We start from the raw sequence: 143,868 nt of genomic DNA, 5'->3' as shown, positions 1-143,868 counted from the left end.
TTAGTCAGTCAGGTAAAGCCTCCTGGGATTACCCAAGGATTACTCACAGAGTAATTGTTGCAGACTCAAACTCTTCTGTGCCCGCTCTCTGGCAATCAAGTTGGTGTAGGAAGAGCACTCTTCAAAGAAGATAAATAGCCAGGCATGAGTGCTGGAGTGGGTGCTAAGAGGTTCTGAAAACACATGCCAGTACCAGGCACCCAAAATGAGTAGAAGGTTTTGGGAAGAATCACCTGCTCCTCTCTGGGATTTGTGCCTCTGGGAGCAGCACATTTTCCTGCTTCACTTCATGGGGCTGTGATGAGGCCACTGAACACACCAAACACTGCAGAGCTCTCAGGTGCCCCACTAGTAGGGCTGCATAAGGCCCACTGGACTAGGCAACCTTTCACATCAGGAAGTGCAGAGGAGAAGAGAGAAGGTGTTAACTATCAGCACACTCATTCCCTCACATTAAGTCACCAAGAGTGTTCTGAGGAATAAACATCACGAACTGAGTCATTACAGGAGATTTTTGTTCATTTGTTTATTTTCTAGATACATCAGACCTGCCTGAAACAGTCATAATGCAGTCATTGTAGTTAAAATTATTCTCCCAAAGAAATAATTACCAAGCAGGTAATCTTCTCTTAATAAATAACACGTACATGATCACAGACTTCCCAAATTCTTTTCAACCCAGAAAAAAATTCTGTAAAACAAAAGTGGCTTTCCTGTTCCCTCCTCCCCCTTATTTTCTGAATCAGGACATCCATGCATTATTGAGGCCTGCTCAAAATGGAGCTGCCTTTAAAGCATAGTCTCTGTATTGAGGATTATGTGTGGATTATGGCTGAGAGATCATTCAGCACCGGAGCTAAGCATTTACCCAGAAATCATTTGTAATACCAGTTGCCCCTTATTTTTGGCTAATAGCGGCTGTAAGGACAATTGGATCAGCGCTGTGTACCTGTCAGCTGCACCGAAATTCCCCGCGCAGCCCCGAATTGTGTGCGGCACGATTACCGAGGGAAGCTCAGCGCTGTGCCTTATCTCCTTCGTAAATCCTCTTAATGCGGTGGCTGCCGGATCCCCCGCACACGGCGGAGTCAGCACCTCCCCGCCCCGGAGGGCTCTGCCTCCCCAGGAACCCATCCCCGAGCTGGGGACACCGCGCAGGCAGCCTCCTCGGGAAGGGGGACCCACACCTGCGCGAAGCAGGAAAAACAACGTGGGAGGAGGGAGGAGACGGAGGGCAAGGGAAAGGCTGCCTGGTGTCCATCAGTTCCTAGCCATGCTGATTCCCAGAGGGGCTTTCGGTGCCCCCGGGCACATCTCCTCCCCACCAGCAGCAGAAGCTCACCCACCCCCCGCTTTCTGCATCATCTCCTCGACAAGAGTGAAGGGGACCAGTTTCCCAAATGGGGCAGAAGGCCCAGCTTGCCCACCCACACTGGGGATCCCGTCACCAGGCCACACGCCGAGCCTGCTCTTTGGAAAAAGCCAACCTTTCCCATGCCACAAAAGAAGGATCGCTACAGACCTCAACCCACTGCATCTCCCTGCCTCAGCAGCCGGTGTTTTTAAACAAATTCCTGCCTGACTGAGAGAAGGGAGGAGGGGGGAATAAAAAAAAGGTTCCTCGGGTTTTATCCATTTTGCATGCACATAAAAGATGAACTTCCCTTTGGAAACAAAACGCACAGAGTTGCGGTTTGAAAGGGGCCTCAATTTGGCTTCGACCGGGTGCAACTAATTGCAGTTGCAAGCGCCGGCAGGTGCGAGCAGGCAGCTGAGAAACCTCCTCCCCCCAGCCCTGCCTGCCCCCGGCACAGGCCATGTCCAGGCCCTGCGGGACCCAGAGATGTGAGGGACGGGACCGCAGGGGCAACGGGGCGTTTGTCGCATCCGCTCTGCTCCTGCATTTCTGCCATGACTCTGTTCAATGTCAGCACGGCTGGAGAAGGTCCTAGAAGGCCCTGGAAGGTTCTGAAAGGTCCCAGAAGGTTCTAGAAGGCCTTGCAAGGTTATAAAAGACTGTTGGGGCCAACCTGGGACAGGATCACACTTGCAAGTTAAGAGCCTCTCCCAGTGCCTCTGCCCCCCAGCTGTGGTAGCACCCTGCTACCATGTCGGGAGGGAAAATTGTGGCTGCAGCAAAACTGCAAACACCTCCAATCTTTCATTGATTTTACCCATTTCATGGCTGGGGAGAGGCTGTCTATACCCTGTGTTTCTTGCTGGCCTCCCCTCCACCTGCCCTGAGCTGGAGCACACGCGGGTTTCACCATGGACTGTGCGGGTCCAGGCGAGGCATTAATCTCCATCCATCACAGGCTCCCAAGCCAGCCACTGTGCTTCACTTTTGGCTGCTGCACCGGAGCAGTGCTGATGCTGGGCTGTTGTTTTCTTCGATGGAATGTCCGCATAGACCTTGCAGCAGATGGAGGCAGTTTCATGGTCTGTCACTGGCGGGCCAGGAGCCATGCCTTGGCTCACTGCTGCTCCCCAGGATGACTTCACTCCAGCAAGGGGTTGTTTCTTCCCGTTGTGATTTTGGGATGCTCCTTGCCCTGGCCAAATTCAGCACAGCACAGCAAAAGGAACACAAAGCACACTTTATCAGTATCTTTCCTGAATGCTCATTTTTCCTGCAATGCTTTTAGGAGGGCAGAAAATTGCATTTGCCATCTTAATTCTTTTATTTTTTTAATGTCTTTTAAAGAAGTAACAGAATCACTGAGATAATGCACAGGCTTGCATGGAGGGGATCTGTGATCCTGTCACCCATGCCCTTTCTCCTCCCACTCTTACCAATTTGTCCCCTTACTACTTAACAACCCAGGATATGAAATGAAGTGTCATGAGTAAATTTCGGCAAGTGCTGCAAGTTTTCTGCACGGTGTCTATGTATTTCAAGGGCCTGTGAATCACAGGGGTATCCCAAAGGCAGAGAAAGCTGGCTTGATAATCTAACCCAAGCTCCTGAGTAATACATGCACTGAAGGACTTCTCTGAATTCATTCCTGAATGAACTAGAGCACATCTCTGGCAGGCGGAGGGGGAGGAAATCTAATCCTGATTTAAAGTTGCTGGTGATAGTCCCCACAGTCCTTGGTAATTAGTTCCACTGGTTAATTACCCTCACTGTTAAACATCTGCACCTTATTTGTAGTCAAAATTTGTCTGGCTTCCAACTTCCAGTTGGATCATATTATAGTTGCGTCAGCTAGATTGAAAAGCCTTCTATTATCACATTCTGTTCCCCATGTCAGTACTTAGAGGCTGTGATCAAGTCATCCTCTCAACTTTGTCTTTGTTAGGCTAAACAGATGGAGTGTCTTCTCTAGTCTGTCACTTCAAGCCACATTTTCCAATACTTAGTCATTTTGTTCCATGGCCTTTCTTGGATTCGTCCTCACCTCATCCACAACCTTCTTGAACTGTTAGACACATTTATCTTTCTCATCAATCCTCTCTAGATGTGGTGCTCCCTACAGTAATAGGACTGTTGTTTGTATTCTGCTTCTGGATGCAAGTCCTAGTGTTTGCCTACATTAAAATACACAGTTTTGGGGTTGTGCCCATCTCATTAAGTGATCCTGACCATACTGCCATGGTGATCCATCCATTTCTCTCTTCAGCTGATGTTCCCACTGGTAAGGAGTTTTCCTCATTCATGGCAGGCCTGGACATGCTGCCTCCCCTTCCCTTTGCTGAACTTTCCCATTGCAGCACTCTGAGAGGACTGGGGTGGGAGATAAGAAATGGTGTGAGGATGGGAAATTCCAGCATTCAGCTTTTGCCTCTGCAGAAAACAGATGTGTCATCTTTTCCGTTTCCATAGTGCCAGGTGGTTTAATTTATCAATGAAAGAAGTTATCCCTATGGGTGCAGTGGGCTCTGATTTCCCTTCACCACCGTGTATCCAGAGATACCCTGCCTAGCTTTAAACAAACTGCGTATCAAAAGCACCACTGCATCTCAAAGCCCAGCCAGAGCACACAAACACAGCTCTCAGCAGCTCAGCCCACACAGAGGTGGATCTTATTTCTTTTTCAACAGCACTCAGCTGAGGAATCAACATCTTCCATGGATTCCCAGGGAGCAGTAAGCATGCTATTTATGGTGTGCAAACTGCTATAAGGAAGGCCACCAAAAAAAATCCAGACCTTTTTTATCCTCTAAGGGGAACATGGAACAGCTTTCCTTGTGCCCGCTCACAGGATAGAGCTGCAGCTGTGGCTCTGCAGCCAGGTCATTTCTGTTTGCATAGCCACACACAGGACACAGAGGCACACACAGCTCAAAAGCATGGAAAAAATGTGGCAATGTAAGCACTCCATGGGCATCTGTACCTGTTCCCTGGCTCAGGGAATGTGACTTCAATGTTATTTCCCTGTGATTCCCAGAGGCTGTGCACTGAATCCCCTGGCTCATGTCATGGGTGAAATGCCACACAGCAGGGTCAAGGTTTCCAGGTCTTCAGTCCTCAAGCATCTGGTAGGCAGCCAGTGGGAAGCTGAAAGTTAATGCAGGACCAGCTCTTCTTCTTTCCTTTTCACTACTAAATTGCCTCAAAACCAGCTAAAGCTTTACTTGCTGACCCCAGCGACTTCTGTAGGTGTTACACAGATGTTGCAAGATGACAGAAGACAAGTAGTGGGCAGAAGTGCTTCTGTGGCAATTGCCCTCACTGGATTTGCCCATCATGTGTGGTTGCCTGAGGATACCAGTTACAGGAGCACATCCTGGCACTGTGCACAGTGCCGCTTTCTGACCGTCTTGTTCCTGGCTTGGGGAAACAGCCATGTTGTAACTGAGGATGACCTGTGCTTTGGGAATCACACACGGAGCCTAAATTGTGCTGAGCAAAGCCTTGGGACCATCTGAATGAATGGGAGTTTTGCCAGTGACTTCAATGGATCTGTGATTTCACCACGACATCTGTCATGCATTAGCTACATCAGTATTGATGTAACAGGCTGAAAACCAAGACCTGGCCTATGCCACTTGAGTCAGGGGAGGTGTGCTGATACCAATATTTGGGGTGCAGCCAGACACAGATATGATACTTTCATTTTTGGTTTAACTGCAACAAGGTTTGGGGGTTGTGGGGCTTTTATCACCATGGTGAAAATTATCTCCCTCCCCTCAATCAAAATAGTGATACTGGTGCAAAGACATTTGGAAAGCAGACACATTTTTCATGTCACTGTAACTGGGATGTGATGCCTAATTCACAAGTGTACCCTAACATTCATTTCACTAATGCTTACAAAGCACTCTGAACAAAATAAAATAAAAATAAAATAAAAATACTATATTGTATCATGACCACATGGACTGAAACATTATTTTTATAGCATGAAATACTATTTTCATGCTGTAAAAATAAGATTTAAAAAAGCAATGTAAATAATTGATTGCAGAGATCTCAGTAAAATTAACCACACACAGAAATCTCAGCTAGTCCCTGCACATTTCTAATATATACCCCAAATATCTGGACTTAATGACAGAAGCCTGGTAAACATTTCAGTTGCAAAACAGAAAAAAAACATGGTTTGAAAATAGCATCTCCTTTCTGCCATTTTATTCTCTCATAGTCTAAATAACAGTGAAAAAGAACCCAATCCAATTCCCATAGGTCTCATTAATGAACCTGCAAAGGGAATGTGCTGGAATAGCTGAGGGCTCTCACTCCATTTAAAACATGTAACAAACCCAAAAATCACTTATCTTCGCTGTTTTCAGGATATACAAAGTTTGTGTTCGGTACTCTGCAGCTGGAGATTTCTGGCACAGACAAAATGCTACATCTTCTGGGTTTCTCACTGCACCCCTTGCCAAAACCTTGGTGCAAAGCCAGGGCCAGCTTCTCCCTGCCCACAGAAGGTGGGGGACTTCCTCTGTTTAGCCACAATCCTCCCAGTGAGACCACTCATAGCCAGTCATGTCCAGAGGCTGGTGACAGCTGCCCCAGGGGCTGAACTGCCCGGGTTTTCTGTGCTTCCTTACTGTGCATCCTCCATCCTGCACGTGCTTTTCTGAAGCATATTGAAAAGGTTTCCATTTCTCCGCTTAGTTTAGACCTGGGATCAAGAACTGAGGGGTGTGATGCACCGGCTTCTCTGCCCCAGAGATGGGCAGGACGTGCTGGGCCTGGGACACATCTTGGTTTTCCCCTTGCTGTGGAGGGAGGGGGGAGCAGTTGCTGGACATGGCAATGTTGCTTTGGGAACTGCAGCCATTCGTCCCAGGGTGTAGAAATTCAAGTTAATCCACCTGCACATGAGCCTCACTTTTCCTTGCAGTGATGTGAAAGGTGCAGCCTAAGCTACAGCCTAACTCTCCAAGCTGTTGCATTCTTCTGTCTGTATCAATTTGGCCCTTAGATCCTACAAAAAGCCAACATGGTTGATCCAAAATGAGTTATCTGGGTTGGGGATCCTGGCTCAGCACAGCACAAATAGAGGACCAGATGCAAACCTTTACTTTGGGTGCCTGCCATCTCAAATATACATAAGTGGAGCTAATTCTGTTCCAAAAAAAAATTAAAATTGTCTGGGTTTTTTTTTCCTCCAATGTCCTTTGCATGGTCTGTTTTTGTTTATTAAGACCAGGGTTACTCAGGCTTTTATCTAGGTCTTATTTAAGATGACTGAGTTGCTAGGTCCCTCCTGCTTCATCAAATCCAGTCCCTTGCTCTTTTAGGCAGTCACATTGTCTAATGCCACTCAAACTGAACAAGTGCTGTCTAAAGACTAGTTGCATATTTATTTTTTTGTTGTTGTTTTTCCCTCTGCTCGTACTGAAAAGATGCTCCAGAACCCCCTGTTTCAATCATGCCTTTTTCTCAGCACGATGGCAACTCCAAATAAGGGAAGGCAGTCCAAAAGGAATAAATAATATTGTGTGGGGAAGAAAAGCAACTAACCTACACATTATCATTGAGCAACAGGACGTGACAGGCAGTATAATGTTTCTGGTTTTGTTGTGAGTCAGGAAGATGAAGGTCATGTGATATCAGCTCTCTCTGTAGCACAATAAACCTTATTAACATTATAAGATAAAAATAAATATTCAACAATTAAGGGGAAAAAGGGTCACACGTTTGCATCTGCTGGGGATTATTGACAGCAATCTGACATTACCATCAGCTAAACCCACTGCTCTATTTTGTCCAGAGTTTCTAAAGCCATTATATAATGATCAGTCTAATAAAGTCTAGATTAGAGGTATTTCTCTTGTGTACAAAGAGATTGGCTTTTGGGTTGCCTTGTGGAAAAGCAGCATTATTCTTAGGGAGAGAAAGGGTTAGTTGTCTCTAGCACCAATCCTGATGAAAAATGTAAACTGTCTGAGGCCATTTCAGACCTCCGGCAATATTTTATGCTAACAGGTTTATGTCTGAATTAACAAAGTTCTCTAACCACTCAGTCTGTTAAAATGCAGTTATTTTTAGTCCCCTTGCTAGGAAAGCATGTGCCAACCTGAATTTGGATTCTATTTATTACCATTTGCAATCACCTGGTGTCAGAGGCCACGTGAATCCTGTGAGTTTATCTGATTTGAGTCTGGAGCATCCAAATGTACCTTTCAACTTGTTTCTTCATGCTGTGCATGTCTAGAGTGTTTTGCAGTAATACCATAAGCCCCTACAAGTGCACATAGTGATAGGAAGGAGCAGAGTAAGATACTGTCCCTTGGGTACCACATAGCTCAGAGGAAGGTGCTGAATTTGAATTATTCCATATCCACTGACCCAGCATCAGAATGCAGGCTTCCTTCCTTTTCTCTTTTTTTTTTTTTTCCCCTCAAAAAGGATGGGGGAAGAGCAGTAGGGAGGGGGACTGGGGGAAGATAACATCGAAGATGTTATCAAGCCAGGTGTCACTGAGGTACAGCTCCTCTGGTTTTACAGTGCACATGAAGATTAGCAACACAGGATTGGCATCCAGCAGCTGCTGCTCCAAGTCCTGGAGCAGAGTGAGGGTGAAGGACCTTGTGGCAGCTTCAGCTGTGCTGGCTCAGGACTGTGGTGGGAGGTTGTCCCAGTACCTGGGCTGCAAGGGCTGTTCTGGTGTCCTCAAAGACAGGAATGGCTGCAGACACAAGGCACTGCACTGACACAGCTGCATCACCTCCTCAAACTGAGCCAGTCCAGAATGATGCTTTGCATTTCTCAGTGCTCATTTTAATTAAAATCTTCCAAAAACTTTAGTCAGCTGTGACATCCATTCTATTTCTGCTGTTTTTTTTAAAAAACACAGGGAGGATTTCAACCATGGAAGACAGTCTACACTGACCTGCAAAATCACACTAATACTTTTCAAAAACATTGCTATAAACACTTTTCTTGCCTGAGAGATAATAGCAGTTTCTCTTGGCTACCAAAGGTGGGACTCAACTATTCTTTAAAACTGTGAAACTTTTTGCATAAAGCAGTTTCTCAAACTATGTTAAAAATAAGCTAACCCTGTTTGCATTATCACCTTTGTCACAGAGATTGTGATTTGCTCCAGAGCATTAGAGAGATGGTAAGGCATTTTTCCTCTTGCCAGCTCAGGCCAAACCTGAGATTTGTACCACAGACGTTGGTTGAAAAGCCAATACTGGAAAACTTCAGTCCTGTAAACAACTTTCTCAGCCACACCAGGGGCTTGTCTGCAAGAAGAGGCTGCCATTGCAATGGGCAGGGAAAGCCATTTTGGCTGGCAAAGGCTTCCAGATGAAAACATACCCTGCACTGTTTCAGGCAGCTGTTACCTTTTCTCCAAAGGCTCTGCCTGCACCAGGAATATTTTGCAGTCAATGCTCCTGACTAGGTCTGGCACAACCACAGCACCAGGAACACTGTGAGCCCTGCTGCAACACCAAGATCCTCAGCCACTCTCTGGGTGGGAACTGGCTGCACCCAGGACCACTTATCAACCCCAGACAGGAGGGAGTGACTCCTGTCAGCCACGCCTGTGGGCACCTGGTGTTGCTTTAAGCTCTTCGCCAACCAGATGAGGGCACAGGCAGGGCAGGGGGTTCCAGAATTTTGAAGAGCCCCTGTACCTGCTGCTTCTCCACTTTAGGATTCTTGCATTTGCCAATATGCAAGGGAAGGCAGGGAATAGAATAAAAGCAAAATTTCTGAAGTTCTGCAGAGTAACCACAGTCCAAGTAAGATTTGACCTGCCTACATTAGCAATGAAGTGACTTACTGGTCACTGTTATGTGAGCCATTTTTGCATCTCTACTCACAGATTCCTCACTATCACTGCTTTTAAAAGCTGTGGCACTGGTTCCTAGAAGTAGCTCTCCAGAACTGGGGCACAACAAGAAAGTTGTCCAGGTAGGGACATAGACCATGCCCAAATTTAAATTCATAATGTTATATCTATAGGCTTCTGTATTATATGGAACTTGAGAGACAGACACATGGAAGCATATGGACTGTGGTCATTAGCCAGTGCTGGATATGCCTTTTAAACCCTAGCACAATGTGATGTGGTATGAAATACCCAATTACACACCCTGTTTAATTTTACTCCCTGTCTCCTGCACAAATGCACACATGTAATGTAAGGCTCAGAGTTGCTGCCGTGCAAAATTCATGAGGAGTCTCTGCTGATAATCTCACACTCTGTGGCTGAGGGCCTGGAGTCACCAGGCTGAGCACGGCATGGAGCACAGAGAGCTAAAAGGCTGAGCCAGGATCCAACTGTGCTGCTGTCATGTGCTATAAGGGTGACTTTTTGGTTGCTTTTGATCCCATCCCTTATGGAAGGAGATAACATTTGTTTTATTTTCCTTGGAGGAAAGGTACGTATTTGCCTTGGAATTTCAAAATAATTAAGTCCTCCATGTCCCAATTAGCTCTGAGTGCATTTGGACTGTACCTGTGTAGCACTTTTCTACAGTGCTTTTAAATCCAGGAACAGATATAGGTTGTGCCTGGAGAATGCACGTGCCCAGGAATTCTTCCACACAAGCTTGGCAGGTTTCTTTCTCCTTTGCCTGACACAGTGCAGCTCCACTGCAAGGTACTAGCCAACAGCAATTAGCATTGGAGGGTCAAGGGACTTCAGAGCAGGGAGGGAAGGGGTGTACTTTCAGGGCAAAAGCTGGCTTTTGTTTTTTCTTTATGTAAAATTCATTCAGGACTTAAGCATTCAAGCATGCATTTTCTTCCTTTGCAGTATGTAAGAAAGGTCCCCTAGTCAGTGCTAGTCAGTGGAAAAAACATCATTCTCCCTCAGCCTTCTGATACTTGCTCTCAGCCTGAGCTTCCCTGCTTCAGAAAGACACGTTTGTTTAATTTTAGATCAGTGATGTTTTCCTCTTAGCCAGTTACCATTAAAACACTCTTATGTCAGGCAAAAGTGAAATGTAAGTGTTTATTTTCAACCCCCAAAACAGACCACACAGTTTAAGAAGATGCACTCAGAAATGCTGAAGTCTTTTCTGCAGCCATTCTGGTAGGCCCAGAGAGATTCAAAGCTTCCCATCAGAATATATTCACTTCTTTTCCTCCAAAAGCTTAACTACTTCTAAATGTTTCAAAAGGCAGTCTTGCTGTTCTTCCAGTGAAAACAAGCACTCTCACTCAGAGATGCAAATGTCAATGCACTAGACCAATGTGTCTCATCCTGTTCTTGGCTTGACTAAACCAGCAACTCCTTCACTCAGTGAGGGCTAAATCCTGCCTACCCCCACCAAAAAAAAAAAAAAAAAAAAAGTTGTGCTGTGACTCTTCTTCACTGCAAGTGTGTCTGTCTGTTAGATGCTCTATTTTATTTTACTCCAAACCTTAGCCAACACACTTACCAGAAGAATCTTCTGGGGGCAAACATGGGTAGTTTATCAGCCACTCTTGGCTGAGACCAGCCACTGCAGTCATTGACTAGTGCATGGTGATGGAGGGATGTAGGACTGTGCCTGTCCTCTGCCAGCAAAAACTGAGTGAGTGAGTGAGTGAGTGAGTGAGTGAGTGAGTGAGTGAGTGAGTGAGTGGTGCATGGGAGAGCTTCACTGAGACATTGTTGACCCTTGGCAGAGTAGGTGCTTGGCTACCAGGAAGGTAGTCAAGGCTCACAGGAAGGGAAAAAGAGGGTAGCAGTAGGTGCTGAAGCGAGTGGGGCTCATTCTCAGGTTGCCTTCAAGGAGCCTCTTCTAGGTAAGACTGCATGTCTTCCATCTGTGAACTCTGAAGACCTTGCAACTCAGTTTCTCCTCTGTTTTGGAAAATAACTTGTGGAAGGTTTTTTTCCTCCTTGGGACAAGCAAATACTCCTAATCCCTCTCTTTGAGGGCTGATTTACTTATTTTCATGCAAAGAAGGGAAAACCACTGATATTGAACAGAGTACTCTCAAATGTGATGTTTAGGAAGGAGCCAGGAATAAGAAGGCTGACTAAGTAATCTTGACATGCTTGCAACTGGCTGACCTTTGTTCTTTAGAGTCTCACTCTATTCCCCAGCCCTAGACTTGTGCTGGACATGAAAATAATTCAGCTACTAATTCACTACCAGCATGCTGAAGGCCTTCCACACACCACAGACTTTCTCACAGTAAATACACATATCCTAACCTGGCCATCCACCAATCTCTCTCCTTTCCTTCCATCTGCAACTGCCAGTTACAAGCATAACAGGCTTACCTTGCCAGAACCTTTCACAGTTTATTCTGTTGTTCAAGAAAAAGCCTCTCTCAAGTCTGATGGAAAAGTCTGCAGCTATCTCCGTCCCTGGCACAGGGAAGAGTGCTTGCCAGGGCAAGGCTGTCTAGCCAACATGCATAAAATTGCAAGAGACTCTCCAAAACCTCTCATCAGAGATGAATTAATTTCCTGTATTCTTCTCCAAGGTCATTTTTTAAATTGGCTGCTGGAGGGAGACCTTGCTAGCAAGTTACTCATCTTCTGCCAGAACTGCAGGTCCACGTTTTCCATAGCAGTCAGTCCCTCACTGATTGCACTCTCTAAAATTACCTTTTTCTGTGTGGTTATTTCTCGATGAGGCTATGCTCAGCTTTCTCAAGTCCAAGTCAACCAAGTTTATGGGGCCTGAGTACATCCACTGCGGAATCAGGAGAGTGACATGCAGATGCAGGAGTTCCCCTGTGTGCAGCACAGCCCACGCTCAGCATTTCCACCTCTGCCCTGGTCAGATGGCTGAAACCAGGACCATGAACCTCCTGTTAAAACTCTGAATGAGGGGAAGGTTTGAGTTGCTTTCTTGTCTTGGATAAAATTCAGATCTCCATGCTTTTGTCTGCATAAAAGCTATTTTGAAGGACAACTTCTTGATTTGGAATGGTAAGGTGGCATCAAGCAGCACATCCATGTACTGCAGAATGATTTCTCAGTGGAAGATACTGCTTCATCAGGCCCACCAGCCCCATGGCACAGTGCAATTAACTCAATCTGCTGTCCCGAATATCTTCACTCTTATACTGGTTTCCAGAAATGTTCCCTCAGTGACTAAAGTTCACTCTCTCCTTCCACAAGACACACACAGGCTTACCATTTCAAAAAGGAAGGAATAGTATTTCTAGCAAAATGTAGCACAACACCATCTTGATTCCACAGGGACAGCTTTAAGAGAGCCCTCCTTCTGTGTTTGTGGTGCTTCTCACACCACAGTTTTGTCCTTCACCTAGGGCTGCAAAGAAATTATGTTGAAACGCCATTTCCAAACTCCAAAAACACTCCATTTCCATCTCTGCCCCTCTGGCCTCTGTGGCCTCTGTCCAGAGGAAGAACAGCATGTTGATCACTCAGTAAGAGGAGGAGAGCTACTTTAACAAGCCACAACCAATTTTTCCAAATTCTGGTGTAGTTCAGTGTGTCAGAGCTTGATCCAGTCGATTCCATGATGATGACTTCTTTGCTTTTCCTTTCTGCTTCTGTCACAGTTAGCAAGGCACCACCAGGCCAGAAATGAGCATTTCCCCTGTGCATGTGCTTCAGGAACTGCCTAATCTCTACTCTAGACAGTAAAAGCTTTTTGGAAAAATCATCTGACAGCAGAGAAAAAGCACCAAATCTTAGCATTAGAAGAAAGCAAAGACAAAATCCCCCATAACAGGCCATATACTGCTCATACCCACTGCTCCTAGACAGGAAGCCTCTTAAAAGACCTCTGCCAGTTCTAGTTCTTTGAGGCTCTGTAGATGACATGCACATGTGAGAAGCAGAGAGAAGAGGAATGTCTAAGTGTGGCTTTCTCTCTACGGATGGTTGCAGACAGAGCCAACACTTAGGGCATGAGATAGCATCGGGTTTGATTTGCATCAAAGCTGCTGCTACCACTCCTTCACAAAGGAAAAAAAAAAAATCCATTTCAGTTATTTAGCTCTCAGCTGCACGTACAGCAAAAAGCAGCATTCAAATCGAGGGTATTTGTGTCCTGACAACACTCTGTTGGTACTTAGTGTTCAAAATGACCCTCTTGTGGCCTCGTGTTACCCACAAGGTCCTCAGTTCTATTACCGGTAGTGGTGCATTTACAGACTTCCACACCTTCCTTCTGCATTTTGGTCACATTACTGCACAACTTCTAAACCTCTCTGAGATTCTTAAGCACTAGCAAAGACCTAGTGCCACTCAGGAGGAGAAGATATCCCACACCTGCTTTTGTTACAGCAGTGATGCTACTTCACCTGTACGAAACCTCAGGTAGAGGAAAGATGCAGGACCACTGCACTGTGTTTCCCCACACATGAGACATCTCCTGAGTCCATGCTAAGGTAACCTCTATTTCCCCATGCCTTCCATGTTGTTGTAACATTGATGCTAATTTTTCTAGGCTATAAAGGGAGAGTACAACTTTCTCAAAAAAAAAAAAAAAAAAAAAAAAACCCAAAAAAAAAAAAAAAAAAAAAAACAACCCACAGGTTTTCTTGGTTCATTTCCATAAAGCCCAATGCATTATGCATTATCTCATTCAAAGGTAAATAGTGGCTACACACATGGATGAAAGATTAAATCCTGGAAATTCTAAACAATTGGCAGGAGGCATAACCATGGCAAATTGATTCTGTTCCCTCTCTGCAAAAAAAAAAAGAACGAAAGAATATTTGTGCATTTTTAAAATTACATGTAAAATTTAAAAGCATTTGGCGTTGGTTTCTTAAAAATTTTTTTTACTTTTTTTTTTTTTTTCTTTTTTTTTTCTTTTAGCAAAAGTACATAGCAATTATTGGAAAGTTCCTTGAGTTCCAAGGATTATTTTAAAACAAAATGTCTGGTAACCTTGCTGTTGCTTATCTGCAGTATTACGGGCCTAAGTACCTGAATGACAATGCTGCATCTATCACAGCAATGATGTGCAGGGGCAAACAGTGCCAAGCAGAGTGGCATGCAGAAAAGAACAAAATCCTTAAAGAAAATAGTATTGCCCTGAAGAATACAGGTCCATTTAAATATGTAGGTGCTCTTGCTAGATTGGTTGGGTTTATATCAGCCCTGACCCTACAGTAACTCCAGCCTTGCTGATCAAAGGTGTTATGTTAAAGCTGCAGGACTGGGTTTGTAGTCTGTAAGACTTTGCCATTGCTCTGTGTATTGCCTCTGACAGAGCTGTAGTTTGGTATCCAGGGGCACCAGTGAGCAGCCTTGCTGTCCTTATTGACCTTCACTTGGACTCAGAGTGCTCCAAGGTGTTGATGTACAGCTGATCTCAGAAGTCTCTGTTTTCTGTCCTGTGTCCCAGCCTGGCATTGAGGAAAACAGGGACAGCACCATCTCCAGAGCAGAGCTGTGAGCACACAGGAGTTGTTGCTGCTATACCTGCATAGATTTGATTCCAAGCAGGGTTTCAGCAAATTCCTTCTCTACCCAGAACATTCAGTGCACCCAGTGCAGAGCTCTAAGAGCAGGCACAATAAAGAAAGCTTTGCTGCCACTGTCCATCTTTGCCAGCACAGTAGCAATTCTATTTTATGGCCACTGGGGCCAGACAAGCCTCTCTTTTCTGTCCCTGCTGATTGCCCATCACACCTGGCTGTACCACAGCATGTGTGTGTGCACAGGTGTAGAAATGAGCTCATGCTGGCTGCGGGGGTGAGGAAGGTGCCCATCAGAACAAACTGCAGCCTCCAGGCCAGCTCCATATCCACTGCCCTTTGCTAAGGACCACCTGGCTTTCCCAGAGGCAGATGTGTGCTATTGCACAGTGGCCTGGCCATCTGCAATCCAATTTACTCTGCATTTCACCTGATGAAGCCTCTCCCTTGCCTAAAATAAAGGAGTGTGGCATTTAAAACAGTTCTAGGTAAAGGAGCAGAGAATGTTTGCATGGTCATACTAGACAGGCTTGTGATGTAGGCTAAGACCAACAGAAACTGTTCCATCCTTCCCTCTACTTCCAGCTATGCATTTTGTTTTGCTCCTTCATGCTGCTGGTAACATGTGGGTGGCCTAGCAGGAAGCTAGAATAGGGAACTCATCTGGCTGAAAAAAAACCCAAACACTTTTTACTAAGACATATCCCATTTCTAGACAACCATTACTCTCCCTCAAGGTCTGCCATGTTGTTGGGCATGGTTGCTTGTAGACACAGTTCTAGATTCAGTAAAGAAGGTCAGAGAAGTAAAGAGCCCTTTTTCCTCTGCTTCCTTTCTCAATCTTAGAGGTGCTGACAAGACCTCATACAGGCATCTGTTTGAACTCTTAACACAGAGTCTGAACCTTCTCAGGTTCAGAACCTCCAGCACCTGATTGGAACAGGGGACTTGGGTCACACCTTAGCAAATAGAGTGGTGTGATCATCACAGTTTTCTGTACACCACTGCAGTTGTGTCAGGACTCAGAGCAGTCCCACCAGGTTTCATCTGCCATTCCTAGAGCGTTTCATTACTCCCTCAAAATGTTTTTTGCCTGCCAAGATTTCATACTGCCAGATAAGTTCCCTCATTGCCTGAAAGCCATGGAGATTTCATGTCCTACAGCTCTTGCGTATAAAGCAGTGGGGCGGTGGGGTCTGTCCAGTTGTTTTATTGTCACTATGTTCATGAGGATTTTTTTTAGTCAGTATTCTTCTCCTTGAAAAATGCTTTCTCCATTGTCCTGAAATGATTGTCAGATTCAGTGTGGACTTACCAAATTGCTTTCCTGGAGAAAAAAAAAAAAAAAAAAAAAAAAGTCAGGATTATATTCACAGAGCTGAGAGGAAGACAGCCACTTTTTATTCATTCATAAAGGATGTGGGAGTCCTGGGTTTAATTTCCTCATCTGCCTGGGGGAACTTGAACCAGCATCACTTATCTCTCAGGAGAATACCATAAGGCTGTGCTGTGCTGCATACTAAGGTGTGTTTGTTCTCACTCTCTGCAACTGGTGTGTCTTGGTCTGCAAGAAGATCTTTCTAGACCCTCAGCTGAGGCCCTCATATGGAAATGGTTCTCCTGGCTTCCCCAGGTTGTGCTAATGAGTACTGAACTATTAAGGAACATAGGAGTCAACAGATTACCCCCACCTGGAGCACCCCTGTGCTCAAGGCTGTGACACTGTCCTCAGAAATTAGAAGGGCAGAAACAGCAGCAGCAGAAGGCATTGCACATCCTGCACAAGCACTCTGTCAGCCAAAGTCATATAATAAAGCTCATAAGGTAAAAACCCACAGCTCTGAATGCCAAAACCAATTGAACAAAACAGGTGTGTCAGGATCCAAACCTAACTGATGGCTATTGGCATGTTCATCATCTTCTGGAAACATCTATTTTGATACTGATGATAGAATAGGTGGACAGAAAATAGACATCTGACAGTTGTTATTGCCAGCTTTGAGACCTAACTTAACACTGTGACACTGTTGGTGCCCAGTTTCCTGATCTGATCAGACCTTCTGGCCACATTTTGGCCAGTAGACACACAGATGTCATTGCTAGCTCCACCAGCTTCAACTCACTGGAAACCCACTTGGAAGATGAGGTCCTGACATGACCCGTTTCTTAGTTGTTTTGTCATTTCCTCACATGCTTCTTTCCTTGTTCTCTCTCCTTCACCTTCTGTTTAAACAAACTTGCCTAGACAGGAAGGGTAGGGGTTGTGCAACCCAGCTGTGGACAACAGTCAGGGAGACTCCTAAAAACAGTGCCCAAAAGAGGCAGACACTGGTACAATTCTCTTAGGTCTCAGAGGGGCTAAGGCCAGGTTTTGTGCTTGTCTTTTTCTAGCAGTGAGGCTGCAAGTAAAAGTCAACACCAGAAAAGGAAGTAACTTTGTTTCTTTTTCTCTGCTACCCTTTTCTCTCTCCCTGTCCATATGTGTGTCTTCAAGTGAGCAGAGTCCAAAATGAGTAGCAACAACAGATCCAGTCTATCTCGATGAGTGTCTCTTTCCCCAAGAACAGTTTCTGCTGCTATGAACTTAAATAAAGGGAAGGAAGATTGCTGTAAGAACTGCCAACAGCGAAGGGAAGAGGAATAATGGACACTTTTAAAAAGGAAAGTCTTACTTAATACTTTATTTTTCAAGTGCTTAAACTGTTTTTCCTCCTTTTTGTGTATCTTTAATTAAAGGTTAAAAGACTTCTACTGGTGATTGTTTGCCATGGTAACCAAGTAGGCTGAGGTCTCTGAATTCAAAACCCAAAACCTTTTTAAGTGTTTAATGTTGCACGGTGTCAGGGTCGTGTTAGCATCTTTGACTCACTGAGGCTGCTTCTCCCCCTGAAGTGAACACGACCGTTCCCTGACAGCCAGGCCTCCAGACAGGAGAGGGACAGCCATCTCACCTCCACTCTCCCCTCTGAATTTAACCCCTTCCTCCCACTTCTGTGGGTGCCTGAATGTTTCACTTTGAACTAAAGGCAATTTTCATTTTGAAACAAAGCTATTTTTTTAGCAGTTTTTCAGCGAGAGAAACCAAACCTAACTAAACTCCTCTGTTCCTACTGCAAGGTGTTGTTTTCTTCTTTCCTGTTGAACTGACCTGCATTTATTTATACCTTGCTGCTATTTTTATGTGTGGGGACCAGCTTTATGTTACTCAGAGACTTCAGTTGCAGAATACATATCAGAGTATTTTTAGTTAGTTAAGAGAAATGACTGGCAAAGTCATTTTTGCACTGTGTACTGTCTGTGTCAATGCCCGTGTGTGTCTGTACTACGTCAGCCACCTCAGCTGCTAGAATGACTTGTGATTAAGATTGCAGTAGTACCTGAAATGTCACATTGCTTGTCTCTGTTCTGAAAGGGCCACTGCCTACCAGGTAAGGCAAAGAAAGACATATGAGGACATGACCAGACTTATCCCTGTGACCATGCTATAAATGGCTAAAACTGCTACCACACCTAGTAGAGAAATGCCTCGTAGCTGATACAGTCACTGGCCATGTGCAAGTTCTGAGTTTGTTGTACTGCAAAGTAAGATGAGTTTCTGACATGGAAAAAACGAACCTGTTTCACTTTTCCTTTGCAACAGATCAGGAGTGCACAGAGTTCTCACATCTTTCCAGGGAGGCAGCCCTCTCCAGCCACAGCAGCACACATTTCTAAAGTTACTGTGCTGTGACACACAGCACCATCAGAATGTAGGCTGAGTTTGAATGAGGTGCAAGACAATTAGCACGGGAGTACCCACATAGCTGATGTGTTGCATCAGTTTTGCCTGTGGACAGAGGCAGGTGTGAGTTTACACTTACCTCACAACCAAACCCAGAGCTGGGACCTGCCCCTTCAGCAGGATGTGGGTGGGTAGACACTCCTTGGATGCCCTGGGAATGCCACACTGCCTTTGGAGCAGGTCTTTATGAATCACAGACCGAGGCACCAATGCCCCTCACTTTGCTTCTCCTGTGCATTTTCCATTGCTTTCTCATCAGTAGTACAGCCCTGGTCTTTGTTTCCAGGGGCCATTTCCTTCATTCTGCATAGATGAGCAATTCAATCTGTTCCTGTAAGCAGATAAATCAATGAAAATAGGAAAGTACAACAGCACCTACAACTAAATGTTGGGATGGATATCCAGTCTATGCAGCCACCCAGCTCTCTCCTCACATTCTTCTAAACTAAATAACATAGGTGGTCAAGCTGTGGCACAGAAACCCAACCACATGTGTTTGTTCACAAGACTCACTCACTTCAATCAGCAGCTTAAAACAAAATTAAAAACAAGTTTCTCCAGAAGAAGAAAAGGCAATGAGTTTGTGTTTGCTTTTATCTTTTCCTCTTCAAAGTTTTTCTCTTTCATAAATTACTCTCACCACAAATGTTCTCATATTAAGTGTAGAGAAAAGAACAAGATTATCTGCTTTGAATATCAGCAGACATACTAATTTGGACACATTCTCATCTGCCAGATGCTGGAAGAGCTTCTTTCTGTGAAACTATGTTGAAATACCCAAGCCAAAGGTTTAGACTTTTTTTTTTTTTTAAGAAGTACTTGAGGTGACTTATATGCTAGTCCAGGTTGCGTGTTGGTTTCGGATGAGACACAGGCCTTTTTTAAACATTTTTTCTGAAAAAAGAAAAATTGTCTTGTCAGTTCCCTGTAGTCCTGCTCTGCAGGGCCCGATGGACAGCTTTGGGTTTTTTTTAAACAGTTCTCTAATTGCTATCTTTCCTAAGCCTTTTAATTTGTCATAGTATAAAGTTTTCCGTGGTTGCAGAAGTCCTTATTAAATGTCAGTGGTACTCCCCCAAAACACCTGACTAAGTAGGAACCATCTAACCCTTGGGAGTTATTGACTGCTGCCTCCAAGGACGTAATTAACAAGTGGCAGAACTTGCCACGTGGGTCATGTTTTACAAGATCCCACAGTATCGGTATTGATTATGATTTGATTAGATTAGGTTGATGGTAAATGCTTATTTAGGTTATGAGGTTTTCAGGCAAATAGCAAATATCCTGTCATGGGCAACACCAATCACATTTTGAACACAAAAAAAACCTTTTAAAATTATAGTTATAATCATTATATATGCAATACCTTGAGGCATGTATATTTGCAAGAGGCTCAGCCTGCCAGAGAAAAGCTGTATTCCTGCCTTTAACACCTTACAAGCTAAAGGCAAAAATGAGTTTAACACACTAAGAGGTAATTTTACATTAAAAAGAACAGCTTATGGAAACCTCTGTTCTGTGCATGCCTGCCAGCTAATGGCATATTTATAGAAGATGGCAGCAAATGCAGCTGGGCTGGCATACCACAAGTTATTGCCTTGACACTGATTCTAAGGAGACTTTAATAAACTTGTACAAGGGAGGATGTTATTTTTCAGTCCCTCAAAATATGTAGGTGTTTCTTTGAATCCTAAAACTTCCATGCATGTGTCAGAAAATTCCTGTTCTATTCAGCAAGGATAGAAGAAGCCAAGGTGATTTTGCTGCCCAGGCCGGGGTGTGTGCTGCCCTTGGGATGTGGTGGAGCATTGGAGACATCTGCACACAGCTGCAGACATGACAGAGGACCTAGCAGAGACCACGCCTTTACAAAGCTGTGGCTGAAGGGAGTCCTGAAGTATCTCATACATCTCTTGTTGCCTAAGGTTAGGTAGATGAATCTCACACATTTTTTATTTTCATGTGCCACTTGAATTTTCCAATCTCCTCTGACCCTTTTTTCCTCCTTCTGTCTCTTACTTCCTTAGCAACAAAGCTAAATAAATTACTAATTTGCTTATATAATACTTAATTCCTTATTAACAGCCTTCCAGTACCTGAAGAAGGCTTACAAGAAGGCTGAAGAGGGACTTTCTGAAAGGACATGCAGTGGTAGGACAACAGGGAATGGCTTAAACTAAAGGAGGGTAGGTTTAGATTATATATCGTGAAGAAATTCTTAACTGTGAGGGTAGTGAAGCACTGTAACAGATTGCCCAAAAATGCTGTGGACTCCCCACAAGTGTTCAAGACCAGTCTGGGTAACCTGATCTCATGAGAGGTGTCCCTGCCCATGGCAAGGAGGTTGGAACTAGAGGATCTTTAAGGGCCCTTCCAACACAAGCCATTATTCTATGATGCTATGATTCTAGAAAGTGGGAAAAGTCTAACAGGAAGAGACATAAAGAAGAACAAAAGAAAGGAAAAAAAGGTTGGAACATATTTTAAATTTTAAAGCCCAAACAAGAAGAATCAGAACTATATAAATATATTTACAACAAAACATTTCCTTGGTTTAAAGTGACTTGCAGGTTTTGTCTGATCCATTCTATCTGCTAATGCCTGGAAAACTCTCCAGCTCATCTGTGAATGCTCTTTCCCCAAGTATAAGCAACTGGCAGGTTGATTCAAAAGCTTTGCTGTGCCACAAGCAATCAGATGATGGAAACAGTTCAGTGAAGCTTCTCACGTCAACCCAGGTTAGAGCCTCCTACATGGTCTGGAAGGCAAATTAGAGAGCCATGAATGGTGATGCTGTTGCTGACCTTCAGAATGGCCTCAGTTGTCCCACTGCATCTTCACTGGGATAGAAGGAAAGAGAAATGAACCCCAGTGCAGTGTCATGAAGATTCATGTCAAGTGTTATAACTGCAAGTCCTCTTAGCTGCCTGCAAGAATTATTTCAAAACTTTATCTGAGAGAAGAGCTGGTTTTACTGGCAAATGAGCATAGAAAATGAGTGTAGAAATTGCCCTTCTAGCAGGAAAGACAGCAGATCTTCAGACTGTGAAGTCTGTGGGTGTTTGTGTGTGTATGTGTGCAGCAGGGGAAGAAGCAATAATTTACTGCTTTCCAAAAAGCAGCAGATGGATCTAGCTCCCTTGATATTGGAAGCTTTTGGTCCTGGAGTTGTTGATTTGACTCAGCTGTCTCCTTTCAGGACTCAGTGAGATGCTATGGCCACAGCCAGAACTCCCCCAGGGTGTAGCTCTGGAGAAGGAGTGGGGCTCTCCCCTAGCCAAGGCTTCTGTGCCTCTTCCCTAGGAAGGCTCAAAAAGAACCTACCAAACCACCTTAAGTCAGCCCATAAAAAAAAAAAAAAAAAGGATCTGGATTCCCACAAGCCTTTTAAAACCAGACACATCCTGAACCATGACAGGCTCCAGAAAGCAGATATATGCACTTCACTCAGGTACGGAAATTTGCATTATGAAACTCCTGTTGCTGCCTTCGTGTTACAACACCTTTAATTTCTCTTTTCCTCTGCGGTTTTATCTTCTCCTGGGCACAAGGTGCTGCCAAGTCTCAGGTGCTCTGCCATCAGGGTTGCATCATTTTGATGGCAACACCCTTGCTCTGATAAACCAGACACTGAGGGCCCTCCTGTGCCCTTCAGACAAACATATAGTAGACCTCTGTTTGCTGCATAGCTGGAAACTGAAATGGGAGAGTCTGAAAAGAAAGGATCTGTGGCCCTAGCTAAGATAACAGACTGTCCAGGGCAGTTTGGTGACCTCATTAGCTTTGAAGATCTGAGCAGGTGAGAAATAGCACAGAGTTTTGAGTTCATCTCTGTGACCATCTCCTTCCTCACTCTACCCTCATGTTGCCTTGCCTGGCTCTCACAGGCACATGGATCCAGGCAGAGCAGAGTAGGCAGCTGTATTTCTTGGGCAGCACTGAAATTTTCAGCCAGAGTGGCCTGTTGGGTCAGCAGTAATTCCAACTTTGCCAGTGCCCTCTCCTGCTGTGTGCAGCCTGGGATGGAAGGGGGGAAACCCAGACCCAGCTCTGCCATGATCTGTGCAGCTGCAGCCAGCCACAGACTGCTGCTGCTGCTCAGGAGCAAGGAAAAATGGCACAGCCACTCTTCATCAGCATCTTTGTGGTGTAGCCTGTAATCCTCCACACATGTTCCACCAGGCAAATTATCACAGCAGAACCATGAGTGTCAGCAAAGACTCCAGCATCCCGGGTGATAATGTTCTGTTGTTTTCACAGTCTCTACTCCAGCCAAGTTAACAAAAGCAGGCAGAAAGCAGTCCAAAAGTGAGCACAAGAGAAACACATAAATCAGAGGGTACATATGGATTCTCTCTTGCCCAACTCTGCTGCAGCCAACAGACTGTAGTGAACACAGTGCCCCTTCACTACTGCAATTCCCCAAGAAGTCTCTTCATTTACAATCCTCCCAACACCATTTTCCCCCCCTGGCAACAGCAGGATCCTCCTTCTCCTCTGTCACAGTCTCTTGATGCCAACTATGACCAGTGACAAAAAGGCTGGGACATAACCCCACCACTGAGACCTGCTTCAGCCAGGGTGAGGTATCCACATGCCACCCCTGCAAGTTCATGCTGGGGCAGTTTGAGGGGTTGCATTAAAGCAGGCAGCTGCACATTGTCCATGGGACCTCTCCTCTGATGGTCACTGACTGCCACGCTGATGGCAGGAGTGGCTGATGTGCCTGGTCTTTGCTGCAGCATCTCACAGCCAAGGTGTTAATGTGTGCTGGAAAGAAAGAACCAGCTACAACTGCCTCACAGGTGCTCACCTGCAGAGGAGATACCCTCCAGCAACACATCCACGTGTGAACTCTTAGAAATGATCCCAGTGTGACCTGGCAGGGCTTTAGGAGCTAGAGCCCTTGGAGTGAGCCTGAACAGCCCTACGTGGGCTGGCTAGTTGTGAGATGGCCACCAGCAGAGTTGCCACAGCTTTCCTGCCATGGAAGTGTTCTGGAAAGAGAGGTTGTCACCATGGGATTGTAAACTCCTCATGGCACGGCACATCTTTCATCCCTCTGACAAACCTGAGGGGGAAAACACAGGGACAGTGCCTAGCTGACCCCTTCTGGCACTCCCCAGACATAAATATTTATTGATATCACAATAAAGAGAGCCAAAAAGGAGCAGACCCTGAGAAACAGTGCAAGCTACCTGCCAACCAAACCCTAGCAGCAGCAACAATAACCATGGTACAAGTAGAAATTATCAAAGACAACTTGGGAGGAAACCACAAGAAATGGCAGTTGAGCCTTATTAGTGCTATAAATCATAGAACTGGTTTCAGTTCCTGCAGCTCCTCACACGCCGTGTGACGCTGTCTCTTGCACAGCAAGCAATAGGGGTCTGCACAGCCTGGAGGCACAAAACAAAGCAGGCGGGAAAAGCACTGCTTTTTACCAAAGTAATTCTTAATTTAATTGTAAATCAAAGGCAGAGGGGTTCTGTCGCTGTCTGTGAGGGGATCAAGCGCAGGGAGAGATGTGTGAGGAGGGAGAAACGTGGACTTTCTAGGATTTGGAAACTTCCCTAAGTGTATGTTTCAGGCAGACATTCTCAGAAGGCTATCTGCTTGCTTGTTTATTTATTTATCTGAAGATTTGCCAACTCTGTGCTCTTTGTGTGTCTGGCTGTCTTTAAGCCCATTGTACATCCTGAGCTTTTTTTCTCCAGGGGTGATTTTGACAATGAGAGCTATGATGTTTGATTCCTCCTCTGACTCTCCTCTGAAGTGAAGGGAGCAGAGGGAAGGTTTAGCCCACCTCACCTCTAATTTTAACAATGTTTGAACCTTCTTAGGGCACATGATTATTTTTTTACTTGGGACCCTCCATCCCCACCCACCGATTTGTATCATTGATTATCCTTCTTTTCCTGCCTAGAAAATTCATTCTATACTGAATTCTCTGAGCAGAATTTTAGACTCACCAATAACCATTGTTATCTACCTTGCTCAGGGAAGCAATGAACCTAGGAATTAATAATAATGCTTACTTATTTTTAGTATAATTTACGAGCCAGCAATGGCTCAGCATGGTAAGAGACCAAACATGGAGACAGATATGGTCTCTAGATAAATGCTTTTGCCCTAGAAATACTCACCACTAGGGAAAATTCAGGCTCCCAGGAGTAGCTCCAGAGCCTTCAAAGGAAGTCCCCAACCCAAAGTGAAATCCCAAGCATTAGATTTTGGTTTTGAAGCACACCTAAAGCACAGCACCCTGATCATTATGTGATTTCTTGTGCACTACTGCATCAGAAGCAAGACCTAGTAAAGACATAAGCCTGGCAGGTAGCACAGTGTGGAGCAGCAAAACAAATGACACTCAGATGCTCTAAGAAGTTAAAAGGAGGAACAAATGAAGTTCTGTGTCTTACTGGGTGTGCTTTAAGTTTGAAGTATTGATTATCTTCTCCTGGGCAGTAAATAGGTAAGAGTCACACAAGTCCAATTGCTTTCGTTCTTCAAAACCAGTCCTTAACCATCTCACATGAAACACAGTAAAAGTTTTCACACCCTCAGAGCTCAGACTACATGAAGGAATTGCATCCACATCCACTCATTAGGACAGGAAGCCCAACAGGAAGGTGAAGTCTGATTACAAGACACCCATGCAGGTATTGCAATACACTCAAGCTTGCTTGTGTCCTCTACAAGTTTGAAATGCCTAATAAATAAGGAACTACTGCTAGAAAAATGGTAACTATGAGACAGTACTTTTTTCTTGTCTTGTGTTACTTCCCTGCATCAGCATTGAGTTTTTGGACAGATTCTCTCAACGAAGTGAGCTGTGCTTTGCAATAGCACAACCTCAGAGGAAAATGCTGTCAAGCCACCACACAAGCCCTATTTGGCCCTTGATGTAACCACTACAGCTAGAGACGGCTCTAAAAGGCTAAAGCAACCCACTCTTCCAGTCAGACAGGGAAAATGTAGATTCTGTACTGCCAGCAGGTACCCAGAGGGAAAGGCACGGCCCAGATGGAGCCTTTCCAGACCCCAGGTACCACGCGGCCGGGCCAGAAGCAGAGGTAGGTTGTTCACATTCCTGAGTGTGAAGCGACCAGCAGCAAATGGTTCATCTAGAAACACTTCTCTGCATTCACTCAGCTGCAGGAGGTGGTTGGGGCTGTAGTCTTGTGCTGTACTCTTGTGTGAGGCCAGGGAGGGACAGATTTGCAACCTGGCCTTGGTAGGGAACAACAACTGACACTAAGGCTTGGTGATCACAGATTACGCCACCCCCTCCCAGAGGAAGCTGTCCTGGCCTCCCCTGCCTCCTGCCACTAGTTCTCACCCTGAGATCATCTTCCTCTTTGGCTTCAGGAGAACTGATCCCTTGCAAACACTTTTTCTTGGTGAATTTTAACGCAGGCTAATTCCTTCACTCAGGTCACTGTGTCACTCACGTGCTTTCGCATCCAGCAAGAGAGCACTGGGAAGCAAGACCAGCAGGAGTGTTTTCTTTTGCTTCCTATAGCAACTGCTTATTGCCACTGAGACTCTGGGGGGTTGTTTGGGTTTTTAAAGGGGACCTCTCAATTATAGGACATAACATTCAAGCTCTTGTCTCTCTGCTTATGGCCCCAACACAGTGATCTTGTCTTCCTAAGTAAGAAAATCTCAAGTGAACCTTTGTCACAGACATGGACCAACCACATGTTTCTGTGTTGTGGACAACCTAATAAAATATGCTTTTAGAGCATATTGTATGAGTTCCACAGTCTTGTTGGGAGCACACCTCATGTTGGCTCTGGTGGCTTGACAAATTTCTAGGTGCAAAGCTAATCTCTCCCATTGTCAGAGATCCCAGACAGCCTAAACTTCTTGCACCTGCACTTTAGGACAGTCTACTGAAGGCACTGAAGCATTTTGTGTGCAGCTGCTCTGCTGGTGACTGGCAAAGCAAAGAGCAATAGGACACTTGGCTTTGTTCTGACTCAGCCTGGTTGATATTTTTGTGTGTTCAACTACTGCTTTCAGAAGTAGTAGCTATATATGCTTTAAATGAGTGTGAAGCTCAGGCTTGATGAATCACTATCTTGCTCAGGGAACAGGTGTTTGTGCAATTTCTGAAATAAACGCATCACACCAAGGAGTTACCCAAAAGCACATCACTTTCTCCTCATTAACAAGATCATGAGGCCCCAAAAATTATCTGTTTCTTTCAACATCATCTTCTGATCCCTCCATTACTGAGACAGAAGCCTGGAGGCAGCACTGTGCCAAGCCAGCTGCCAAGTAGCAAGGACATTCCAGCAGACTGAGCATCCAGGAGTTGTACATGGCTTTGCAGGGATCAGGGAATCAGAGCAGAGAGCCACTGCAAGAAGCCACTGTTTCTGACCTGTCATGCTGCCCAGCACGGGAAGTCTCCCTTCAGGATGGAGGAAGTTGCTCCTTTCCCTCCCACACAACACTGCCACTTGCCATGCCTCTGACAGGGCTGGGGGGTTGGTATGTCACTCATCACACAACCATTTCAGTCTGCCAAAGCTTGCATCACATCTATGAGGATGAGTCAGACCACAGGAAGTGAGGAGAGACATATGCATGTGCAAGAGGAGGGGTTTGACCCTCTTAGATAGGGTGGCTGCTGTAAAGGAAGGGTTCAGGTGTAATATCCAGTAGCTCTAGACCAAGCAGATATTTGATTTATAATCCCAGCATATCTTCCATTCTCCAGGCAGTACAAGGAAAATATTCACTGCACTAAGAATTATTTTAAACAATTCAATTGTAGGAGTCTTCAGGAATTTCAAACTTTCAGGCCTTCCTCCTCAGTCTCATCAGTACAAAGAGAAAGGACAGAATGTTTTATTTAGCAGAGCACAAACTAAGCTAAGGGTCTGGGATCCTGGGTTTGTAGCAGTGATGCTGGCTAGGGGGTCAGCATATCACTGACACATTTCAGGAGTCCATTTCCCATCTCATAACGTGCAGTGTTTGACTAGGGATGTGAAATGCCTCAGATGGAGCCTATTTATGTGTGACGTCAGTCATCTTGCCAGATCTCAGCAAAACTGATATCAACATCAGGCTGAGATACTGAAAATGGAAATGGCCTTAACATATGATGGTGAGCATGGTCTGCCTTGTCTTGATAATGCTTCTGTCTCTGCTAGCTGCCTTCACTGTCCTCAGCCTTTGCCTTCTGCAGGAACTTTCATCCGCTCAGGCTGTCCCTGACTCCTCTGTGCCATTCTGACCCAACTTCCTGCTTCAACCCAACTGCCAGACCCCATTCCTGCTGTTCTGGCCCCTTCCATCACTGCATTCCCTTCTGAAGTGTAACCAGGCTCCACATTTTGATACAGCTCTGTTACAAGGAACCAGCATCGGACTAGACCCTCCAAACAGCGTTAGCTTCCCACCCCTCTCATTCCTTGGAGCTGTTCTGAATACAATAGATGATCAGATGTGCCCAGGGAAACAGCTGGGGTAAGCACAGGGATAGAAAAGCTAACTTAGGAGAAAAGGCACCAAGAAAGAAAAACAGTGAACCGCACTTTCAAATTTTGCCAGCATAGCAAAGAGTGTGGGAACAAATTACAACATCAGTGAGATACCTCTGGCAATGAAAGCCCCAGTTTCTTTAGGAAACTGGTGTAAGTTATACCGGCAAAGGCTGTATCTCCAGTAGGAGTTTGTCAGAAAATCCTTCCCAGGGTAGGCAGAGCCAGCAATATTAAAAGGCAATAATATAGCCCAGCTGTAGGAAGCCTGTTTTCATGGGGAGAAATATTTTCCTGTGACAAGTCTCAAGCAGTTAAGCTCCAGAGAGCTTCACAGTACAGGCAGAAGCTTTGTACATTTCTATATGAATATGTATTTAATTATGACTCCAGTGCAGAACACATTTACATAAATAAAGAGGAGAAATAGAAAGCAGGAGAGGAGGGAGGGGAAAGGTCTGTTTTTCACCTGGTAGCAGCCCCGACTCCTCACCATTCTAGGGAGGACACAGAGCTGGGCTTGGACATTACAGCCTGCCCATCTGCTCCCAGCAGGTAGGATCGGCCTCCTCAGCTCCATGGGTCTTGCTTAGGGATTATTAGGCATGGAACCATGGTCAGATAACCACAAACCAGTATGACAAAGAGATATAATATGTTGAAGAGCAGCAGAAGAAGAAACTGGTTGCTGGGGATTTTGTGAAGCCATCTGCAGCACCACAGGCCTTGAGAAGGAGAAAAGTGAGCCACAAGAAACCCTCTGTCCCCACATTTTCCAAGCATTTACACTGGAGGAAGCAGCCTTCAGGCCATCAGAGCTTTCTGACTGTAAGTATCTGCCACAGGCTCTCTGAGGGGAAAGCAGGGCTCTCTCCCTGATCCCAGCCCTCCAACACTGACACCAGTGTAGCCCCAACTCAACACCCTCCTACACCTGCTGCCCTTCAGGGACCTGCCCTTCCACAGTAGTTTACCTCTGGTAAATTAACCATCCACCTTTTTTGCTATCCATGGGCAAGGGAGACAGCACACATCTCTGTCTCAGTTCTCCTTCACCCATTCCTCCTTCCCCCTCACTGGGATACACAATGAGAGTCCTTTCTACAACAAGAGTGCTTCATGTTGCCAGATGATGATGGGTAAAAGAACAGATGAACAAGAATGGTGATGCAGGAGAAGGAAAGCTTTGCCTGCAGGCAAACAGAAATCTCCCCCTTCCTCTGCCCCTCAGCCCTGCAGGACTGACCCTTCACATGGGCAGGAATATCCTGCTCCCCTGCCCTGTACACTCTGATGGCCTGTAGTCCATCAGCTTTCTGAAATAAATAAATCATGTCCTTTGCAGAGGACAGCACAGGGTTCCTTCTGCTGAAGCTGTCCTGACTGCTTTGCACCAAAAATAAAGACCTCCCTTTCTTTATTATTATTCCTTGAAGCAAGGGCTTTAACCAGAGGTCAATTATTCTCCTGTTTCTGTACCAACACTCTCACATGCCCATCCTCAGCTGAGTTCAGAGTGACATCCTCAAGGATGTGATGAACTTGCAAAAAGTGCGATCCTGTTTGATCTTTCACTACTGTGCTTAAGAAATGCACTCTGGGGGAAATATAAATCTGACTCGCTGACAGAAATCCCTCCCCTTTGTTTGCACTGAAGGTGTTTTGCAGTGCAGCACGAGCAGCAGCTGAATTCCACCTCAACACCAAAAGGCTGAGCAGAAACCAGCTGTGCCTGGTTTGTTTCTAGGAAGAACCTCCACATGAAACTCAGCTCAGAGCAGGCACAACCCAGACATCTCTTCAATGCATGTCTCCTCAGTACCCCATCTGCTGTGAAGTTGTGCTCTTGCCAGTGAAGTTGTCAGGGTTAATATTGCAAGAACTTTTTTTTTTTTTTTGGAAAAAAAATCTATACTGTAGACAGGGTAGAAAGTTTTAGGCTCTTGTAGTCAAGGCTGGCTGATTGTGGTAGCTACATTCAGGGCTGCCTCAACAAGTGCAGAACTGTTTAATTATTGACAAAGTAAAAAGTCCTCTAACTGAGCTACGCTTCATTTTAGGAAGAAAAAACAACTCTATCCAGACTGGCTGTGCTTGGAAGTTTTTCTTCTTTTGATTTTTAACATCAGCGCACATGAAGAAAATATAAGGCCCAGCCCGAATGGTAGCAGTGAGTGCTTAATATTCTTTTTGCATAACCCTAACAAATCAGTGCATAATTTAAAAATGTCACTGCACATCTGTGTTTGGTGTGTGGTGCTGCAAAGTGGGGCAGGAGAAGGGGGAACGTGAAGAGTAGAGATCCTGTAAGCTGTTTACCTCTCTGCTGAATAATTTCCCTGGCACTTGCTGCAAAGCAGGGACAAACCCTGAACTCCCGCACGGGCAGGACAGTGGCACTGCTCTGGAGGAAGGCTCCAGGCCCTGCTGCAGCACTTGGCCTCTGAGGAAGCACTGCCACCAGGAGCTGGTGAAGCTGCCCATAACCTTTCTGCTTCTGCTGCAGATAAAATCTGAGGGATCTTGTCTTTCTGCGGGTTTACAACAGTAAGAGCTAAGCTGTGCAGTGAAGTGTTCTCAGAATTAATCTTCTAATCCTTCTTTTAGTGGCAAAAGAGAAGCTCCAGGGTTTTTTCCAGCAAATCTACTGCATTTGTTGCTTTAATGAGGAAGCATGGGGTCTGCTCCCTCCATACATGCCCAGATGACAATTCATAGCCCCTCAAGCAGCACTTCCAAAGACCATAATTGACTTTGGATGAGACATGGCTTGCCTGAAAAGGCAGGAGCAGACGCAGCTTCACACCCACCGAATCAGCCACAGCCTCTGAGAGGGCAGTTGTTTTTGTGGTGAGGCCCTCGGGGCTTCCCCAGCTGCTCCCATGAGCAACCTGGCTGCTGCTGTTCCAGGCACTGAAAAAAACACTCAGTGAGTGGAACAGAAAGTACCATCCTCTCACGGTGACAGGCCACCACGTTCCTTTCAAACTGTGAGCGGGGAGACATTCTGGAGGAACATGTACTGCTTGTGCTGTCCAGCTCTAGAGATAAATAGAGGACAAGTCTCCATGGCTCCAGTCTGGCACCTTTTGTGGGTAATAAAATATGCTCAACGCTTTTCAAGCTTTTTCTACAAATAATCAGAACTGTTTGTCACTATGTTGAAGGAATTAGGGGTTTTAGACACTGCTGGAATGATCAAATAGAGGCCTTTCTTTCAGAAGGGCATGAAATTTAGCTGAAAAGCAGGGTTTGTGAGTGTTCTGCTGGGCAGACAAAGTAGCCAGGACAAACTAGCGGGGACAAAGGCAGGCTCTCCAAGGGGGTGGATTTCCCCAGGGCATGTAGGACCACAAAACCCGGTGACCTTGAGCATGGTGGCTGCTCCTAATGCTGTCCATGTCTCTGAGTGGGATGAAGGGGACAGAGAAGACACATTCTTGTGAGCCAGACACCGTCTGGGACATGGAGGGTTGTTACCACTCCCACAGCGACATGCAAGAAAGGAGAGGACTGAGGGCCAGCCTGGAAAGAGACAATTCTTGGGGGAAGGGGGGAAAGAGACATAAAGGAGAAGGTGCTGCAGGAGCTGCTGTAGAATGGACTGAGTAATGCTGAGGAAATAGATCTGTGAGTTGTCAGCACAAAAACAATCGCTGAAGTGGGCGGCAGGATAGAGCTATCCTGGGGACAAAGTGAGGAGTGAGGAGAGGGATTAAGGCAATGTGCTAAGGAAGTCTGATAGTAGGGAGGAGAAAAGCAAGTAAAGAAGACAATGCAAGGACACCTAGAGAGGTAGGATGAAAACCAGGAGCACGAAAGGCTCCCGAGCACCTCAGGAAGGGAGCTTTTCAATAAAGGAGAAATGATTCACATCAAAGGCAGGCAACAGACTGGGAAGGAGGCTTCAGAGTGTGCCAGGAATAACAACTGTGCCTCAGCTCATGTTGTGTTCCCTCTCCGCCTGCAGCACCGTACTCATCACATTTCATCTGCAAACTCTTCAGGGCAGGGACCTGGTCTTCCTCCCCGTCTAGGAGTTCAAGAAATCATTTCCATTTGTACCAAGAATATTAACTGGACAATGTGCACATGTGCTTTAACATGCAAGAGGTAATATACCCCTGATATAGCTGCTGTTGATTTGCTCACTGTACTGCCACCTCACGAGCTCAAATCCCTGCATCGGATCCCTGTGCTCCTTCACCTCTACTGAAATTAGGAGGCTGTATCAGGGAAGACAAGAATACATAATGGGAGGAAAGAGGCCATTGTTTTGGCTTCTGTTTTTTTCATTTCCCTGGATCACCCCCATATAAACATTCAACCTTAAACACTTGTAATTCTGCAGACCCTGGCTACCTCTCTTGGCTCACCTTTGCTCTCCTGCTGCCCCAGAAAGCCCCATTTACATGATGACTGCTTGCCTCCAGCACCTGCCATGCACCTCAACTTGCAATGGCAACTTGCAACTCCCAATTCTTCCAGCCCCATTTATGTAGGAAGAGCTGTGTTCAACCCAGAGAGTCTTTATTCTTAAATGTTTATGCTGTAGTTAGCAGTGATCCAGGAAGGAATTTAATGTCTCTCTGTGTCTCTCTAGCTCCAGTGGCACTCAAAGCATGTACGTAAGGGTTTTGCTAAATGGGAGTGGGCCTTAATGCACACTTAATCACCTTGCAGTCTGGCCCCAAATGTTTGCCTATATTGCAGTGATCAAACTCTGTCTCTTGATTTCCTGTCTGCAGTACAGGGATAAAGAGAACAGCCGATGATGTGTGATGGAGACTCCACTGGTCTGACCTTGGGTTTGCTGAATAACTCATGACTGGCAAAACTGTGGATTGATTTCAGTTGGATTTTATGAGGCATGGAGCTGGAAAGACTTGATTTTTTTTCTCCCTCCTCATTATATGGCGATGACTAGCCTAGCCATGGCTCCTCATCTTGCATTTAATATTTCCCATGTCTGATGGATGCCAAGTACTTTCTTTTGTTCCTAGTGTCCTGGTTTTTAACTTCTTTTAATTGTTGAACCTGTGTATCTTCTAAAGTAGAAGTAACCCCCTCTGGAAATTCAGTAGCCATGGGACTACCTTACAGGTCCATGGACTGTCAAGCACTGCCTCTGGCTTCTGCAAAGGCTTTGTCTACTCCCAGTTTCAAGTGACACTAATGACAACCAGTATGTGAAAACCAATGTTTGGATTTAGACTGGGGCAAAGTTCCTGTAAACCAAAGCTCCTTATCATTTTTTCTTCTCTTTTCAAGTGGACCTATTCCCTGCTCTCAATAAATTCAAATTTTAATGGTACAGATTTTCTGCAATGGAGCATTGCCTTGATAACCATTTAGTATGTAGACTAGGAAGCCATTAATAGCGAGCAACAAAGAGGAAAGAAGATTACTACCTTTTAATCTTTCATTTATTCTGTGGGTAGCTAATAATTACTTAGACATTATGGCCAGTTACTATTAATTGCTAAGTTTCACAAAGCCCTCTTTCTATAGTCTTTAAAAACAGTGAAGGAAATGACGTATCTAATAGGAAAAAAAGTAGTTTCTGAGGGTAAAGTCACAGAAATCCTAGACCAGATGGTAAAGGTTTCTAGGTACCTGCTGCTTACTAAAACCAGTGAAAAGTAGACACTATTCATGCTCTTCCTAATCTAGATCCTCAGGACTACGCCACTTGCTGCTGAATGTTATAATGGTAGGAACTTGAGATGAAATTAAAGCCTCCATCAAGGGGGCATAAAATATTTCTCTCTAGTTGTTTTTATTTTTAAACCAGAATTTCAGGACAGGCCTTCTCTTCCCATTGCTGCAGTGTTAATCAAAGCTGTTTTTGCAGCTCTGATAACAGTAGGAAGAAAAAAAAAAAGAAGAAAAAAAAAGAAGGAAAAAAGAAAAAAGTGTGGCAAACCAGCTGTGACTTACTTGCTAGGTATCAAAAGCCATGGAATAAACCACAGAACATCTGTATCTTCAGCTGTCATTTCAGGGAGCAACCCTCTCCTTCTGCCAGCCAGCCAGAGGGGCCACGACAAACTGGTGTGTACAGTCAGAGCTGGACTGGAGCAAGAGATGGTGCCCAAGCAGCCCAGGCTGTTTCTGGCTCTGCTACAGGCTGGGCGAGCACGAGTGAGCTGCTCACAGCAGCAGCAGGGCCCAAAGTCTCTGCAGGCACAAATCACCCGTGTTACATTCTGTGAGGGGTTTGCTATGGGCTTTCACTGCAGGTGGTGCCCGGTCTCCTGTGCGCTCTGTAGGTTCAGCTTGAACAGGCTGGGCATGCAGGTCAGTCCAGAAGAGCTCAGACCTGCTGGTCTTCCAGGTAAGCTGCAAAATCTGCCCCTTATCCTTGGCTTTCAGCAAGGGAGGGGAAATGCAATAGTAGTGATTGGCAGGAGGAAAACTGCTGCTGGGTGAGAGCTTTATGTCATTGTCTCTTTTAATTTCACCATCACTAGCTATGTCAGAAAGTTTAAATATGAGCAATGGTGTTGCTCAGTATTGTCAAGGGCATGCAGAGCCCCAGCCCAGTATCTAAATGAAATCCTCTGAAAAATGACTAAACAGGATTAGCACAGCCTGAGTGCAGATACAACACACCTGCATGCTCATGAATCATCCACAGCCACGTGCAGAGGTGCAGAGGCCCCCACCAAAAACAGCAGAAAGAACTGCTGTTGGCAGAGCAGGATCCAGCCCTTTCCACGCAGATGTAGCTCCTTGTGAGGGCAAACACAGCCCTGGAAAGGTGTTCCCACCTCTTCCAGACATGAGCAAGCTGGGGAGAGTGGCAGGGATGGTGTGGGGCAGGGGGCTGACCCTGCATCTGCTCCCTGCTGCTGCAACCCTTGGCTGGGGTTGGCTGCAGAGGCTCTGGGGGCTCCTGAGCCTCAAAGCAATCCCGTGGTGTGGATGAAATCCCTCTCTGTGACAACACCTGGAAGCCAAAGAGGAAGGAGGGGAACTCTCCCAGGCTCATGGTCCTGCTGCAGGCAGAGATCTGGTGTCACAGGCAGAGCTGCTCATGCAGGAGAGAGGCCTCCTCAGGGGAGGGCCCCGAATTCTGCCATTTGTTTCCCTTTTCAATCTGACAGGGCAGAGACAGATTTTATTGAGCTGCTGAGCAACTCGTGAGGCCTGTCTACTCACCGAGGCTTTTCTGAGCACGTGGGTTGAGAGGTTTATTGGATCGGGGGATAATTTAGTATCCATTTTTCACAGCATGTCCATTCGCATTAACCTGCCCTTGCAGTCTGTTTCCCTCCCTGCCACCCCTGGGCTGTGGAGGGACAGAGGGGAGGGAGTGCCCTGTCTCTGGCTGGTCACCTGCGGTGGGACCCCAGGGTTCCCCGGATCACAGCGCTCCTGGAGCATGGGCAGGAGTGTGGGGCTGGGTCACCTTATGGCACCACAGCTGCCTTTTTTCAGGGTGGGAGGAAAGAGACCCCAAAATCTGTCAGCCCACACCCCGAATGCCCCTCTGCTGCCTTGCACCAGATCCTCCCAGCAGAGACAATGGGGTGTTTCTAGAAGACACATTAACTGTGAGAGAACCCACACCTCGCAGACAGAACCTGTCCACCGCAGCCCCCAGGAGGCACAGGAACATGCCTCTCCTTCCTGGCTTCTGAGGACAACCCACAAGCAGGAGACAGGAAGGTCCCTGGCAGAGCTGCTCCGAGCTTTGAGTGCAGCAGGTTTTCCTGCAGGAAAGCTTTAATGGCTGCACACCTCCTGCTTTAGACAATGGTACAAATTCTCCCCAGGGGTCACTTGAAGCAGTACCCTGCTCTGCCCACCTCAGGCTGGGACTAGAAGCCCAGCCCTTGGAATGTGATGAGGATTCCCCACAGCTACCTGTGATCCAAAGCTCATCTAGAGCTGTCACTTGGAGGGAACATCAAGGATGACAAGAAGAGCTTCTGCCACGACAGTAGCATAAAAGGCTAAGCAGAGAACTGTAGGCCCATTGCTGAAGAGAGAAAGTGATTTAGTGGCATGGGCACAGAGAAGGCTGAGGTAATCAATGCTTTCTCTAGCTCAGTCTTCATCAACGAGGTCTTTCAGGGCTCTGGGCACAGAGGAAAACTACCAGTAAAAAGAGTGGTATTGACTCAGGGATTGCCTGAGACATCTCTTCAAGTCCATGAGACTCAACACTTGCATCCAAGAGTTCCACAAGAGTTGGCCCATGGCACCATCATTCTCTAACATTTTCCAAAGACTGTGGAGGTCCAGGGATTTCCCTGAGAACTAAAGGCAAACGTGACGGCCCTTCCATACCTACAGAAGGGGAACTGGGAACTTCACTGGTCTGTGTGGCAGGAAAACTTGATACACCATGAAGCAAGAGAGATCAGATTAGATGCAAAGGTGGGAAAAAAATGCCATGAGGACACTCCAACAGTGGAGCAGGCAGCCCGGGAGGCTCTGCAGGCTCCATCCTGGGAAGTTTCAAGCCCCAACCAGACACAGCCCTGAGCAGCCTGGTCTGGTCTGGGGGTGACCCTGCTCTGAGCCTCTCAGGGTCATGCCCAGCCTGAATTATGTTATGTTCCCATACTGAGTTGAATTGGATAGCAATGGTAGGAAATTAAAAATACAGAAATATAATCCTACTGTTGACACAAATAACCCAAATTCTCGACTGCTATCATCCTCTGTCTGTTCTGACTTATGCAGGAATCCAGACTAGCTCTGATCTATCCTAAATGCTCTTGTGCCAGTCTGAAGGCTTGGGGCTGCTGCTACTGAGAAAAGAGTCAGATGTGTACAAAGCAAGTGCAAAGGCTGGCTGTTTCTGTGGGGAGCCAGTCACATTCACCTCCACTCCTTTTCCAGCTCTCTTCCTCTCCTCTCCCTCTCTCATTGCTCCTACAGTAAATACCCAAACATGAAAAGAAGCCCCCAGCACTCATCTTAGAGGCTCTGTGTCCCACATCTCCCTGTCCCCTCCACTCCCTAAACCTAGAGGGACTTCTGCCAGAGTCTCTTGAGGGGTAACATCAGTGCTTTCCAGCAACTGCAAGTTGAGCAGCCTAATGATATTAAAGCTCCTTTCACCCTCCTTCCTAGCTGAGGCTGAACACAGCTCAGTGAGCCATCAGGAACAGCAACCTCATCATGAGCAGAGAGATGGCCAGAGAGATGATTTTGAGGGAAGGCTACAGTAACCTCAAGCTTAGAAAAGATGCTTGAACTCCCCCTTTTAAGTGGTCATGGGAGCTATTTTCATCTTCAGCTGCTGCAGATTTGTTCCTGGGATGGTGGCTGCACCGAGTGGCTGACATAGACCTGAGAATCAATCAAAAGTAATTGAAACAGAAGAGGCTCAGCAATCAACCTATTAGGTTGCTGGAGCCAGAAAAATGCTGCTATGAGGAGACACAGAAAGGGGAACCGACTTCCCTTCTGAAAACTTAATGTGAGGAAGAAGCTTCAGCTGCGCCGTCTTTTCTTACAAGAAGAATAAAAATCTGTGGAATTCTCTTCCTGTGTAGTTTTATACCATTTAATAGGAAGGGGGGAAAGGAAAGAAACCATTAAATCCTTATCTGTAAAAAAAAATGCCATCTTGTTCTCTTTTCTTTCCTCATTTCCCCCCCCCCCCCACCCCCCATATGCAATAAAATGATTCTTTGCTCTCAATTGTTGTCTGCTGTGGCAGCGGTTGGAATGAGCCTTGTTTTTCTTCACTTCACTGCTCCTCACCGGAGGACTTCGCTGGCTGCAGCAACCTATTAAACTGGTTGCTGGATGTCATGGTCTCTTCTGTCAGAGTGGGAGCTGCTGCCAGAGTCCAGTTATTTCCAAATGCCTGCATGAATCGGCTCCTGAAAAGCCAGACCTCAGAGCCGCCGACAAGAGCATGAGCTGAAGTGTTAGGGGGTTGCCAACCTCCAGTAATTAACAGCATACACCCCTCCACCATCCCTCACCCAGATTTCACAACCTTCTGGCAGGTGCCCCAGGGGGATTTGCAGCAGTGAGCTTAAATATTTCATCTAAATCATTAGAGCAAAAAAGAAAAATTAAACATGATCTTTAAAAAGGAGGAAGAAATCTTAACCATTTGCATTCTTGATAAGACATAAGCAAAGAGAAAATGTAGCCGCAAGAGTTCAAATTTGGAAAGGACTGCTGTGTATGCTGGTGAGCAACACCTCACCTGGCTTCTCAGAGATGAAATCTGAGGGGCCACCCAGTCCTCTCTCCCCAACAGGTATCGTTCTGAGGTGCATTACGTTGCTTACAGAGGATGTACTGACTTGACCCTGATACCAGAGACTCTTGTTGACTCTGAATTCAGCACAACACATCCCTGGTCAGATGCAGTTATGAAACACAATAACCCCTGTTACTGTCTGGATGAGCCCTCCCCCCACACCAATCTCTAATTACTCAAGGACAAAACAAAGTTTCTCCTTTCTGCCTCACCTAGAAAATACAGCAGGGCAGGGAACAGGAGATAGGTTTAATATTATGATTGAGGCTGGAATGGGAGCCAACCATTGACCAAGGGGATTTGGCTTCGGTTCTGGGGTAATTGGAGCACTTGTTCTCACCAAGGAAAGGCTGAGTGCACCGTGCCTACATGATCCTGGCAGTCCCCTACTCCAGGGACTTTTCCTGTGGAGGGGACACTCACAACAGTGAGGTTTGATCGGGGCAGTTCTACCTGACATGGGTTTTAAAGACTCAGAGGGAAATATGTCCTGGGCTCTACAGAGCAGCGCTCCAAGTTTTATCTGTACTTACTGTTTTCTGAGGGTACCACTAAAAATGTCTGGGCAAAGTGCAGGTTTGGAGACCTTAGCAATTCACACCTGCACCCAGACAGTGCCTCTGCTACAGTATAAACACTGTCCAGATTCACCATCCAGCACAATTTATGTGAGGGATGTGCTCTCCCTGCGGGCTTAAGCAATAACACTCCAAACACACCTTCAGAAAGACTATTGCTTTCATGAAAGGTTTTCATGAAATACAGGGGTGAGGGAAGGGGGTATGAGAAATTAGAGGCTGGAATTGTGTCCCAACACTGCTAAGAGGGAAAAAATCAATTTTTTTCCCACTAACCCCCTATAGCAGTACTTGATCCAGTATTACCCTCCTCCCAGGGATCAAAGATGATGATGCCATGCAGGAGTAATGCTGGAGTAATACAGGAGCTTATAACTGCAGAAGAGCTGTGACCTAAAGCAAGCCTCCCCTGCAGATGCTGAGTCATCAGAAATGTGATGCCCTCCTGCCATTATCTAAGAACAGTATTTGGGGGGGGGTGATTAGACCAGGGTTTGGAGCTGCGACAATCCGAATTCTGATGCTGGTTCTGATATGTCCCTCACATGAACCTGGGGAGTAGTTAATAGGACTCAGATGTTCAGATGTTCTTAACATCTGTCACTCAAAACCCCTCAAATGCACCATGGGTACTTGAATCCTCAAAAAAAACATTATGTTTAACCTTCTGAACACAGGCAGAAGAGGAATTAAGGTTAGTATTTATAATGTGCTTTTCAGAAGAAAACAGACTGAGTACTACTTCTAATTCTTCATTACTTTATGCAGTAGAAAGCAAGAAGATATAAAAAATGAACAGCAGGATTGGACTGGTTATTAGTATTGGGAGTGTTGTTGGGTCACTTCTGGGGTTTTATGGGTGCTTCTATCAAATAAATGGATGGATTATATGCACCATGAAGGAATAATTCTGGACATGTGATGTTGGTTCCATAAAAGGGACACTCTCAAAGGACATGCAAAGCCCTTTAAACTTCCCAGGATTAGCACTGAGTGACCTAATATCTCCTCCCACCACTGGTGCCTAACACTTTAGAGAAATTTATGCACAGAATGTGACAACTTGTCATGAAATGCTCAACTTCATCTATCCCATTTTCCTGTAGAGTTCTCTGCATAATATATAAACAGAGGGGGGTGGGGGAAATCTCTCTGAAAGCTCCTGCCAACTCACATCTATTTCATTCTTTTCTTTTGAAAAGAAACCTATTCCAGATGGTTTATCATTAGAACTTTTTTTAATCTCTGACGTTATGAAAAAACAGGAAAGAAAAGAAATCTGTGTGGTCAGTTCTAGCACAGCCTGGAAGCCCTCCTGAAATTCTTCCACACTGAGCCTGGGGCTGTGGATACGTGTCCACTGCAGGGATCAGAGGACTGCCCCAGGTCAATAGAAGCAGCCACTGGATATTGCTGACAGGGCAGCATTTGGGCCAGCCTGTGACTGGGCAATCTGTTTTCCTGCCCTCAAAGATCTCACTTTTCCCAGGGCTTGGGCACCCACTGTACCACAGAAGCAAACAGGCTCAGACCGATGCCAGAAAGGTCATCCCTGCTGTGACCTGGGCAAGCTGTTCCCCGTTTATATGGAGGCTCCCGTGGCACCCTACAATCAATGCAGGGCACAGGAGCTGCAGGATCTCCCCCTGAGCTGCACGCCCTCCTGGGTGTCAGGACTGCAGCTGGGCAGACAGCCAGCACGCTGAGGGATGTTTGAAGCAAGGCCTCCGAGACAAACCCCTGCTTTCAATAAAGTGCCACAGGATTTTTAATGCCCATGCAGAGCAGGCAGCTGTTACCCAAAGGACATTCTCCACCCTAAAATTACATGGAAATTATTTGCCTCTGAAGCTATGTTTAGCCTACAGAGATTCAAACATATAATTCTAGGATATCTAGTTATTTGATTAAAATGCTAATATAGCCACCTCACAGCTAATGCTGCCAACCAACCGGCCTCCCTAGGGCAGCGCTGTGTGTTTGCTTTTCGTGTCTCTCTCTAAGCCAGAGTCTCACCCTAAATCGGGCTGCTCTAAGCCCAGGGGTTCAGCCTCCCCAGCACAGTGACTCAGAAAAACAGCCAGCTCAAAGCTGCAGAGGATGCACAGAGATTAGCCCACTGCCTCATTCCAAGCAGTTTCCCTCTCCTGCTAGGAGCTGCCAGGCAGCAGCAGTGGTAGAAAGTTCTTGAGGAAGGTGTGCATGCTGAGGAGGTGCACCCCTTCTACTGAGAAACTGATTTTTTTTTTTTTTTTTTTTTTTTTTTTTTAAGAGGAGCAGCTAAATAAGTGAATGGGAGCCACGAGCTTTTCCCCAGAACTTTTCTTAATTGCCTTTTGCTCACTGTCACTACAAGGACTGGGAACTGTACCGTCAACATTTTCCCTGTGAAGAAAAGCTCCCATTTTATCCAAAATTACCTCTGTCCAAATTGATTTAAAATTTCTAGTTTGTCAAGGTTAATTATTTCCACTGAAAATCCAGGTGTCAAGATGCTCAAAACCAATATCATGTACGAAGGAACTCACTGCACATCATTTTAAGCCCCTGCTATGAACAAACATCCCTTCATCCTACATCCTTTTCCCACCTCAGGTTCTCAGTAAAGCACTATGCCTCAGCAGTACCACCTGATTTTTTGATAAATAGACCTGGGTCCTTCTCCTAACGATTTCTGGGTTTGTAAAAGCTGCTATTCATTTTGCTGAGAGGGCACAGAAAGGATGACCATCCTGATAGTGCCAGTCCTAATGATCCAGCCTGAGTGCTGGGACTGAGCACAAGGCCAGGGGTGCTCTGCACTTCACTGTCCATGTCAGTATAAGCTGCCTCATTGCTGGCTCCACAGGAATCAGGAGAGAGTCTGAGGGGGCACTTTTTTCAGAGGAGCAAGGAGGGGAAGGATGAGTGTACATGCCTGATTAGTTACAGGCAATTAAACATGTCTAGATTCCCCTTGCCTCTCATCCCTAACCTCCAGCCACTGGAACAGAAATCCAGAACAGCCATCTCCTGATGCATGATCCCTGTATCCCTTTGCCTTTATAACATGGTGCCTGCACTCTTTCAGCCCCTGGGCATCTAAACATTTGCACACAGGCAAGCGAAATGGCTCGGGCTGTCAGGAAGGAGACCACCCCTTCCCTGCAGGGGATCATAGGGCAGCACCCTCTAACAGAGCTCCTGGGGCTGCCATTGCTCACCTTGAACCAGAGCAGAGGCAGCTTTCAGGGAAACTGGATTGCAAGAAGCTTCTGTCACCCTCTGGTTTGCAGGCCCTTGGGTTTCCCTGGCTTCACACAGGTTTGACCCCGGGTGTTCCCTTACAGAAACATTCTGTCTCCATTTAATTTTAAAACTGTTTTTGCTCCAGCACCTGTCCTCCCTGCCAATCTTCTTGACCAAGAGCAGCACAGTCGCAGGGTTTTCCCAGAAAATCACTGCTGTCCTAGGTAGGGAAGGATCAGACTATTTGTCCCCTTCCTCCTGTCCTCCCCCAGGGACTGCCATGAGCCCCCTAGGACCCTATCATCCCTTCTCTCACAGGGTTTCTACTACTGTGGCTGAGTTCTCCAGCAGAAGTCTCACCAGGGCTGGGTATCATCCTCACCCACGCTCCCCATCCTGCTTCTTCTGCCACTTCTGCCTCCAGGGAACAGGCTCTAGACTGCTCCTGCCAGCAAGGAACACAGCCTCTTGCTGTTTAAGGAAAGAGGTGGGTGGGGAGAGAATCCCTCGAGCTAAGTGGGGAGGCACAATCTGCAGTCAGAACTCCAAAAGCTCTTCCTCCCCAGTATACTCATCCCTGTCAGGCCACAGCCAAGGCCTTCTTTTTAGAGAGAACTGGGGAGGCCAGTGCTTATTTCATGACAACCTCTACCTCTTCCAAGTAGGGTACAGGTACATGGATGGAAAAAAGAAGTGCATAGGATGAGTCGCACTACAGCATGTAACTGTGTTTAAACATGATCACCACCAAAACATCATTATGACTGAACAAACCTTGGCTTTAGGTGCAGGCAAGAGCAAATCAGGATGAATTTTCACCCCTGTGTTGCTGGGTCTCATCATTTTACTGAGGACCTTATGATACCAAATACTCTTTTAAGCCTGTGTTCCAAGAATTGGGTATACAAGAATGACACCTTGAGCTCTTTTCCAGATACATTTCTTTGTGTCTTCTTGTCTCTCTCATAGATTCCTGATTTCGTGAGCCTTAATGTTGCAAAAAATAGAGGGACACCCTCTTCCTCGCCAAGATTTTTTATCTCATAACCCAGGGAGCAGCTGGACTTCTGATTTTATATTGGTTGGACTCAGGAATACTATAAGCACAGTAATTCAAATACAGACCTCAGGTAAACTACCAAAATGTCTTTTGCTTTCTGACTGACCCAAAATCCATGTCTGATGTTCTGTTAAAAAACACAGCAAACACAGTTTTGTTCACATGTGAGAAAATAACAAACTGAAGGCAGACCTTAGCACACAGAAGAGTTAAGAAGCTGAAAGCATCCTTACCTTTCTCTAAGGTCTGTCTTCATTCCCAGCACCTCACAGCATGGCTCAGGTGTACTTCATGCAGCCCAAACCTTCTGTCCTGCTCTCCCTGCATGAATTTTTAGTAATAAAAGTAAGTTACTTTTACTCAGAATAAAACTGAGTTTTACACCCAGTTATACCCTGCCAATCCAAAGAATCAGCTCACTCTCTTTAACTATGGGCACGGGGAACATTAGGAATTATTTCCATAAAAGGGTACTAGGCTGGTATTTGATACAGGGGTCAGAGTAGAGGACGTGGTCTAGATTTGACCAAGACAGAATTTAAAAGTGGTCTGGATAAATGGACTTTCACCATAGAGTAGACAGGGTTAGAGGTCAGCCTTTGCAGAGAAAGAACAAAAGAGTACTGATCCAACTAGGTAATTTCTGCAAAAAGCAGACTTATTTATCAAAAACTGAATTGATCTAGCTTGCACAACATTAAAGCCAAAGAATAAATAATAAACAGAACCTCCATTTGTCACATAGTAAAAAGAACAAAAGTGCACAACTGGGAAAATGTAATTTGGAGAAAAGTCCAATACGGAAAAAAATAAGGCAGAGTTGCAGTAGCGAAATAAAACCAACCTGTGATTTATTAGCAACCATTGTGTGCTCTGTGCCATATTTCTTTATTCAAATAAAGCCCTGTTCAGATTCCTCTGAGGTGACTTTTCAGCAACATTTAGCACATTGCAGGGCAGGGCCTGAGGGTCACGAGTTCAGGAAAGGACTTGTGTTCCTCTATCCTCCAGCCACCTGATCTGAGCTATAGACATGACTTTCCTCAGCTGTGGCGATGCTGCTGGTGGGAAGGAATCATCTGCCCTGTGCATTAATGTCTCCTGTAAATTATCTTAGGAACAAGACTGATATAGCTGCAGACTGAAGCAGCATTTCAGTTGTCCTGGGCTGGGGAGAAGCTACAGCTTATGACAAGAAATGGAAAGGAGGAAGGAAGAGAGAAAAATGTAATTTTGGAGGGCTCAGTATGAAAATGTTGACTGCATTATTTGCACAGGCCAGACAGCAATAAAGCACAAACTTGTTAGAATAGCTTACTCTCCTCTGGCTTCAAGCAATGCAGGAAGGATCTGCTGTTAGGTCTCCCAGTGCAACTTCCCCCTCCCCTGTTTTATTATTAACCTCCTGCATTTTCTCTGCCTTTAACAGTAAACTGCTTTCCAATCAGCGTGGCGTGACAAGGCTAAGCAGAGGCAGCCAGAGCCCGTGCAGTGCCGGGCCCAGTCAGGCAGTGACCACTCCTATTCACAGCACTGACACCTCCGTGGTATTTTTCCTACCTCCCCTGACCCCTCGAGATCAGGGGGCCCTGACCATAATGCTCAAGCAGTGAAAAAACACAAATCCTGCTGGACTTGCAGCTGGGGGAGAAACAACCTCAGGAGCTGGGAAAGGAGCTGTCAGCCTTCATTATTAATATCCAGCTGTTAATATTTAATGTCATAAAACCGCGTCTCCCTCCGCAGCCTAGTCATCAGACATGCAGGGGTCACAGCAGCCAAAATCCTTTAGACAGACAATTCAATGTCCCTGTGCTTTAGCTGCATGCCAGGACTGCTAAAGGTGTTCTAGATGTATTTGAGATGAAATGCTAGAAGCTTTAATAAAGCCTGAGATTAAAAAAAAAAAAAGAAGAAAAAAAATAGGAAATGGAAAAAACAGTGGTCACGTTCCTCCTGCCTTCCCAGCCAGCCCTGCTCACAACATTGACCCCATCCACGAAGCCAAAGGGCACCTGCAGCTGGAAAAAAATAAACAGGGCTGGCCAAAGCGTTAGCAGAGCGCGGACATCGCCCACCGCTGCAGCTGCAGGGCCAACCCGCTGCTCTGGGCTTGGTGTCCAGACGCAGAGGGAAGGTCTGAACATGAGGTAGGGAGAGGGCCAAGATTTAAATCCTTCAGACTACTAAAGCCAGACGATACTGCATTAGGAAAAAGGCTGTGTAGTCCATCCCAGCCCGTGTTCCCAGGCACTGTGGTACACACCGAGGAGCGCCAGGCAAAGCACACCAGGAAATGCTGTTGAGTGTTTGATCTCACAGCAGATGAGACAGAGAGAGGGCTTCTATCGTGGTGGGCAGGCAAGGGACATTTCAGTGGTTATTTTCAGAGCCTTCACCCTCACAGCTTCACAGAAGGGTCAAACACCAGCATTGCTTGCAGGCAGTTTTCCCCTCAGCGCGTGCAAGAGCGTGTCACCTCTGCTGGCACAGAGCCACGGGTCCTGCTCCCTGCTGCAGATCCCGGGCTCTCCCTGCTAGCGATTCTGCTTGCGCTGCCAACGTTGCCACTAAAGCTGCCTCGCAGTATTAATTTTTAAAGACTCCTTCCTCCTCCCGGGCATAGATTCCGAGACAGCTCCAGAAGCCCACACATATATACCAGCGCAGCGTAGCAGCCAAATGCGTCAAACAAGATTTTAAGGGGGAATGGGGGAATAAAAAGCACAGCCAGAATGTTTTGGCATGCAGGCAAAGAAAAGCGTGGCACCACATGCAACATCTGCTACCCTTTGGCCTTCCCTGCCTCTCCTGTTTCCACCTGTAAGCTCAAGATTGATTTCTTTCTTTTCTTAACAGAGCAGTGTAGTCAGAGGGGCTGGAGCACCCCAGGCAATGAAGAAATATAAGTAATGAGAATCCTCCGAATATGTTAGTCTGCATGACATGAAGACAGCTCAGACGGTCCTCAAAGAATTGGTCAGATCCAGCAGAGCTCATTAGCTCTGGCTTGGGGCTACTTCTGCCAGACCTGGATTAGCACGAGCTCCCAGGTGTCTGCGAGCTGCACTTTGGGCTCCAGGCCACCACATCAGCCCAGCACTGGCCTTTGCTGGCGCTGTGGCTCGATATAGCACAGCCCCTCAGCGAGGTGAAGTGCTGCAGAGCTCTGCGGAGCACGATGCAGAGGTATCCAGGTGACTCTTCAGAAAACAACCTGGGTGCAGCTGTGCCCGTACTGAGATGAAGCTATTTAGCCTATCTGAGTTTGAGCTGGTTTTATGCAGTGCCTCTGTCCTCCAGCCCCAATTTGTGGGTTTGAAGACACAATGCAGAGACACCCCAATAGCCCTGCCTACAAAACCATCTTGGGTTGGCAGGGATCAGTAGTACAGACTGAGCACTCTGGGGACACAAGGAGCCTATGTCCCTTTTGGTCTGGAAGCAGACATGTGTGTCCTCACAGCACAGGGACAGAGTCCAGCTCAGGCTGTTATGCACAGGGCAGTTCCTACTTCTTATGGATAATCCACAAACCAATTAGACTGCCTACAGTGAGGTACTGACGGCAAGTGGATACTAAAAGGGGGTGTTTATGGCTATGGTCAAGTGTGACAAGCAGGACAAGTCAAATCTCCCCTTCTGCCACACTCTGACATGGTAAGGTAAAAGTGACTATTTACAGACAGCATCTCCCTGCCTATGGGCAACAGCAACTTCAGACAACTCTTGCAAACTAGGAACTAGTGAATTCCAGCAGTTAATTATAGTAAATATTTACATAACAGCTGGGCCCTTCAAATTTAGAAGGAATAGTCAATGCAAGGACATGCCCTTTAACCATCCCATTTTATTACACAAATCACCAGGGACCCCAGCACAGTAAGATTTGCAAATGAAGTGTTTGATATTGGCTGAGACATTAAACTACTTACCTCATGCTATAAAATGCATAGGTACAGTACATCATTCTTTTTGCAGAAATTTCAACCCCATTTACTTTAGTTAACTCTTCCTCAGCACTTAATATTTCGTGTGCTACAAAGAAACACAGTACATGACCCTGAATAGACCTGGTGCCACCGCTCTAGCGGAGTCTGACTTAAAATAAAAATGTTTTCCCCTTTGCTGTTACTAAATTTGGCATCACTTATGTAGATTCTATTGATGTGTCTAATCTACTTAACATCCTCAGTGTTCTCCTATTAGCTGGTTGCTTGGGAATTTGCCTTACATGAAAGATTCTGCTTCTGTCCCATGCCGTGCTTTCTCCACAAACACACTGGGTAATTAAACCAGGTTCTGTAAGAGGAGTAATGTGTTGTCATCCAAAATGACTTGATACTCAGGAGCATTGTAGCAAATCCTGTAATAGTCAAAAGCTATGGGTGCTGGGAGCTGTGGGTGCATGGTTTCCAGACTGAACACAGTTTTAAAAGGATCATGGTCTGAGTTTGGAAATCTGAGTCAGCCCCAAGCACCCTCGACTGGCAGGACTCAGATGTGCCTTGGGTGGGGTGTAATCTATACCAGGAGCAAGATGAGACACTGACAGCTCTCAGGAGCCCCCCAGCTGTGGCCAGTGGCTGGAGTAACTCCAGAAATACCTGGTGACAAAGCATGATGACCTGATCATCTTCAGGAGCTCAGTGTGGAGGAAAGGGGAAAGCAATGAAACACAAAAATCACAGAAGATATTTCCTTCTCACCACTACAAAAAATTGCATTCCCAGATGCACAAATCAAATATGGGAAGAGGTTGACCATGGTCGCATTAGACATAGTTTTAGGTGGCCCATAAAAGGGTTTTTCTTACCGAAATGTTATCCCAGATAGTATTTACTGCTCTATGACTTCCTTTCTAGAGGATTTTTGTGTTACCTTAGGGAGGAAAATGCTGAAAGGTATCATAAGTCAAGGTGCAAAAGTGTGCAGTGTAAAATTAGCTGAGAAGAGAGGATGAAGCAGCCCAAGAAATGGTCAGGTTTAGCCAAGGGACAGCTGCTGCAAAATCAGGAACCCAAAGGACTTAATGGATGGGGGTTTTGCATGCATCAGAAACCTTCTGCCAGGCTGGCTGATTTATGTGGCTGAGAAGGCTCAGATGAACCCTCCCTCCTGAGCTTGCTATAACCCTATAACATTATAGGGTAGGCTAAGAGGGTTACTCAATGTTATTACTGCTGTTGCTGTTGTTTATTTATTAATGCATCTGTATCAGAGACCGTGGCTGATCCTGGGAGTCTCACTGTGCTACGTGCACAGGATGCAGAGCAAGAAGGAGCAGCCCCTTCCCAAGAGAACTCCAAGTGCTCCCTTTCCCCAGAGCCAGAGCAAGCTCCCAGAGCTATCCCAGGGACACAAATCCCCCTCTTCGCTGCTATGTTAGCCACTTATTATTTCCCAGCATAAATATGCTTTATAGAGAAATAAAGTCTGCAGTTCTGAAAAGGGAGTGCTTTCACACACCCGCTTCTCATCTATAAAGCCCCATGATTTGGCATCTCAGGTTAAAGTATGAAATTATGACACCAGAATTGACTTTAGAGTTTCTGATGCTTCCTTGGATGATTGCTTCTATAACTTATAGAGACAGGGGAGCGTTTGTATACCACTGAACATATAAATTAATATCCATACATGAAAACGATGTGTAGACAGCAGGACAGGGGCAGGGATGAGTTTGCTACAGTGAAGAACACCAAAGCAAGGGCTTGTCAGCAGAAGTTTCTGTTGTATTTGGAGTGTTGTGGTGAGAGTCTGCAAGAGTAATGAAGTAAAATAAAAGGGGTTTGTACTTCTTAAAGCAGCTGAGAAATTCATGGTATTTTCCATCATCATACCATTTGTGGGGGAGTCCTACTGAAAATAAATATACATTTTTATTTTTGCTGGTGGATATAAACCAGAATTTCCTATTTTCATGTGTTCTGTATGTTTTATGCCATGAGCAGGGCAGGTTCTTTTGTGGCCTAAAGAACATATGTAAAGGTATTGGAATCTGGTCTTATAATTCATAAGAGATAAGGTTCTCTTGCTCATGCTTGCTAAAAGCTTTATTTTAGTCTGTTGTGGCAGAGACAACAATTATTTGATTTTGCTTCTTCCCTATGTTTCTAATGGTAGCAATATTATATGTGTTGAAAAGACATTGGAGCAAAATAAGAAACAGAATACCCCAACCCCTGCACATCCCATGGATTTCAAAGCCTGTTAAATTCACAGCAAAGTTTTAAAAGCAAAGGGGATGAAAATCATAGCCCCGCTGAAGTGAATGGAAAGCTCTCAGTGAGGGACAGGAAGAGAGAGCTGGATTTCACCACGTCCCCTGACACTGTCTTACATCAGAAACAGCAACAAGGATGTTTCTGTTTCTCTCACCTCTGACCCAAACCTTTTTAAAAATTAAAATAAAATGTTAGAGATGCAGCATCAAAGGGCTGGAGGCACAAAGGAAGCGTGGGCCTGCTCCTAGCCCTACCCACTGGCAAAGCAGTGATGCTGATGAGCCGAGGCAGCAGGTAAGACATTCCCGTGGGCACGGCACACTGCCTGCCGGGTGCCGGTGCCATCAGGAGCAGCAGAGGGGCTGTGTGACACACACCAGTGGCTGGACCAGATGGAGGCTTTGGACTGCACTGCAACGTTCAAGTTGTCCCCAGATCCGATGGCAAAGTCATGTGCCAGTTTGTTAGTCTGGAGAGCTCGAAGCGATCCTGGGAGAAACCCTTATCCCACATAAATCGTCAGGAGTTGATGGATGGCAGGAGCCTCAACTATAAAAATCTCAGCCAGAAACATGATAAATAGTTGCATCCTGTTAAAAATAGGCAGCAGAGCAGCAGGCACATGCATTGGCTGAGGAGGATTGCCAGTCAATGACTGAACTGCCAAGGCATTTTGGCGTTCAGCTTCAGAACAGGCTTTCAGGCTATTCTTGCAAGTGAACAACCTCTGTAGTAACCTGGTTTTCAGTACACATTGAATTTCCTCTGGGTACCTCAAGAGCTGGCAAAAGAAAGCCCAGAAGAATATTTTGGTTGACTCTGGTTTTTGTATATAGCAGGTACTGAAGCCAGCTTCCTTTGGCCAAAATCAGGTTTTTCCCTGTGGGCATCATTTAAATGTGTTTGCTTTACCACCAAATCCTTGTTTTGTATAAAGTACTCAAGGGAAAAAGTTGCCTCCTCCAGCAGAGTTCCTGCATTTACTGTAGCAGTAGCGTATTTGCATGGCGCCTGCTGCATTGGAGGCTCAGACTCCCATAGTGCAGGTAATAAACAAATATTACTGTGAGCTTTCTGGAGCAACTCCCTCTCCCTCATAAGAACTTCTATAAAACAGTTGCTAGATTACTGAAGGGAAAGCAAACCTTTCAAAAAAATTCTCTCAACACTTAAAACTACGAGCTAAGTACGTCAGTCACATGTGGTTTGCTCTTATGCAGAACCAATAAAACCTTGCAAATTTCAGTTGTAGACCTCAAAATGTCCTGTCTATGACACTTGAAACTTTCTCTCACCAAGAAATTTCCACAGTAACGTCCCAAATCCTTCCCTAGCCCGTAGTCTCCAGGCTGTTCTAGCTTCAGATCTCTTCCATTTAAAGAAGAGACCTTAAAAACCCAAACCCAGTCTTCTTTTCATCTCTGCAGTGCCCTCCCTCTGCACTGTGTGGCTTCTACCATGCTTCCATGTGCCCTCACATCACTTTTCCAGCCTTTCAACTTGGCATGAGACAGTCACATGCTGTGACTCAACCAAAAGTATGTAGATTTGAATGGGGGAGTTGTCAGATGCCAGTCAACATGGGCAGCATCTTCTCTCCAGCTTTCCTTTGGTGGAAGCACAAACTGGTGTCTTTCTTCCCCAAGTACTGCCATTGCCCCGGCCCTCTGACAGATTTGATCCCATGCTGACCAGTGGAGCTCAAAAGCTTGTAGTTGGGGACTAGCAGATAAACAGTGTGTTTGTGTAATTTTTGTGTCCCTAGGAAACAAGGCTGAAAACAGAAATATGAACTATGTCCATGTTTACAGATGTCTTTCTTGCTAATATTTCTGTTGAACTTGCCCCTGGGACTCTGAGCAACTCTATGATAAACACTGAGTAAACAGATAGGGATGGTCTCTACTCCAGTTAAAGAAGACAAAGTATGAAAATCTATACCATTCAGCTACTAAAAAAAATGTAAAAATTGCTTTTGTAAATAAGCAGTGAGAAATAAATTGCACACAAACACGACACACAAACACAGGGATAGTTTCAGGCTGGGATCATCCGTATCTGATCAGCTGAAAACAAAGATAGATACAAACTTGTCCTGTCTGAACCCAACTTTAAAAACACAGTATTGTGCATTCACAGTAGCTCAAATGTTAAATATAAAGCCTCATTTATCTCAAGAGGGAATGCTAATGAAATGGGTAAGACTTAAACTACATATCTTGTAGGGCATCAGCTTCCCAACTTCAGACATGCAGCAGAAGCTTATCCTCTCTAGAGATTCACTACTTCACTGGCTTGCCATTAACCATCTGTCATATTTTCCTCGATATCCATGGGTTCAGGACACTCATTGGTAGGGGGGGTGCTTGTCTTAAAAATCCACTTAGCCCAGGCTTGAGTCTCTGTGGGTGCAGCATCTCCTGATGCTGCTGTTTCACTTCATTTTTCCCTGGAGCAGTGACTGACACCTTGCTCAGCCATAGCTCAGGGAGATGCCACAGAATTAGCAATCATCTTAGCTCTAGTGTCAGTCTATACAGTCCTGAGCTTGATGGTCAGGTCACTTTGCTAGGAGAAACACAGAGATATGCCCAAATTAGGCAGGGTGAGGCTTTGAAAACAGGTTTTCCATCTGTTGAAAGATTGCTCTAACCAATGGATGGTGGGTGGAACTTGCCCACAAGCTCAGGAAGTAGCTAAGTGGGGAACATGGGCCTCTCAGCTTACCTAACTAGAAGCCTGAATTGCCTCAGCTGATTTGGTCCTTACCATAAAAATTTGGTACATACATGAGCTGAATTAGAGAAGACTTGTTCTCCATCAAGGCTCTGCAGAACACTCAATCACCTTTCTTTTTCTTCACTGCATCAGGAAGGAGTTAAGCAATTTAAAACAAAGTGTGCAAAACAGACTGAGCCTTTCCCACCAAGACTCCTTTTGCCATCCCAGGGAGCTCTAACATGCATGATTGGCTCAGTGTCAAGCTCCTAAAAGAGCCCCTTGTTGGTTACCAGTATTGGCAGGGCATGAGAACTAGGAATCCTGGTTTGCAAAATACTGCCATGCAAGTAGCTAGAAATTAACTACACACATTGCAATGAAAATGGACACGTAGAGGTCCCCCCCCCCCCTTGTTTAGTATGGTTTGGGTTTGGTATTTGAGGATTTTTTTTTTTTTTTAATAGGAAAGAGGTTTTGGGTGGGTGTAGAAGACTTGGCAGTGAAGCATCAGGACAGCCAGCCAAACAGACAAGCAGGATTTCCATTTTTACCTCTCTTGTCTTTAATCCCAGGTTTCCTGCAGCTAAATCTATGGGTAGGGATATAGGGAGGGAAATCTACGCTTATTTATTTCTGTAAATTAGGATGAAGTCATTATGGCCTGCACAGTATGTTTGCTATTATGAAGTTGCAAACTGAGCTACAGAAAGGGCATTTAGTGGGAAATATTGTCAGCTGGCAGTCTCGGGCACTTGAGTACCCTCCATAACATGCGTAACGGAATCAATTTAAACCTTGTGAAAGGGACATTGTCTGATAAAGTAATTCCTCTTTGAACACAAGATGGCAGCCTTAAATAAATGCAACCCCGCACAGCTTTTAATCTTACACATCATTAAATTCCTAATTTACACATTATGTTTTCATGGGCCAACCCATAACTCATTAGTGTTGAACTCTTGAGTTGTAAAGACCAACACACTAGACAAATGTGGGCTTCTTTATCCGCTTTTCTTTGGGTGGCAGTTCTCTTTTAATTTACCACAGAGGCAGACTTCAAATTCAACATTAAGAAAGCTTTCTGATCTTGTGTGCTTTGTGCATGCTCTACCCCAAAGAAAAACCTCTCTGATTACTGTTCTGTACCCACAGGTTTTACTGATAAAGTGTGGAATATGGAATGGGGAATTCCATCATTCTTCAGCTTGTTCAAGATACCTTGAAAGATATGTCTTTCTGCAGGAGGATTTCAAACAGGTCTTGAAGTCAAAACTAAAACCAACTGCAAACAACATAGGGTTTGGAGCTGGTCTTCCCAATTTTCCACAAAACTTAACACACCAAATCATGTTTTGACCTCTTGTCTTTCCATTCTCTAGTCTGGCTGTTGTCTGAAAGAAGTCACAAACGCCATCTGAGCAGGAGGGTCTCCATAGGGCTCCAGTACCTTGACACTAGAAATAATTCTACCAGAATGGATGGAAATGGCAAGACAAAGGCTATAATCACTTCCCCTGCCTTGGGAACTACAAGTCAAAAATGTCAGGCGTAGAAGGAGCCTTTACAAACCTGGTACCACTGCTTTAGCATTGCATGTAAGAACATAAATGGCTCTCAGAGCAGGTCAGACCAAGGGCCCTTCCAAGCCAGCCCCTGCTCTCAGATTCCCCATGCAGGCAGGGCCAGTGGGAAATGTGACTCATTATGTGGGGTCGAGGAGAGCAGAGCAGCAAGGCAAGGCTTTGAGCTAAGTTTGTTCTTCCTGGCTGGGCTGCAGTTTATCGTGGCCGCAGGGCCACTGCTCTGCAAGAGCTGATGCTTTGAGAAAGCCAAACTCCACCAGCACAAGGCCCTGCGTGCCCTGATGGAAACTGGAATGAGGTTCACAGATGGCTGGAAAGGCAGCTTATGCAAAGGAGAAGATCAGGATCATCTTTTTCCACCAGAGTTGAACAAGCTTCTAGGGAAAGTCAGTGCTCCTTAGGGGAATGTTTTGCTATGCTGCTGTTCAAAAAAAGCCACAATCCTGAGAGAGGAGGAATATTCATACCTCAAGTGTAAATTGCAAGATCTCCTCCCTATCCTCCACTAAGCCAAATGGAGGCCATCCACAACACCAGCAGAAGAAATCTTTATGAAAGTCCCCATCTATTCTGTTGCTACTCCTGTCTCTAGCAGCTCACAATGATTGCCCCACTGGGCACCTTACAGACTCTTCAACTATTTTAGAGAATGGCAGTGCTGATCCAAGTCATCTGCCTGGCACCCCCTGGAGCTAACTTCTTATTTTTATAGGATGGGTGTCTTTACCCCTACCCAGTCCCTTTTTCTATTTGTTTTATTATATAGGCATTCATTTTTCTCTAGTTTTTTTCATCCGTCCTTTCTCTTCCTTTTGGTAGACAAGAACATGCAATTTTGTTCATGGTGAGTTGGTATCCACCTAAAGAGGAAAGGTCAGCAGAGAAAGAGGTAACAACCAGTCAAAGTGTCTTTCTACTGACACTTTCCAAGTGGAACCTTCCAGAGAGTTTGTGGATGGTGAAGGACAGTGTAGCAGCAGGGGATGTTCTTATGTGGCAAATAAAGGGACTCCTGAGATTAAACCATCTGGGAAAGGAGATGGGCTTGTGATATCAACCGAACATCAGCCTCAGTAGGTTTTGCTTCAATTTCTGGCACAGATTTACAGATCTGATTTAAAGCCAAGCTGGGCTTCCCTATGCCTTTGTTTACTCCTAGGGGAAATGAGTCTAGCATTTGGAGCATTTACAGGATTCCACTTCATGCTCCTGCAAACACACTGAGACTTGAAGACCCAAGTTGCATTCTGTCCTTTCTCTGCATCTTCCCCATCAGAGATTGCTCTGGAGGTCTAATGCATCCCCCAGCAACATCTGTACAACCTCGTAAGGACGTAATTTTAAAACAATACATTGCACAAACATACCAGGAAAGGATGGATTCCTTTTGTGGTTAAAACACAGCAGGAGGCCCTCGAAGATTTAGGTTCCATTCTCAGTTCTGCCCAATAGTTTGACCAGATCATTCAATCTTTTCGAGCTCCCAGTTCCCCTTTATGAGAGGGGAACAGCTCTTGATGGGAATGCCTAGGAGGATTAATGCACACAACACGAAAGAGGTGAGGGCTGTATTGCTAAGCTGCATGACAGCAGTACTCTCCTTGGCTTGCCAAGTCTCCCACACTCCTGCCAGAGATGGGGCACAGCCTCCAGAGGTGGCAATTAGAGCATTGCCAAGTATTACAGTGATGCGTGGCACACGGCACGGCCACCCCTCCTTGGCAGGGCGCCTCTCCAAACAGGGCTGAGCCACACAACAGCTCCCGGGCAGGGCAGTGTCCCTGCAGGCAGCCCGACCCAGCCCACGCAGCTCCGGGTGGCTGCAGGGCCAGGGCGGGCGGCAGGCTCGGTGCCCGATGTCCTACTGCCACCTCTGCTGCCTGAGCACCGCGGTGGGACCTGCCTGCACCCTGCCTCTGCTGCCCACACCCTGCCTGGCCTGCCTGTGCCACGCTGCCCACCCTGCCCACCCTGCCCAGGCTGCTCACACTGTCCCACTGCCCACCCTGCCCAGGCTGCTTACACTGTCCCACTGCCCACCCTGCCCACCCTGCTCAGGCTGCCCCACTGCCCACACTGTCCCACTGCCCACCCTGCCCACATTGTCCCACTGCCCACCCTGCCCACCCTGCTCAGGCTGCCCCACTGCCCACACTGCCCATCCTGCCCACCCTGCCCACACTGCCCATCCTGCCCACCCTGCCCATGCTGTCCCACTGCCCACCCTGCCCACGTTGCCCTTCCTGCCCACACTGCCCACCCCGCCCAGGCTGCCCACACCCAGCCCACACTACCTTGCCCACACTGCCCTGCCTGTGGCACGTCTCAGCCCAGCAGTGCTGCTCCCCTGAGGCTCACAGAGTCCCCCACACCCTTCTGTTCCCCACAGCCCCTAGTTCTGCACAGCCCACTCCAGCCAGCCCCCACCATCACCTCCAGAGTCAGCACTTCCCCAGTGCCTGCCCTGCTGCCGACACCCACACACAGAGCCAGGCACAACCCACCTGGCCATATGGACCAGCAGCCAAACACAATTTTCCCCTCATCCACAGCCCCTCTGCAGTCTCCCATCTGCCCTCTTTGCTTTCACACAGCGCTCAGACAACCCTTTACATGAGGGCCAGCCTCTGCAAGCCTCACCAGAATACAGACGAGACATACCCTTCAGCTACACACTGCCAGAAACAGCCCCTCACACCACACACAGGGTTCCCTCTGCTCCCTCTCTTTTGGCCTCCTGTGCATTCCAGACTCACTCCACACCCTACACAGACAGACCCCTTCACTCCCAAATGCAGCCACAGACACCTGGAGCGTGCTCACACCTGTAGATCCAGAGCTACAGAGGCCCAGATCACTGATCTTGTACAGGCAGGAGACTGAGTGGAAAGGCAGCAAGGAGGTGTGATCAGGCCATTAGTGGAGGGAGACCTTAAGGGCTGGTCACAAGCCAGTGTGCTGCCTTTTAGGAAATGCTGTTGCCACATTTGCAGCTGCATCCACCTCAGTCAGCTCTGTTACCCACAACGTCACAAGGTCTTCATCTGTACTCCCCACTTGCCTGTGCCCCACTGACATTTGTCTTCCAGGCACTTCTCCAACACTGCTATAATGGACAAACCCTATGGCAGGAGCAAATGTTCTGAATCACAAATATCTCTCCACCAGTCTGGCTCTGCACGTGTGCACAACAAGTCCTGGCTCCAGGGCTGTGCTGCATCTCCCTCAAGCACTCCCCACCTCGTTCAATACCTGTGCACTTTACAGACAAAGTGTTCTTCTACAAGCATCCCAAATAAAACCCCTACACTCCAGGATCAGCTTCCCAAACTTTCCATGCAACTCAAGCAACACAAATACATCTACATATTCCATATGGATTTTCATGTTATCCAAGGCAACAGTGGTCTGCTGGCAGGGCAAGTTACATTGTGGTTGCCAAACCAAGAAACAGATCCCTCAGTTCATCATTAGAGGTTGATGAAGTCTGCTGGGAATGGAGACTGGGACTGCTTAGGGCTTTATTCAGCTTATTTATCTGCCCACTTGTATTTAACAAATTATTTTTTAAAAACGTAATATTTATTTCTATTTTTGCAGCATTGCATCTGATGTTGTATGAAAATAGATCACAGGCTGACCCTTGTACCAGACAGAATATATCCTGAGTAAGGAGACACAACAACCTGTAAATAATAGAGATGATGGCAATATGCAGAGTTGTTCTGTTGTCTCCTCTTGCTATATATACCCCACGATTTCACTTTCACGATTTTCACTTTAATGCTGCAGTGGGCTGCTTTATGCCTTCCTGCATTTCAGACACTAGGAAAAAAAACCCAAACAACAGTTTTATTCTCTCTGTCATACTGGTGGCATAATCAGCTCTGCCTTGGTTTTCCCTGGCTTCTATCACCAGTTTCTGGCCATAGGCAGTGCCTTTGGTGAGATTTCACCCCATTTTCTGCCCCTTCCATTGTCACATAGTCGGGTCACTTCCTTAAATGTAACCTGCTGTGGTCAAGGTTGTTTTCCTTGACCTGGTTTATTGCCTTTTAAATGTTTTAGTGTTTTGACTGTTTCTCAGGTTGAGCACAGGATGTTTGTTGCACTGGTAAGAGCTTAGTACTACGAAGCCTAGGGAGTGATATATGGATGGTTCATGCTTTCTTTTGGATTTAATTTTTCATCCTCTAGTGCTCTGTGGTGAAAGGAATGTTTGCTGCTTGCCTAGGGAGACACCTGACATTTAGACTTTATCTTCTGTAAAGGCTTGGGCCAAAATTCTCTTCTCTGACTTTGGGAATGGCAGTAAAGGGCACAGAGTTGAAGTGAAGGGGGGGACAAAGAGGGATATGTGTCTTGTGATACCAGGCCACAGTAAGGAACTGTGCAGCCCTCCGATAAAAGTCAGTTCCTCCAATATAAATGGGGTTTTCATCCCCAGACACCATGCAGAAATTCCTCAGTCCTAGAGTACTTGTGGGCCTGGGGGTGGAGGAGAAGAAAAGAAGAGCAACTTGGGCTACAGCATCCTGCTATAAGGTTCTAAGCAGGGGAGTGCTCAAATTCTGGTTTGGAGCTTTCACAGCCCCTGCACACCCAGGTAGAATACAAAGGCTGAAGAAAAGGTAAAGATTCTTCCCCTGGAATCCTGGAATACCTTTTGCTCAAGCAATTATGTCTTCTTTCTTCTTCTTCTTCTTCTTCTTTTTTTTTTTTTTTTTTTTTTAATTAGTCCTAATTTTGCATTGTCCTAACCTGATTTGGCTGCCCTGCCTCTGGCTTTATCTCATGTCCTGAGTCAGTAATGTTGATTTAACAGAGACAGATCTGACAGGAGCAGAAAGAATAAGGAAAGGACACATTTCTGGAGATAACCCTCCAGTGTAGGACAGGTGTGTGAATCTTCCCATCTCCAGGGCATCAGGAGCCATGATCTCTTCCTCCAGAGCATTCACTTTCCCAAAGCTAAACACACTGGCTTTCAGAAACTCTCCTCTTAGGTGCTTACATCTGGTTTGCTGCCTGGGTAGGAAACACCAAGAGATGCTGTGCTTGTCTTCATTCCTGGCTTTCCCTACCCCAACCAGTCACAGCACCAGAGGACAGTTTTGAAGAGGAGAGCAGTTCTGTGAGAATATGAATGGTTGGTCATAGGTCAAAGATGCCAGAAGAGGTTTCTTCTGTGAGTGAAAGGTTGAAAATTTGTGTTCCCCACCTGCATGTGCCCACACCTGCCCCTCCCAGCCATTCAGGTATCTGAGCTGCGGTGACTGATGGTCCATTCATAGCTAAAAAGCCCCCTTGGCACAATTGATAGAAGAGATATGAACTTTTTGTAAATGGCATTGGTTTATAATTGCTGGAATAAATGCTACTTAGATGGTTTCCCAATTTTAAATAATAATTTTTTGTCTTCCTTCATGTGCTCAATGTGAGGAAGGATTGGTATGGTTGCAAGTTGCATTTTTGCTGGCCTTCCTGTGAATAAGCAATATCTGCTTTGCAGAACTGCAGGTGAAGGTCTTCTGCATGATTCTTTTATTTCATCAAGTGTAAGGTAGACCTGCAGCAAGAATGACTCAGTTATGCTCTGCCCAGTTCTTTTTTTATCAGAAATTTCACTTGCGGGTTGTGTCTGTCAGGTGGATTCTCCATAGTACAGCAAGGCTGGGGAGCTTTCCCTGCCACGCTTTGAAAGGAGGCCTGAACGTCCTCGGTCTGGCAGAATTTAGAGTGTGTTTAATTTCCACGTCACTGAAATAAAATAGTATTTGTTTTAGAGATTTTGTGAAATACTGTTGTTGTTTTCCCGGCTGACCTTTCGGCTCCATATCGCCGTGGCAGCAGGTTGCTATGGGGATCGCCTCACATGGGTGGGAGCAGGAACCAGGACACACAGACACACTGGGTGCTCCATGCTGCACCTGCACCACGGGGAATTGCTCACAGCAACCTGGTAGGCTGATTCACTAACACAGGAGATGGAGATCCAACTTATGTCCCTTTTTTTTTTCCCTGTGTTTTCCTGAATTGTTTGGCAAAAGTAACTTTTTTCTAAGTTAGTTACTTATTTTCAGTGGTGACACAGGTTTTGTTTTCTATTAGCAAATATAACTTGCAGCAAACTGAGGATCAGTCCTGAAGAGCTCAGGTTAAGCCAAGGGTTTAAGCTATACATATTTATGGTATAATTACTCTCTTATCTTTCCCCCCTTGTTTTCTGTGGTTTTGTATCACCTGTAAGGTAAAAGTATGTCAGTGGTTAATTCCTCCTGGAGAAATCCAATACAAATTCAGCAATACTTTGCTGTTGGACAGATGGCTGAAAGGAAATGATTAATCTACTAACCTTGGATTTAGGAGATATGGATTTGAGTATCTGCTTGCTGCAGATTTTCCATGTGACACTGATGTGTGAATACCCTCGAATATGGCCACTAGCCTCTGTGCTTGAGTTCACAGGCTGCAAAATAGCATCACCCTGTCTCTCAGGGCAAGGTGAGAAGAAAGAAGGCACATGGCCTCAGCCAGGTAATCCCAGCTTCTTTCGAGGGCATCTGCTGGCCCACAGCAGTAGGGTAAGCAGAAGGTGACTGAGAATGAGTGTGGAAGAGAAAGTGATGGCAAAATATTTTGTTACAGTTTTGGGGTGGTGCAGACACACACTACAAACAGGCTGCTGCAGGGATGGGTTCCACACAAGTGCCTGGCAAAGGCAAGGCTATTTTCAGGAAACTAGACCATAATTTGCAACTGCTCATGCTGACACAGATTTTTCTATAGTTTCATGTCTCAAGCACACTTCTGTTTTGTATGGGCATAATTAGTGCCAGTGACTGTCTCTCGAGGGAGTGTCTGAACTGGAACTCAGCCATCCTGAAGATACAATATCAGGAGAAGGTTATCTAAGAAAACAGGTACATCCTCCTAATCCCCATCCTCCTTCCTCATATCCCATTTGCAACCTCTTTTACACAGTCCCAAGTATTTATTATTTCCTCAGCTATTCCGAAGGACAGATCCAATACTTGCCACCCTACATGCAGCATGAGACACACCATAGGTTGACTATAAGCTCCACATCCAATATTCCAACACTTGTTTACATGCACTGTCTCCCCTCCCCTTCCACAACAGATCTTCTCTGCCTTTTTGGTGAAAAATCCATCATCAGGAGTATGTATTTGTTTTAAGTGAATCCAGACACCAAGTCTTGGAACTGCTGTCTTTTGCAATTTCCTGAGCCAACCCCACTTCTCCGCACAATTCATCACTGCTTTCTTTGTGCTCTGCCTGCTCTACCCCCAAGAAACATTCAAAGACATTGAGTACAGGCCTTGAAAGCACACATGCCTGTGCATGGCTGTCTCTACACGTCCTGAGGCTGTATGGGCTGAATTCTCCAGGATTTGGAGCTTGGGGGAGGAATGCATCCAGCAGACACGTCACAGGCAGGGGCCATGAGAAGTATTGCCAGGGTTAAGTGTAAAAGTTGATATGTTGGAGAGACAAATCACAAACATTCCCCAGCAACTGTCAGCATGGTCCATCTCCAAGAAGGGCTTCACATCTGGGAAGAAACTGCCTGCGGGTAATTGGGTTTGCTAGAGTTGCCTCTCTAATTAATAAGTGATTTGACTTGGAGATTGGAAATAATAGTTGAAATGATGGCATAAGCACAGGGGCATTGGGGCTGCTCTTGCTGTACTGTTCAGAAAGGACTTTCCTGCACAATCTAATGACACTGTATGGCAGTTTGAGGAATGTGAAGTTGTTTGCCCAGGAGACCAACAATGTGATAATATTGGCATATAACCTTCTAGTATTTGAGTAATTAGTTGCTTAGCTACTTTGGATAGGTCATTATTTTGCAAACTGGAAACATTTGCAAGTGGTGATATTTTCCTCGGTATGGTGAAAGAGCTAAACCTATTCTGGCAGTGTACAACTCCTAGAAATATATATGCATAAATTGTTTCTAATGAGACCATCTGCCTTTTATAGCCCCTTTGGAACTAAATAGTACCCAAAGACCACTCTGTCTTTTAGATATCCGTGGTCAGGAAGGCTGCTCCTAGCAATAACAGCATGTAGTTTTTTGCAGCTAGAGAAGCTTTTTGATTCCTACATTTCAAGGCGTGTTTGCGTGTGCGTGCGTGCATGATACTGCTTATATTTGTTAAAGTTATTAGAAATCACTGTCCTAAATCTCTTAAGAGATAGCATCTGGTAACTCATCTGTTAAATTAGTATTTTCAAAGATAACACAAATTTCAATCTTTCACTTACAGGGCTGGGGGCAGCTTGGCAAGTATTCTTCACCATGTCAGGATCTTTCTGTATTTACAAAGAAACAGCACTGTTTTAAAGGAATACCCTCAATTTAAAAATCACATCTGAGTTGCTCAGACTCAACATCTCACTTTGAGATGCTCACATTTTGACACTGGTGTAAAAACCGTGCAATTTCCTGGGTGTTGTGTGCACAGCTCCCACTGAGCTCAGTATGTTGAGGACACAGTGGCTCAGCACCCCTCAGTCTCCAAGCAGCTGCTGTCTTGGTGCCCAAATCAGGCCTAGGCAACAAGTTTCTTCTTTTACTCATGTTTATAACCTCACACCAAATACTACAAAAATAACAGGATAACCTGTAATTCAGCACTTGCCTGCTCCTTTCCTCCATTGGGCTGGAGCCGACTGACTGAGAATAGTGGAGTCAGGTGCTTTTGTCCACGTCAAGTTTTCAGTCATATCCCCTCTCAAGTCCTTCTATAGCAACACAGACCTTTAAAAAGCCTCCACTGTTTGTTTGTTTGTTTGTTGCTTTACTCTGCAACCACGTGGATGCATTAGCTTTAGTCTGAGGATTTGTAAAGTCATGCTCCATGTGGTTTCTCTTTAAATACTCCCTGCAGTGTCTGTCGGAGGAGACCTCAGGCATGTGCTGGGGGACAGTCCCTGTCTGGGAGGGAGATCGGCATGGGCAGGGCAGTGCTCGGGGTCACGTCCCCTGGCAGCTGCTGAGGCCAGCTGGAGGCCTGACCTGGCTCCTGGCTGGCTGTGGCTGGGCACACTGGGTGTGCTGGGTGGGCACACTGGGTGTACTGGGCATGCTGGGTGTACTGGGCATGCTGGGTGTGCTGGGTGGGCACACTGGGTGTACTGGGCATGCTGGGTGTGCTGGGTGGGCACACTGGGTGTGCTGGGTGGGCACACTGGGTGTACTGGGCATGCTGGGTGTGCTGGGTGGGCACACTGGGTGTACTGGGTGGGCACACTGGGTGTACTGGGTGGGCACACTGGGGAGTGACCAGGTGAAGGAGGAGGAGAGCTGTGCTTGCACGGAGGGAGAGGAGGCCAGGCACACAGGTCATGGAGCAGGGACACTGCTGAGGTGTTCCCACTGCTGAGGTGCCTGGCTGCTGAATGGAAAGGTCACCCAGGGGTGGATTGTCTTGAGGCAGTTTCACAAGCCTCTCCTTTCTGAGGAACCTCTTCCTCTCAGCATGTGGCTTCAGCCCCCCTAGAGCCCTCAGAAACCTGGTGTCAGCACAGCCTTTCACCTTTCTCTGGATTAGCTCAGCTGAAAGCCGTGGGTGCCCGTGGGACAGTGCACAGGAGGGCTTTCCAGGGCGTACCTGGTAGGTGACCAGCCCTGAGGCAGTCAGATGTTTCCATGATACTCTGTCTTGAATTAAATATTCTATGCCAGGTCACGTTAATTAACATTCCATCTGTCATAACACAGCAGGGTAGTGAGCTGAGGTGGGGGGAGGATAAACACTTTCCTATTCACTACCTGCTGTTAATTAGAAGAGAAATTAAATAATTTTAATTTTTTTTTTTTTAAGGCTGCACTCTTTTTAAGGGTGGTGAATCAGTGCTTTGTGATAACTTTGCTGCTTCGGGTGAATCTAAGGTCTCAACTACAGCCAAGATTATTCCAGAACTTTAGTCAATGAGCTTAGTGCATATTCTCATCTTAATTACAGCCTGACAGTAGCCATGCTACATACAGCTCAGGACAAATGCACATTCTGGAGGCTCAGGGTTGGAGGTTTTTTCAGTCATCATCTCAGATGTCTCGCTTTGAAATCTCACTTGCCCTATTTCCTCTCAGAGAAAAGTTTTGCTGGGAAGTTTGATAAAACTCCTTTGGTGTTTTTAGAGCTGTAGCACTTTGAAATGTATCTGAACTTTCCTTTAGAGAACTTTTTCTTTTCTTTTTTTCCCTTTTTTTTCTCAGCTCAAACACACTCCACAATTGCTTGGCCTTGTTGTGTACCTGTTTGAGGTAGGTTAACTAGCATAATAAAAATATTGATGAGTTAGCATCTTGTCCTATTTTTCTTTAATGCAGCAAAATCCCATTTTCTCCTTCTCACATCATGTGTGTAGGAGTCACCACAGAGTTTGTTATTTTATCTTACTTTATAAATAAGCATTTGTACACACCATGGCAAGGAACAATGTAACACGTGAGAGCTCTGGTAATGGAGGTGGCTTGCACCAGGTGTGTGTGCCACCACAGCCATGCCAGTCGTGAGTGTCACTGTGATCCTGCCTCCTGCAGGCGCACTCACATCGAGCTAACCAGGCATGGTTGGGGGCTGCTGGAGCTACCTGCTGTTCTCTTTGGCAGGGCTGTTTCTGTAGTTTTATCCAGCCAGCTTTGCTGCTACATGTGTACTCCACGTAGAAGCCTTTGCCAGTACAGAACAGTGGTATTCCCCCACCTACAAAACACCCTGCTCAGACACCATGTGACTTAGCTCTAAGAGGACAGCTCTGACACAGAACTTGGGCCCTGATAGTCTTTGTTGCTGAGATAATGGGATTTCCAAGATAAGGGGCTTGGGGGAAGAGTTTGTTTCTCTTTTGAATATAATGGTTAGAGTTGGGTTTGGTATTGTTTCCAGTGAAACACACTTTAGAGCAGAACTTTGTTTTTATCTTGACAGGTTTGTTTGTTTGCAAATAAGGAGCCTCTATCATCAGGCCAGGTCTTCTGCAAATAAGTGTCTTAGTGTGGTTAAAAAAAGGCCATATATACATAAAAGTTACCATCTGGTTTGTAAACCACAGCCCAGGGATCAGAGGGGGACTTCCCTTGCACTTTTGTCAGAGCTCCAAGATGCTTTCCTCTGGACTGGGCCACAGCTCTGAACTGTAGTACTCTTTGTGTGTTTCAACAGAAATGAGCAAGAGATCCCATCTCAGTCAGCAAACGTAAGGAGCTCTAAAAAGTAAATCAACATGAGCAAATGGCTTCTGTTGCACAGAGAACACTGGTGTGGCCAACGTCACTGCTACGTGCACAAATTAAATGTTATGTGCATGAGAGGATGTTCAACCACAGGCAGGAAAAATAAAAGTTCAAAAGGAAATCCATGAGGTAGGCAGACCAACGCCCACAGAAGTGGATGGCCAGAATTGGACAGGAGGTGAAGAGCAGGGAAGTCCAAGAGCATGCTGGGTTTAGTCCCTTTCCCTGCAATTGCAATTTGCTCATGTGACAGAACCCCTGGAGAAGAAGGGAAGTGACAAGGCAAATGGCTGCATTCATTTTCATAGGTTTGGGCACTGAGGGATGGAATCCAAATTGGCAGTGCAGTTGCTGTCAAGTAGTATTTCAGTGGGTAGGAGTGCCAGGAGGAATTTTTACTCCCTACCAGCTCCAACATGAGGTGGACTCACCAGAAAATACTCACCAGGGTGAGACTAAAATCAGAAGTGGACAAACAGGGTTTTCCTTTAGCTGTTCTGCCTCAAGTACCACCCTTTGGACATAAAGAACACAATTGGAAGCTGAAGTCACTACGGAAAGTGTCTTCACCGGTGCAGACAGCACTGGCAGATAGCTAGAAATAGCAAGGCCTACAATAAGCCCTGGTGTTAAAATCTTAAATTTTGTGTTACAATGTTACAAAATGTACCAGTGGTATTAAAATTTGACCACAAGGATTGACAGGAACCTCTCTTGTGTTCCCCTCCTGCCTTTTCTTCCTGGTCTTCAGTTTCAGCTCTATCTCTATGGTGCTGCTCCAATCCTTTCTGATTTTATTTTATCCTCTTTGCACAAAGACTCTTTTCTTTCAGGACTTGTCCTTGTTCCCCGAACTATTTTTACCAGTTCCACCTCAGTCTCTTCCCCTCTGACTCACTGCTGGGAATCCTCCCCTGGATCATTCCTCCTTTTCTCATCCCCACAGCGTCACTCCTCCTCTGCTAGAGGTCGGAGCAGGAATCATTTCTCGATTCCTAGCTATATAAAAAAGTGATATCTTGGAAATCCAGTGCCTGAGGGCAGATTGGTGACTGCTCCTTCCAAAAGCAGAGCAAACAGGCTTCTGTGGCTCTTGCAGAGTTTAGCCAAGGTTCCATCACTCATGAGGTGTGTACACTGAAAGGGAAAGTGTCCTTACAGTTTCTGTTTGGTCCCCCTGCATTGTCCTTTGGATGTTCAACATCTGCCAGAAAGGACTGGGCACTGGTTGCTTTTGACTCCTTTCTGACCCCCTGGTCAGAGACCAGCCACCAGCTCCCCCCTGGAGATGGCAATCTTCAAAGGCAGAACTCCATTTCTTGCTGCTGCCTCCCAACATTGCTCCTGCAGAAAGTTGTTCTCCTTGTCCTGTTAATAAATTTTTGAAGGCAATAAATCTTCACTTCTTTTAATAATTAATTTTAATCTGACCAGGTTCCAGGTGGGTGTTTAGGCTCTCACTTTCTCCTGGGCCTTTGTGGATGGCAAGGAGCCTCTGAGCCCCATAGTTTGGGAACACGGGCACTCACAGCCCTGCCCTGAGCCTCCCCGGCTGCCTGGGCTGCTCCTGGGGCTGCCTCGCTCTGCTGCCCTCAGCAGGGGCGTGCAGGGAAGCTGTATCTTTAAGAGCAGCATCCCCTCCCAATGCCATGCCTTTGGGGTTGTGCTCTCCCTCCCCCAGACCTTAGGTTTGCTCTCCACAGGATGTCGACTGTCCTCCTTGTCTCCTCCCTTCAGTGGGATGGCTTCCTCTGCTCTTGCTGTGATAAGAGTTTGTTTTCTTCTCCAACATACCCTGGGCTAATACCACTCTCTGCATTTTTCTGCTTTGATACCTGCATTTATGTTCTGATTTCTTTCTCTCTCCTGGGGCCATGCTGCTTTTCTTTTCTCACCCAAAGCAGCTCTGCAGTAAAGACAGGTATAACGAATAGCACTGGGCTTCATCAATGAAGCAGAGTTCAATTTACCCTTTGCACAGATCGTACAGGCAAGAAACATCAGGCTAAGATTTATGTGGAACTGTTTGTCTAAATGGGCTTCCTACTTCCTTATTTCCATGGAGCGAGGAAGCCGCCAACATCTGCTCTGTGCCTGATACCACTTCCGATTCCACAAGCAGAAACTTTTCCCAAGAGACAAGGAGCAAGTAGTTTCCCAAGCTGGTGGGGATTTTGGATCAGGGGCTGTGTCTGCAGCAGGGAGATGGAGAGGTGCAGGCTGTGGGTGTGCTCTGCATCTCCTGGCTGCACACAGCCTGCATGAGCGGTGGAAATCCTTTGCTTCAGGCAGCTCCAACTCCACTTGCTCTCCGAAGGGAAGGGGAGACACCCAGCTTGAAGTCAGTCTTCTCAGAGGGCATGAGGGCAGAGGAGCTCTTGTTTTGCTCAGGCATCGTGCATTTCCCATCCTCTCTAGAGGGAAACCCCTCTGTTGCCTCCACTGTTGCTGTTGTGCAGGGCTGATGTGAGAGGTGATGCTTCTCTTGCCCAAACTGTGGCAGTCTTGTCTCCTGAGGGACAAAGTGCAGCTACTGGAGAACAAGCAGCATGTCCAGAACAAGCTCTCTGCTGCTGGGCACTCCAGGGGTTTGGTGCTGAAGGAAGGCTCCAGTGAGCTTCAGACCCACAGAGACTCTTTTACACCCAGGCTTCAACTAGAGAGAAATCCAGTTTTCTGCCTGAAAGTGATGTGGTTGGTGGCTTTTGGAATGTCTTCTAAAGCTCTTATGTGTCACATGTGGCCCCCTGCATGGCTGTTCAAGATTCTCAGTATTTTACTGTGCAGATACTCCTGCCTTCAGATGGAAGGAAATGTTGAAACTAATGAAAAATAGTCTGATTTTACACTAGACCTGTAACAGTATAATTTGAGGGGAATGTGTTAACTTTTGTTTTATTTAGCTTTGCCAACTTTCAAGTCAGCTCTCAAGCAACCCAGAAGGTTTTAGAAAATGTTTAATCTAACTCAGACAATTTCCTGAACTCCCTAACTGGACCACCCCATTTTCTGAAACACTGCCAAAAGGCCTCAGTTACTCACAGGCTCCAGCGTGCTGCTCTTTCACAACTCCTTGCTGTCCTCTCACCCCACTCTCGAGCCGTTGTGTGTGCCTTAATATAGCCCAGAAAGAGGAACCTCCCAGACCTCACTGTCAGTGCCTGATGGAGCAAACATTGCCAGCAGGGCTGGGGTGCCTGAAGAACCCCTGCCTCAGTCACTTCCAGGCTGTGCATGGTGTGAGCATGGACACCCAGCCTGCTTGTGTCAATCTGCTGCTCCAGATGTGCCCTGCCCCCCTCCCAGCCCCCCTGCCTGTGGCACGAGCCTCTGTCCCTAGAGAGCCAAGGGACACTCCCTGTTGGCCCTACAGGACAGTGGTGCAGCCTTTCCTCACCGTGGCTCACACTCTGGCTTTGCTGTCCTGATGCCTCTGATTGTCCCTGCCTGTGCTTGCCAAAAAGCAGCAGGGGCAGCTCCTCCTGGTCACAGGACAGAGGTGATGCTGAGCATCACCTCTCCTCTCACCTCCCTCACTGCTGCACACTGAGTCTATGCAGCTGTAGTCACAGGGGCACGTACAGCACACAAGGATGCCAGAGCCCTCAAAGATCCGTCCTTCAGAGCTTAAGAATTATTTATTTTTCCAGCAGAGACGGAGCGCAGCACAGCTTTAACAAAGCTGCAGCAAACTGGGGGTTTAGTCACTCCCTCACCAAGAGATGCTTGCTGTTTGGGGACTTATCATCATGTGATAAAAGTGTCCTCCTCAAACTTTGTTTCCTGCTCTTCTCCTGTGATTCCTTCTGTTGTCCACCCACACTGCTGGCTCCAAATAAGGGCAGTGAGCTCCCTAGAGCTCTCCACCACCTACTCTTCACCCTGCTTTGCTTCCTCCCCTGCCTACTTGCCCTGTCCCCTCCTGGTCACAGAGGAAATGGGATAACAAGAAAAACTGGCTCAACATTTCCAGGGATTTCTGGAGGAATTTGCTGTCTGGACCTGGACCTGGACCTGGACCTGGACCTGGACCTGGACCTGGACCTGGACCTGACTGACTCATCTTTAGGATTTTTACTGCAAAAGGAGTTAGGCATCCACAAATTCAGATGAAATAAAAACCTGAGGGGAAGAGGATAAAGAAAAGTGATTAATGCAGCTTCTAGGGTCTGCAGCTTCTTGCTGGTTAAAACTATCAGAGACTTCACCAGAAGCCATCCAAAGTGCTGGGGCCAGAGCTTGCCTCACAGCACAGTCCTGCCATGGGATGATCAATCCCAGCATGTGCAGGAAGCTGGTGGTGGTCCCAGCTCCCCAGGCAGGGCTGGAAGAAGTGATGAAACCTCCAGAGCGCAGGGCTTTCCTCCCTCTCTCACAGGAACCAACTTTGCTGCAGGGGGGACACTGCCAGGAGGGAAGAGTGATTTTGTGGAGGTAAAATATTGCCAAGGGCAGGGGCTTTCCTGAAGGCAGAGCCATCTGGGAATGGCAGAGCTGGGTTCCACAGAATCAGGATGGATGGCTTTCCTTGGGTCTTGTAGGTGAGATGCATCTCTTAGGAAGTTAAACGTCCTGCTTGCACTCACTGGAAGTCTCTGCTCTGATCAGGATGGCACCCAGCGTTCCACAGCTTCAGAGTCAAAGAGTTATTGCTCAGATATCATTTCCCTATCCTTCACAGAATTATTGCAGCAGGGAGAGGATTAACAGGTATGCAAATCACAGTGGAGGTGGGGGGAGAGCTATGCTAAAAAATTAATAAATGCCACGGCGGTATTGCTGTTCAAGCTCTCCGGTGCCTTTTTAGGAAAACTAATGTGTTTGTGGGGTGACTGCGAGCCCGATGGGAAGAGGGAGCCAAGAGCCAACCTTCCCCCTCCTGGATTCTGCTCTGGCTCAGGTAATAGGATATCCTGCACAGCTGGGGCTGGGAACAAGCAGCCAGCACCCCCTGCACACACACACACACACACACACACAGAGACACACACACAGACTGTGCACAACTGCAGCGTGCCCCTCCTCAGATGCTCAGGATGCTGCGTGCTGCAGAGGGGAGGTGGCAAATGATGGCAGGAGCACAGCCAAAGCTGTCTGCTAAGCCAAGTGAGCGAGGGAAGGCACTCGCCAGTGTCTGTCTCTGCTGGGCCTGACTGTGGTCCCTGACACGCTGGGCTGCGCTGGGAGCTCTTGTCATCCTGCAGCCACACGGCACAGCCTGCTCCTGCCGTCTGGCTGTCATCTGTCGGTGGCCAGCAGGGCCAGGCAGCAGCCGGGCTGAGCAGGCATCTGAGTCCCTCCTCCGCCCTGGGTACCTCCCCAGCCGCCCTGTCCCAGCTCCCTGCCCCGGTGGGATTTAAACGGGAGGCAACACATCTGCACCCCCACCTCACCTACCCCAAGAGAGCACAGAGAGTTGCAGGGGGTGGCTAATGGCAAGCCAGAGTGATTTGAATAAGTCCCTTAGTGCCCAATCTCAATTTCTAAATAAGTCTGCTTTAAATTACATTGATTTATGATTCACATATTTTTATTTGATCAGTCGGTGGTGCTGCAAACCTTCAGGCACTTTAGGTGTTTCTAATCTCTCCATCCTGTTGGATGGAGGCACCACTTGCAAAAGGCTTGTTTTTAACCCCTGAATCCACCAGCCACTCAGCCAGGACAGGCCAGAAGCCTGTCTCCTGTCCTCTTACTGGGGCCCTTTTCCTGGTGTGATCATAGCATAGATTATCCAGCATCTCTGGGGTCTCCTGCTGTCACACCAGGACACTCAACAAGCAACCAGAGTGAGGGTGTTTTGGACGCTGGTTGTGACAGTCCACATCTCTGTGAGTTTACATTTTAACATTTGTACCAGGAAATCAGGTCTCAGTGTCACGGGGTTAGACAAATACCTGATAAAGAAATAAACCTGTCAAATAAATTTACTTTATAAAGGACCAAGCCCCACAGAAGTCTCTGTTGCCTGTTTTAAAAACTGCCTCACGCCTTCACAAACAGACTGCCTGGGACACTGCATTCCTGTGCACTTGGGAGCCGCTGGCAGCAGAAGAGGGGCTGTTCTTGGGGCTGTCTCGCTGTGATTCAGCACCAGCTGCTGAGCAGACCTGCTCTGCTAATCCTCCACATCCTCATCCTCCAGCACTGGCTGGGTGAGGGATGGAGCTGACTCACCTTGTTCTGCCTCTAAAACAAAGCTGAGTGCCCATGAAGCAACCAAGAGTTACCGCAGGTGAAGTGAAAGCAAACACTGAGCAGGAGAGGCTTTAACGTTGTTGGAAACTTGGTGGGGTGTTTGAAGCCCTGGCAAGTCAAACGTGGGCTGAGCGTGAGGCTGTGTTTTTGAGGTGATCTGCAGCTGTAGAAATAAGCCCAGGCAAGGGCTTTCTGGATTCCCCCAGCCTGCACTGCCTGTGCCACACCTGCTGTGCTCACAAGACAGCCCGGGAGTGCCTGGGCAGCCGTGGGTTCCTTCCCTCCCGGCAGCTCTTGTTTACTATTAAATAACCTTGAAGACAGAGACGCTGCTTTGTGTCCACAGAGCCGTGTGCTGGCCTGAGCCGCTGCTTTCTCGGGAATAACACACCCTCCCTCCCTCCCTCCCTCCCTTCTCCAGTGCTTCCCAGCACACTGAGCTGCTGCTTCCCACCACCCAGGGCCCGACTCCCAGACTTACAAAGCACCTTTTTGCTGCAGCGTATTTGCATCTCTTTGTTGATTTTGCTAGTCAAGCTCACTCCTGAGCCTTTGAAAACAGCAGTACTCAAAGGCACACTCCATCTCTTTGGGCATGGCAGCCATTTCAGGAGAGGTAACCCCTTGGGGACCAGGCAGCTTTGGTCACTAGGCTGTTAAGGGCTGTGTTGGGGGCACCAGCTGGTGGATGGGGACAGCATCCAGGTTCCAGAGGCACGGGCTTACCCAACTTCCTGAGCCAAGGTAATGCCACACTGCCACCAAAAGGGCAACACTTCCCTGGCTCTGCCTGACCCCTTGCCCTGCTCCCAGACCCAGGCAGCCCTGCCTCCTTCCCTTGCAGGGGGATGGGTTGTGTCCCACCCTGTACCCACCCACCCTGAGTGACTTCTGGGTCTATCTCCTGGTTTCGTGAGTGCATCCAGCCCCTGTGGGGACATTCCCAAGCACTGCCACGTGCTGAGCTGGCCCTGCAGGGCGGTGACTCAAATCCCCAGATGCTCACAGCAGCCAGTGGGTAGCACAGATAGGGTCCCTGGTCTGGGCAAGCTGAGTTGTGCAGGGCAGCCAGGCAGATACAAAGCCACCCTTATGACATGGAGCCAGGGGACAGAAGGATGAGCTCTGGAAACCCAACTCCATCCCTTGCTTAACTGCCCATGGGCTGGCCCAATTCAGAAAAAAGAACTACATTTGTGTAGCCTGGCAGGTCACAAAGATACTTAAAAGTGATATTTACCCAAAGATGTCATGAAGTGGGGACACAAGGTACCCAGCTTCAAACTACTTGTTTCCCTCAGTGCTCTATGCCATCAGGTCCAGCAGCTCAGCAAGGGAGCCCAAGCCCGGCCCCACTGAGTGGCCAGACACCAAATGCCCACTAAATTCCTGTGGTGGTGGAGGAACTTCTCCTCGACAAGCACCCGCAGACCACGGACAGGACACGTGGCAGTGGCAGCCCAGGTCTCCCCACTCCCAGCGCTGGGCTCTGTGGTTACCAGCAGCAGTTTGAGAGCAGCCAGGCCATGCTGTCACAGGAGAGTCCCTTTGGCACATGTTGGCTCCAGCTCTGAATTTGCATACTGTATTTGCCAAGGGTTATTAGTGTTGATCAGCTGTTAAATAATCTGCCCTTTTCATTTCAGGAGGCCTGTCAGGACTTGCCTTCACGTAGGCTTTACTTACACAGGAGTTTCATGGCATATTTGAAAAGGGTTTTCATTAGGTAGCCTTTTCCTTGAAATTTCGACAGCTACAAATACTAAACACTGTCTCTGACATCATGAGCATCTGCCACATGTGTTGCCTAACCGTCTACATCCTCACTGTGTGGAAAAGCCTGCAGCCACAGAGCAGTGGAAATCCGGCTGCAGTCTCACTGGCACTCCTCATTGTGCCAAGGAAAGACCCGAGCCAGGAGATGAAGATAAAAGCAGATCCCACATCAGAAAATGAAATTATCCCCTGTTGGAGAAGGGTATTCTGAGCTTGCTGTACACAGGTTTTAAAAACAGCCTCACCCTGCTCTGCACCTGCAGGGATAGAGTCTTTGGGGTGACTTATGGCTGCATTTCAGCATCCTTGGTTTTATCTGTGTCTCTTCAGGGCCCTTTGCAATTAGCCAGAAACAGGAGCTCCAGAGCCTGGGGAGGCTGGGAGCACAGGCCAGTGGTTCAAAGGGGGTGGCTTGTGACTCACAAGGAAACAGCAGGATGGGGTAAGAACCACATTTTGTGGTTCAGCAACACCGTCAAAGGACTCTGGAAAGTCAGGTCAGGAAAAAACCTCATTTCAGGACTGAGGGGAACTGCAATAACCAGCTGGTTTCCTCACATGTAGTTATGCCCACTACCCTACAAATTTTTAAAAGAGCCAGAAAGGAATGAAAAATATGGATGTGGTAGTAGGGATCTGAAGAGGGGGTTGCTGTGCATACTGGATAGTCTTGAATAGCTCAGTAGAAAAAAGTTGTGCTACCTTGAGGGCAAAGCACCTTTGCTGTTACCAGCAAGTGAATTCAAACACCTGCCTGCAGGACAGCCCCACATTCCACATCTCCCACTCCTCTCACCTGCAGGTTTTGAGTGCCTGTTGAATTCCAAGGGCTTTTCACCACGGTTCCTTCAGCACAGGGGAAGAAACCCACGGTGCCAGGGGAGTTTGCTGCCCACTGCCCACCTGCCATGCTGGGGGCAGAGCTCTGCCCTCCTCCTCACCAGGGCTGAGCCAAGGCTGCTGTCTAGGTGGTACGTCCAGGTGGTGGCTGCCTGCTGGCAGAGAAAAGGGGGAGCAGGGAGGTCCCTGCAGAGCTGACATGGCCACGTTTTCCTCAGCCGTGCCCATGACAGGAGGGTGGCAGTGGGCACCACAGCAAGCTCAGTCTTCACTTTCTCTCCCACCACTCCTCCGGGGAGAAGAAACAAAAGCGACTGTGAGAACCAACCAATTTGACTATAACGAACCATAAAACATGGGATCAGCTCTCCACCTCTGGGTCACCTCGCCAGCAGAGTGCTTGGTTGTGCCTCGCTGGTACTGCCTGTGTTACGGTCATCAGGCAACAAAGCCAGCATTTAGAATTGATTAATTGATTTGTACATTAAAGAGGTATTTGTGCTCAATTATTGGCAGGTTTGTTAGGAGATTACTATTTAAACAATTGTGATATTTTACATTACACATTATTTTATAGATGCATATTTACTTCAAAAAAGAGCGCCCCTTGCATCTATTAACATATTAAAAAGAAAATAAAACATTCAGTCTGTTATAATGCACAATGTGGCATTACTCTGGTACTTTCCCTAAGCTAGGGAAATCTTATTTGTTTAATAATAAGTTAACCATGAATATGCAAATCTGCATCCATGCAGTACCTCACTGCTGTCACTATTAATGAGTTGCAAATTAATGTGACAACAAAAGGAAAATCTATTTAGTGACAGATTTGTGGTTCCTACCTGGCTCAAGAGAGCAACCATCTACAGTCACGTCAGGCTGCTGGAGGAAAATGTGCACATGGCCTGGATGGGGTTTTCTTCAGGACTGGCAAACCAGAAACAAGCAAGGGCTCCCTTCACCCCAGGGGCAGGAGGCAGTGCTGCTCCTGAGGATCCATCACACTGCACGTGCAGGAAAACAGTCTCTGCACTATGCCGTGGGGGAGCCCGTGCAAACCACACTAATGGGTGAAATGCAGAACTAGCAAGACTGATGCAGGTAGACATCATGGTGGGATACTTAAAATTTTGTCTTCAGATCTCTTTGGAGATTTTTGCCCCTGACTTGGCCCTCCAAGTGAAACCTGGGTTCCCGTCACCTTCTTCTGCTCCTCCTTCTAGCAGAAATGCAATAGTGAATGAGCACACTGAGAAAAGATCTGTGTCTTTACAACTATGGCATTCAACTCTCCTGCCTTGTGTGGTGGTGCCAAGCCCTGTCCTACCACCACTGGCCTCATACTGAAATGTAAATATGTTCTGCAAAAAAAATTTTAACAGATAAAATGCTATTTTTCCAGTTACCTTGGATCTGTGCAAGTTTAAAGCAATAATGTGTGCCTTCTCCCTGTGCAAAACTGATGATGCTGAATGTTTACCAGCAGCCCACAGAGCCTGGGAATGGCAGCTGCCTGCACTTACCACTCCCTGATACATTAATGCTCAAATGATGGGTCTCATCTATAGTTTCATTATTTAGCACAGAAATGAAGGGAGGAGTCAGCTTCAAACTCTTTTGATTCATGGAGTGAGCTTGGCTCCTGGGAGTAGTTTTTAAAATAATTTCCATTCTGCTCCTGCTAACTAAAACCATATAATCATTAAGGTTGGGAAAGACCTCCAAGATCATCAAGACCAAATGTTACCCCAGCACTGATAAGTCCACCACTGAGCCGTGCCTAAGCACCACATCTACCCTTCCTCTGACCCTTGCTTGCCACACTCACTGCATCAGTGTCTCTGGCACAAGACTCCAGCTCAGCCACCACAGTAAAGCAGAAGAAATGAGAAGAGTGGCTGGAGGGAGAAATGACCCAAGCAGGAAACTCCCAGGGCTGACCCCTCTCTGCAGGACTCTTGGGCAAGGCAGGAAGGCAAAGTAGGGGTTCAATATTTTGGTCCTCAGCAGCATTGCTTATCTCAGGGGAACCCTCCCAGCACTGCCTGTGCTGTGGCTCCCCCTTAGCCTCCCTGCCAGGCAGCCAGCCTGGAACTGGGTATTCCCTGGGATTTCCCAGCCAGCAACAAGTAAAAGTTTGACAAAGGAACCTCTTTGAAGTGAGGCTCATCTGCCTGCTCTAGCTGGAAATAGGTGTTTTCCCTATTGCACCAGTGGTTGTCCAACACCTCCACAGGGCACAGACTCCCAGCCGGGCAAATCCAAGTGGTAAGCAGGGGAAATTCAAGGAAACACCTTGGCTTTGTCCCCAACAGCATCAACACTGCGCTTTCACCTTGCAGAAGGCAAGTAACAGGATCAGCAGGGTTTTACCATCCCCAAAGGCTGCGTTTCCATTTCCTTATGTTTTTATTAACCTGGAGCAAAGCCAGCAGTGTGAAGCAAGCATGTTTGGCCCAAGCAGGATGCACAGGAAAGTGCTTTAAAGGAGAACAGTGTGAGATCAGAAACTGAGCTGCTGAACACAGCCCCCACGCTGGCTGGAGCTCGCCCAGCCCCAGCTCTGTGCCCTGCAGGATCCAGACAGTCCCAGTGCTGGCCAGTGCTTCACTCCCTTGCCCACACTGTCACACATTCACGCCCTGCTGGCACACTGCCATCTCTCTTCTCCCAAGGTAACTCTCCCCTGGGCTTGCCTCCCACAAAATTACACCTGCATCCGGCCTCTCCTGTGACAATCTCTCCCAAACCACCCAGCGCGGGGCAGCCAAGCCAGGCTCGTGCCCCACCAGCTTCGCCGAACCCTCTGTGCTCCCTCAAGCACCCTCACACAGCGACGTCCCTTTAAGAAAGTACATCCCAGAGTATAAAAGGGTTGTGTTATGTCAAGGGACAGCGCTGGGATCAGGTGTCCCCTGCCATGACCCTATTTTTAGAGCACAGGCGCCTGGGGCAGGCACACACACTCGCATTACAGTGGCATGAGGCTGTTACTGTATTTGAGCAGCAGGCAGGAGCCAGCATGGACAAGACCCAACTGTACCCAGTGGAGGTAGGGAAAGCTGACTAAGCAGGGATGCTCGGGAGCACGTGCTCGGGATTCTTTGAAGAGGAGCCGGCCAAAAGAGGAAGCTGTGACAATCTTTTTGTTTGCCCGAGGGGCTCGGGGAGCAATGAGGTGTCTGCCACACACCCCGGGAAGTGGCATGAAACTGATTTATACCCAGCTCAAGCCATCCAAGCATTACAGAACTGATCAGATAAAGGTGTCTGTAACAACTGCTTTTAGTGTTCCTTGCCTTTCATTTTCTGGCCCTCTTCTTTCTGGGAAAATCAGGGGGTGCAAGCAGATGGCACTGGAGAGTAAGGGTGTGTTTCAGTTCCTTGCAAAGCTGGAGATTGTTTGAAAAGGAAATCCAGCATGCACATAAAAGCTGTGCAGGAGAGAGCATCATCCTCCTTACCCCAAGTCTGGAAAAAGGAGGTCGGCAGACGTGTTAAGACTAAAAATTCCCTGTCCTGTGCAGAAATAAGACTTCGGCATCCAGCAGTAGACAGCTTTTGGACCCTTCTCTCACCTCTTGGCTCAGCTACAAAACCACCTAACCCACAGGAACAGCCCCACTGTAAAGCCACACAGTAGAAATGTTTGGCAAAAGACTCACGGGCAGCACACCACGAGAGGCAGCAGCTCTGAGTCTTCCCCTCCAGGGCACCTTCAGAAATGAAGCACAGTTCTCCCTTACCTTCAGCCTTCAGGACAATGCAGAAACTTCTTCCCAGATGCTTTTCCCAGGCTGACCAGGTGCTCTGCTCAAGACCCTTCGGGTGGGGTTCTGGCCCCCATCACAGGAGTGGCACAGTTTAAACACCTCAGTGGCAATTGGCTACCATAGGACATACTACTCTTAATAACAGCCCCTAATTAAAACTCAGGAGTTTGAGTTCACAGCTAGAATTTCCTTCCACAAGAGGAAGGCAGAGAAAGTCTGCCCAAGCCCTAGGAGCTCAGCCTCTCAGATAGAAGTTCCAGAGCTGCACAGAAGTGACATTCTGGTCCTTGTCCCTTTAAATGCTCCCAAAATGTGCTTATAGGTTTAATGCTCCACATTAAAACCAAAGCACTTCCCCTGGTACTATTAACTTCCACTCTGCAGACTCCATTGAAAAGATAATTCAGCCAATTGAAATTAAAAGTATGTCAAAGGAGGGAAAATGATGGAACCTATTAACAATTAGGTATTGTGAACACGACTTTTAAACCCATGTCCCACCAAAAGCACAAACCTGATGTTTTCTTGCAACATGGAATTTAGAAACCCAACACGGAGTGTACCCCAGATTTCATCAGCTGCTTGCCTGCAAGTCTACCAGCCCTGCCCCATTTTGGAAACTCCACCCTCCTTTAATGAAGATTATGAAGATGAAGGTCATGCCACAACCAGGCAAGGAGTTAATGGGAGTCACTTTAGCCTCTTCATTTCTCAACAGTTTTATTGCCTTTAAGAAAATTTTTGTAAAATATAAATACAAAGGCAGAAGATTTACTTACAAAGTTAAAACACAGATCTCAAACATAAACACACAATTCAGAAAATTTAGTTTATGTACAGTTTCAAGCAACTTCAACATATGTTAGTTTTTCAATATTTTACAAGGTACAGAAAAAATAGTTCAAAGTCTTCTTTAAATAAAGAGCATAAAATGTTTAAACATATATAAACAATCCGGTTTGATGTGTGAAAACTAAATTTCACAGCTTTTAAATTAGGATATAAAAGTTCTTACAATTAGTTGATGCGTATGGATATGGTTTAATTTATATTACAAACTATTGAATTATATTCAATAGTGCTTACCTGGCCAAAGCAGGTAATTCTGTAAACAAAAAAACCGAAAATAATATCACCAAGTGCCTTACCGAATTCTATCTCCCAAACAAGCCACACGACTTTGATCACATCACCTAGAAAAAGTATGTTCTGTGTAATCAGTGCTTTGCATGAAACAAAGTCAATGTGTGTGGGTGTGTTCTTTAAAAAAAAATGTGTTCCGAGTAATAACAAACTTATCCCAAAGCCTGTGTGCATTTAAAGAAACATTATATAACAATTTTTGTAAAAACTGATTGAAGTTAAAAAAAAATTCTTCCAAAATCCATCCAACTGGAATTCAGATCTCTTATATAAAGGAAAGATATTTTCATATTTAATAGTGTCCTTTCTTTACAGAAACAATTTCATTTGAACACATATACATAAAGAAGTAACTGTATAGAGCACTGTACATTGAACGGCCTGATGGTTCACCAGAGGATGTCGAAGGGAGGGTCCTCGTGCGGATGCAGCCAGTGAAGCTCGGAGCCGAGCAGAGTCTTGAGCTCGCTTGTGAACTCTACCAAGTCCAAGAGCTCTTTGCTCTCTGGGTTAAAAGCTTCGAGGTCCGTAGCACAAGAGAACAACTGGCTGAGGGAAGTCTGTTTGTAAAACTCTGCCTCCGTGATGGTGACGACTTCCAGGTTGGGGAAGTTGCAGCGGAAGATGCGAGATGACATTTTTAGCCTCTTCACCACGTCCGAGAGCAGAAGCCAATTCCGTGGTCTGTGGAAGCAAGGGAGAAAGAGGCTCCAATAACTGACATTAAGTCAGAGGATTCCTGACTCTTCCCCACATCACTGTGTGACAAACCCTCCCCGATCCCACGCCCACGAACAATCCCTCCGAAATCAAGGCCCAAGGGGTGAAATGAACATATAACCAGGTGTGCATGTATTTATTCAGAGTACTGCTACCTGCAGCTTTGGGAAGGGAAGATTCAGGATGCAGGGGCACTGGGACCTATAAAACCTGGGCTGCACAGTGCCCATGTGGGCCAGCAGCCACCCCAACTCCAATACCTAGAGGTTAGACCACCTGAACCCAACTTTCATTTCACAAATGAGGAGATGGCTTATAGTTACATTTCACAAATAAGGAGATCGCTTATAGCACCCCTGACTACCAAGGAAGCCAATATTAAACAGAAGTCAACAGTAAGTTGTTTTTTTGTCAGATAAACAACACAGTTTTAAAATTCAATCTTTATACTTGTCCACTTCAGGGAATTAAGTTAGATCCATCACCCATGTAACAAAAACATATCAAACCCACACTCCTGCATGATCAATACTTAAAACTAGCTGCCATCAAAATTGGTGCAAATGGTAAACAACAGTTGCTAACAAATCTAATTTATATCCTGAATATAATAGATAATACAACTTTCCAGGTCTTTGCTTATTATTAAGTATCACAGGATCTTCCCTAAGATTGTTTGTTCCAATTCAGAGCTTTAAACCACTTTTGCTACAAAGTCTAGAAAAGAAGTAATAGTGTCATTTTGTCATCCACAAAAGCATGTCCACTCAGCAGCAGAACAAAAAAGCTCATGAAATAGAACTAACACCGTATAAACATCATACCCAAATTTAAGTGCTAGAAGCACTTCTATTTTGGGAAGTTATAAACAAGATGCCTGTCTGGGATGAGGAAAGGATTTTGTGTTCAAACGTCACAACTCCAGAATATGGCAGTAAAAACTCAGCCCTGACAAACCAACCTCTTCCCCTCTCACCTCCTATTAGTTTATTTCCAAAAAAAACCAGCAGGAGTTACAGTTATGTTATATTATTTATAAACATAAATAACAGTTATGTTATTTATGTAACAAAAATGATCTCTCATTTATGTTACAAAAATACAAACACTTTTCCCTGCCGACACAAACTGCCACCAGCCCAAGCAGGTGATCTCAGCTGTTTTTACCCCAAAATCTGTATTTTTTCTTACCCCTGAGAGAGACACACTTGAATGTTGTAACACGGTAAGGGAGGCTCATCCAAAAATTCAAATTCAAACACATCACTGAAGCCATCTTCATCTTCATCACCTGGGCCAGGAGGATTTGCCAAGACATCAAATCCAGATTCATCTTTTGGATCTAAATAAAATTGAATAAAGGTGCTAAGTCAGCAATGAAAAGATTGTTGCAGGTCTTGCTTTTTTTCCCCCAGTAACGTGATCTGTAAACAAAATCAGTTTGCTTCCTTCCTAGCTTCCTCCACCACAAGAACAAAACAGCCCCCACCCCCACGTGCCCCACGTTTTTAAAGGCTCTGCATACAAAGAAATAAAGGGCAACATTTGCTCACCGCACACAGAGCTGCCATAGAAATCCCAGTACAAACCAGGGTCATCAACACTTCGACCTTGCAGGTCAGTTAAATACTCTGGAGAGGAAAAAAACAACAACAAAAACATACTGATGAGAACAAAAAGCTGGCAAGTCAGGAGATCGCGCGTCACAGAGCCTCAACACCTTCCATCAAAAAATCCCACACCATATTCCTGGCACACGTGCTACAAACAACAGCATATATACACCATCCCTCCACATCAAATAATGACCCACCACATCAAATAATCACTTAAAGTCTAACAGGGACAGGCCCAACATTAAGCTTCAGATACTGAGGGCAGTATCTTATTTTTGTGAAGACAGGGTGTACCACATTTTTTGGCCTTCACAATTATTTTGGACACCAACTTGAGGGTGAAGCTGTGGCCCCAAACAAACAGATGAAAAAGGTTTTTCCACACAGGTATGTTCAGAAGATGTAGTTCTTTTGTACAGATATAATTTGGGAGATTTACAAGCTGAATTGGTGAAAAGATACTGCGATCCAGGATGCTAGGAAGTCAAAGATACTGGACTTTACTGGAGTCCTGAAATATCTGTGTGCCTTCTATATTGCACCATTTAAACAGGTAAACAGATGAGTACTTAAACTCATGGACTACGAGCACTGCAAACATGCTCAGAGTTAAGTCATTAGGGAATGCAAGTGTCTTCATCCAAAACTAAGAGGAAAAAGAGCCCTAAAACCATGTTACAACATGGATATGTTTAAAGACAAGAGCCTTTAATGTATTTTTATAGTATTTCAGATATAAAACAAGGCAGAACTGGCAAAACCAAAAATAGTCTAAGATAAAACGCAAGACCACGGGAAAACGTGAGTATGCTTAAAAAACTGCTACTTGAATTGGCAAGTTTCTTATTTTCATTTCAAGGAGGAAACTGAAGGCACCGAAACAGCCCGCTGACCTACCCACCTATCAAATCTGACAGTGGAATAATCCTTGTGACTTATTAAGAGTTTCAATTAGAAGGAGCCCCCAAGCATGGCTGTGCTTCCCACCTGCAACCTCTGGGTTTTTGCAGGCAAAGAGGGAGCTACTGCAGCCCAGCCCAGCCCACAGCTCCTTGGCATGAAGTCACCCCTGCCAGGCAGGAGGGACTCTGGGGCACAGGGAACAAGCCCCCATCTGCCAGGACCAGAAAGCCCCATGCAGTGTGGGCACAGACCTGTGAGGAAGGTCTCCATGAGCTCACTGTGGGTCATTTTCACGATGGTCCTCCCAGAGTAGGTTGCAAGTGTTGGATCAGCACCATAGGACAGTAACAGGCGGACAATTTCCAAGTGGTCGTTTTCGACCGCATCATGGATTGGTCTGGTGTGAAGTAAAAGAAAAACCACGGCGTTACATTTCGACTCAACAGTATTATGCAAGTATTTTTGACAAGAAACTTCTGACTGTATATCAAAGCTATTTATAGAAAATAACACTATTAATACAGCTGCCAATCACCTTATTGTCAGTTATACTTGCACATCATCCCCCTCCCCTCTTGTCTTCAGTCAAGACTGCTCAGGGCACATATTTCTGTTACGTCTACTCCTTGCTGTACACATTTTCAAGGGACAGTAAAATAATTACACTGCTGTAACAGAAAGCAGGAGTTTGTGTGAAGCCTCACAAACATCATTTTGCTGCAAGTCACTCTACCATTCCAAATCTCTGCCATATAACAGCGTGTTGTGGAGCAAGGCTCATTCAGCCTGCCTCTGGGCAAGCACGGAAATCAGTTACCCGAAGCTCCTAAATTATGTACACAGAAGTAAGTTATGAAAATTTGCTTGGAATTAAACTTCCATGCAGAACATCCTCTTTAAACAGTACTTGTAAATATATTTGCAGCACAATTCAACCCTTCTCATCAGAGAATAGAAAAACATGTTATTTTAAGTGTAGTCCACCCAGAAATTAAAGCATTTCATGCGGCGTGAGCAATCTATACAAGCTCCACATAGATTTTGTGAGCCTTCAGAAGGATTATTCATTAATACACAGGCCTGCAATTCCAGGTTTAGAATTCCTTATCACTAATTATAAATCGCATTAACTTCTGCCTTTAAAATTGATTATACGTAACGGGGAGTTGTCTGGAAGTAGAACATATTACCCTTCAGACTAATGAAGATGTGCTAAAATCCCATCTTTTCCTTGGACAGCAAGAGCAGGGAACTAAAAGCAGAGTCCAATGCGTGGACAGTGATCATGGCAGTCCAACTCAGCACAACGCTCCTCCTTTGGGCTGTCAACACTGCTGCCCCCCAACAAGGCTGTCAAGCCCTTACCCTTAGGGAGCTTGTATGAAAAGGGAAGGAAGGACTTCAACCAGGATCACACACTGCCTTCCTGGAAAGCTTTCACCTGGAAAGATGTTACCAGGGGAAGTCATTTGGAAGCACAGCCAAGTGAACCTCTCCGCTCCCCGTCTCCCCATCTGCCAAGCAGCACTCGGCTGACAACCAGGGCTTCAACTCCCTCCTGCCAAGAGGTCACGTCCCACCACTCCTGCCTCTCAGGGCAATGTCCCCTCAAAAGTCACCACTGCTTTGGCATGACCTGGTACACATGAAAACTCAGGACAAAGGAGGGGAGGATCCAATCAGTCAGAAGAGGATGGCACACCACTGTTTTCCCATCTATCACACAGCACTGCTGGTAGGAGAGAGAGGAGGGTGACTGTAAGTCTCAAAAAGATGTTCAGATGTATCTACTCCAAGTACTTTCCAGCAGGCCATGATTTAGGGTGACTAGCAGCTGCTACATGTGAAGGGCTCTTGCTTGCATCCATCTTGCTGGAAAGCTGCATGTCGTATCGGTTTTGACATGTGCACAATATACTGACTTGAGGAGGTGCACTTGGGGACTTGGTAGTTTGTTCCCAATGGAAAGAGGGTTTATCCCATGCTGCCTGCCTCCCATGCCACCAACAGAGTGAAGAAGCAGGTGGTCCTCGAGCTGCTGAGCACAGTCCTCAGTCCAGCTTGTGCCAATCCTCAGACCCTCGGCAGCAGAGAGCACAACATGTGGACACCTTCAAAGCCCAACATACCACTCTTTGGAAAGCCACCTTCACATTTTAAGACCAGAGAGGTCCATGAGGATCACAGGCAAAGAGTCAGGATATCCTTTCTCAGTTTCTGAGGGAATGCCTCTAAAATAACACTGAAATGGACACCTTTGAGACAGAGTGTTGGAGGAGCCAACATTCCCCCAGATTCCCCTGCAAGTCTCACCCTCCCAGCTCCACCTACTGACTCAGTGCTTCCCCACAGGGAAGCATCACATCCAGGATCTGGTCAGTGCTACATCACAGCGTCACATCCCAGGTGACACCAAGCAGGAGGCAACAAATAACAGAGGTGCCGACACAGAGGCTGCAGAAGTATCTGGTGTTTCTTGCTGTCAGCAAGCATCTGAGGCCTGAGCTGCTGGGTCATGGCACTCTGAGCATCTACAGCAGGAAAGGTCAGCCTTGCTGCAAACCCTCCTGTCCCCCACTGGGCATGAAGCATCCCTGGCTGAAAGTCTGGCAACAGGCAGCAGGAGCAGATCAGAGCTACAGCTGTTGCTGAGTGCTGGCAATGCTCTTTCTCCCCCACTCCCTCGCTTTACTGGAGTCTTTAATTTTGAACTCTTTTAAAATTTTATTTCAGAATTACGATTTTCTGGTTTTGGGAGGGGGTTGAGGAGTGTTGTGGGATTATTGGTTTGTGGGTTTTCTTGTTTGTGCTTGGGTTTTTTTTTTTAACTGACTTACCTAAGTGGCTTTTGAAGCAGTAATGAATTCAAGATGATCCCTTAACTTATTAAAAACAGCATCTAAATCACCGCCCAGTGTTCCAATTGATTTAACGACACTCAGACGAGTTTATTAAAGGGTGCCTGGGCATTCCCCAGGAAGGAAAAATTGCAGCACATGGGCTGTAACCCTGTGATGGAACCTCCTTCTGCCTTTTTACAGGTCACCAAGCCCAACGTGGTGCTGCAGACAGAGGCAGCAGGGCAGGTAGCGGGGCAGGCAGAACCAGATTCGTCATCTAAGAGTACACAGGGAGGCTGCCTGGGCATGAGAGGGGAATTTATAGAGGCATGGGGAAGGAAAGGCGTAGTAAGGCAGCACGGAAGAAGGAAGAACAATAAATAGAAGGAAGCAAAGAAAACACTGGTGGGGATGGGGGAGGTGGGCGGGGAAGGAGATTCCCCATAGATAAGTTAAGGGAGAAAAGGCCGAAACAGAGCACTGACAGACTCTTTTACTGGCTAGAACAGCTTCTTGGCAAGCTCACGAGCGAGACCATGCAAAGGCACAGCTATTTGTTTGCTTCTCCCAGCAGGGCCAGCAGAGGAGGGAGTATTCTTCAGTCTTGGCAGAATTTAACCATCCTCTTTGTAGGATGCAAAAGCAACTACTGGAATAGGCAACTTTTTCAGATGTGAAAATAAAAGAAGATCCCTGGGAGTCCCCTCCTGGGCTGCTTTGCCATACAATCTCTTCCACCCTGAGCATCGTGGAAATAAACACTCTCTATCCCTAATGGTACAGTTAACCTAGCACAGCTCGTTTCTAAAACAAACCCTTCAAAAGGCCCCAGAAGGAGCTGAGGACATTCGAGAGCTGCAATATCCTACAAAAGACACACATCTCAACCCTCTCTTGTGTACTGCTGAATTCTTCCTACTATTTTTACTGCCACTAGAGTTAGGAAAACATTTCACTGGGGGTTTATCATTCCACCACCAAAATTATAAACTATTTAGACCAGTCAGCGTTTGCTCTTAGCCTTCCAGGCACCACCAGAACTCTCCTCGCTGCAGTAAGAGGTCTTGTAACTCGCCGAGCAATGCCGTATTTTGGCGTTTTGTTTTTATTTCCGCCCGCTCTGTTACGCAAGGCTGCCCCACGGAAGAGGCAAGGCAGGAGTTGCAGGAGGGCAGCTACGCAGGCTGCCTCTTCTTTAACGCAATCAGCTGCTGGAAGGTATGGCTCTGCCAAGACCAGCTGAAAGGACACAGGAAGAGAGCCATCTTGGCATGGTCCTCGCAGGGGAAAAAAATAAAAAAAGGCTGAGCTCATCAGCTGCCAGCGGGAAGGATACAGCAAAACTGGCTGCAGAGAGAGAATCCAGCGAGCGAACTCTGAAGCAACGTGGAGCCCTCGCTAACAGGCAGGGGATGTCTGTATTTTTGGCATGTGGCTTTGTTTCGAGATAATGGCAAGGGTTCAGCTAGGGCATGCTGCAGAGGTAAGAGGAGAAGAAGAGCGAGATAAGGCCAAATACACGCGGCAAACAGTCTTGCTAATGTCAGTTCCAACACCCCTAGTCGAGCTACTGCACATACTGGGGTCCTGTCGGGGAAGGGAAGCTCTCACCTCTTAAGCACGGTCTATTATTATTTATAGGTAAGACGATTAAGAGCCCTTAGTGACTGCAGCACCTCGGAGACAGGTCTTAAAGATCTCCGGGTTCTACAATAATCTTTGATTAGGCACTAATTGAGCAGCAGAGTGCTTGTGTATTCAGGGTCTGCAGGCACTGCATGTGGTCTATCAGCCTAGAGTTTAAGGGGAAAAACATCCAAGACCTACCACATTTAGCCTGGCCAGATGTGCTGTGAATAGGGCAGAGGGGCACATCCTGCGCCGAGCTGGGGTGAAGGGAAGGACTGCACCATTCCTACACCCCAAACATTCATTGTCTCCTCACTGCCCCTGCACCAGTCTGGCGCTTTGTTTGTTTCTGGCTTCACCGAGATTTCTGATACCATCAGGAACCAGAGGCTGAACGCCTGCCTCATCCCAAAACACACACACGCAGAGCCAGCACGATGATCAGAGCACCCGCAGCATTTCAGACAGATGCACAGACCTCACAGAACTTTCCTGCATCCTTCACATTCACACGGACATCCTTGTACAGACCAAACCCATACCCTCACAACTTTTCAGTGTCCTCCAAAAAGCTGGTGGCAGAGGCAGCAAGGAAGAGAGCCCAGAGCTCCAGGTGACCCCCCCAAGCTGCCTCACCAGCACAGCTGTGCTGGCACAGCACACGCAGCTGCATCACAGTTACATCACTCCTCTTTACATTAACAGGCTGAACGGAGCCACACACATCCACTGCCACGGTCTGCGGGCTTGAGAGCTTCCACAGCACCATCAAAAGTACCTTTGGATAAGTGAGGTGGCGGAGGGGAAAATTAAAAAGCAAATTCAGAGTCATCAAAAAAGCAAGGGAGAAGGACAAGTCTCTGATGGTGTGCTTTTTGGGTTTTGTTTTGGAGGCTTTTTGTTGTTATTTTCAAGACTTCACCGTATTTCTAAGGGTTGAACATGTTTTGGATTTTAATTTTAAAAGCAACACAGCTGAGGAAGACTGGCACATCTTTCCTCCTAAGTTAAAGGAGAAAAACCTTCAAGAGAGAAATGGGACTTGTGTTACCAATGTCCTGAGTTACTCTACAGAGACAGAGCAGTCTGAGCCTGCCAAAAGGCAGTGCATTACACAGATCCAAAGCTCCTCACAGAAACTTCTGCTCTCTGTCCTGCCCAACTCAGACCATCTTTCCTCTGTGTATTAGTTGTGTTCTGGATTCTCGCTGTCTGTTGGGCAGCTTTCCAAATGAAAAGTATGTCTGCCCTCAGAAAAGAGAGGCAACAGCACGCTGAATTCTGACATTATCATCTATGATCAGATCATCATTATGTTCATTTCTAAAATCCATTTTCCCAAAAACAACTTTTCAGGGTACACTGGCCAAGTTTTTTCTTGAAAATCAGCTCCATCTGTGACTAGAAATCAAAGGTGGACTCTGAACTGGCGAGTGATTAAGACTGCTCAGACACTTCCCAGGGATAATTTTTCTATATAGGTTATTCCAGCGAGTGAGACAAAAATAATTTAGGATTCTTTTTACGGTAACTCACCGCTGTTGCACAGGTCACATATTAAAGCTGAAGGCAGCAGAAAATGCGAGGCTGTTTTGTCAGCCTGGAGAGCTCAGAACTCTTACAAAGACGTGGGCGACAGAGGAGGAATCTGACAATCCAGTCAGGGTTTTAATGTTTCTCCAAAAAGCTTTCCTTTGGGCTGTGATGGGCTGGTGATGGGCCGGGAACAATGGACCATCATGAACTTTTAATGGACCATCCTAACCAGACCTCTTTTTGTTTTCCTGACTCCTCCCTTCCCAAGTTAATAAATAAAGAGCTTAAAAACAAAAGAAGCAGGCTCTTAGTTACGCTAATTTTACCTCCCTGGCTATTTGGATGGTGATAGGGAAGGCGATAAACCATTTAAGATAACAAGCTGCAAGAGATTGGAAGAATACAAAGCGACCTGTCCCCAAAATGCACAGACTGAATAACAGCTCTGCATATGCTCAGGACAAGTTACCCCAAGGTCAGCCTCGCAGAGGTGGTCAAAGAAGTGCTTTAGGAGATACACAAGAAGCTTAAAAAAAAGTCCAGAGCAGCATTTTTTTCTCCACAAAGCTAAAAAGAAAAGCTCGCTATCTATTCTGCCAGCACAGGAACTAAGCACCCCTACTATTCTGCGAAGGAAACTAAAAAAAGGCTAATTCGGGATTAAAAAAAGAAAAAAGAAAACATAAATCCAAAATATCAAATGAGCAGATAGTTTAACAGTTCAGCAAACAACATTTTTATACAGCATATATAGGACTCGCACACGCGATCGCCACAAAAGGCTGAAGTGCTCTCAGAAGTAACCCTGCTAACAAGGCTAACTCCACTCTTTTGGCACAACTCAAAGGAGCTGGAGGGCACATGAGCAGGGCTGCAGCTCAAGTATCACTCCTTCCTGCCCTGCAGCTGGCAATTCCACTGACTAACAAAAACCAACCAAAGCACAACTTATTAAAATTCCCAGAAGAAAAAAGAAATTACCCTGAACTCGAGTCACAACAGAAGCGTGTCCCCACTGCTTTATTAACCAGAGAGCAGAGGAGGTCACGGAGCCCTGCACGCCCCTGCCCAAGGACCAGCAGCAAGGCAGCCTTACCTGCTTCGAGTGTTTCAGGACAAGGGGAGGATAAAGGAGAGGCACAGAGGGAAGGGAGGCAGAGACGAGAACGTGCTTGGCCAGGGGTGCTGCTCACCTGGTTCCATCCTGAGCGCTGCAGTTCACGTCCGCGCCGTACTCGAGGAGATGCCGCACGATGCTCAGCCAGCCCCTGGCACAGGCCTCGTGCAGGGCACAGTAACCCGCGTTGTCACGATGGTTCACATCACACGCCTTGTTTTCCAAACAATACAGAACCACTTCCTGGAAACGGGAAGGAAAACAGATGAACATCATGTTATTTCTTGCTGTGTAAACGCACAGATTTCTCTGCTTGAAGGAAAAGGTGGGAGGAAGAGGCTAAAGACAAAATCCCTATGATGTGCTAAGTTACCCGTTATGAGATGGGTCAGTCAAAAGGAAAATAAAAGAGGGAGCTGTTGACAGTCCTGTCTACTCAGGAGACACAGCAGAGACTTCAGTGAGCAGACTAATTTGGGCAAAGTGACACTCAGAGTCCTTGCAGGACCCTGTAACCCCCAACATCAGGAATTGTCACAGAGGGAGAACATAAAAATTTCACAGACAAAACTCACAGAGTTCCACTTCTGAGAACTTCTACACGTGATGCTAGTGGGGAGGTTGTTACTCTTACATCTGCATTTTTTTAACAGAAAATTCTGCGAGTGCAACAGCAGCACAGCCAACGTCAGTTTGATTTTAAAAGAAAAAGTGCATGACCCGAAACAAAACACATTTAAGACACACAAAGGACGGTTTGCTATCAGCAAACAAAAACCAGCCTGGTTCTATCGAGACTGGGGAAATCCCATTTTCACCCACCCCAGTTTTCTGCATGCAGAAGTAAAGCCAGGCGCCAGGTTCCAATAACGAGCCCGGCGCCGCAGGAAGCCATGTGAATTTAACACAATTCATCTTGCAGTCAAGTACACCACGCTCCAGAGCCTGGGCCAGACTCAGCTCTGCGCTGCCGTGCAGCCTTGGAACAATGACTGCTCCATCACTCAACCAAAAATTTAGGATGGTGCAAGTCTTCCTCGACTTGTGCTGGATGCAAAAGAAGGCAAAACAAAAGAAAACACATTTCTAAGAGATGTTCAATGCATAAAACAGCCCCCACATTCCCAAATTAGTGGTAAACCGTTAATTTTGCATTTGAGTGACATCCTTGCAAAGCCAGATACGGCACGGAGGGGGGCGAGTGCTTGTTTTGCCAAACCAAGAGAATCAAACGACGTCGGGTGCAGTGCATTTATTCTTCCCGTTTCAAAATAAACCGGAAAGCCCGCAATAATCTGTGCTCTGGGTACACCTGACTCAAGAGCTGGTATCCAGGATACAGCATGAAGCTGCTCTTTTAGCAGGCCCTCACCAACCAGCCTAGAGCTGAGAGCTAATGAGCTGCCTGTCCCAGGCTCCAGAGCATCCCCTCCAATGCCACGGGGGATGCACCCACCGGTTTAACCCAGGACCCCCCCCACAGTCCCACCTCTCACCAAACAGGGGCTCTGAACGCTCCTGCTAGTCAGCCCAAGGGCCAAAAATCAGTCCAGAACGGATGCTCTTTACCCTGCATATGCTCAAGCCCGTAAGAAAGGGCTGTGCAAAATTATACTCCAGAGCTATGAATTTTCCTTCAAAGCAGACCACCCTGCCAGGCAAATTAGCAGATGGATAAAGGTAGCAGAAGCAGCTGCCGTATTCAGCGCCACTTTTAGCATGCAGTTACCATTTAAAATAGACTTTGCAACTCAAAATAAAAGATGTTTCATCTATTTTTGTAAAAAGGAAAGACTCATCCTAGGGTGGAATACCTACTACTGGACAAAAAAGCTAATTTTGTCAGGCAATTCTGTGTTAAGAGGCTATAAGAAGAATGTCATTAACCACAAAATGTAACCATAAAGACCATAAAACTCTACATTGTTAATTAATTAAATGCCTCATTAACTTTTTTTTAACATGATTTATTCAATTTACAAAAAAAATTAGCCACCATTGCCAAATACAGGAACATGTGGTGCCACAAACACACTTTTGGTTTCACAAGCATTTCTCACTAAGGTTCAGGGAAGGCTGTGGAAGTGCCACAGGCAATTTAATGTCTGTTCAGGTGCTCTATTTAAACCAGCATTCTAAAATCACTCACAGTTAATCCAAAGAGTCAAACTAGAACATAACCAGACACCTCCGCCTCTGCTTCTTGCAGTTTCTTAGCCAAACTGCAAACAGTAATGTCAAAGTATGCACATACGCATGGTCCATCCTCATATGCAAGGAGCTGCCCTTCTTATATACTCCTTCTCCAGGGGGAGAGCTCAGCATGCCCCAGGCCCCAAGAAGCACTGTTCCCCCACATCCAACCTCGAGACACAGCCCTTGGATCAGGCATTATATGCTGAGCCTTAACACTTCCCCCAGCATCATATCAAAGCCCTGAAGTGGTGTCCATTCCTGAGTAGGATGCAGGAGCCCTGCAGGAGCTGTGCAGGGACAGGATGGGGCTCTGGAGCTCCTGCTCCTGTGGCGGTGCCACTGGATAAGCCCTGCCTTCACGTGTGTTTAAATGTACTATCACACACCACACACTTCACTAATTTCACTGCCTTCCCAGGAAGGATTTAATAACAAACTGACAGGGAACTTTCCAAGTCCACTGTCATGATTTCACCCCAGCCAGCAGCCAAGCCCCAGGCAGCCAACTCACTCACTCCCCCAGCAGCACGACCAGGGTGAGAATCAAAGAAGCACAAGGGTCAAAGGTGGAGAACTCATGGATTGGGATAAAGACAGTTTAATAGGGAAAGCAAAAGCCAGGCACACAAGCAAAGCAAAACAAGGAATTCATTCACTGCTTCCCACGGTTGGGCAGGTGTTCAGCCATCTCCAGGAGAGCAGGGCCCCATCCCACTTATTGGTGACTTGGGGAGAAAAACAACATCACTCTCAAACGTCCCCCTCCTTCTCTCCCAACTTTATACTCTGATCCATGATGTCACATGTCTGGAATATCCCTATGGTCAGTTTGGGTCACCTGTCCTGGCTGTGTCTCCTCCCAGCCTCCCATGCACACCAGTCTCCTCACCAGCATGGCAGCAGGAAAAGCAGAAAAGGCCTTGGCTCTGTGTAAACCCTGCTCAGCAGTAACAAAAACATCCCTATATTATCATCACTGTGTTCAGCACAAATCCAAAACACTGCCCCATACCAGCCACTGAGAAGAAAATTAACCCTACACCAGCCAAACCCAGCAAATCCAGACACACACCAAAAAGCAACATGAGGCAGAAAGACAGCCAGTGTTTTCTCTCACATCAAATTCATTACACAAGCCTTTTGTACTTTTTTTCCAAAAAAGACTCTACGCTCCCTGTAATTCCCTCTTCACAAAAAGTAAATTACAGTTTTAAGACTACCATTATCTCAAGTCATTTGTTTCAAATGGGGAAAACAGAATGGATTCGAGAGTGGCCATACATTGGGATGAGCTGGTAACATCCTGCTGAAGCATGGCCTGACGCAGAAGCCTAGGAAGGGAAAGGCAAAGCTTCCCACCAGCTTCATCAGGGATTTCCAGGGCCGAGGACCACTTGCTGCACTGTCTTTAAGTAGCCTTGCTGGCTGCAGCCCTGCAATTTATCTGACCAGACACAAGCCACACTTCTCCTTCGACATTTCACACTCGGGTCAGCTTTACACAAAAACCGTATCCGCTCGTGTCCTGCTTCCTGCGGTGATCTGGGGCACGTCTGCACCGTGGCACTGGGAGCAGGACGCAGGCTCATGGCCTCGCAGCGCTCGGGCTCCCCATGGGTCCAGGAGTGATACACACAGCTTGCCAGCACCTCTGCGTGCTGAAGGGTTTGGAGTGGGATCTCTGCACAGCCTCAGGGCATCCCTGCTGCAAAGGCAGGCAGGCTGCCAAGGGCAGGCACGAGCTCATCCGGTCTCAGGGCAATACAGCATTCCTGCCAGGGCTCGGCGGTGCCCTGCGGTGCCAGCCGCTTCCAGCTCCGAGTCCTGAATCAGCACTGGGCTCCCTCTGCAAGCTGTGGCCCTGATGATGCAAACTCCTGCCTCCCCTGCCACCGAGCTGGCAAAGGGCTGCCATCGCAGCAGCCAGGGAAGCCCCCGTGTGCCCACCAGAGGTTGCTGCCTTGCTAACAGGGGTGGCAGAAAACTCACCTGTGTACTTGCCACAGGTCACAGATCAGCATATTACCTTGACTTATGCAGATTTTTCTTCTTTTTTTTTTAACATAGAGGATTTTTTTTACTTCTTGACCAATCTCATTCTTTGTGCAGACAAAGGAAGTTCAATTCAACTTTCTACTAACTGCAGTAGTCTCATTACTATCAAGAAAAATTCCTCAGCTATGCAGCTTCCATGGATGATAAAAGTATCACAGGCTCACCATGGGCCAAACATAGCTCCGATAGGGTGGCACAGCCACCCACCACTATGAGCCTCAAAAAACATAGACACCATCAGATTCTGGCAGCAGAATCTGGGTGCATGGACGGGCTCTTTCCCTGCCCTGCATTCTGCCAGCAACAGAACCAACTGCTGCACAGTCAACACCACCTGAATAATCAAATCAAATGAGCTGAATATTTAAGCCTATTAAAAACACAGTGTTCACTTGAACTTTAGAGGGAATTCAAGTCAGAAAATTAAAATCCCCAACCAGCTGATAATGGGAAGGCATGGTGGTACACAATGCTACCCACACCTTGGCAAGCCTGGGTATCCCCATCTTTCTGCAACCAGCCAATTTGATAGCAGAGAGCTCCTGCTGTCAAAGCAAATGCAGAGCCCTGGGCTCCTGCTTGAGCAGGATGTCAGCCCAGCACTAAGTTTGGGAGCTGCTCCCATTGAGCTGTGCTCAGTAGAGGTGCTGGACTCAGAAAGCCAAGTGCTCAAGCATACTCACCCTGACAGACCCCATGCAGGAAGAAAAGATACACCGATAGCTTGGAGCACATGCTACAGCACATTTTGATTTTGGACCCACAGAAAATGAAACCATTTAAAGTACGGAGAATTCCATAGCAATGTTGTAACAACCACCTCTCCCAGCTAGAGCTGAAGTGCCCTGGGTTAGAAGAAGTCTTTGTCTAAGGTAAACAAAACCTTTCCAATAAACCCTGCCTTCCAGAGCTGGACAAGGCCTTGCTCCACACAAAGCTCTCTCCAGCTATACAAAGGGCATTTCAAGGTTTCAGCAAATCCCCAAGGTTGGACAGGCCTCACCCAGACCCGGGCTGATGCCACCTTCCCACATGGGACTCAAGCCCAGCTCCAAGGTCCAAGCAGCTCTCTCAGCAGCACAGCAAGCCCTGCAGCCATGCCGAGGGCAGCAGTCACTCTCTGCAATGAAACACCTCTGCACCAGATCTGAAACTGAGCAGCAACGACGCTCATACCTACGTGCCCATATTTCCCCAATAAAAGCATGCTTCAAAACGGCCGAGCTAAGGGATTCATCGGTTTCTGATTTTTGTAGCAACAGGGGGCCCCTTTCATTAGACAACATTGTTCCAGCTACACCAAGCAGCTCCAGACGCCGAGTATAAAGCATGCAGAGTGCTCCTATGATGTGTCTGATCATGCAAGAGGACACTCTTAAGCGCTACATCCTGTGTCACATACCAGATACTCCTTGGAGAGAAGAACAAAAATAAAACCCTGCTCCTAAACTACACCCTCTTCACAAACAATAAAAGCAGAAAACATACAGCTTATTAAAGATCATCATAAAGATTACTTGGGAGGAAAAAAGAAAAAAAAAAAAAAAAGGCATTCGATCTGTTTGCAGATGGTTTGTATCTAAAGGGAAGTGAGGGTTACCAATAAAACTTTACCCTATGCTCATTCCCGTGGGATGCTGCTCACCCTGCATCCCTGCCAGCTGACCCAGCAGTGGTGGAGAGTCATTCCCACAGCAACCTGCCTCCAAACCCCACAAATCAGGAAAGGGAAAGCAGCAGGGGAATGGGGGCTACAACTTTCAGCGACCCGACCGAACGCTGCTATAGTTCGCAGCATTTCCACCTACAGAACCAGAAAGACGATTTTAACTTTTGAAACAAGAAAGAAAACACCATCCCGCAGGGCGCCGGGGGAGCCTTACCTCATAGCCCAGGCGTGCCGCCCGCTGCAGCAGCGTCTCCCCCGCGTTCTTGTTGACGATCAGGCGCCGCGCCTCGGGCGGCATCGGCCGGCTGGGGGTGGTCTCGGGCGGGGGGCTGGCGATGGGCACGGGCTGCGGGACCGGGAGCAGCGAGGCCGGCTGCGGCAGGCGCTCGTACGGCTTCTGCTCGTACGGCTTGGCTGGCGAGGAGTCGCAGTCTGAAGTCGGCTCCGGTCGCTTCCTGACTTTCCTCGTTACCGTTACCTGTCAAAAGCATGACGGTGGGGGGGTTTTTTATCTTTGTTTGCACAGTACAGTGATGGGACTCTATTTTGTCAGCAAGGAATTACACTTTTCCAATCGTATTTAATTTTTAAAGGAAGACCCGCTACATCTTTTAAACACAAGATGCTTCACCCCTGCAACAGTGCCTTAAACTGAGGTTAAGAAAAGCAAACACAAAATGTGCAAAGCGCCCACAGACAAATCTGAACGCAGTCCCCGCTACCCTGCATGCACAACAGTGCGTTAGTTTTAAGCAAGCTGACTCTGCCTTCTCAGAGGCCGATGGACAATTAAGTCTAAATAAAGATACCTTATCTTCAGCATTTTCAATATCTGTGGTGTCATCCCCTGTCAGAGATGACCTCCTTCTCCTCTCCTGCAGTGCCAAGTGTTTTGTTTTACACTGACGTTTCCCTGATGGCTTCTCACACTCGCTGTATTTCGGCATCAGAGATGCGTGTTGGAAATCCTCCTCTTCGTCTGTGTACAGCCCATCTGTCTTCCGGCTTTCTTTAATTTTCTGCTGTTTGGCAGCCAACCTCGAGGCTGGAGTACAGCTTGGCTGAGCCTGCCTTTTGCTGTTTGCATTGGTGGATGAAAGGCTCTTCATGTGCGGAGACACCGGGAATACGGGCAAGCCTAAATGGGAAGGAGAGGCATTACACATCGCACGGTGCGTTAAAAGGAAAATGCATTGCTAGCACTTAACACAAGCTCCTCACTTGCTTAAGAGATCTACAATTACATGTTCAAATCGTTAATATTTTAAGCGTTCCACATCCAAACTGTAAATAGCATCTCGCCCGTTGACGCTACACTAACAGTTACCGGGCTCTAATAAAAATCCCTGAATGAAAAGCCCCACAGAGGTGTTGGGCAGTGCCAGGGCCGTGGGGATGCATGCCAGGCCAGCTTGGCAGTGCCACAGCCCGGCCACCACGGGCAGAGTGGAACAGCTGCAGGGAAAAACTCTCCTCCTTACCTAGGACTGCCTGATCTGAAGGGGAACCAACTCCTCCAGCAGCCTGGGCCCAGCCCGGCTTGTCTCAGTGGGGTGTAAGTGCAGACACAGGGATGGCGAGGGAAGAGGGGACAGGAAGAAAGGTGGGAGCATGGTTCACATTTTAATGGGACAGTATGCTGGTTTTGCATCATGGAAGTGATGTTTTGGGAGAGGTGAGAATGTTGAGCTTAGTCCCAGGATGGCCCTAAGACAGGGAACACCTCCTCAGCAGCATTTTAACTTCCAAAACAAGCCAAGAGAAGAAAGACTACTCAAGGAGCCATCCCCACAGAAGCTTTGTGCAAACTCTCTCAGAAAGCAGAGGGATTTTTGCAGGAAAAGCAACCAGATGTTTTTTTCCCCCAAGAACTCCATTCTGAAGTGAGTCTTTCTGGGATACTGGGACAGTAAGGTCAGTGCTCTGCTGCCTGTGGCAGGATACGGCAGGGTTGGGTTTTCTCTGGGGGTTAGCTCCAACAAGCTGGATCCCACAATCTGGGCCACATGCAAAAAGCATGGTTAGTTTGGGGTTTTTTTTGGAGAGCAAGCAGGCTTACAACAAAACAAGGACAGGAAAGTTGACTTTTTATAGTCTGAATTTCCCTTGGGAGAAGAATTGAGGTGACCTCAGAACCAACTTCTCTGCAGAAAAATTAAAGGTTGATAGAAAGGAAGGGACATTTCAGCCAAGCAATACCACACCACCACGGGAAGGTGTGGAAAAAAACTTTGAGAACTTGGAAGAGGCTCCCTTGCTCTGAGAAGTCTCTGAAGTGATGCTGCTTTCAGAATAGAAGAGATGGCAGGAGCAAATAAGCAGGTGCTCAGAGGAGAGACACCCTTATTTTAAAGAGATTCGGTCCGAAAGCAGTTGGTAAAAAAGAAAATAAAATCCAGAATCCTCTTGGTGGGCAGTTTCACACTTTAGTCTTCCTTTAAATAGATCTGTGAAAGCAACTCACAGAAGGCTTTCTAGATTAAGGATGAAAACAGAAATCCCTCAGTTCTTTTGAGCCACTTTCTAGAAAAAGACACATACCACGGCTTGCCAAGCAGATGTCAGGGGATTTATGGGACACATGATGTGCAGATTGTTCAGCAAAAATCATGCAAGTTTTTCAGGCTTTGCAATACTGAAAGAAGGCACCTAGTCATAGGCTGAGCCTATGGATGGTAAGGCTGTCTTTCCAACTCTGTAGATAGCACGAAGTAAGGAGTGTTTAATTCTCATGTTCCCAACTAACCTAATTGAGTAGCGTGTGAAAAGCCCAATTCCAGTACAGAAGTGCCATCATTACCTACTTAATCACTTACTAAAGAAAAAAAAAAAGATGGAAAAGATGGAAAGCAATAGCGAGGAGCTCTGGTTGAGTGCAAATGGAACAAACAGCTGCATGCAGAAAAACTGCAATAGAATTAAAAACTCACAAGTCTGGAGAAGAACAGAAATACTGAAAGGATGCAGGAAAAAAAAAAACACAGGAAGCTTATCTCAAAGAACTGTAGGCTTTCCCATGCAGAGATGCCAAGGCATTGAAAGCAGAAGTTTAATCACCACAAAAAATGCATACTCCTGCCTGCAAACTCCACATCAACTCTGTGCTTCACTTTGACCCTCCACAGTGGTGACAGCAGGCACCAGGCTAAATGTGCACTGGAGCTGAGAGATGGAGAGTAGCTATGCTGTGAGCCCAAGAGCTTCAGGATCAATAACATTGCAATATGCCAGCACTACACAGAAAAAGCCAAGCATCAGCCTGGGAAATGCAAGACAACAGGGGCAGAAAAGCAGCAAGTGATTGATCCTGGAATCCCACCTCTTCTTCCTGACCACGTGAAGAGAGAACTATAACAAGAGTGAGCAGGAATATACCTAAATATCCACGGAAAAAAAAGAAAACCCAAACCAAAAACCCCAAAAAAACTCAGACCTCCGACTGATGTGGGTTGTGGCAAGTCTGACTCAGAGCAGGACCTGTCTCCTTTCCCGCGGGAGCGGCTGCTGAGAGGTCCGCGCGGAAAAGCAGCTGCTGCCGCGTCACCTGAATGGGCGCTTGTTCAGCTCCCCCCCAGCAGCTGCCTCCTCCTGCCTGCCAAGCCCATAGCTGCCACACTGCCTGCAGCCCAAGGCAGCTCCCAGGGGCTGGCACATGCTTCCCAGTGGGCGAGATCCTCCTGGCTCCTCTCCTCAGGGCTTTTGTTTCCGCGCTGTTCCAGCTTTCTCCTCGCACCGGGTGAGCGGCTGCGGCTCCCCGGGGGAGCATCAGGAGAGCTGGCGCTGCACGGCTGGCAGCGCAGCGTTACTGCTCAGCTGGGACTCCAGCACAGGCCGTGGCTTCTGCCTTGGTCATGGGGCTGGGCAAGCAGTGTGATGCCCTGAGGCAGCAGTATCCCCATGTTCATGGACCTGCTGCATCCGGAGAGCCAGCACGGCAACGTCACTTTGCAACAGGATCACAGAATCATAGAATGGCTTAGGGTTGAAAGCGAGATCATCCCTTAAAGATCATCCAGCTCCAACCCCTCTGCCACTGGCAGGGACACATGCCACTAGACCAGGTTGCTGAGAGCCCCATCCAACCTGGCCCTGAACACTTCCATAGATGTGGCAGCCACAATTTCTCTGTGAAGCCTGTTTCAGTGCCTCACCACTCTCACAGTCAAGAATTCCTTCCTAATAACCTAATATAAGCCTACCCCCTCTTAAATCTATTACCACTTCTCCTATCACTATATGTCCTTGTCAAAAGTCCCTCGCCACCTCTCTTAGAGCCCTCTTTTAGGTATTGGAAGGTGCTATAATGTCTCCCCAGAGCCTTCTCTTCCCTGGGCTGAACAACCCCAACCTCCTCAGGCTGTCTTCACAGCAGAGCTGATCCAGCCCACTGATTATCTTTGCAGCCTCCTCTGGACTTGCTCCAGCAGGTCCATGCTTCCCACGCTGGGGGCCCAACAACTGGACACAGCACTGCAAGTGGGGTCTCACAGGAGCAGAGCAGAGACAGAATCACCTCCCCCGACCTGCTAACCACACTGCTCTGCATAAATCACAACTGGAGTAACAAGCCCAGAAGTCAGAAACCTCCACATTGCCAGAGATTTGCAGGCAGGAGTGGCAAATCATCCTGCTAATGTTAGACTGAGGCTTCAGAAGCACAGAGGCAACCCTCCTGTCCTGTTATAGCCTGCTCCTTGGGATACAAGCAGCTGCCCAGCAGCAGAGACTGCCACAACTGCAGGCAGTGCTAGAGCACAGAGAACAGCTGCTCCCAGCCCCAAACTAAAAAAAAGCTGCAAGTGACAGTGTATGTTCTCATATTGACAGTCTCTGCTTGTTTAAGGTAAGTTTGAGGACTAGTCCTGAGCAAGACAGACAAGCTGCAAGTCTCTGTCCCCAAGAGACTGTCATGCAGAGGATGCTCTGTCACACAATGGGGGAAAATGTCCTCATCCCAGTCAACTAAGAACGTGGAGATTCAAGTTTACACTTCAACAAGGCTGGAGAAGCACCAGCAAAATTATCTGAATGATATCCACTGTCTTTGTACAACGAACAGCAAGGCACAATTTAGTCAAGTTTATGGCTTTATAGCAGCTTCCAAACCCAAGAGTTTTTTCATAGCCATAGGGCAACTGAATCTGAATGCCTTTGGGAATGGTGCATAAATTGGGAGCCACCTCTTTTTCTTTCCCAAGGCCATGAGCTTGTCACTGCTTATCACAGAGGAGGGATGCCAGGGGAAAGTGAGAGCATCCTTAAACAATACAGCTTCTTGTTGGTGACCCTCGTTTGATGTCTACAAGGTATCTCTCTCTGAAAGTACTAAGGCAAGGGGCAGGGGTGTTTGAGCCAGTACCATGCTTGCCAAGGCAGCACATAAAGCAAGGAAGTAAGAGTCAAAGCTCCTTTTTTCCCTTGGTTTGTTAAACCAAGTTTTGCTCTCCTACTGCACAAATCCTTTTGGATGGATCCTTCCCCATCAGTAAGCATCAAAGTTTGGGGGTTTCTGCCCTCAGATAATCCTGCCAAGGAGAAGGACAGATGAGAAGCTTTAGGACCAAAGGGAATCTGATACTTTTGCCTGTGACTGTTTCAGAGACACTACCAAACAGGATGATTTGGACTCGTCCTTTCCATGGCGTGGGACAAGAGGATCCACTCTTCTCATGCTTCTCTCTTTCAAGGGGATCTCAGCTAAACTATAGGTTAGGCCAGCTGGAATGTGAATGTCTTCCAGTTGATGAAGCTCCCAGGTTTGTGAAGGAGGAAGGAGCCCAAACGCCATACACGCAGCTCCCGCTCCCAGAAATAGTCTTTCCTCAAAAACAAGCAGAGCGCTCGGAGAGGTAAGAGCAGGAAAAGAGAAGAGGAAAGGGGATTTGCCCTGTGCACTGTGTGATTCCATTCCCCATCAGTTCTCCAGCCAAGCTACAGCAGCAAAATGTTGCAGGGAAGGAGAAAAGCATCAGAGCAGAAAATGTGCCCAGGGGCTGAGGATAGTGAGGACAGGAGAGTGACCTGCCCATCCCAATGAAAATTTGGCAGACTGTATCCACAGGCTTTCCCCCAGGACAGGGTATGGACAGAAATGGGAGGGAAGATGGGGAAAGGAGGAAGTTGAGTGAGAGGTAAAGAAGAAGCCAAAAACAAGTCAAGGAAAGCTGATACGCTTTGAGGAAGCAACCCCTTAGCAGAGAGCTGCTGGAAGACCTCTTCCAAGAGGCCATGAAGTGGGGTGCAAGGGGTTTACAGGACGTGCTCTGGACAAACCAGCAAAGCATCCTTATCAGGAGGAGGATGAGCTTTGCTCTTCTGCACATACAGGGAAAGGCAGGGGAAGCCAGCAGTGCTGAGGGTGCTGGAGGCGTTGGGTTCCTGAAATCGAGAGCTGCTATAGCTGTGCTGACGCTGTTTCAGAAGCTCACAGCCCCTCAATCCCTACGTGTGGTTAAATACCCTTACACCAACTAGCAGCCCACTTGCTTCGCCTCTCACCCAAAAGCATGGCCACATTTTATGCCCTCCCCATCTCTCCTCTAGAGATAAACTTCATCTTCACATCATCTATGAAAATATTTAAAGCCAAAACACACATGCACACACACACACACACACACACACACACACACAAACACAGTTACACACACATACACAAACATGTTTTCTTGTCTGACAAATTCTTAAAGAGGAGGTGTCAGTCCTTATAAAAATGGACATCTACAGAAATATATATAGTCAAAAAAAAAAAAAAAAAAAGAAAAGAAAGAAGAAAAAAAACTCTCGACAATTCCTTAACATCGGTGGCAGCATGCGTCACTGTAAATGCTAAAGCCAGCTGGTTTCCCTAGTAGTCTCTGCATACCTTGTTCATTGTCACTTGTTTTGAGGGACTCTTCAGACCAACTTCTATTGCTTTTGGCCTCTGACCTTTTCTTGGTGTGCCTTTCTTCTGTGAAGTCTTTGACCTTTGCAGTGGCCTCTGGCTGAACAGCCTCAGCTAAATCTTTCCTGCTTTGCCGGCCCAACTTGCCGGACGGGGATCTCTCTGGTGACACCTGCTGCTCCCATAGTTCCCTAAGATGCTGCAGGTGACGCTGCTTTTTGGGATGGAGCCCTGTTAATTCAATGCACACCTTCAGGTTGGTCACCTCATTACAATTGGGCTCTTCTAAGTGGTTAGAGGAATTGTTTGTCATTTCCCTCTCAGGCCAGTCATCTAATGGAAAAATAACTAAAAATTAATCAAAAAGCCCCCTCAACTTAAAACAAAAGCTACATTTCACTTTCGGGGCATATAGTCTCAGCTTTAGCACCACACTATGCATTTTACAGCTTCGCTCATTATGGGTTACATGCACTACAGTAACTTGCACTGCTGTGGCTACAGTGGCCAATGACTAGTGCTTTATCCTTACATACCAAGTTTTTTTATATATACATATATATATACACATATATATACATACATATATATACATATATATAATTTAAAGTGAAATGACAGTGCTCACATTAGTAACTAGCAAGTTCAAAAATGGAAACACATTAAGCCAAAGGGACGTTCCTTTCACAAGACATTCCTTGAGAGAGACCAAAGCAAAATGCTGTCTTACCTTTGGAGTTCTTCTTCTTTTTTGCTTTTGATATAACTTCATCCTGCAGTTCATCCACAAAGCTTTCATTTTGGCTGCCATCATTTTGCACTCTCTCACCAGAGTGTTTACGTTTCCTGTCCAGACGTGGACATGAATGTTGGCCAAAATCTTCTGTTGGCTGGTCTTCTGCCTTTTCATATACAGAATGTCTCTCTAAATAACATTTCTCATTTGAGAGATCTTTTTCCTCTGGAGTTTCAAGAAAGTGACCTCGGTTGTTTTCTGTACTAGTAAAGTTACCTAGAAATAAAAAACAAACAAACACCACAAGACCTAATAAATACGACACAGTTCATTGTGAGAAGTCTTTGCTCTCTGATCTCTTCAGTGTCATCTCCATCATGAATTACAGCTCATGAGGCATGCAAATAAACGTACTTGGGAACAAGTCTCCTCTGCCCAGCCTAAGGCAGCAGTTTTCTCAACAGTTAAGCACCAAACTCCCAAATGCACACTACTTTGTGTTGTTTTTACATAAATTTAAGAAGCACAACATTCACTATACTTGTATCCATAGAAACATCACAATATGCTTTTTTGAATAAAAAAACATCTTTAGACACTGAAAGCACAAACCCTTTTCAGAAAGCAACCTCACCCCCCTAAACTGTGGCAAGTAACAATCCAGTTCAAAAATACCTTCTGATGACAACCAAGTATTAGTCCTCCCTTAGTTCCTAATCTTTCACTAACTTCTCCCATCAAATTGCAGAGTCTGACTTAAAAGCATTCGTCCCTACTTCTGGAGATATAAATGGGATACAGAACACGCACACACGGACACAGAAATACCACTAAGAATAGCTGTGATATTTTGCAAAAAAGCACTACTTGAATCCAAGGTTATAAAAAGGCTTCCTCACTTCAAGCAACCAACCAGTCACTGTACCTCACATGATCTCTGTCACCTCCTTTTAAAACAGACCTCACTTTTTTCAAGGAGTATTTCCAGCAACAGCAAGAGTGTGAGTCCTGAAAAGCTTACTAGAAACTAGTCTGACAAATTAGCCACAAAAACACCCATGCTGCCTTGCCCGCACTAACTTCAGCTTCCCTCCAGTACTGTTTGCCCAAATTCAGAGACAGCCTAGGCAATTTTAAATGGATGCTTGATTTAAAATTACACTTAATCACCATCTTGAATAATGTTAGTTTCTTGGGTTTAACCTAACTAGCAAAGGCAAGGTTAGGCAGAGATGCAGTGCAGACTTCAACACAGATAATCAGCTCCTATTTACAATTCCCACAAACAAGTTGGGGTTCCCATGTGTTTTAGCCCTCCTGGCTGACCAACACTCCACACCTCTGCCACTGTTTGGCAAACTGTATGTTCCATCCTACTGCTCCATCGCTCACTGTCCCTTTTCCTCTTCCTCCTTCTCGCCCTTCCTCCTTCTCTCACTTCCCTTCCTGCAAACACATTTGCTAGTTTCATACCTGGACTCCTGACAGCCCTGCTGTCCTTCCCTCCCATGGATCCTCTCTCCCTTTCACTCCGTTTTTTACAGGTTGCCCTGTCCAGCCTGGCTTTCAACTTCTCTTCCCCCTTTATCAAGGCTGACACTGCTCCCCCGCAACCCCTTCTCCCCTCCTGTGCCCTCCAAGACCCACGACTGGCAGCATCTGGAGGCAGCCCAACTCTATCCCATTTTATCTCAACAGCACCTTCCTACAGCTCTGCCAACCCCTCCTGGTTTCATGACCATCCTCGAAATACCTGTTATCAGTAATGGAAGGCTGGGGGGGTGGTGAGGGGAAACTTCCCTGATGAGTTTTCTCTTCACCACAATCTGGAAATGGCTCCAAGTAGCACCAAGGGCTCTGGAAATGTTTGTCGGCACCAGAAGACACCCTAGCATAATTTTTACACTGCTTGGGAAGCTGCCTGCAGGGCTGCTTGTAAAACAGCACAAGATATCGGCCAAGAAAAATCAAAACAAAAGCTGATTTTCTGCAGGCGAGCGGGAGGCTCGGGCTGTTCCGCTGTTCAGCGATGCTCCTCTCCACAAGGCCGTCTGGCCAACACATGCTCCTTCCAAGACTTTAAAATGCACTTTGTCACACTTCTTCCAGCCAACAAGGCTGAGATGTTCCAGAGAACAGGTATCTCAGCTCACTATGACCGTGCCTCTGAATCACAGAGTCCCCCCAGATGAGAATGAATCTGGCAGCACCCTGTGCTTGCACATCTGGCATGAGGACGCCGCCCCACATCTGTACCCTATAATGACACCAAAAGCACCAGCAGTCCTGTTTCACACAGCACAAAAGCAGCTGGCCCAGCCACGTTTTAAGTATCACAATAGAAATAAATGCATCTATCAGATTTCATTTTACATTTTTAATGCAATCTGCTATTTTCTTCCTTTCATAAGGAAACATTATACTTCTGTGGTCAGTTTCCCTGAAGAGATCAGGTAAGGGCACTTTCAGCCACACCCCTGCTGTCTTATGGCCTTCTCATCTCCAGCAGCACCAACAGCTACACCCCATGGTTCATGCTGTGAGTCGCTACACTGGGATAGCTTTCCTGCTCCTAAGACTGTCTGGCCTGAGAAAAGGCAGGCACATCCTGACCAATTCCCAGAGAAGCTCTTGCAGGGTCAAAGGAAGTAGCAGGCTGTAGGGGGGGGCAGGAGGGGGGTGATGGTCTTAATCTTTACGGCTTGCAGGAAACAGCAAGCTAATTCCAGCCTGCCACCACCGAAAGCAACCTGCTGCAGATTAATTCCTTCTCTATCTGCAAGAGGACTTGGCACGGGGATGTCGAGCGCCGCTCATTCAGACTGTGCTGAAAAATAAAGAGGGGAGAGACCTCGCTAACAGCTTGTCACTGTCAGCCTTCCTCCAGGGCTCCACATGCTGGGAAGAACAGCACACACCTATTGCGGTTCATCCAGAAAGCTCTCACTGCCAGCAGCTCCGTGACTCCTTGGCCTCTGCCGCCCAGTGACATCCCAGAGGGACCCTCAGGGGACCAGAGCTGCATCTCCGCAGCTGCCGAGCCAGAAATCCCTCTCGAGGACCGCCCGCTGCACACGCGGCTGTGAAATCCGTCCCGCTCGCTCGCTGCAGCTAAGACCATTAGGGAAGCGGCATCTCCGCACACTAATCCCGGTTGTGTAATCGCCCTGCAGCAAGGCGGGAGCGCAGCCCGGCGCGGCCAGGGAGCCGCGGGACGTGTCCTTGCCTGTGTGCTCCGGCGCTCCCGCAGCCGATTTCCAGTGCCAAAGAACAAAGGTCACTCGCTGCTGGGGACACGGCGCAGCCCGCGGGCTGTCAGGCTCTCCTCGCAGCCTGCACGGACACATCGCAAGCCCAGAGGTTTTTCCCCCTGGCACAGCTGCAGCTGCCTCACAGAGAGCAGGCTCTATTAATATTTTACCACCGGATTCCACTCTGTCCTCAAACTGTTTTGCAAGCAACCGGGATCAGACGCAATGTCTCCCCAAATTAAGATATAAATGTCAACAAGAAGTACAGCAACATAAGCATAATGTGCGTGCCCAACAAGGATGAGGAGAATTTATCTGCTTTTGTTCCCACCACTCCCCTCCCATGCCATGTATCTACAACATCCTTTTCTCTGCCTGAGGAAGAAAACAACAACAAAATACTTGGGAGTTCTCATATCATCATTATTCAAACAGTGGTGAGGTAGCCAGAAACACAGGATAAATGCTGAGTTCTTATAGCAACACACCTCTATGAGTAAGGAGATTAACCTCTTAAATGTGTTCCTTCCTCAAGCCTTCAGTACTTGCTAGTCTCACACCAGCTGTGACAACAGCACCAAAAATTCAAACCATTTCTCACTGTCCTACCAATCTAGAAACAAAGGAAGAATTAAGAAGATGCTTCTTCACAGCTGGTTTCTCTCTGAAGCAGTATCTTCTTAGTGCATGGGTTACAATCTCACAAGGAGCAGTTACAGACACACAAACACGCTACCCAAAAAACTTTCGTTTTTCCACCTTCCTGTTGCTGTCAACCGCTGTCAACAAGACCAGACGCTCCCATTTGATTCCAACAAGGAAACACATCTTAGTGTTTAAGCTGCAGATTCTTTTGTTCAAAAAACATGGCAGCTAAAAACAGTCTTTCCTCTTCCCTGGAGCAACCTCTCATTGCGCTCACTTACATGCAAGGCACCCTTTATTCATCTAAGAACAGTAATGACTATCCAAATGCTAAATCCCAGTATTCAGCAGGGAGATCACAACAACAGTAAGAAATTCCCTAAGATAGCCTCAGAATTCATCTCTGAGTATCCCATGGGGCAGAGGGAACCCAGCTGATTTCCCATTTCCCTCCCAAGTACCTCTGCTTGGGAGCTTTCCACATTTGTTTGGTTCTGCCCAAGCCTACCATACTGCACAAACAAGCAACCACCACTCTCAGTGCACAGACTTGGTTTTTTTTCCCCTTCCACTATGTCCTGCAGCAGGAAGGTAATAACTGACCAGGGCAAAGGACATGTTTACTGCCTCCATCTTTCATTTGTTCCAGAGTACACACAGCCCAGCAAGAAAAAAGGATAGCAGGGCATCACCATGCAAAGGGACACTGGCACTTCACTACAATGCTAAGATCAATTGAGCAATGTGTTTTGGCACATTGCACCATTTACCTTCACACATACCAACTGCTTTAACTTCTTCCTTATGACCTCATGCCTTAAGATCAGGCTTCTAATATATTGGATAATTTTGCCCAGCTAAGGCTGAAACAGGCAGTGTCTTCCATCCTACAAAATTAAATAAAGAGGTGAAGTCATGCTCCCCAATCAAGAAATTCACAGTTTGTAGAATTCATCCAATCTTTCACACTCGGGTATGATTTTCAGAACCTCTGGAAGAGCTTTGTTATGAACCGACATGCGATCATCACATGCCCGTATTGATACGTGTGTCCGTGCCAATAGCTTAAATCACTTGATCTCCGAACAATCCTATGACTCATGACATATGCATCCCATAATTTATCATGTTTGTGCTATGAAAATGCACTGGAGCAGCATTGCCTCAGCAACATTTACAAGTCACCTTGGCAACAAAGCAGCTTTGTGACTGCTCTCAGATGCCCGGTCTCAGATGCCCAGCAAAACCTAGACGAGATGGGAGAGAACTGAAGCACTTCTAATTTACTGATTGGCTTTAATTGCTCATTAATTACCTAACATGGCTACCTGCCTTAAATTGGGCCTTAAAAAAAAAAAAAAAAAAAAAAGCTCAACAAAACAAAAGCCCGTCTCTTTTACCCTTCTCCAGGAGGCTCAATGTGCAAACTTAAGGACACTCCCAGTACAGAAAATCACACACTGCCAAGTCAGAGGAAAAGTTTAAGGAACCGGATACTGTGCCTTCGCGTGCTTCCAAAAAAGTCTATACATGTGCAATGCAGCTAGGAAAAACAGCAAGTCCTAGGACAAGCAAAAAAAAAGCAGTTTCCATCCCATCAAATGCCTCTGTAAGCATCACCTGCCTGTGTTATTTAGCCTTTTGTTGCACTGGTAGGTTTAGAGGAGCCAAGGGGGCAGGCAGCTGCCAGGGCCCCGATCGCACTGTGCTCTGTGCCAAGCACGGACGAGGCGGCAGCAGGGGAGCCCTGGGAGCTGGCTCCGTGCCACAATCACAGTTTTGGATGCAGTTTCCTTCTTCCCCGCCGACATCAGGCAGGTGAAGTGCGGGCAGCTCGGGCAGAGCAGCCCGCTGGTTTCACTCCTGAATTCCCTCCTCACACAGGTAAAGGCACGGCCGTTTCACTTTCAAGCTAGCGCCAGACAAACATGAAACACAGGGAAACAACTTTTTAAGCAGCAAGATCGCTCACAGGAGGCAGAAAGGAAACTCAAGAGGCTGCAAACCATCAGCTCATTCCCGTTCAAGAGCTTTAAAGCCAAACACACCAACAGCGCCGTCAGAAGCTGAAGGCAAAGGGAAGGCAAAAGATAAGCAGCCCTGGCTCTCACCGAAGGGGAAGAGAAGGCAGAGCTCATCACCCCTTTGCCAGTTTGCTCAGTGAGAGATGCATTAAGGCTGCTGGTGGCTCAAGCCCCAACAGAGAGCCCAAGCCACCACAGTAGAGGCATTCAAGAGGTGTGAAACTCGGCTTCCTGATTTATCAGCTGCTATCCCGAGGGGCAGGAGGTGAACCACCACGATAAAAAACTTTTACTGAGACCTGAATCTGTACTGGTAAGTATTTGCTGCTGCCCAGGCGGGTGTACAAAAAAAGGAGCTCCCTCAGCAGAACAGATCCGTGCTTTTAGGAGTTTAGACACTTGGCCAAAGTCTGAAATAGCCTGTTAAGTCAGAGCTAATTAGCAGAGGAGAGGAATGAACTAACATAAGACTGAACATACCTTCCCTGCTTCCAACAGTTATTTAAGTCTCAAACAAATTTTAGCCAGCAGATTCTAGTGCCAGAGATCTCACTAAATGGTGAATTTACAGACAAACCATATCATCAGCCTTTTGCAAGGATGCGGGGAGGGGTTTCAGCATACAATTATGCTCTAACAGTCATCCTCTCCACAGCCCCCTGCTGCCCCTCCACAAGCAGTCCCATGTCCCTGAGCAAGCCTGCCTTCCCTCCCTCTGTTAATCCCTCTGCCCCTTCTCCACAGCCCATCATCTCCCCTCTGCTGAACCCTCTTTGCAGCCAGAACCAGCCAGCAGGACTGCTGCCGCCGTGGCTCTTCTAGCTCTCCTGCACACCCAGGGTGGAATTTAACAGAGAACACCACCAGGGCATCCCAGGTCCTCTGAGGAGCAAGGAACGCTGCAAAGGAGACAGCCAGGGCAGCAGCCTGCCCAGCTCTCAGCTTTAGCACAGGGACTGCAAAGGCAGCTGTGCCTTCCTCCCAGCAGCTACCTCGATATAGCTTGGAGAAGGAAAAGGCTGCCCAGCTTCCAGAGGCTCAGCCTGCCTCTCCCCACCCTGCTACCCTCGCCACTTCCACAATTAAAACTTTCTCTTGCTATTTCGCTGTGCCAATTTTTGTTGAGGCTGTCATTTCAGTGATAGCAATGCCACAGTAACTTGAATTTAGGTGAGTAACCGAGCAAGTACAACTGACCGGCATGCTCTCTGCCAAAAGCATTAACCAAAGACCAGAACAATAATTCAAAGTTATTAAATTGCCTGAATGAAATTTTCTACTAGCCCTACTCATGAATCTCCACCTACCAAAGAGCACACTTAACCACTGAGTTACACAGCTGCACACACACACACACACACACATACACACACAGTGCAATCTGCAGTACAATTCTTCTTGTTTTGCAATGCTTTCAGCACAGATTTTTTTTCTGAGTTTTTGAAAACAAAATAGCAACAGAAGGAACTGATCCATTTCTTAAATACCTAGGTAAAACAACAACAAAAAAAAAAAAAGTGGAAACTGACAGAAGCCATATGCTTACCCAGAGTGGTGCAAACAAAAAAGAAGTGCATAGAGTAAAAAATCCCCTAATACCATTTATTTATTTTTAAGTTTATCTTACTTTTAGGACGTTGCATTTCCCATAGTCCTCTGACACCCTGTAACAGCCTAGAGGGAACAGACAGCCCTACAGGGAATTTCACAGACTCTGCCTGCAAGAATGTGTGCCTCACAAACCTCCCAGCCACTGCAGCAGAAGTCACCAGGAAAAGTAGCTTCTTATCATTTGGAGTTGTTACTGCCAGCTTTTATGGATAAGCCTGGCAGATCACATCCTTCCCCACTTCCCTTCACTCTTCTGTCCTCCATCCTTGCTTTGAAGACTGCAATATTGGCATATCTCAGTGCTACTGCAACTTCAGGAAGCTGAACCCCTCTTGCTTTCCTGTCTTCCCCCATATCTTTTCTGTATCTAAAATATAACCTTGGGCCTTTGCATTCACTGGCTGATGTAGTACCCCGTCAATTAAAAGGAGGATCTCTCTAAGGCAGTAACTCAGTGACAGAACATTAACTATCTCCTGAAAAGCAGGTGCAATGGCAACCAGAAACTTGCAAGCCCCAAAACAAGCACAGAGGGTACCAGCCGTGGCAACTCAGCACCTGCAGAGGATGAGGTCAGTGACTTTCACCAGCAACACAGAGAGAACACGAAGATTTGCTTGCTTTGCTGCAAGCTGCCATGGCAAAGAGACACATACACGCTTCAGAAAGCCATCTAAATTCGCTTACATCTGTCATTGTCATTTTGGTCAGCAATGGCATCTTCCAGAGCAACAGACTTTGGCTTCTTTTCACTGTTTCCTTTCAAGTTTTCCCAATCTGCCTGGCTGAATCTGCAGACCTCTGAGTCTTTGGTAGCTGTTTGGCCTTCTCTCTCTTTCATCTCCAACTCTGAGAAGCGCATCATTGCACGCTAGAAAGAGAATTGATATAAAAAAAAAAGTCTTGCAATAAAAACTACTTCATTTACCTTACCTTATATGAAAGCATTTCCAAAGAAAAATTGACTCAAAACCAGGGTTTAAGATAAACAGCTATGGGTAAGATTTTAACACACCTGACTTGTAAAACAGTGTTCTAGCATCTTATAAGCAAATAGCCACACAATTCTTTCATATATAAGTATATATATATAAAAGATTATATATAAGTGTATATTATATATAAAACAAAAACATTCCATTTTTTGAGGTAAAAAGAGACAAAAAACAAAAAGAAATAAAATAAAATTTAAAAGAAAAAAAAAAAAAACAACAACACAAAACCGTACAATGAATAAAAGACAACCATGGCCCACAAACTTCCCTTTGTGTATTTGGAAATGAAATTTAACTCAAAGGTTTATGTAAGAGTCTAGTAATAAAAATTTGAAGAACTGACCTCACAGTAAGCAGCAGGTAGACATAAAATACTGTCCTCTTGTAATCCTTCCATCTATGTAATTAAAATGGGCACTCAATGGATCATTTAGATAATTTCATCCATTTTTATAAGCATAAACCAATTCTTTTCTTAACAATGCAAAACAATTTGGCTTAACTCATCCCTTCATTAAAAGTAAAACACCCTAAGAATATTCCTACACAATATCTGTCTATCATCCCTTAGCATCAACCTCAATACCACTCCTACTCTTCCCTAGGCGCTCACTTGGAACCAGCGTTGCCTGAGACCCACTAATGCATGACTGCAACTCCTCACCATCCAATGGCACGTTTGGCATACTAATCAAAACTTCTGGGTACGCTGTGCTAGCTGGCAGTACAGGCCAGCTCAGAAATTACAGCCAGCGCCAAGGTAACATGCATGCCTGTCCGACTCCCCTCGAAACTGCACAAACATCGCATTAACGTGCATTAACATTTGTATCAGATCTTAGTAAAAGCCCTTCAAAGCTGGCTAGCCCATACATACCTATAAGCCACACATACTGTTCTTTACATCGCCTCACTCTCATTAATAAACTTACTTAGCTATTTAAAACCATTTATGGCAAGTACGCCCCAACAAAAAAATTTTCTGGTCTCCCCACCTGTGTTCGCTTCTCTCAACTTTAAAAACTCAACTGTGACTTGCAACAGAGAAATAACGACAAAAAGCGCGGCGGTTGTTGGACCGCGCGGACTCACCTGCAACGCCCGCTGCTCCCGGCTCAGCTGGCTGGAGTCGGCGTAGAGCTCAGTCGTCACACACTTGAATCGGTCACCTACATAACCGGCAGAGTTTGCGATCCTCTTGGCCAATTTAGACGGCTTGGGTTTCAGTATTTTGCCATCAGCAGACTCCGTGTCGTCGGCTCCGTCTTTGGTATAGGTCTGGTTGGCATCGATGCTTGGCGGCGCGGTCCCCATGCAGAATGGCTTCGCGTCCTCCTGCACCTTGCCAAAAGCCAGAGCTGGAGCATCGCTCTCGTGCGCGCTTTCCAAGAAAACAGGGGAAGGTTGGACCGCCACTCTCTCTTTAGGCTGGCTCACAGATAAATCTTCTTTCCTTAAGCCGAACACTGATGAACTCTGGGCTTGCTTGAAATTATAGGTTTCGTGAACATCATTATTTCTTCCAAACTCCTCTCTCATTACAATAAAATCTCTGTGCTGAGACGCCTGCTCTACCTTGTGCTTTGTAGGGTCATTAGTCTGATTACTGCTTTCTGTAGCAAAGCTGGCTTTTGTTACGTTTGCTTCACTCTTAGCTTCTTGCTCGTCTCGCAGAAGATCCGGGAAGAGGTGTTTGTCGCTTTTTGCAGAGTTTTTACTATGGCCAGAGTTCTGGTGCAATTTCACGCTCTTGTCACTAGGCATTTCGAAATGCATCTTCCCGCCACTCTCCAGGAGCTCTGGCATTCGGCCCCGCAGAGCCGGGTCCTCATAGCGGACCCTCTCGTGAGACCGTGACCTCCGTTCTGTCTTCTCCTCCTTATTCATCTCCAAAGTTGAATGCTGCAACAGCATGGGGTGCACCATCCCCACTCCCAGTGCATCCTGGTAGGTCATGAACTCCCCCCTCCCGGCTGGCAGGCTGTAAGGGAGGCCGGGTTTGGGAGCCAGGTGGGTGGGGTAGAGGCTGCCGTTGGGCAGCAAGACAGGGTGAGGGTAGACGTGTCCTTTCCCATGGAGGGTGAGAGGGCTGATGGCGATCCCCTCTGGCACTGGATATGGGAGGTAGCTCCTGGGGTAGGGCAAAGGCGGGGAGCGAAACGCCTCATTGGGCGGCAGGAAGATGGGGCTGGAGGCCAGGGCAGTCTCGGTTGCCTTGAAGTTGGCCTCCTGACCACAGGACTTGGCCACCTTACTGCTGTGTTTCGCAGGGGTGGCAACGGGCTGCCCGACGTGCTGTATAACTGAGGCGGTGCTCTCTGCAGAGCTCCGGGCCGTCTTGGCGCAATCCACGTTGGCATTGGGAGCTGGTGACGCTGACGCCGGCCGCCCCCCCGCCGACACCGTCCCCGAAACACTGCCAACCACTGCTTCCGTGCCACCCATCCTGGGGCAGGAGGAACTCCGCGGCTGTGGCATAACCCAGTCCAGTGCCTTGTTTTTTAGTTGGACATTCTTCCCAGCCTCCTCACTGGGGCTGGGACCGGGAACAATCCAGGAGGATGGCGCCGTGCTGATAATTTCAGGCCTGTAGATGGGGCAGCTGTTCCCGGGAGAAATGGTTTCTTTCTGAACGATGTCACTGCCTGGCAAGTGCGTCCCCCCTCCTGCCCTTCCATGCACCAGCACCGTTGGCATAATCTTCTTACCGTGGTCCGACTTGCCAGCGGTTTCCGCATCAACCACTTTTGCTGACAAGTCCAGCGGTTTGTCAGTCACGTCTTTGGTCGGGGTCTGCTTTTCCAGGAGTGGGGGAGACCTGCTGTCCTTCCGGTCATGGCCAGCTTTCCGTGCATGGGGAGCAGATGGCAGGGGTGCCTCCCCAGCATCACTGCCTTTGGGAAGCTTCCCATTGGAGAGGCGAGCAGGTGGGAATTCATTGCCAATGTTCACATAGGGCTTTGGGAGCGTAACAGCAGAGGAGGGAGAGGTGGTGATCCTGGGGAAATGTTTGTGGAAATCAGCATAGGCATCCCCGACCTGGGCAGGCAGGGGGAGGCGGGGAGATGGCCGGGGCGAGTGCGGCAGCAGGAGTGCGGGATCTGCTGGCAAGTTGGCAGGGGCTGGCTTGGCGGTGGGGACCCGGGGCTGCTTGCTGCTCTGGATGTGGGGGTAGGCGTGCGTGTCGACAGGGGTGCCTGGGCTCACACCCATCTTCCACGACAAGCTCTTATCCGGACAGTGCACCAAAGGCGGGATTGCTGGTGAAGCTGAAGCAGTCGAGAGCCTCATGGGCGACGCCAGCGACGAAGGGATGTGAGGGGCAACGTAGTGGGAGGGAGGCAGGTATAAAAAACGTTCACCATTCGTACATACGGGCGAGTAAGCCAGGTGCTGCTGTAAGCTGTAGGTGGACTGCTGAGGTAGCAATGCCTTGTACATGTTCAACGAATACTTATTTGGTGAGTCAAGGAAAGGGTATATGGTGGGAGTTGCACCCTCCATGTAGGGGTTTACCCAGGGGAGCCTTAGGTAACTAGCACCATTGACACCGATGGGACTCTGTCTGTCACCCGCAGCTCGGTCCAAACCCAGTGTCTCCCCTGTCGGGACAGAGTTTTTTTGTATTCCAGGTGGTGTTTTGTATATGGCGCTGAAGCCATTCGGGGCTTTTCCAGAGACAGCTGCGCTTTCCACCGCTTCAGGGGGATTAGACTTAAACTGTATCTCTGGATTTCTTTCAGGAGTAAATCCCAGGCTGGCTATCGAACCCGTAGCATCCCGTGATTTTTCCGAGCCAAGTCCACACAAGCTGGAATAGACAATGCTACTGGGGACTCTGAGTCCTTCTCGCATGAGCCCAGACCTGTCCATACTCAGAGCTGCAAGACTGTCGATGCGATGTGCTGTAGTTGCATCCACCTTTACAGAACAAGAAGCATGTTACTTTCACATCTCACTAACACAACTACCATTCAAGCTACAGATAGATCAGCATTTTGGACGAGAAACAGTAACACAGTAACAATGCAAACATGCTGTTTGTTGTGAAAACGTACAGAGGCTGATTACACTGGAAAATGGGAGAACAGGAACCTACGGAGCAATATGTATAGCACCACAAAGACCAACACCAATCTCTCCAAATCCAAAATTCAAACAGCCAGGAACAAAGGTGTGAGGACTCAAGGAGCCAGGAGTGGCCCAGAGACAATGCTCAGAGGTACTGCTCCTGTGTAACCACTGGCTCTTCAGTCCCAGCCCTCCCAGAGCAAGAGGATGTGGGCTGTGGCATGGAGACCAGAAAGAGAAGGATGGAGTGCCTCTCCTCCTTATCCTCCAGGACCTCTCTGTCCACCGCAGCTCTGCTCTGGGGCTCACCACTGCCACATGATTCATGGGGCAAGGCATCTGAGGATGCAGCATGAAGGTCTGCTGTCAAACTTCTTTCCCACCTGCTGCTCCCCATGTAGACTCAAAGAAAGGAAAACCTCATCAACTTTGCTGGAACATTGATGTTCTTAATGTTTACATGAACTATTTTTGTTACACATGCTGGTATTCCGCATGGCATTATTCGTAACAGCAAAACTAAGACTCTGAAGTCATACAACAACACATATCACAAAGCATCAAGAGATTAACAAGATAAATAAACAAAACCCCAACTTCACTGTTTCACAGAAACAACCTGAATGTGCCCAAGCCCACTAGGGCTGCAACAGGAAGGTGTTTTAATCATTTCTCCAAATGGACCGCGTAGTAACAGCCAGGGGTAGGAGTCGTGGTGGGGAGGATAGGCACAGATTCATCTGCAGCATGAAGCTTGTAACTTCTTACCACGCTGTGATTCAGGTGATTTTCCTCCCTCAACTCCAGTCTGCTTTTCGGTGCATCACCATCATTAACGGGAATTTTCCTATTGAAAAAGAGACGCTTACTATTTGAAAGCATCCTGTGCATCTCGGATCAGTGCAATATCATATCACCTCCATATTTTGATTCCCCTAGAGAAGTCCCATGAGATAACATATTTATCCTTCTCTGTACCCATACATACTGACTACTTTTGAAAAGCAAGGACCGTTTGAAAATAAGCATAAAGGGTTTTGACAAGAACACACCAAGTACATCTCAGAGCAGCCTCTTCCAAAGCAAGCAGTTTTTGTCAAGGTCTTCTCTTTTGCTCGTTGCCTTTTCCTTTTTCCAGCGGGAGAATATCCCATTTTAAGCATACTCTGCTCATATACCATCCATAAACACTGCTGAGGATAAAATTAACACACACACTAATATCATATGAACATCAGCTCTTCCATGCTTAAGAGGGAGCTGCACATCTGTGCCATACCAGTGTTACAGCTCTGGGACTTGTTATCACAGAAATCACCAATAAAGAATATACCTTAGTGCCAAATTTCAAATCCCAAGGATAAAAATCACTGACATGCAGCAGAAGGAAAGTTTCAGCATTACCCAAAAGAACTCCTTTCAATCGAACTGCTTAAAGGCACATCATCACCATAAAGCAGAAATGTGATTTTAATCCATTTGTTTTTAAAAGATTCACCTTCCCTGCAAGTAGCACATACAGTTATTATCCCTGAACAACTGGGAGGGAAGTGGGGAGGGAGGGTGAGAAAACAAAGTGAGATGCTTGGCTGTTTTCCTTCAGCTTATGTTTGCAAATAGTATTCCCTGCAAAGACCAAAAACTTCCACCAGCTTTTTGGAGGCTTTTCACACAACAGTGAGAACAGAGAATGAGAAGAGAGAAAAGCACTAAAACCACACAAAACTGGCACAGAGAACTGGAGGCGCATCTGCAGCTTCTGTCCAGCATCATTTTGCTTTTTAAAAAGCTGGGATTTAAGGGAAGGGGACACCTGCCAGTGCCTGTGTCATCCCATCAAACACTGTAATTTTGATCATCAATTGAATTATATTCAGCAGGAAAAAAGGTGGGGAGAAGGAGAAACTCACTTGTGGGAGACAGACACTACTGAACCTATTTCACATTACAAGCTGTTGGTCCAAAGACAGTGAACACCAAATTGTCGGCACAAGCCCCTCTGCCACAGAGAATCACCACAAGCAAACGTGCACTATTTGGTTTAATTCCCCTTCACAAATGCAAAATAATAAATTAATTGTTAAAGCACATTCAAAGGCTGCTTTGGGTGCATCCCCACTTCACTGACCCAGGTTGCCTGTTCCATAGTAAATCAGCATCTGCTCTACTGCTCTCAGGCACGTCTTGACTCTCTCCCTTTGCCCTCCCTCCAAGCTGCGCTGATCTCGATTCAGGGTGGCAGCTTTCTGCTCCAGTATTAGGGAAGCAAGCAAACTCCAAGACCTCACTCTGCAGAATTACAGTGTGGTTTAACTTGCCAGAAGCTTAAATATTTACCTGTCTTCATTAATTCCACACATGCGGACCCTTTCATTGCTCATCCAGCTATGAACATTGCCATACAGGGGAGTTGCAGAAAGCATGACGTCTTCTTAAAAATCAACGCTTTTCTTCACGGTTTTATATTCTATTAAAAAAAGAAAATAAGAAGAAACAAAAAAAAAAAAAAGTTGAGCAGATTTGTCTAGGAGGAAGTGCAAACATCACAGCGGAGCAGCCAGCCTCCCTCCGGGTAATTAATAATGAATGCAGGATTGGTGCGGGGAGTGAGCTGCCTACGTTAACCGCTGAGGGAGATACCCGGCAATAAAGGAGCAAATTGAGGGCATTTATAGGTCAGAGGAGATGGATCTTTTCCCCAGCGCACATCCAGAAAATTAAGAATCATTCCAGACTATCGACAAATAAAAGTTTCTCCACAGCATTTCATTTCCACAAGAAATGACTCAGCCGGCCAAGTACACACCAGTCCCCAAATCTTCACCTCACACAGACTGAACCAAGGAGGGAGACCCCATGAGCCTGGGGGAACATTCAAACAACCCACAGGCACTCACAAAAGCCCTGCATTATGAACACACAGGAGCAGGAGAGCATGGCAAGAACAACCACATACCGCGTGTATTAGCTACGCTGATTGCTGATAAGGCTTTTACAGGAGGACTTAAAACTGAAGAGACACTGCTACAGAAGGCATCTAAATAAAACCCTCCCTTTTAGCGTCTGCACATGACTAACTTGGAGAAAGGGGTTAAAAATAGTAAGTGGGTTGGCGAGCTCCCCACCCCTTGATTTGATTAAGCGAGGAGCCCTGGTGGCTTCTGCATTGGAGCTGCTGTGCTGCTGCTGCTGCTGCTGCTGCAAGTGCTTTCAGTAATTCAATGATGCCTGCTCACTCCAGGGAAAGAAATCATTAGCAGGCTCACTGGAGAAGTATTAGCAGTCCAAGAGGATCGGCGCCATGTGCAGCCAGAGAGGCAGGTGAAAGGTAACCACATTTTCACGTCCAGTGGCAGAGAAGGAAAGGCTTTTCCTCCCCTCCACCTTGCCTAATGCCACCTCCGCTCGCATTAAATTCTAGTTTGCTGCATGAGCGAAGTGTCAGGACAAGCTGCGTTTTATTAACAGGATTATCGCAGCGCATGATTTATTCCAGTGCAAGATTTTAATTGCTCTTCGGAGGTTGAGTCGTTTCTTTTGACTGAGCTTCAGCCTGCATCCTGCTGCTAAATGCTGGGTTAATAAGTAGGGGGAGCCTTTAATGCACAGGATATCCCTCAGCTCTTCCTCTCTCACAAAAATAGAAGCCTTTAAGCAGGAGGCATGATACTCCTTTTACACACACACAAGCCAGTAACGGGCGATTGACCACTGGGAGTTTAATGCCTAACGTCTCCCAAAGCATCCATGCTTCCCCAGCAAACTCATTTCCTTTGTCAGGCTACAAAATATGCAAATGATCACTTTGGCATTTAATAGGGAAGAAGCCCAGATTGGGCCTTTAACACAATACTTCACACACGTTCAGAGAGGTTTAAGAACTGAAACGGCAGGAAAGCCTTGTTCCCCAACACTTTTTTCTCCCCTCAGAGAGGCCTTTTGTGCAAAACTCCACGTCTGGAACAAATGTATATTAATGAAACGGCGCATTGACCCTCCTTTCTCCGCAACGGTTAGCTTTTCCTAATGAAGTCCGCACAAATCGCCGCGAGGAAACAAAAATCCACGGAGGTTAGTTACCGCGCTATCATTCAAAAGGAATTATTTCACTGGAAAGACGTTTTCTGGACAGATTTACTGGTTTCCAGATGCGCCGCTCGTAATGTTTTCAATAGAGGCAGCAGCAGCATGGAGAGAGTGATTTAGGGTTTTACGTAAGGTTAGTAGCCACCCCGTGCGCTGCCTCATCTGTAAGGGACAGACACGGGCTCAGGAAGGGCCTCGACGGCACACGGTCCCGCTCTCTGTGCCCCGCTTCCCTTTGGGGCCACGGCTCCTCAGAGGGGCTGCCTGCGCCCGCCTGCCTTCCTCGGTGGAAATGTATCATTAAGATAAGGCGAGGTGCCTGAACTAGAGCCCATCAATCCCCTGACACGTGCAGATAGCGAAATGCTGAAGTTGCATGGGGCGAGTGAGAGCTTCCCCAGCCAGAAGCGGGTAATCTGGAGGCCCCATGTCCCACAACCACCACCACCCGAGCAAGGGCAAAGCCCGCCTGGTTGCAGGGACATGGTGGGATGTCCCAGGGCCACCAGGCAGGTCAGAGCCCGCACCCCCGAAGGCTGCCAGCCCCTTCCCCGAAGCCACCCCCTCTCGCTGTGTGCCCCGGGGACGCGTGTGTGTGCAGTTATAATCATCGCTGCCCTGATGAACTTCTTGTGAACTGTTTAAAAGTGGAGGTCTGCTGAACGAGCAGCGGCGCCACTGCCAGCCATAATTTCATTGCAACAAGCAGCAGACTTTTAACTCTTCGCACACCCTGTCCCTCCCCCTCCTCTCCCTCCCCACAAGCAGCTGCCTCTCGGGGATACCGGCTCACAGAGGCTCGGCCAAACGCCGGCAGCGCCACAAGCGTTCTGCGCTGCGGGGACGGGGGGGACAGTGGAGGGGCGTGGGGGGCACCGCACCTATTTATACACCCAGCTTCCGCGGGGGTGGGCGCAGCCGGTCCCGTTATGCAACCCCGACGGCGGGCTGAGCGCCCCAGCGCACGGAGGAAACCGAGGACACGTCTCTCCCTCCCTCCTCCTGTCACCCGCCGGGCCACCGTCAGCGCGCCCCAGGGCGCCGCAGCCCCCCCGGCCGCCCCCGCTGCGCTGCGCGGCGGGGCGCGGAGCGGGGCTCGGCAGCCGGAGCGCGCACGGCATTTCCTCCGGGAGGTGTCTGGCCGATAAAGCCATTTGCGGCTAAATATAGACGGTGATGCACGGAGGAGGGAGGGAGGGAGGAAGGGAGGAAGAGAGGGAGGGAGGCGCGGGGTGGGGGGGGGTGGGGGGGTGGAAGAGAGTGAGACGCGCAACGCACACGCGGTTCCGCAGCGATGCCGCCGTGTGAAACCAGTTGTGAAAAGCGCCTGCAAGCACTAACCTGCCTCCCGGCGTGCCGAGCCGAGCCGAGCCGAGCCGTGCCGAGCCGCGCCGGGAACACCCACCCACCTCCCGCGCCCCGCCGGCCCCGCGCCGCAGAGGCAGGCACAGGCACACACCGCACTGCTCGGGCAGCTGATTAAAAAGGGAAACGTTTGGGTCTCCCTCGCAACGTCAACAGACTTTTGGCAGCCATTGACGCCAGCAGCAGCAAAGTTTTGTTAACACGCTGCTGGCGTGGAAACGAGAAAAACCCGATGCCCGCGGGGAGGGGGAGAAGGAGGAAGAGGAAGACTCCACTTCTCCGTGCCTCCGGGCGAAAGAGGAGGAGATGGCAGCGCCACCCGGGACAGGGCAGCCTGCTCTTCCCCCTCCCTCTCCACCCCCATGACCCCGGGGTGCCTGCCGGCGAGTTTGCGAGGTGAAAGTCTCAGCGAGGGGCGTGGAGGGCCGGAGGGGCTAGGAGAGGGGGGGCACCTGGAGGAAGCCCGGCGGGGCCGGCGGCTGCAGCGAGCCAGGAAGCGGGTCGGGAGGAGAATTGCAGCGGCGCACGAGTTCCCTTTTGGCGCCTTTACTCTTTTCCACCTCCGAGCTCCGCCTGGCAGCCTGCCAGTTTCCACTGCACAAGCCACGGAGCCGGCAGCAGCAGCGGCAGCGCAGCGGCAGCCGGCGGGGAGGGCTACGCGGGGTTTAAAAAAAACCTCTGCGAGAGCCGATGGCACCGACGGAGCGCCGGGAGCTTCGGCAAACAACCCAGCCTTTGGGATATTAAAAGCAATGCAATAAATTACCGGCCTCTGATCCCTCCCCCACATCACCCCCCCAGGCCCCCCTTCCCCCCGCCCAGTTGCTGCCCGGTTCCAGGCCACTGGAAGGATCATTTCTAGATTTGTGAAAATCCCTGAGAAAGAAGTGAAAAGCAATCGGGGAGTCGTAGCGATCTACTTCGATTAGCCCTCAACCCCGTTCATCTGGAGCTTGATTTAAAGGGCAGCGCTCGCACGGTATTTATAAGCTTAAATACGGGCTGATGCTTATGAATGTGTTTAGGTACCTCGTTTATCTTGTACCTCCGACTTATATATTTACGACTTATAGGAACAACGACCTGTGCCACGGCTAGAAAGGAGACTTCAGAGACACTGTATTGCTGCACCGTTTACAAATGTGCCGTATAAAGCTCTGGCAGCAGCCAGCGATCTAATATTAGACAAGTGTTAAAAGAATAGGCTTGGCTGCGCTTTTTATATATATATGTATAAAAAAATAAAATATACTGTGGGGGTTTTTTATGCAATCTCCACACGACATCACCGCTAGTGACACGTTCTGTAAACCAGAGGAGGAAGCTGCAGACTAAGTAGCCGCCGCACGGATCCGCGGATTAGAGAAGAAGTTTGACCTTTACCCGGGACGTGTGGCATTTCATTTAACCATAAAGCTAAGCACAATGCGCCAGCGAGATCGCTAAACCGATTTAAAATACATATAGAGTCATGCACGACAGTAGTGCATCTCGGTTTAGGCGGCGTGCAGGCAGCACGAGGGGGTCGGCGACTATTTTAAGGTTCTTGCCGCAGCCACCCCCCCCCCCCATCATTCCCGTGTCCCCCGTGTTCCCCCCTCCCGCGGCTCCCACACCGTCACGTGTCGAACGGCGACCGGGACTTTCTGCCGTGTAAACACGGCGCGGCGGAGCCGACCGGGAGCACCCGGGGCTACCGAGCCAGCGCCAGCGGGGCATCCTCCCCGCCCCGGGCCGCCCGCCGCTCTGCGCCCGGCTGCGGCCCCACGGAGACACCTCCAGTGCAGCGCGGCTCCGGCGGGGTCGGTCCCCCCGGCACAGGCGGCCCGAGGGAGCGGCGGCCCCGCGCCCCCCCGCGCCGCCTGTCACGCCTTGGACCCTGCACAGACCGGCGCTGCGCCGTAGCGGCAGCGGCGCGTTCCCCTTTCCCATATGCTGTGAGGAGAATCATTGCATCGCTCTCAGCTGCCGGCGGCAGCCAAAGGGGGGGAGGAAAAAAAGTTTTCAATTAATGATAAGCCTAGGAGCTAGGGAAGGGGGCGGGGGAGGAGGCCAATGAGGGAAAGTTAAAATGGCTGGCGATCCTTCAAATAACCCTGGCTGCCTTCCCCTGGAGCCCACACGGCACTGCCTGTCGCGGAGCCCCGGGGGAACACCCGGACGCCCAGGCACACGCTCCTCGAGGCCAAAGCTGCCTCGGGCGGCCACACACCTCCGCACACAGCGATGCCCATACCTGAAGGTTACGGAACATTCGTTCGCTGGGGGCACTCACGCCGTCCCCCCCACTCCCCCGGTTAAACCACATCATGGGGGTGCGATAGAAAGGCTGCAAAGGCTCACACACACACACACAAAGGGGGGACGTGAGGTGGCTGGTACCCAACTTTGAGGCATCACCGCATGAAGTATTTCCCAGAGATTCGCGGGAAACACCGAGCCCGTCCGCCACACTGGCAGCCCCGCACCGCCGCTACGGCGCCCACCCCCGGGATCCCCCGTCCCTCCCCCGGCGCGGGCGATGCCTCTGTCCCCCGGGCGCACGCCGCGGTGGCCGGGCAGGACGCGCGCTCCGGGGGGGGCGGGGGATTCCTGCCGCCGCTCCGGCCGTGCCGGGAAACAAGGCTACTAGAGGAGGCGGTGGCGGAGGAGCGAGCCACAGACCGGCTCAGCCACAGGAACCCCCGGGCCCCCGCACAGACGGGGGCCTACGGAGAGAGCCCGGGCTCCCTTCCGAAGCCCACCCGCCGCGGCATCTCCCTACCCAGGCCGGCCGCGCCATTTTAGACACACACATACACACACACACATACAGACACACACATACAGACACACAACATACACACAGACACAGATACACACACACACACATACACACATACAGACACATATACACAGCACACAGACACACACACACATACACACACACACATAGACACACACATAGACACACATACAGACACAGATACACACACACACATACACACACACATACACAGATACACACACACATACACACACACATACACACACAGACACACACACAGACACACATACACACACACACATACACACAGACACAGACACACACATACACACACACATACAGACACATACACACAACACACAGACACACACATACACACACACACACACACATACACACACACACACACACACACAGAGACACGCGCGCGCGCGCACGGGAGCGAGGTTTCCGCTGCCGCTGCCAGAGACAACAGGCAGCAGCCGAGCCCGGGCTGCGCAGGCGGAGCAGCGGCAGCAGTGGGAGAGAGGGACACACACACACGCAAGCACACACACCCACGCACCGCGAGCCAGGCAGAAATGTGCATTTCAGGTAATTTAAGGCCGCATTCCCGGCGCAGGAAAGGAAAAGCGCAGGCCTGCGCCCCACCAGCCCATTAACCCGCCGCGCACTCGGCATCCCGGGAACCCTTCATTGTTGCCTTTATTCCGTATGGTTTTTGCTTTCCAGGAGGGGGATAGAAAGGAAAAAAAAAAGCGGGGGGGGGGGGGTAAGGAAGGGGAAAAAAAGAAAAATACCACCGAGACAGCCCCTTCCCCCCGCTCGTCCCCCATTGTTCGTCCGCGGGAGGCTGGGAGAGCGCAGCGCCACGGGCTCGCTATTAGCTAGGCTCGGCGAGCACTCCCCTGCCCCCAATAGCTCGGGAAACTTAGTAGGTAGGGTGAAGGGGAACCCCCCCCCCCCCACTGAATACAAAAGTCCCAGCGCTCCTGCGAGAGTTGGGCGAAGGCCTGCGCTCACTTCCGCAACGTTATCCTTGCAGAAATACCGGAGCACGGCCCCTGTTTCCTTCCCCCAGCCCCCGCCGCACCCCCGGGGGGGGTGGAGTGATTAATGGGCCGTACGCCCTTGGTTTCCCTCCGGCCACTCCGGCACACCGCTCCCCGGCGCGGAGCCGCCGCGGCACGCTGGGCGGGGGCGGCCCCCCCACACATCCGTCGGGGACGTTGGGAGATATTGATCACGGACGACTTCATTTTGCATAACTGCGGCTGACAGGGCCTGTGGTTCCCTCATTTACGGAGCAACAGCTTCGCGGGGCTGATGGATGGGGAGCGGCTCCCTCCGCTCCCCCAGCCCCCCCACTCGGTTCCCCAGCGCCAGCCCCGCAGCCCCGCCGGGGGACGGCAGCTCCGCGCCTCATGCAGCAAATGGCCGCGCACAACAGGCAAATATTAAACTTAGGTACCTCCGTCTCTCGTTTTACCTAGCGCGGCCAGCATGGAAGCCTCTCGCTACCCGCAGGGCTTTGTCTGCACAGCCACGCCAGGGCCAGGGCTGGGGCACGGGCACCTTCGGCGACTACATGCAAGAAAAAGTGCTTGGGAAGTTGGGGGGTTTCCCTTTTTTTTTTTTTTTTTTTTTTTTTAAATTCCCTCCTCCTCCTCCCAACAACAAACGAATAAACAGCCTGGTTTCTGCTGAACAATGCATAAAAATTGGCCTCGCCCCAAAGTTTATGTCGGGTTTACGGCGCTAACGTTTCTCCTTAATGGGAAACGCTTTCCCGAGCACTTCTGGAAAGCGCTGGCGAGCCCTGAGTTACGAAAGCTGCATTACGAGCACCTCGACTAAACGTCTCTGCAACGTGTCCCGACCTCACATCCACCACCTTCTCCACACCTTTAGAGGAAACGCCAGTCCAGGGTGGGCTCAGCCAGTGCCAAACACCGCCCGACTCGGCGTGCGGAAGACAGCGGGGGCAAAAAAAAAAAAAAAAAGAAAGAAAGGAAACCAAACCACGTGAAAAAATACAAAAAATACAAAGGGAAAAAAAAAAAAAAAAAAAGGAAGCAAAAGGAAATAAAAAGGACATAAAGTTGCCGGTAGCGGCGGTGCCCCGGCGTAGAGGCAGCGTGGAGGCCGCCACTGGCCCTGCCTTCCCATCCCGGCACCGAAACAAAGCAGCGAATCAACTGCGATGCAGATGGGCGGCTATGAATTTTTTGCTGCTGCTTAGAGCTTTAATTACTCGTTCTTGATCCGTGGGACTACGACACGACACCGCCAAGGTTAAAATGCCCTGAACAGCTCTGAGCAGATGTGAACGAGTTGGCAGACGCGCAAATGAGGTCTGCCTCTAAGCATGATAACAAGTGACTAATACATTGCATATCGCTGAAAGAAAATTATTTTTCTCTAATTTGCATTAGCTTTTTTTTTTTTTTTTAACGCCGCCGACATTCCCTCCTCAGAGGCAGCAGCATAATCCTTAAAATATAGCTCCGTGACTTTAAAAGATTTGGAAGGAGGCAGCAATTGCCAGTGTTTTGGCTATGCAAGTGTTTTGGCTATGCAGGCTTGTTTATCTTTCCGCCTTTGCTCCAAGGCGAAACTAGTTTCGCAAGCAGTATTCTTGCAGAAAAATGGCACATGTCATATAAAACACCAGTTTATAGGAATTGATGCTAAAATTGTTGAATGACTACTTTTGCCACTAATAGCACAGTGTAATCCATAAAGGACCAAGGGGACAGTCAAGGCCAAAAGAGAAAAAAAACATAATAGATTGACTGGAGAGAAATAGATAAAGACAACCCATCGACCAAAACGACTAAAAGGGGGGTGAGGGAGGAAATAAGCATCTCCCCTTTTTACCTGCTTTCCACCCCAGAGACGCCTCGTCAAAAAGACAATAGTATGGGAAGGTCACTTACTATATAAAACACAGCGGTTCTCGTAGGTAGTGAAATTATGTCAGGTACAAATATAGGCTGGAACCCAGTTCTCCAAGTTTCCTCGACTTTCCAGAGGCTCTTCTGAAAGGGCCAGGAGATCACTCTGGGTACTGGAGCAAACTTCAAGAACAGACAGCATTTTATATCCTACGCTCAGAAGACCAACCGAGGGCCTTAGATGCTGAGGCTTTGAGCAGAAAATAGCCACTCGGGAAATTTATGCACGAGGAGTTTTTCACTGAAGACCTACTCCAGGGATCCCTGCACATCCAGGTTATCAGGGGTCGTACGCTGCCATCTCAAGCGGCAACTTCTCTGCCAACACGTGTTTGTGAGGGAAACGTGCTGCCAGCCACCGCACCGTGCCGTGCCCCGGGCCGGCCGAGGCTCGCAGCCGGGCTGCCCTCTCCTGCCGCGGGGCTGCCGGGACACCTCGCCCGCCGCTCCCGCAAAGTCACCGGGGCCGGCGCAAACCTGCCGCCAGGAGGGATTTCCCAGCGCCGGGGCCGGGCACGGAGCCGGCCGCTCCTCCAGCTGCCTCCCTGCGCTTGTAAATCAAGCGGAGGCGGAAAGAGGGGCCGGGGGGAGGGGGCGGAACGCTTCTCCCCGGCCAGCGGCGTTTGCTGAAGCGTCGCGGCGGGCGGCAGGGGAGCGCGGCTGGGCGCCCCGCCGCCGCCGCCCGGGATGCTGCCGGGCCCCGGAGAGCCCCGCCGGGCCCCGGAGAGCCCCGCCGGGCCCCGCAGCGCCGGGCGGTGCCTCCGGGAGCGGCGGGGCGGCCCCGGGGCCACTCCGGCCGCAGCGAGAGCTTTTGTGTGCGAGTGCCAGCGAGGCGCGGGCTTTTCGCGCTCCAACAGCTGTCACATTATTTGCACTGGCTGTAAACAGCCTTCGCCTCCCCCCCCCCCCCCACCAAACCCCCGCCCCCCTTGCCACAGAGTTAAATCCAGACTAACAATCCCCAGTTAGAGATCAAACCAACAACAGCAGCATTGTGTCTGCCTTCATTGCTTTACCATCAACTACTGCAGCTGGTTTGCTCGAAACAAGGAACACCCTCTACCCACCTCCCCCGCCCCGGGGCCAGAAACGTGCTTGTTCCCGGAGGTTGGCCGGGCGGAGCCGCGGTGCTCAGGGGGTTCTGCGGGCCGGGCCGGAGCTGCGGGGCGCTGCTCCGCCAACCCGATGTCGGTGGGTGCCAAGCGCCTCGGGGCTCTCCCCCACAGCACAGAGGGCTTTCCAGTCAGCACTCACGCCCGATGAAACGCCTGCACAATCACAAGTCGAGCTCCGCTCTCGGTCTGGCTTTTGGGAAAGGCGAGGGGGAACCCCGCTGTAGCGGGGAAAGCCGCGCCTGCAGCTGCGCAGCGCCCCGCGGCACACGGCGAGCTCGCCCCCGCGGCGCGGCGCGCCTCCGAGCAGCCCTTCCCCGGGAAAGCCGGGCTTCCCCCGATCCCTGCCCGGCCGCCTCGCACTGGGCCGCCGCCGACAGCGTCCGACCTGCTGTCACAGCGAACCTCCCGCCGAGGGGCCCCTCCGCCACCCCTGCCCGGGGCGGTGACCCCGCAACCCGCGGCGGCCCCGGCCCCTCCGCTCAGCCGGGCGGCAGAGACACGCTTCCACCTTCTCCTTTCCACCGTAAGGAGGAAAAACAAAAAAATAACAAGGAAACAAAATTGCCAATAACCTAAAGCACGACTCCAGCTTCGTTCATGATACAACCACCTGGAAGCAAAGGAGTGCGCTGCACACTCTCAGAGGGCCTTTTGTTGGGCACAGCTGGAATTTGAGTGTAAATCCTCATAGCTCCTTCCCTGCCCTTACTTACTTTGACATCAGCAGCAAAGTTGGAGGAGACGGGGAATTTACTTTACAGAAGCATGGGGAAAATAAATGTGTTCGAGGAAACCTTTCCCTGCCATTCTGAGTCCTGGCATTACCCAAACTGCGCATCTCTTAAGGGAAAACAGAGACACAGCAACTTTCTCTGAAATTTGTGTCCCATACAAACTCTTTACGAGGCCACAGGAGCTGGAATAACACTTTCTATGTACCTATATGCAGCTTGGGAGACGGCACCAGCAAGGAAAAATAGCTGACTTTATTGGAAGCATGTGCTCCATCTTGGCCTAACTCCTGCCAAAGGGCAGTACTACCCCGGCAGGTATGGTGCTTCACACTAATGTGGTAAGTCTCCAATCGACTTCCAAATCAGACTCACCACCCAAAGACACCAGTACATATTCACAGGTCAGTATCATCGACTATTCATTGCCTATACATAGCTAGAAATCTGCTGGCCTGGTAAAAACCACTGCTAACAGAACAATGTCAGCAAAGGCTGCAACACAGTCTTGTGAGACAGGCGATTCGTGCCTACTGAGGCTCTTTCAGCACAAAGGCTTTTAGAGGAAGAAGAGAGAGAGAAGGGGGAAAAAGGAGGGAGGGCTCTCGTGTTTCAGGGCTGCTGTCCCCTGGGAACCAAGAACCAAGTGTAGCTTCAATCAAATGCTGACTTCTCCTCTGGGAGCTCAGTAGGAAACCTGATCTCACTAGCTCATGCCTGCCTCCATGCATATAGGCTGGGTTTTCTTTCATACCAGCAATTTGTATAAAGAGGGGAGCCAATATAGTTTATTGCAAACGAGATCTCGCAGTAATGGATCTAGAGAGATACTTCTGTAGCTAAAATAAGACAACCTTCAGCCACCTGCTCAGGGCAGGCCGCGCCACAGCCGCCTCCAGCTCTGCACACACGGCTCCGCTGTGGGCGCCCCTGGCACTGCAGGGCACAGCCTCCCACGCATCTCCTTGAGCCCTGCATCCTCCCAGCTGGCAGCAGCCACCCTGGGTTGGGGTTTTGTGCAATGCCAGGTTACACTTCCATTAAAACGTTTACCCTGGGAGGTCACTTCCTGCTTGCGAAAGTACTGTTCCAGCTTCCCCTGCTGCTCCCAACTTTAGCCAGAGGTATCTCTCTCCTCGCCCAGCACAGCCTGGAGACCGCGCAAAGCATCCACCCCTGCCCACTGGCTCTGGGCTGCCCTGGCACGGCAAAGCACGGCACAGCACAGGAGGTCTGCAGGGGAAGGCAGGCGAGTCCTCAGAGCTCCACATAACTTCACACCGGGCTGCTTAATTCTGCACGGGGCTTTGCTAATCCACTTTGTGCTTGACTACTGAAACAGGAGGAAAGGAAAACACTGCACGGGGGAGCACGATCAGGCCAGAGCAAGGTGAGCCTGGGGGACTGCAGCCTGTGGGAAGGGCTCTCCTCAATACCCAGCTCAGCCTCCTACTGCTGTGGGCAAGTCGGAGAAGCTTAAAGCACAACCCAGCACACCAGGGCGTGGGAGCAAAGGGGATTGCCCGAGGATCAGAGATCCTTGTAGGATCTCTCCACAGCCAGGAGCTTTCACATGGAGAAAGTTTGGCTCAGGGAGGGAATTTACACTTAGAAAGAGGAGCTCAGCCCATCCCTTCTTGTGCCATTAACAAGTTCTCTGTGAATTTCAAGGAGAGCTGAGAATACGCCCCTCCAGCTTTGATTTCACTTCTCTGTCCCTACCTGTCACCATACACAAATGCCATACTCAAACCATGACTAAACCAGCCCCACAAAGCCCTCTCACCCCTCCAGGAGACTCCCAGATGCAACGCCACCCCACCCCAGGGGAACACAGAGGAAACACAGTGTGGGTGAGGGACAGGCAGCCCCACAGCACCTGTTCACACAGGGACAAGGACACTCATCAGGCTCCAAGCATGGAGTCTGCTCTCTGTGCAAGTACAGGCGTACTTCTCTCTGCTATCAAATGTGCCAAGTGCCAGCTACTCCAATACTCCTGTGAATGTGGAAGTCTCACTTTTATAACTGAGGATACAGGCCCGAATGTTTTGTAATATGCAAAAACTGAAAGGCATACAAGGCCCCCAGGTGAGGCACTGGGGTAAGACCAAGAGCTACTCCAGCTGAAAACGAAAAGCAAACCATGCTCTGAGAAATAATTAGCTGGCAGACTGCAACCCACCGTGGGCTGTCTAGAGGTGCACGGGGAAGGAGCCCGCCACAGCACCAAGCCACTGCAGCTCCTGGATGTGGGAGATTACTCCAAGGGCAGCAGGAGCCACGGAAAGGAGAGCACCGAGGCTGGGAGCACTCTTGACCCTCCTGGCAGAGGAGCAGGCAGAGGAAACACAATGACAGGCTTTCCTGATGCAGGCTCATCCATGGAGCACAGCCCCGAGCCTCCCCTTTTCCCCTGTGCTCTACTGAACACACTTAGCTCTTTATACGAGCTGTTCCCAGTGTGGCTGGTGGATTCTGTGCTTTCCACTTTAATTGTCTTATCCAAATAAAGCTTTGTTTTCCTTAGCACGACAATCCCAACATTCAGACCGAGATTTTCATTGGACAGAGGAGATATTTTATTCTCTGATTGTTTAGGGAGTCAGGGCTTACACGGAACAGCCCCGGCTTGTGTGCCTCCACTCACAATGGGCGCTTTGCAGCCCCTTGTCCCATCATGTAGATTCATTTTAGAGTTACCAGGATGAGAATCATGTTTCTTTCAATTTCATAGCTTTCCAAGTCTACCCTAGACTTTAACAAGTCTTTTAGTTTGCACCTAGACAATAAATTTAGTTTAATTTAGCTTCCGGTCTTTAATTTTAGCAGGTCTTCTTTTTGCATGCAAATCAATATGGCAATTACCATCTAAAAGCTCACCCAGCCCTAGGTCAATGTAAATTGATCATTGTCCGCCTTCTACAAAATAACACCGGGAGTCTGTGGTGCATAATGAGATTATACTGGAAACTGTCTTTCAGATCACAAATTATATTTCATGCTGTCAGGATCTTCTCCAAGTGGACTTCCTTGCATGTCTAATCACATGGCACGGAATCTATCAGCTCATGAGGTAGTTTTGGGGTGCAAAGAGTGAAGAAAGAGTCCCATATAATTCAGACAACAGTTTTGGAAAACAGGCAGACAGGTACAGAGGGATGCTCTCACTTGCTAACTTTTCCAGCAATGAAAGAGAGGAGGGGAAAAAAAAACTTCCCTCAGCCAAGAACTGCTGTCCAGCAAACAAGGAAAAATGAATTCCCTTCTGGAAAGCAGCAGAACTTTCCTAAAGCCACATTTGCAAGAAGTTCTTGGCCTCCTTTCCATCCCCACCTCATCTGCTCGGCCATTCAAAGGAGCACTGGCATCCTGCTCCGGAGAAACCCGACGAAGGATGCGCTCTCCTGGCAGAGACCTCCCTGCCCGCCGCAGCCCAGGGACCTGAGCAGGTCAGGTCGGAGGGAAAGGTCGCTCCGGAGCAGCGACTGCTGTAAGCCGGTTCCCTGAAAGGCCAGAGGATTAACGGGATCTGCTCACAGCCAGGGGAACTCCCCCTGCCTGCAGCCCGGGCCTCCGCGTTCCCTCCGGCACGCACACGCGATGCAGCCAGCGAGCGCTGCTCGGCGTATTTGAAAGGGGTAAGCCCGGCTATCCGTGCCACTATTCAGGTTACTGCAAAACCAAGAAAGAGGGGAGCAGGCCCGCTCTGGCCATCAATTATTTCTAAAGCAACACCAGCCTAAGGAGGAAGTATTAAACTTGGCTTCATGCTGCTTTAAGTCCACACTAAAATGTGATGTATTGCAGTGTTCGGGGGAAAGACAGCGCATCGCACATCACCTGTGCAACCCAACTATGCTGCAGGGTCCCAGCAAGAGCACGGACCTCTGTCAAGCCATGCAGAAATCGGAGATCACTTGTCCTCCACATTAAGCACCAATTTACTCCAAGCCATATTTAGTCTGAGGGCAATGTGGCTGCTTAGCTACGACCTGAACTGCAGCAGGCCTTTTGCCGGTCTTTGCAGGGGCCACTCATCGGTCAAAGTTGAGAGATGTTGGAAAAGGCAGCCACACATTGCCAAAACTACTTCGGTATGTGCAGCACTCATTATTTTAGGCCGTGGTGACCTGGGTCCATTTTCTCCACAAACGGAGACATGAAAACATGTCAACAACTTTGTGCACTCTCGCAGCTGCACAGATCCAGAAAGTTTGCCTGCATGGACTGTACAGGCATCCCTGCAGCTCAGTCATTCTTAGGGGACCTTGGCTTCCTCATCAGTCTTCAAAAAAGTGTATTATCATGGGATGAAGGAAGAGGAGGGAAGAGGGATGACCATTCTGAACTGCTTGAGAAGCTGCAGCTCTTGGCACATTCTGGTAAAGGCAAATACAGTGTGTGACACGGAGCCTGGATTGTCCACCAGCACAGGAATAAAGCCAAGGCACCAGTATTGTTTCAAGACCCAGTCCATATTTGGGCATTCAGCTCACACATCCCAAGTATTGCTTTAAATATTAGAGACATTCGCCAATGTGGTTCATAATGCACTCAAATGGGAGAAGTCATTTCTGTTCGCTCTCAGATTACTGGCTTGGTCTTGAGGGTGGGGTTTTTTTTTTGTGGGGGGAGAAGAGAGGGAAACCCTGCTGAGTCTGTTTGCACTGGTCTCTATTAGATATGCAACAAATCTGCCATTTCCGGCGCTGCTTCTATCTAATTAGAGATGTATTTAGATGTGACGTGTAAATAAGCGCTGAGCTGCCTGCTGCCCTGGCTGCGTGGACTGCTCGGGAGCATTTCCAATAAGGCTGTAGCGCCCGGAACCAGGGCTCAGACAAAGAGGGATGGGAATGGTCTGCGCTGCAGGCGAATCCAACAAAACCAGCTTTTATCTATGGCTCTAAAGCCTTAACTGCTTTTAATCTGTACCGCCCAGGCTTGCACGCCAGGATCGCATCTCATCCACCGAGGACGTCTCAAGCACAAAAGGAAGCACACTCGCACAGAGGAGCTGCAAACAACCCCGACCCACCCGAGCTGCAACGCAGACCCCGCTCTCCACCTGCCCTTGCGTTCCACGAGGTGTGTTTGCTCCCGTGGGCTTCCAAACACCCGAGGCAGGTACGCCCGGCTCCTGCCTGCACAGACACGAGCCGAGGGCTGCCCCACGCTGTGAACACAGATGTGGCCCCGTGGGGCGAAGGGCGCCGAGCTGCTGGGGGAGAAGTTGAGGGAACCTGAAGACGGCCACGGAAACTCGCTCCACCCGCGGGGCCGGGAACCTCCATCTCGGGATTTCCACCGCGGCCCGCGGGAAGAGGAGGGGCACGGCAGGGCCGCGAGGGGCGGAGAGCCCCGGGGACGCCCCCGAGCCCGAGGGGCCGCGGCGGCTGCCCCGGCCCTGTGGCTGCCTGACTCCGGCTCCAAGCGCTCCTCGGAGTTTCCAGAGAGGAAACTCCTGGGAACAAAATCATCTGGCACTCGCCTCGTGAACTCTTTTCCTGTTGTGGGAAACATCTCGTATAAAGCCATTAGATGGACGGGGCAGCGCCGGGGCCCGGAGGCGCACTACCCTGTCCGCCCCCCCCCCGCGCTTCGACATCATCCCTGCGATCGCTGCTGTGCTGCCGCATCTTTCCAGGTCGGGATCGCCAGCCCCGATCCCCTTTGGCGTCAAGGGTTAACAACCATCACCACCAACACACACACACACAAAAAAAAAAAAAAAAAAGGAAGAAAGAAAAGACGGAGAAAAAAAAAAAAAAAAAAGAAAAAATATCGCGGTGACCTTTTCCGTCTCCCCCACTCTCCCTTTCAGGCTCCGGTTCCTGAGCTCGCAGGGAGCCTGAGCGGCTGTCTAGACCGATCTATCACAGACGGACAAACAATACCAGGAGAAGCCCCTGCCCGGTCCCTCAGCCTCCGCCACTCACCTTAGAAATGGCGAAGAACAGAAAAGTGACCGCGATACAATCCTCCCCGGTATATTTATAGCCTTCCACACAGCCCACCTTCATGCCTGACAAATGAGATTTTGTCTGCTCTCTCAACGTACGCTCCAATAAACACACACACTTTTTTTTTTTTTTTCCCCCTCTTTTTTTTTTGTGTGCGTGTCTGTTTGTTTTTGGTAACATTCCGAGCTCGTCCCTCCGATCTCGGGGCGAGCGAGGGCCCACCACGCCCGTGCGTGACGGCAGGTTTGATAGTGGGGGCAGGAGGGACTGGGGGGGAGCAGTAGGGGTCCTGGTCACTCCTCCGTATGCAACCTCCCGTCCTGGAAGCTTCAATATCCGTATTCATCACGCCCCTTTCCACCCGGCCCCCCTCACCCGAAGTAACTCTCTGGGCCCTGCCAGCCCTCCAGGTTGCGTATTAAAGAGGTATACGGGGCGAGGAGCCGGAGGTCCAACGCTGCAAAAGGCTGGGGAATAACTAATGAGCTGTGCAGCCCATTGATCCGGTGCATACTTCCTAATTAACTCTGAGTCACCTATTTGTGACAGCAATTCAAAGAACTGCACCAGGGATAAACTGCAACCCCGGCGTGCGAAGGCAACCCGGCGGGGGGGGCGGGGAGGGAAGAGGCGGCGGGGGGGTGGGGGGGGCGCTGGGGGAGGAGGAATTTGCTCCTAATCCTCCTAAAAGCAATTAGGGTGAGCGCTGCGCTGGCTACCTCTCGGGAAGGAAAAAAAAAAAGGAAAAGAAAAAAAAACCCACCCAGCGGCTCCAACAGCAGAACCGAAAGGAAATGAATCGCTGTGTCGCAAGGGCGACAGCACCGGGCTCCAGACAGACAGGCAAGCCTCAGCACCTCGGGGACGAAAGTCGGCGAGAGCGGCGGCCGGAGGAAGCGGAACGCCGGTCTCGGCGGGCAGCGGCGCGCACGGAGCTGCGGGAGGAGCGCGGGCGGCGGTGACCCGGGAGCGGCGGAGTCACCGGCGGGGGGGTGCGGGCGCTGCCCGGGGCACCCAGACCCCGCACCGCCCGCCCGCTCTCGCCCCCAGCTTTGTTCCCAAGTGGCTCTGGCGGGGCATTGCTCTTCCCGGCCGCCCCCCGCGGTAGAGCCACAGGGAGGGGGCGGGGAAAAAAAAGTTAATAGAAACCTTTGGAAAATCCGGGCTTGGCTACGTGGTGCGGGCTGGGCTCCCCCCGCTCCCCCCCCCCCCCTTTTTTTAATGCAAACACGAATACAAAAGCTGCGGGCTCTAAAAAGCACATGAAAGCAATGAACGGAGTTTCTGGAAAAGATTCATTAGTGGGAATTAATGCTGCGAGGAGCTCCGAGGCGATACCATTAAAGTCAGTCCCCACACTTTGTCAGTTTTGCACCGCTCGCTATGGTCGGGGCTTTTTTTTTCTTGTCGGGGTAAATGGGGGAGGTGCTCTTCGCCTTCCCCTCGCCCCCTCCGCGATCACCAAACCCGAGATCCGACAGACATCGCGGAAATTAGAGGGAGGGAGGGAGGAAGGAGGAAGGGGAAAGAAAGAAAAAAAAAAACAAACAAACCACCCAACATACACACATCGAGAAAGAAAGAGGAACGTGAACGCTCCGCAGCCCTCGCCCCCGGACTCGCTCCACGAACATCAAATGCATGCCTCATATGCTGCGCAGAGCCGCCCCACTTGGCCCTGCCTTCACAAAGCAGCCTCCGCTGCCTCCCCGCCAGGCCGTTCCCCTCCGGCCGCCCCATTGATGGCAAGCCCCGAGCCTCCCTCTGGCTCGTTCTCCCAACTCCAAACTACATTTTCGGGCTGACTAAACTTCCGTGTCACGCCGGACCTCTCGCCAGCACAGCTCCGCGCACGGGAAAGCCCCGGGCCGCCCTGTCCCACGTGCGCCGCGGCGCCCGCCCCGCCGGGGCGGAGGGACAGGGGGGAGCAGCGCCTCAGGCTCGCCCGGCGGGGAGAAGGCAGCCGGCAGCGGGCTCTCCCCGCCGCTCACCTGCCCGCCGCCGCCGGACCGCGCGTTGCTCTGGGCGGGGAGCGCGGAGCCCGGCCCGCCCGGCGCGGGAGCTCTCCCCGCTCCGCGAGCCGGCAGCGCCGCTCCTTGCTCGCCCCGTCCCACGGGAGCCCCCGTAACGCCGCTGCTCCGGCGCCTTCCCAATCACAAAGTGCGAGACGACGGGAACACCGCCACCACTCCCCACACGCACTCCGGCGCACCGGAGCCGACAACGCGATCGGGTGCTTCCCCCCGCCTCCGCTGCCCCAAACAGACATCCTCACAAGCAACTGCCTCCAAACTTCCCCTCCGACACCGCAGCCCCGGAGGCGCTCCGCTAGACCCTCCTGCCCCCGCCGCCGCCTGCCCGCCACTCCCGCCCAAGCCCAGCGCCGTAACTTTCTGCCACGCCGCCGCTCTGCCTTCCCCGCGGCCGGCCGAGAGGAGCCCCGCAACCGCCCCGTCACCGCGGGACTCGGCGGCGGCGCTTCCGCACGGGAGCTGTTCGCGGAGCGGAACACTGACCTTCCTGCCGCGCCGCGGGGCTCTGACGTGCACGGTCCGAGACGCGGGTCCTCACACCGTCGCCTGGCCCTGCTGCTCTCCCTGAAGAGCAGCCCCGTCGGGGGTGGGAGGAAGAGGCGAGAAAAGTTTCACGATCCGACTCCCCCTCTCCGTGGGTGCGTGTGTTGCGGCTTGCCCCAGCGCGGGCGGGTCGGGGAAGGGGCGCGGAAAGACCAGGGAGCTGCGGGGCGCGGGAAGCAGGAGCGTGGCCGCCCTCTGCGCCGACGGGGCAGGTGCCCGCGGGAAGGGCTTTGCTCCTCGGCTCGACTGGGCTCAACAGCGGGAGTGGGAGCGGCAGCCCGCGATGCTCATTCCGGCTGCCGGCTCTGGTTTGGCAGCGCCATGTTGCTGGCTTGCTCCGGGCGAAGTTCCTGCGCTGGCGAGCGCGGCGCTCCCCACATCTCGCCCGCGCCGCCGTCTCCCGTGCCCTGGCCGCCGCGGCTTTGTGTGTGTGTGGCTGGGGATTTAATTCTCCTCCTCCTCCTCCTCTTCTCCTCCTCTCTCTCTCTCTCTCTTTTTCTTCCTCTCCCCCCCCCCTCCCCTCTTTAGTCCGCCGGGAAAGCCGCTCTTCCTCACCTTGCCGCTGGGAGACCGGGCTCCGTCTGCTGCACGCTGCGCTCCCCTCGCATCCCCCCTCCCTCTCTCCCTCCTCCTCCTCCTCCTCCTCCTCCTCCTCCAGCCGTCGCCTCCCCTCCCTTCCCCTCCCCCCGGGCAGGCGCTGCACCGAGGGAGCCGCCGCCAGCAGCAGCAGCGGCAGCAGCGCCGCCACCGCTTTTTCCCTCAGCAAGTTTCCCCCTCCCCTGGCTGCGTTTCCCTGCTCAGGCAGGGCTCGCCCGGCCGCTCGCCCGCTCCCCCCCTTGCCCTGACTAATTGATTTGCCCCCCCTCGCCGCGCCGCCAGCCCCTCGCCTCGCTCGCTCCCCCCGGCTGGCACAGGTCGCTGCCAAGCTGCGGCGCCCCGGGGGGGGGGGGACTCCGCGCTCCCGCGCTCCCCGGCAGGCAGGAGGGGAAAGCCGCCCCCCCCCCCCCGCCCCGCCGATACTCCCCTCTCTCGCTACCCAGAAGGCCAGTGGAGAACCGCAATTACCATAAAGCTCCGTTCACTCCGCTCCGCCAAGCTGTCAAAACCCCGGCGGCGGCGGCGCTGCCAGACATCGCTGAGAGCCTCCGCGGCGGGTCGCGCCGCGCTGCCACCCCACGCCACTCCGCTCGCCCCCGGGCCCTCCGCTGGACGCCCCTGGCCCCCCCACCCCGCTTCCCCCGTGATCCCAGCGGCGCCTGGAATAACCCCTGGCGATGCAACCCGCGCCCACAGTCACACCCGCCGGCTCCGGGTTTCCCCCGTCGCGTAAAGGCATCCCCGCTCCCCCAGGACCTGCCGAGAGCTCGCAGCCGTCGTAACCCCCCGCAGGGGTCACACGACGAGCGGACCGTTTCGGCCGCAGCCTCTCATGCTCGCGGAGGGGGGTGTGTCGCCCCCCGACGCCGGGGCCCCTCTCTGGTCCCACCCGCCGGCCCCAACTTCGCGGGGTTCGCGGCTCGGCCGCGCTGATTTCCGCGCTTCCCCCCCCGGTCCGCTTCTCTGAGCTCTGAATCGGGATGGGAAAAAAAGCCACTCGTTTGTCAACGTCTGCATTGCGGGGGGCGGGGGGGCCGAGGGGGACCTTATTAAAGCGCGTTTTCGCCTGATCCGGCTTTGGCAGCCCTTAACGCGCTTTTTACCCTGTGAGAGCAGTGTGGCAACCCGGGGTGGGGTCACGACTGAAGCGCCGTTTCCCTCGCTGGCATTTCTAGGGCTGCTTTAAGATTTCTGCCCGGATCGTGGAGCCCTTTAATCTCCGGGTTGGTAGTTATCGGCTGCATCTATTTACTTTGGCAAGGCAACTTTTGGCTCGGCGAGCTCGACTCGTAAATTTCACGTTCATAACGCCCATCCCCGCTGATACTCCCAGGTTTGGTCCCGGAGAGCCCGCGGCGTGGAAGCTCCCGGGGCGGCCCCGGCCTCAGGGCCAGGCGGGTTCTCGGCCCCACTGCTCCCCCGCACCTCCCGGCGCCTTGCCGGGGAAGCGGGAGTTCTGCCACCTCAGCGCCGCCGGCGCCGCATCGAGCCCTTCTCGCCGCCGCTCCGTGTGGGAGCGACTGCCAGCCAAACGCCAGGCGATTAACGCGGACAGTTTGCCCCAGGGGGGATTTTTAATCGCCTCGTTCAGGACCCTGCGCGAAAAGGCTGAAGAGACGCTATGAGCTGCAAAAGCTTCCCTCACCGAGCAGCAAGCAGGGCGATGGGAATTCAACGCCAGAGCAGGACGGCCGGGGCTGCCTGCCTGCTCTGCGCCGCTGCTTATCTCTGAAGGTAGAAAAATTAGAGTTCTCCGAAGTTGTCCCTACTGAAGCTCCCCCCCTCCCAAATTCAGAAGCGTTTAATAGAGAAAATACACTAAGTCTGGGAAAAAAAAAAAAAAAGTGGGGATCGCCCCATGCACGGGAAAAAGGACACAGAGTTCAGAGAAAAGCACACACACTCCACACATACACACACGCAGCCGGGTCATGGCCAGAGGGTTGGCATTTCATGAAGCTGCCATCACGGGCTTTGGAGTTTCACTGTGTCTCTTAAAAAAACTCGCCCGTCTCAAAGCAGAAGTGAAATATCCACCATCTGAAACCCGAAACGGCAGCCGCACCGCTCAGCTTCCTCGCAGGGGAGCCCTGGAAGCCGCCGAGTATGGGGAACAGGCAGCGGTCACACCGTGCTGGCCGACGGGGAGCACTGCCCCGAGTAGCAGCCGGGTTTGATCCTGGTGCGGCGGGCCACGCATCTGAAAAGGCTCCCACACGTTTTTTTAATCTCCAATAACAAGCAGAAGGACACCTGGCCTATTACGCTATAAAGCTATTTTTTATAAAGATGTTTTAGGGCTAGACATTAAAAGTTATTAGATTGAACACACGTGAGTTACAGGCACACAGCTGGAGGGGAGGCCTCTGTTGGATTTTTTTTTTTCCCTTTCCTAGGAAAACCTCATTAAAATTGCTTCTTTCTATATGAAAGCAGAACTAGCGCGTTTCCTGGAGAGGTGGCCGCAGCTTCCCGGCTTCATTGATCTGGGCTTTGTCTCTCCCCACAGGTCTGGATCTGCGGTGCCAGCGGCCCGCACTTGCATCACAAAAGTCGCCCGCTTCCCTTCCCCCTGGCAGTGAAGTCCGGATCACAACTGTGCGCCTACAGCGTGCTGCTGGATGCTTGGGGCAGGGGTGGTTGGTTTTCTTGTTTTTCACTAATGACTTAAAAGTTATCTCGGGGTAAACTTGCTCCGCTTTTATTTTTAACCGTAAACTTTCTTTGTGAACGCAGCTTCCTTCGTGGCGGGGAGGAACAGACCCGCGCTTGTTCGCCTCTGTGCCTTTTTTGTTCCCTGGGTCCCCGAGCTTTGCAGCGGGAGGCTGGCGGCTCCCGGCGAAGACATTGGGGCTTCAGTTCGCTCGTCCCGCGGCCTGCCCCGGCCGGCTGCGCGCCCCGCCGCCTTCCCCAGCGCGGGTCCGGCGGGCACCGCCGAGCTAACCCCGGAAAATTCAAAGCATGCTCTTGCCTTGCGGATTACCGGGCGGCCTCCCCCCCTCCCACACGCCCCGGAGGGAGCTGACCCCCGGGTCAGGCCGCTGCACACTGCTCTCTCCCCGGGAGGGGAGGGGGGCTCCGCTCTGTCGCTGCTGTTGCGGCCGCCGAGAAGCCGGGAGAGGATGCGCTCGCAAAAACGGCTGCTCCGATAATGCCAAGTACTTAACCTCCTCGTAAAGACAAATCCATTGTTAATGGCAGAATAGGTTTCTCGCAGGAGGCTTCCAAGTGGGATGGCTTTATGCCGGCTCTCATTTACCTCCAGCGCCGCCTCTAAGTGGAAGCTTCCCCGCGCCCCCGGCCCGCGCACCTCAGAAAGTTGAGGGTTAAACCGCAGGAGTGGCGAGGCCGGGCCCTGGCCCTTCCACGTCCCGCTCCCCTGCTCACCGAACGGCAACCGGAGCACGCGAGTCCTTCGGGCACGGGAAACGAGACAGAGGGGAGATGCGCGCCGCGAAGGTAAAATGAATTAATGCGAGCGAGGTGCTCAGCCTGGTGATGAGTGCTAGGAAAAGCCTATAAATAACAGATCACTGTCCTAAGCTCTGAATTGCCCTGGTTGAGTGTGTCTTAAATCAGACCTTTATCATTGGTTATTTTAAGGCTGTTTTTAATAGAAGTGTAGAAATCTGAATAACAAAACAAGACAAGCCTCAATTGGCGTTATACAGGGTCTGCAGCGCTTTCAGACCTGACACGGCGTCAGCATATTGTAACACCGCCATGCAAACTCCCCGTGCAATCAAAAGGGTTTTGCATAGCAGAAGTACTATGATTTTACTTCGTAGTTCAGGGCTACTCCGTTGACAGGAGATCCATAATTTTCTTCCCATCTCCCCAGAAGAGCCCGAAACGCGCTCGGTTCACGGACTAAGCGCCGCTATCTTTCTTACAAAGGTAAATGACAAATCGCTCCGGTTGCGTTTGCTTCGCTCCGCACCCCTTCCCCGCTCCACGAAACAGCGGAAATGCCCGCGATCCTCCGGTCCCCGCTCGCAGCCCGGAGGGGACAGCCCGGCAGGGACAGACAGACAAACACTCGCACTATCGGCCTGCCCCCAGCCGGGGAGCTCGGCCTGCCGCGCCGCGGCCGGGGAAAGCTGCCGGGCCCGGGCAGAGACCAGAGCTCGCAGCGCTGAGCCCACCGGGGTTCGATGCGCGGCCCGGGCCCCGGTCTGAGGAAGGGGGGCGGCAGCCCAGCTGCAAGAGGAGGGCAGACTGGCTGCGAGCTGCCCCCTCCACCTCTCCCACTTGCATACCACGGCCATTTTGTCTGCTTGCGGCGCGCCCGTGTCTGTGTCCCCCGCCCCCGCCCTGTCCCCTCGGGCTGCTGCGGGCGCTGCCCCGGGCGCAGGGGCCGGGCCGTGCCGGCGGTGGGGCCGCCGGGGCAGGCGGAGGTGAAAGGCGGGCGGCCCCGGCCGCTCCTGAGAGCGGAGAGATGCAGCCGCTAGGCAAGGCCCTGCAGGGGAGGGGGCGTGCGCCGCACAAGTCTGGAGAGGAGTAAAAATAGCGCCGGCGAGGTTGTCGCTCTCCTCGCCTCCCCCCATCCCAACGGGGGGCAGCGGTGGGGCTCAGCGGGAGGGCGGCGTGCAGGGCTCAGGGGGCGAACGGGATCGAGAGCCAGACAAAACCCCGGCCTGCCGGAAAGCGAGGCGGACGAGGTTGAGCCTTCGCCTTTGAAGGCGATGCGCGGGAGCTGGAGGCTACAACCCCTTTTCCCGGTGGGAGTCCCTGAGCCCCGGGAGGCGCGGACTGCCGCCCGTCCCCGTCTCTCGGCGGCCTGGGGAGGAGCGATAGCGAGCGGTGACTTGGCGGAGGAACAGAAGCCACCATGCTCCCGAGTTTAAACATAATACGGCGGCCGGGGGAACCGCCATGGTTTGAAGGTGTGTTTGTGCAGACTACAGCTTGTATGTTAATAATTGGATACAGTCGATGAATCACCTCCGTCCTCCTTCTGGTTTTGTTTTTGTGTTGTGTTTTGTTTCGAAGGGGGTGGGGAGAGAAAGCGAGGAGACGGTGGCTCGGCGCTGAATACCAATTCCGAGCACGGGTTCATAAACACTGGGGTTATTCACAACGCCCCAGAGGTGACAGCGGAGGCCTCCGCCGCCCTCCGCGCCCGCGCCCCGCGGCGCGGCCCCCGGGCTCGCCAGCGTGCCGAGCGGGATTTGCGCCCCGGCTGGAAGCCCGGCAGCGGAGGGTAGCTCGTTGGGGTGCATACATACGAAATGAGAGCCTGCAACATCAAAGCAGCAGCAGAGCGAAGGCAGGGAGGGGCTCTCTGTGCGTACATGTGTGTACCTTTCCAGAGAAAAGCCCCTAATTTTTAAAATCGGACACCCCCCCTACCGCCCCTTCACTCCCATGGCAGACACGCGGAGAGATTCTTTAGTCCTGTACTTAACACTTCACAGTGTTTTTAGCAATTAAGGCGAGAGGGGGGTGGGTATAAAGATAAGCCACTTTTTCGCCCTGCAAGTGTGAAAGATAAGATAACAGTAAGCTGGGGCAAAACGTCTGCTTACAACCTCCCCCCAGCGATTCTGATCGGTCACCTCTTATCTCAGAAAATGTTCATTTCGAAAACAGCTTCAAAAATCCAAGGGAAAATAAAAGTATTTTCCGTTCAGAAGTGCCATTTAAAACCCCGTCCTCACTTCATCTCTCTACATCATCGTTCCCCCGCGCCCCCCCGCCATCACGGTACCCAAACAAGGGCAGCAGCCGCTTCATAGAGCGCCTCTCGGAAGCCAAATCACGCAGGTAATCAGAGGACCGAAACCTGTCAGGCGCCGAGATTAGTGGCTCCCCGCCGCTCCCCGGCCATGCCCGCCCGCCGTCCCCGTCGCAGGCGGGGGACCCGGCCCCTCGCTGCCCGTAGAGTGGGCAGAGACCTGCGCTAGGGAAAGCCCCGCGCCGGCCCCACGGGCAGCGGCGGGCGAGCCAAAGCGAGAGCCAGGCTGCCTTCCCCAGTTCGTTTCGCCGCAGCATCCCCGACGGCGACACTCCCCCACCCCGGCCTGTCCCCCAGCCAAGCTGCAGGATCCGCTGTGGGCGGGCCGTGCTCGGCGTCGAGTCGGTTCTGATTCTGAGCCTCTCGGCCGCCCCCGCGCCCCGCTGCCCGGCAGGCACAGGCGGAGGCAGGGTGCGGGCAGGGTGCCCGGTGCACACGGCGGTGGCCCTGCCCTCTGCGGCACCGGGCAAGGCCCCGCCGCGCCCGCCCCGAGGCCCGCGGGCAGGATGCGGGCGCTGCTCCGCCCCGGCACGGCGCGCCTGCCACGGCCAGGGCCGGGGTTACGCGCTGCTTCCCAGTCCCCGGGGGCCTCCCCCTGGGCCCGGAGTTTCTCGTCCTTGAGCCGTCGCCACCTGCGATAAATCGAGATGTCGAGTAGAAAAGGCTTCCCGACACCTTCCCGAGGGCAAGGAGCGGCAGCGCCGCGTCCTCGCTGCCCTGGAAAACCTCCACACCGGCCTCCAGCGAGGCAGAGGAGTGTGTGTAACGGGGGTGTGTGTGCGTCCCC

The 143,868-nt window shown here is 48.9% G+C and overlaps 1 protein-coding gene across 3 annotated transcripts; it reads right to left on the bottom strand.

The window, feature by feature from the left end:
* Window positions 1-78,245: 78,245 nt before the first annotated feature.
* Window positions 78,246-137,157, bottom strand: BCOR (BCL6 corepressor). Of its 3 annotated transcripts, none has more exons than XM_053971050.1 (15): window positions 136,688-137,157; window positions 117,522-117,651; window positions 115,953-116,031; window positions 112,206-115,034; window positions 111,457-111,510; window positions 110,806-110,989; window positions 102,582-102,863; window positions 101,831-102,184; window positions 95,775-96,103; window positions 95,180-95,443; window positions 89,122-89,288; window positions 82,175-82,320; window positions 80,958-81,035; window positions 80,596-80,746; window positions 78,246-79,368 (listed from the first exon to the last, which is right to left on the bottom strand). In XM_053971050.1, exons 2-15 carry the CDS (start codon window positions 117,605-117,607, stop codon window positions 79,074-79,076), a joined length of 5,298 nt encoding a protein of 1,765 aa, XP_053827025.1. In that variant the 5' UTR covers window positions 117,608-117,651; window positions 136,688-137,157; the 3' UTR covers window positions 78,246-79,073. The 3 variants fall into 3 exon arrangements, with proteins under 3 accessions (XP_053827025.1, XP_053827026.1, XP_053827027.1); XM_053971051.1 differs by having other exon boundaries at window positions 101,831-102,082; XM_053971052.1 differs by lacking the exon at window positions 101,831-102,184.
* Window positions 137,158-143,868: the final 6,711 nt, after the last annotated feature.

The sequence above is a fragment of the Vidua macroura genome, chromosome 2 (genome assembly GCF_024509145.1).
Source record: "Vidua macroura isolate BioBank_ID:100142 chromosome 2, ASM2450914v1, whole genome shotgun sequence".
NCBI lineage: Eukaryota > Metazoa > Chordata > Aves > Passeriformes > Viduidae > Vidua > Vidua macroura.
This window is presented reverse-complemented; position numbering and strand designations above follow the sequence as displayed.

Excerpts from the sequence above, each read along its gene's own strand:
- BCOR (XM_053971050.1), bottom strand. The coding sequence starts at position 117,607 with ATGCTTTCTGCAACTCCCCTGTATGGCAATGTTCATAGCTGGATGAGC. Across the intron at positions 95,444-95,774 it reads TTGAAAATGCTGAAGATAAG|GTAACGGTAACGAGGAAAGT; the intron begins GTATCTTTATTT and ends TGCTTTTGACAG. Across the intron at positions 82,321-89,121 it reads AGCGCTCAGGATGGAACCAG|ACCAATCCATGATGCGGTCG; the intron begins GTGAGCAGCACC and ends ACTTCACACCAG.